At 38.7% G+C, this 102,499-nt stretch overlaps 1 protein-coding gene and 1 long non-coding RNA gene across 5 annotated transcripts; one reads left to right on the top strand and one right to left on the bottom strand.

Moving 5' to 3' along the window:
• Window positions 1–28,062: 28,062 nt before the first annotated feature.
• On the bottom strand, window positions 28,063–94,800 carry AGL (amylo-alpha-1,6-glucosidase and 4-alpha-glucanotransferase). 3 transcript variants are annotated; one of them, XM_026674092.2, is made up of 34 exons: window positions 94,220–94,800; window positions 93,573–93,725; window positions 89,442–89,652; window positions 87,661–87,827; window positions 86,875–87,078; window positions 85,520–85,701; window positions 84,796–84,907; window positions 81,798–81,918; window positions 81,251–81,353; window positions 81,045–81,142; window positions 78,679–78,818; window positions 77,443–77,630; window positions 75,131–75,254; window positions 73,816–73,979; window positions 72,126–72,227; window positions 67,924–68,079; window positions 67,094–67,244; window positions 59,259–59,383; window positions 59,049–59,161; window positions 58,810–58,944; window positions 56,701–56,831; window positions 55,377–55,513; window positions 55,027–55,160; window positions 52,703–52,878; window positions 50,351–50,453; window positions 49,188–49,413; window positions 47,225–47,336; window positions 46,837–46,972; window positions 42,430–42,542; window positions 39,720–39,931; window positions 39,265–39,362; window positions 37,865–37,952; window positions 37,635–37,768; window positions 28,063–33,154 (listed from the first exon to the last, which is right to left on the bottom strand). In XM_026674092.2, the coding sequence occupies exons 2-34, from the start codon at window positions 93,652–93,654 to the stop codon at window positions 33,037–33,039; spliced, it is 4,596 nt and encodes a 1,531-aa protein (XP_026529877.2). In that variant the 5' UTR covers window positions 93,655–93,725; window positions 94,220–94,800; the 3' UTR covers window positions 28,063–33,036. The 3 variants fall into 3 exon arrangements, with proteins under 3 accessions (XP_026529877.2, XP_026529879.2, XP_087816738.1); XM_026674094.2 differs by lacking the exon at window positions 75,131–75,254 and adding an exon at window positions 75,630–75,753; XM_087960612.1 differs by having other exon boundaries at window positions 78,679–78,809; window positions 81,036–81,142.
• On the top strand, window positions 94,401–101,158 carry LOC148131267 (uncharacterized). Of its 2 annotated transcripts, none has more exons than XR_015748648.1 (3): window positions 94,401–94,478; window positions 99,410–99,507; window positions 101,021–101,158. It is a non-coding gene; the product is annotated as an uncharacterized LOC148131267 (long non-coding RNA). The 2 variants fall into 2 exon arrangements; XR_015748647.1 differs by having other exon boundaries at window positions 94,449–94,574.
• The last annotated feature ends 1,341 nt before the right edge of the window (window positions 101,159–102,499 follow it).

Consider the following 102,499-nt stretch of genomic DNA (forward strand, 5'->3'; position numbering starts at 1 on the left):
ACATTTACCATGATGCATTCTCTTAAGGGGACAGCTCTCAAATCCTAACTAACTATCCCAAATCCCATTAACTCTAAACTGTCTGGACAGCACATTGAAGATCAGTGGAACCAGGAGAAACTTTCAACTTCTTGCTGGCTTCCCCATTGAGATTCCTTGTAGGAAAGCTGGATGATCACATGACTACAGCCACTATATGGAGCAGCACAACTTTGCCAAATTTCAATCTTATGGAAGTCATGGAGCCTGGATTTTGAACATATTTTTTAAATTGGTCCATTTGAGGTACATTGATTCAAAAATTGTTGCCCTATGGTGCATTGTTTTGCTGAATCACAATCAAACTGATACAAGAGTTTTCCTGGTATATATACTGTAGATAAGTATGCATGGGACTTGACTGTACATTGTAGTCCTATACATGTGCAGTCTGATACATTCGAATTGAGATGAAACACCTTAAATATGTGTTATCTTTTTATATCATTTGAAGAGATTCCAGCACTAATATCTCATTACACTTAAGATCCTTTAATAAATAACTCATTACACTTAAATTCCTCTCAAATATTCTTGCTACTACTACTTCTACAGGCGGGGTTACATTCACACTTGTTCTTAATATATCTATGTAGTAAGGTGAGTTAAAAATAAATCATATAAGAGAGAGGCATCATGGAACCATATCTAGAATTCATAAAACTTCAGAATATGGCTTATTCATAACTGAAAAGCAAAGTTTACAGGTTTAAAATAAATATCAAAATATAAAAAATAATAAAATCCAATTTCCTACAATTGAATGTACTTATTTAATCTGCCTTTATCATTATAAATAACTCAAGGTGATGAACTTTCCTAATACTCCTTCCTTCTCCTATTTTCCCCACAACAACAGCCCTGTGAGGTGAATTGGGCTAAGAGAGAGTGATGGAAATGATGTTACCCAAGTAACTGAAACCATAACTTTAGGATAAGGCAATTTTACTATATATGTGTGTATACCAGAGATGACAACAGGTTTAGAACTTGCCAGGTTATCTTTTTTTTTCAAGTAAAGATATTATTTCCATGTCATAATTCTGAAATAGCAGTTCTAGCTGTTAGAATGAAGTCAATCTTTATTAGGATTATCTTGCAGAGATTCGAAGATAATAATGCCTTGATATAAATTTAAAAGTTTTTTTTTAATAATCTGGATGGCTTAGAATTTAGACATTCAAATTTAAGTATATTAAAAAGCAATGTTTATTGACTTGTAGACTTATAGCAATAGACTTGTTTATTTTTCCGTTATGAACTATGTAAATATTGCTAAGGCATAATCTTATTCCAGAGAATCCCAATAGCAATCCAGAGCAATTTTGAGAATGAGTTCTTCATATGTTTGAAATATTGTTGCATCAAATAAAGCAGCTGTGGAAGAATTGGAAGCATCCATGTGGGCCACTATATATTTTCCTAGAACAGACCACTCAATCCATCTATACTATAAAGAAACAAAGAAATGTACAAATTCCGTCCCCATAGGTCAAAACAAACAATAATGGAAACCTTCTAATTCCAAGGCTTCAGATAAGTTCCAACTCATGATTATATACTCTCCACTAGTTCAGTGGGCGTAGGCTAAAATGCTGCCTGTAAAAGTTTGTCGATGTTAATTATCTTTTTCTATATCTTGAATTGTTTAGAAAAATGAGAACTTATCCAATAGAGTGTTTCAAGAAGACAGCCAGTTTTGCAAATGGTTGCTTAGCAAAACTGTTCAAGCCCTATGTAAACAGTAAAATTGTAAAAGCCCGCTATATTGACATGTTTATGTAGTGTATATTGGAAGTGGTGACCCTTTGAGAGCTGTATGCAACGAAATTTCATTTCAATGTATGCCTATTAGTTACATTTAAAGTGACAATAAAGTTATTCTAAGTTTTAAGTGCTGCATTCATTTAAGTGCTTCTTCATTTATACATCCTAGCCATTCTATGATGCCCATTTCCCATTATTATTAGCGCTTACTATCTTAGAATTCACAGATTGTAGCAATAACCATTTAAGTAAAACTTTGGGAACCAGGAGGTACAGAAAACTCTTAATCAGTTCCATTGGCCTTATAGCCATAATTTATGAATTGAAGACACTTTCTTTCTGAGTGTTTTTTTGTTGTTGTTTGATTTCAGTCTGTTTGTCTGTACAGATGACATGGTTTAATTTCCCCCTTGCTCTGCCCCCACCCCCCCCGGCTTAAAAATCTCTTTCCAGCCAATTAATACTGCAGAGGAAAAAATGTATCTTAGTTATCCCAAAGTTGGGATTTTTAGGAAGATCTAAATCTATTTGATTTACACAGAATAAGCTCGTTGATCAGTGCCATAAATATACCTTTCTACCTTTGCAAAGCAATGGCTCAAATTCTGTATGGTGCAGAAGTGCAAAACTGCAGTGATCTGTCTAATAACATTACTACTCATCATCTCCGTGCAGCGATTCAGACTGAAAACAGTCATACTAGTCATATCTATACTAGTCAGAGTGCATTTTGCCCCCTCATTCTTCCTGATTTTACAGTAAAGCAGGGGAACCTCCCTCCTGCCATACAGCTCCACAGGCCAGCTGTCCAAATTGCTCCTCTTAGATCATATTGTTACAACCCCACTGAACATAGTCAGTCTTAATTCTTCATCACGGCATATGTTTTTTCCACTGGAGGAAAATGTATTATTTTAATAAATAGGTTGGAATTGCCATTATGTGCATGATTTTCATTATGAGATACTCTGTCAGAAGAAAAAAAAAAAACCAGCCAATTCCAGAGTGAATAGATAATGCTTATGTAGCAAAATGCTCTCATCAGCAGTTCTCCAGAGTTTGAATACTGTTGTAAAGCTGCACAGTCCAAAGATTCTGCAGGATACACACTGCCTGGCATTGATTAGGAACCCTGCGTGAAGGCTGGGAGCCGGCTGTCACTGCTGGAATTCCTCAAAAGCAACGTCAGTCAATGCAGCTTTATGAATAAAATCTGGCACCCGGCAAAATTATTCTGCTTTTGGCAAGCCCCAGTGGATTTATTTTCAGTTATCCTTCTTAACTCCTCTGATTCCTTGCATTTTGTAGGAAGGCAGGGATCGGCAGACGAGCCAAGTAGTCAGAACATCCATTCATCGGTGTCTTTCGGTAACCTTCCCATCAGGTGAACTTAAAGCCAGGCAAATAGAAATCTTTCTAAAGCATCAGATGTGCTTTAGTGAAATGTTTGAATCAAAGCTCCAGCATCTTTCTAATTTCAGTTCAATAGCCTTGATCTATTAATTGAACAGCCATAATATTGTACAAAGAGTTGGTGGAAGGCAGGCAGGCAGGCATGAAGGAACCTGGAAATATGCATGTATTTACAGTAGTTCAGTAGTGTGACACAGCCTATTACGAGGTGTACCATCCAGTCGAGAGCCAGCCAAAAGAGCAGAAAAGGACATTCTGTGACTGGATTCACAAACTGCACTAAGCAATAATGCGTTTAATTTTGGCAGAGCTAGTGTTGATTGGGTAAAACAAGTTCTGGCTTGTAAATTATGATTATGAACCCAGCCTGTGGTTACTACGACTTTTCCCAGCCTGTTGGGATATTTATATGGACTGGGCTTCAAAGCCCAACTTTTCTAGCTAGCATTTGAACCCTAATATATCAGGAGATCTGCTTGAAGAAAAAGGGGTTGACACCAGATGTGCTGTCCCAGCCAGTCTATGGGAATTGGATAGTTACTTAGGAATTATGAGCTGTCCCCTTAAGAGAATGCATCATGGTAAATGTAGTTAACGGTATCCTGGGAAATGTAGTTCATGTCACGTGGCCACATCTGCAATCCTGATTGGTCACTAAATTGACCCTCGAGGGATTGGGGGAGGTTTCCCTCCATTCTTGCCTGGACTCATGAACTGATAGCAGCTTTCCTACCGCTACAAGATGGGTTAGGAAATAACCATCTTTTATCTGCAAGGCTGATATACAAAGGATTGGTCATTATAGAAGAACTTTGTCACAAATGTGAGTTATGAAGATACCTGATGTACCAATAAATGTACTTTGTTATGGATGTTTTGTGGAATTTATCTATCTGCATCTGCACAGCTACAAATCCACCTCTGTACAAGATATAGGAAACCTTCACAATGATGGGGCAACCTTTTTATGTCAGATCAAATTATTGTCCATTGTTCTTTGCTGCAGTCTTCTTCCACCTGGTACTTTTCAGATGCATCCAGTTAGAGCATTCAATTTACCCAGCCAGCTTAGCTCTACTGGCTGAGGATTATGAGATCTGTAGTCCTTGCTCAGGGCCCCATGACAAGAATGGGAAAGAATGGGCCGCTAAGTAGGAGTAACAGTGATTCTCACATGAGATATTTCAAATCGCTGTTACATGTTGTTTAAACTGGTGTTGTTAGGGATGGAACTGGGAGTTTTCTTCATATAAAGCACATACTTTTCCATTGAGCTATTATTTGTTTCCTGTTATCTCTGGTACAAAGAAGCAAAACACTCGGTTCTCAAAATCCTTTTATGGAGTGTTTTCAAATTCTCAGAATCCTTTATGGAGGCATCTTGACATAGTGAGTGGCTGAAACTACTTCTATTTCCTGCCTTTCAGTCATGCTTCCCTCCTGAAATATGCCAGATATTGCTGGGAATTTAAAAAAAAAAAACTTATTTGGGGAAAGTAAGTTGTCTGATGTAATTGCATAATTTCTCCCATGCTTTGACTTACACATCTGCCTCAAAGTGCTAACTGGGAACTCTGCCATCCATATTCTGTCCTTTGAGCCAGCACAATCCATCTTGTTGTTTTCAAACAGATTGTTGTTGTTGTTTTTTTAAAAAAAAACTTGGCTCAACATTTGTAACATGAGTAAGTTTTGATCTGATGCTAAGTTAATTTTAGGTTGTTCTTGAATTACCCAATATATACGGTGGGGGGACTTGGTGAAGAAGCTAATATAAAATATAGGACCGCCCTAATGCAATTTAGGATTGCAAAGTTGATGTACATCTATATTCCTTTCTCTTTATTAGAGGAAGAAATTAGAGGGAGAAAAGAGTTTGTCTTCATGACCTATGATCACAAAACTGAAATTTTAGAGAGTAAGCATTGCACTAATCCCAACTTCTATTGTGATTAGTGTTCTATGTAATAAAAACCTTTTCATTCAATGCAAGATACAGATCACAGGTTTTGGCAAATTGGAAATACTGAGTTGTTCCATGCTAAAGACTTAAGACTTAATATGCTGAATTGTTCCATTTTTTAGTGTGGGACTTTAAGGAATTTGGATGCCACCATTTTTGTTAAAGCAAGCCACTTATAAGAGTGAAAGTTTATAATATTAACAAGAGCCATATAAATTTAAACAGGAATGTTTAGAATAACTATTAGGAGTTCCAATGGAAATTTTTAGAATCCAAATGCTGAAACAAACTTGCTTCCACAAAACAATTGAAAATGAAGAAAAAGGAAACTGGATTATAAATTCATGTACTACATACCGCTAAGGATTTATTGCAGGAGTGAGATTCAAATTTTTTAACAACTGGTTCTGTGGGCATGGCTAGGTGGGTGTGGCCATGTGACTGGGTGGGCGTGGCTTCTTCTTTTTCCAGCAACCCTCCCCCCACTTTTTTTACCTCATGGGCCTCAGGCAAGCCTCCTGGGTGGGCGTTTTTGCTCCCAGAAGGCTTCCTTGGGGCACAAGAAGGCCAAAAACGTAGCACGGGAGGGGGGCACTCCTCCGCACCCCCGGTTTTGCTGCCTGGGGCTCAGGGAAGCCTCCTCGATGAAGCAGTAAGACAGTGAGAGGGATCCCAGCACAGCTGATCATCGGAATAGCTGATTGTTGGGAGGGGAAAAAAATACCTTAAGGAGTGACTGGGCAGAGGAGAATGCAGTCAGCGATGTTGGGCATGTGCGTGATGTGCATGCGCGATAAGGACTGACTGGAAAGGGAAGGGAGGGGTGGTCGGAGAGGGGCGGGGCCAGCCAGGGGCACAATTTGCCGGTTCTCTGGACTGCACAGAATCATAACAACCAGTTCTATAAAACCAGTCCAAACCGGTAGAATCCCACCCCTGATTTATCACTTTATGGATTTTTTCCTCTACATAATAAAACAACACTTCTAATGTTTACTCAGCAGTGAAGTCTTCCCAAGTCAACTCATGTGTCTCTTTGGGGTCATAATGTTGCTTTGCTAAGGATAAGTGTATATTAAATATTTAGAAAGTGGCCAATAATTTGGGAATAAAATAACATGAAAAAAACTTCAACTTCTCACTTCCAAGTTTAATAAGCAAAGACAGCTTCTTAAGAAAATGGCAAAGCTGTGGCCAAAGTGATTAGTATAACTGTGATCTTAAAATTAATCTGACAGCATTTTACACATGATGTCCTTAATGCTTTTGCCATTGTCATTCTTAGTAGCAGAGATTATCCCAGTTTAAGAGACAACACAAAAATGTGTTTGCCAGAAGCTAAAGTGAAATGGATGCATACAGGACAGTGAAGACAACTATGCAGAGCAAACATTCTTGGGGAGACAGACAGTGCACTTTCAGAGGAATCTATCAGCATTTCTCCCATCAAACTCCTTCACAGATGCTATGAAGACATTTCTTTCTCGAAAGACTCAAAGAGGTAAGGAGGAATTGTATGTGGGTGTGTCCCATTTCTTGACAGCTTACTGGTTATTTTCAACCTATAGCCATGTTTAATGACTGTTCGAAGTTACAAAGGCACTGAAAAAAATGACAAGTGGTCTTCACGATTATGACCATTGCAGCATCTCCATAGTCATGTGATTAAAATATGGGCATTGGCAACCAGCATGTATTTACAGTGATTGCAGGATCCTGGGGTCATGTGATCATCATTTGATACTTTCCCAGCCAGCTTCCAACACGCAAAGTCAACGGAGGAAGCCAGATTTGCTTAATGACTGCATAATTCACTTAACAGCTGCAATCATTCACTTAAACAATGAACGTGGGTTTAAGTTGTAAAATCAGGTGTGACTCACTTAACAACAATCTTGCTTAGCAATGGAAATTCTGGTCCCAATTGTGGTCATAAACCAAGGACTACCTGTCCTTGCTTGCTATCACTGCCACAGAAGAAGAATGGAGTTCTCTCTTTTTCCCCTTTTTTGTCCCCTCACCTGTCTGTCTACAAATCCTTTCTATCTATAAGAACATTGGGAAAATTCACCTCAGGACAAAATTTGGCTTTCCAATGGAAAGAGTTCTACATCCATCAGTTCTCCATACAGGGCACTGATTCCATGCAGGTATTTGAATACACATAGACAATAGCAATATTCATACACATAGACAATAGCAATATGTAACACTTAGACTTACATAGCAATAGCATTTAGACTTATATACCACTTCACAGTGCTTTACACTTACAGCCTTCTCTAAGCGATTTTACAGAGTCAGCATATTGCCCTCTCATTTTACCAACCTTGGAAGGCTGAGCCAGGGCTATATGGTTTATTTTTTTCAAGCCACCTTCATTTCTGAAATGTTTCCAGTCTTTGACAGTTTTTACTCAACTCCACAAACCTCATGCTTTCTTTTATCTCAGGGCCATATTACATGTGGTATTAAAATGTGCAGCAGCTGTTGAAACCAGCAACTAATCCCTAATTTCCTCTGTTGTGGTCTAAGTCATAAGCTTTCATATGTCTGGATCCACCAGAAGTGTGGAGCATGGAGATAAATATAACAAACAACATGGTGTCAGCAGAGAATTGGCTTGTCACGGTTAGGGTGTCTCTTGAACAGGACAGTCCTGTATTTGAAGACAAAGATGTTTGAAAATTTGTCTATCCCAAATCTATTTTATCAATATTACAAGTGGACACCAGCAGCCTGGATGTAGTTATAAGTTGTAACTGGGCAATAAATTAGGCAGGGACAGAGATAAACCACTTGGTTAATGTATGACATGTTCTCTTCTAGTTTAATTACAATTAAAATTATTTGTATTGTTAGGGAAACTATTTCTGTATTTCTACCTTGATGCATGCAAAATGTTGACATGCGCCAACATTGTCATAGATTAGTATTGCACCAATGCTTGTCCTTGGAAGAGAGGAGATGTTTCCTCTTGTGGAATAATAATTTCCAAGATATTTAGGTGTAGTCAGTGTTAAGGAACCACGGGGACCCAGAGACATTGCGGTCTTTTTAACCTATGTAATGTGCTTTATTGTTAACTTTTGGGAGACTTTGGTAATTGGTAATTTAACCAGTTCAATCAATAATAAATGTGCTACAGTCTAATTTGGCTACAGGGCACAATGAAATTGGCTCTTGACTAAGAAAGCCAGAATATGCTATGATAAATGCATTTGCCTTTATCATCTGCCAGACTCTCATTTCAGCTGGGTGCTCTTAAAGACTTGAAAAGGCAGTGGTGAGTGATAGGCAGAGGGTACCAGCAATTGACCGTATATTCAGTAGCATTGATCTCATCCAAAAGATTTTATAGAGAGAAAGCATTATATTTTCTATGCATATCAAATGGAAAAATTTAACAATGTAATAAAGCCGGTATCCAGTTGGTTTGAAAAAGAGAAGGTAATTAAAGTGAATGTTCCAATTAGTTTCAAACAGTTTTGGTTTGCAAAAAAAAAATAGTTGTATAGAGTATTAACTATTTAGTGGGCATCTGTTTGAAATCTAGACGTGTTTCCCTTTTTTTCAACACAACTGAGGATGTGAGAACAAGGCAGACTTCCAGTAGTTCTCATATCTGAGGCCTCAAGGCTGTGCAACAGGAGATTATGATACATTAAAGCAAAAGGAGCCTTTGGCCACAACAAATATGCAATCTTTTCAAATAGCTTTAAATGAAAGAAAAATGAAACCATCTAAGTCTCAGGCCAACTTTGAACTTAAGATCAAATAGATAAGGAGACAGATATGCTTCAGCAGGGAGTGGGAGAGTAGGCTGACTGCTCAGGCTTGGAAACTAAATAGGGTTGACCTTGGTCAGTAGGTGGATGGGAGACCTATTTGAAATATATGGGCTGTAAGCTAGCTTCCATTAAATTCTCCATCCATTAAACTCTTAACTGCTTGTCATAATAAGAAGAGATCCAGGAAGTTGTGGTTTTGAGTTCAGAATAACAGCGGAGAAGGAAAGCTTAATTTATTCTTTACTTACTGTGCATCTACTCCAAAGCATAGATTCATGGAGACAATTGTCTTCCCCTGAAAGCTGGACAGAGAAAACAACCAGAGGAGAAATATAGTGGAAAGGAGAAGATGTGGTGTTCCTTTTCCTCAGCTTTCCTACCTGCTTAGTTCTGACATCATCCTTATTTATTTTTAAAGTTCTTTCCCCCATATTAAGTTGTCAATTTAAAACACTTAACCACCTCAGTGCTATTTAGCATTGGGATAATGGGGGAAAAATGGAGCATCTGCCATGACGAGAGAGCTTACTCTCTCCTGAAATGTCTTTAGAATGAACCCATTATTGAAAAAAAAAAAAAATTGATTAGACTATTCAGACTGTCAATAATATCCCCATCCAGATTTTGTTTCAAGACAGACTTTGTCCACCTTTAATGCCTGTGCAACAGTGCAGGAGATTATCTTTTACACTGCTGAGAGAATAGTGAATAGAAGACATTAACCACAATTCTTGGAAATCATCTCAATTGTCACATGGCAAGACGACCTGCGCACCCAATATTAACATCTGTTTCAATGATTCTGTTTAGTTTTGCTCTTTGCCTCAAATCATAGTTCATTCAGGTAGGGTGAGAAACAGTGAACTGGACCTGAATGCAGCTCTTTTTGATTTTACTCCTCTCTTCCTCGGTCTTCCTCGGCTCCTTAGCAACGTTTGCTGAGATGGAGTTAGAGTTTAAAAGTGGCACACGAAACCTGACTTATTTACAAAGATATATCAATTCTCAGCTGCGTTACCTGGAAAGCAGTTCTAGCTGATTTATATTGAAAGGCTGCTTTGCCATTCATTCATACTCCAGGAATTCTGGCTTAAGGTGACCTGACATTCATGTCAGTGTGGCTTTTACTAAGATAGAAGTGCTTCATAAACATTCACCTTAACAGAATAAAATGCAACAACATGTTTTAATTCAGAGATGAAAACCAGTGATCTTTCAGATAGCCATGCTGTTAGAACAAAACAGGGCTAGGGTCACGCAACCCCTGAGGGTCACAAGTCCCCAACTGATTCATCTAATGAAGCAACCTTCCTTTCTCTGCAATAGAGCATAGATTTTAGAGTGGGCAGCATTTTGGATTTGAAGGCAAAAAGGGCTTCAAAGTAACTGAGTCATTTCCCATAGCATCTGTGTACAACTTCTTCAAATATTAGGGATTGCAGGGTCCCCTCTACAATCCGCAGCATGAGCCAAGGAAAAGATATAGAATAGAGTAGAGTAGAGTAGAGTAGAGTAGAGTAGAGTAGAGTAGAGTAGAGTAGAGTAGAGTAGAGCAGAGCAGAATAGAATAGAATAGAATAGAATAGAATAGAATAGAATAACAGAGTTGGAAGGGACCTTGGAGGTCTTCTAGTCCAACCCCTTGCCTAGGCAGGAAACCCTACACCACTTCAGACAAATGGTTATCCAACATCTTTTTAAAAACTTCCAGTGTTGGAGCATTCACAACTTCTGGAGAAAAGTTGTTCCACTGATTAATTGTTCTAACTGTCAAGGAATTTCTCCTCAGTTCTAAGTTGCTTCTCTCCTTGACTAGTTTCCACCCATTGCTTCTTGTCCTGCCCTCAGGTGCTTTGGAGAATAGCTTGACTCCCTCTTCTTTGGGGCAGCCCCTGAGATATTGGAAGACTGCTATCATGTCTCCCCTAGTCTTTCTTTTCATTAGACTATGTTTGGTTAAGGATCTTCAAATAGAAAGTGACACATTTGCATTTGGGAGAGCTTGTCACATCTTATGAATTTATGTCATAGGGAATTTTGCCTGAGAACAACATGGCTGCTAGGGAGGAGGTGGACAGAGGTGGTCATTCACAAATTATCCTTGACTCAAGGCTCAAACATAGAATAACAGAGTTGGAAGGGATCTTGGAGGTCTTCTAGTACAATTCCCTGCTTGAGCAGGAGACCCTATACCCATATCATATAAATGGTTGTCCAGTCTTTTCCTGAAAGCCTCCAGTGATGGAGAACCCACAACTTCTGAAGGCAAGCTATTCTATTGGTTGTTTGCTCTCACTGTTAGGAATTTTCTAGGTTGCTTCTGTCCTTGGTTAGTTTCCATCCATTGCTTCTTGTCTTGGCTTTTGGTGCTTTAGAAAATAGTTTGACCCCCTCATCTTTGTAGGAGCCCCTCAAATATTGGAACACTGCTACCAAGTCTCCCCCAGTCCTCTTTTTCATTAGACTAAACATACCTAATTCCTGTAGCTGTTCTTTGTGTGTGTTTAGCCTCCATCCCCCTAATCATTCTAATTGCTCTTCTTTGCACTCTTTCCAGAGTCTCAACTTCTTTTTCTATACTGTGGTGACCGGAACTGTATGCAGTGTTCCAAGTGTGGTCTTACTAAGGCTTTGTAAAGCAGTACGACGACATCATGTGATCTTCATTCTATTTCTCTATTAATGCAGTCTACAATTGCATTGGCTTTTTTGGCTGTTGCCACACACTTACATATTTTCTGCCCTCCCCTTTAGTTCTTCATTCAGACGTTCTCTACTACATCCTTCCAGTTTATTTTTCATTTTTTAGTGGATAGATGGAAGAGTGACTGCAGCAACCCATATTTTATGCTCAAAGAAATACCTCCACAATTAAGAGGTATCTCTTATGCTAGTTGTAATAAAGATTGGATTGAGAAGTACCCCTTCACGCAAAGGTGTTGGCAGAAGCTAGCATTTCATTTTGCAGCATGCTGGTACCCTGGTTTTTAAATCAGAAGAATTTATAAAATAGTGAAGAGGAAAAACATCCAAGGGGTTTTTGTAGCTAAGGATGCCTGTTGCTTCCTCTGTGTTAGAACAGATGACTTCGAATAAGTTGGGAACAGCTGTCACCAAAAAGGAAGTTCTTGTAAACAGTTTAAAAACTAACACTTACTCTGCCCAGAGAATGAGATAATTCTCAGATGCATGAAGCTGGTTTGGATATTAGTGTGAATATGTAGGTGTGTGCATGCATTATGCATGCAGACACAGATATACAGACGCATAGATACATGCTCATAAAAGCCAGTTTGATGTAGTAGGTAAAGGTGCTAGATTGCTAAAGAAGCTGAGAGATTTTCATTTCTAGTCTTTCCTGAGGGACACACAGAATGGACTTTGTAATATCAACAGCATGGACTTTGTAGTATTGTACTTGCTAACTAACATAGTTGATTCGTATTTTAATTTGACTTATTTTTCTTTTAAATAATCAAACCATTGAAGACTAGAATATAGAAAAATTCTTTTTCCTTCTTCTGTATGGGTTGATTGATAGCTTCTAGCATTCCAAACTGAAAAGATAAAAACTGTTTTTGTTACCCAGGTCCAGGGTCGTGTGTGAGATGTCTGGAGTTTGTCTTCTGATAAGAAAAAGCTTGTTGGCACTAATTAGTACCTGGTTTGTCTCTCCATTAATTCCAAACAACCTTATGAATTTTTCCTCATTAACATCTTAAATTTTATGTCCCTTTCATCAGACATCATTTAAATGGACATACTGTATATGCGGTCATATGTAATATATTTAACTCCATGTAACTGATTTTCTATGCAACAGAGGAGTCACTTTTGTCCTGTCCAATCAATTTTTCTTTTGTATTTTTTTTAATGTCTTAACTATAAAAGGGAATGTAAGATGGGTCTTGAGGTTCCCTGTTTGTAGGAATCCTGAGAACAATCTTTTTTAATCAAAAAGTTCTGAATAAATCAGAATAATAAAATAATCTTCCTGTCATTGGAAAATATGCATGCCAAGGCACGATCCTAGAAGCTGCCTTCATTCCTAAAGACAGGAGTAGGCTGTGTACCTTAGGGCCAATTATTCTTTTAGGCCTAGAATGGGAAGTTTAAAAAACTGTTTATCAACCTTCACTATACAAGTTAGTAATGAAGAGGCCTCCATCCTGAGACAGTAACTTGATTAGGGCTGATAATTAGAGAGGGAGGGAGAGAGGGAGGGAGGGAGAGAGAGAGAGAGAGAGAGTGCACTATATGATTACCTCTCTGGAAACGGTTAATATAAGCACTTGATAATATCCTGAGAGGTTATTATTCTTTAGAACCCCATGTCTTATGAAGACTTTCCTGGAAAAGTATTGGAAAACCTGTACAGGTTATAAAGAAGAGCAATGGAAAATATTGATTAAGCATAAAACCTACTATATTATGAGACAGTGGAAGAACAGAGTAAACAGCTTATCAAAATAAGGTGAAAAGGTAATCCATTAATTGCTCATGGGTTAAAAACAAGGTATCAGAAAATCCCTATTTACACAACAAAGGATGGGAACTGTCTCTTAAGGAGATTTATCACATATTATTGATATCATTTATATCAACTGAAGTGGGTGGCCTATCAGATTTATGCTGCTTTGTCAGCCTTTCTAAGCCTGGATGGACCCTGGCAGTTGGATAGCAACTGCCAGAAAAGAGATGCTAAACAAGGACATCTCCAGGAGGAGCAGCTGTCAGTGACATCAAAATGGTGGATGCAGCTAGAGATGGAAGCGAGCTGCTGCTTTTTAACATCTATCTCATACATCACCTATGAAACCAGACAGGTGTTGGAAGGTGCAATTGCCTGATTTTATCCGACATTTGAATGTTGTTGTTTCCATTCTTCCCCGGATTTCCAGACAATAAGACATCCAAGTGTTATGAGTGGAGAATAATTGGCCTGCTTAAGGTCATCAAGGATATGTCACAGTAAATTATTATTTGAACCTGGCATATCTCAGGCTCTGTGTGGTTTTATACATCATGACAACCCATGTTGTATTCAATTTATTTATTTGTTTGTTTGTTTGTTTATTAAGAAATCTTTAAGACTGCCCAAACTACTCACAGGGAGTCCAGGTGGCTTAAAGTAATAAAACCCCAATACAGACCCCAATAAACCACCATCTCCCTGGCAACAATAGTCAAATGAATCATTTGATGGACTCTATCTCACTTTGGGATTCCCCAGGTCTGTTGGCAAAATCATGTCTTCAGAGTCTTTCAAAAGAGTGTCAAAGTCAGGGCCAAACTTATTTCTGCAGGAATGATGCTCCACAAGGGAGGGAGCTGCCACAGAGAACAACTTCTTGGTCCCACCAAATGGACCTCGTTAATAGAGGAGACCACTAACATATCCCACCTCCCTAGTCTGGTGTGTCAAATAGTTATAACTAGGGAAAGCTCTTTCAAATAACCTGGCCCCATGTAGGGCTTTAAAGGTGACATCTTGCATTGGACTTGGAAACATCCAATGCACCTCCCACAAGAGAGGTGACACATGCGCAAATTGAGTCTTTAAAACTAATGGACGATTTAGTATTGGACAATCCACAGTGATTGGGTGACAAAGCACATTACGACCTAATGCAAGACATGAACGCATGTCAAATGTGAAAGTTGCCCTGAATCTTTACAATTTATGCTCAAAGGAACCCTGATCTCCAAAGTTTATACTAATACAGAAACTGCAGCGAGTGGGGCCAAGTGAAGTGGTATGCTATTGCCAGCAAGGCTAAACTGTCCCCTTCTGCCCCCTTTCACTGCTCATTTGCCACTTATGCTCATCCCTTGCAAGTCATTCATAATATATTTGTGGCTCCAGTTTGCTTCTGCAGAATAAGTATTGCATCCTTCCCAAGAGGTTGCCAGTTTTTATTCATCAATGATTTAATTCCCAGACACATAATTTAAAGGACCTTTGGGCTAATTCGGCACAGAAGAGGAAATAAATATAAAACATTAATAGAGTGATTATATATTTATGAGGCAGAGCGCCACTATGTTACCTGCTATAATCAGTATTACTATTAAAATTACTGAGGAATTATATGTTGCAAAAATGTCTATTTAATGCTTCTTAGAATCTGAAAACAAGGGAACTGAAATGCTGGTAGAAAGATCTAAATTCCTTGGTGTGTGGGAACATTTGGGCCTGGATTATTCACAAATATATGTGCTTGATCAAAACAAATCTGGAAAAAGCAGTGCAATTATAGGTAATCCTCAACTTATAACTGTAATGCAGTCTTCCCACAACAGTCATAAATCACTGTGGTTATTAAGAGAGGTGCCCATCTGATCACCTCATTTAATAACCTCAATCTGATCCCTCCATTGTGGTTGTTAAGCAGTCATTAAATGGGAAGGGGTGGGTATCTAATATTTTCCATGGGGTTCTAAAGAATAATAACCTCTCAGGATATTATCAAGTGCTTATATTAACCGTTTCCAGAGAGGTAATCATATATATTTAGATATTACTGATCTTGACTGAAAACAGGACGACTTTTCTATCCCTGACAAGGGGTACCCCTTTGCATATTTGTGTGTCATGGTTAAGAATTCCAGGACTGGAGCCTAACACAGCTGGAGGTTGGTTTCAGTGGGGGTTGGGATATTCTGTGGAGCAATATGGCTATAATTATGTTCTGAAAATAACCAGTAGTGATGCATTTAATTTTACATCTCTTTTTTCAGTAAACAGTTTGTCTAAAAAGCATCTGGTAATTTGTTTTGACTGATATAACCTCATAAACATCTCTACAGTTTCAAACACATGCGATCTTTTTCTTTTTCCTTTTTTTTTCAGCACCCAGTGTTTTCTGTTGAATTTAAATTTTAAATGTGGATGTTTAAACAAAAGTAGTTTTCAAAGTCACAGTGATTAACTTTGACTGGATGCAAGAAGGCTTCAAACAGAGTAATAAAAATTGGTTGAATTAATGATTCTGTGCAAGTGAAGGATTAAAAATGAGGTCAGCATTAGATCAAACATTGTAATTATATTGGAGGATCATGGATTGATCTTTTTCACTTGTTTACAGATGTGTGTGGCCAAAGTATGGCATTTCAGTGCCTAATGGGTAAAATGAGTGACTGTTGTGAAAGTTAAAGAAATAGCAGCATTTCACAAACCAAGTTAAAATTACCTTCTATAGCATCAGTTACGGAGAGTCATCAAGCAGATTACATTAGTAGCCTGGAGCATGGTTCATTACCTTGATGAATTTCTGTTTTAGAAATCGGCTAGAGAGACACTACATAAAATTAAAAGCTAATTAATAACTCAGAGCATTATATTACCCTCCCCTCTCAAGTGTTGATGCATTGTGGGGATGACAAAATTGTGCTGGAGCCATGCCCTTGATCTGTCCTGGCAGAGTGGAAGGGTGCTGTGAAGATTCCAATGTAAAGTGAGAGAAACAAAACAAAACAGTTCTGAAATGTAGTATTTTTGTCTCTCACTGGCAGAACTGACATCCATCAACTGGAAATTCAAAGTCAGGACTAACTGTCCAGTTAATGTCTCACTGTTTTTTTTTGAAATGTTCCCTAGCCCCGCTCAGCCACTCATGCTCTCGCCCCACCCCCATTCTACCCTGAGCCTATTCAGTTGACCTTAAGCAGGGAGGCCAGCAGAGTTCCATCGCCAGCCACACTCAGTGCTCATTCTCTCAAGCGTCTGCCTTTGCTTCAGCCTTGTGGCTTTCCAACAGCGGTTAGGCGTTTATTTCAGCAGCGACTGCAGGTTTGGGGTGGTCTCGGCGGTCCAGTGAGCTTAACATCATGGTGGCTGTGCCATTCTTGAGTCCCTGCGGAAAAGGCGATCTCTGCTTCTCTGTTGCCTACTGTTGTATATTTGAATATTTGAATGTTCCGTTCTGATTGGTACGGCCGGACGGCGGGAAACTTGAATAGCCGTCATTGGCCGAGAGCCGCGAGCAGCCGCTATAAAAGAGGCTGCCGCGGCTCCGTTGTGGTTCAGTTCCAGAGAGAAAATTAAAAGCAACTAAAGATTAACTGGTCTCGGGTCGTCTGTCCCACAACATAACACCTACCTAAATGGCAGCCCCGGGCCGCCAGGCACACCAGGGCTGACAGAGAGAGATCTTCAGATAGGGGCTACAACTAACTATCATTCCTATCGGCAGCAATCAAAGCAGATTGATGTGGCCATACTATAGGCTAACTGCATTTAGTGGTCATTTAGTGACCGCAGCTACAATGGCACTGACAAAAGTGACTTATGGCCATTTTTCCCACTTGTAACCGTGAGGTCTTCAAACTTGACAGCTTTAAGACTTGTGGACTTCAATTCCCAGAATTCCTCCTCCAGTCATGTTAGCTCAGGAATTCTGGGAGTTGAAGTCCACAAGTCTTAAGCTTGCCAAGTTTGAAGAGCCTTGTGTTACAGCATTCCCATGGTTATGTGATCAAAATTTGAGAGCTTGGTAACTAGAATGCAATTATGACGGTTCTAATGTCTGGCATCATGGGGGGGGGGGGGGGAATCACCTTTTGCAACTTTCTGATGAGCAAAGTCAACGGGGAGCCAAATTCATTTAACTGTGTTACTAACTTCATAGCGGCAGTGATTTACTTAACAACCGAGGCAAGAAAGGTCGTAAAATGGGGCAAAACTCACTTTAACCATTGTCTTGCTTAGCCACAGATATTTTTGGGACTCAATTGTGGTTGTACGTGAAGGACTACCTGTATTGCCATACTATGGGCAGACTTCAACAGTCTCTCCACCATCCTTCCAAAGGTGCTTGTTCAGGGTTTCCTGCTGTAGAGCTGGCTTGAATGGCCAAAACCAACTGCTCTACAGTAGTATTGAAAGGTCTCCAGGAAAATGGGTTTCAGAGGTCACACCAGGATTAGATTTAAGCATTAAACTGGTTACAGTTTAAGGCTTCACAATCCAAAGTTGCCTCTGAGTCTTCCAGATTTTTTATTCATTTGTCTCACTGTAATTTCATATAAAGAAATCTTTGTAAATTAAGCAGGGGTGTCAAACTCAATTTCATTGAGGGTGACATCAGGGTTGTGTTTGACCTCGAGGGGGGGGGACTGGGGAGGTCATGGCCAAGGGAGGCATGGCCAGCTCGACATCACTCATCGAGGCTTCGTTTTCAGCCACGACGGCCTCCTGCAGCCCTCTGCCAGTGAAAACAGAGATTGGGGAGGCTCCATTTTCATTCCCAAGCTCCATTTTCACTGGCAGAGGCACCACAGGTCAGTCTTGTGCTGTTTTCAGGCAGGCCATGCAGGCCAGATCTAAGCCCATGAGCCAGAATCAGCCTGCGGGCTTTGTGTTTCATACCTATGCTCTATGGATTTCTTGACCTTTGTAAGATAGGTTTCTATATAAATTCATGCCTTCCATTAAATTAAATATATATATATATATATATATATATATATATATATATATATATATATATATATATATATATATATATATATAAATCATGGTTTTTTATGCTTCTTGGTGATGTTCTTACCATGTCTGGTTGTTATCCAGTTTTATTCTCTGTTACCACTCAACAAATAGACCATTCTCCATAGCTTAATGTTTCTAAATCCGGTCCTGGGCACACAACCTTATTCTGCCTTAACTATTTTTTTTTTAAACTGGCTAGTGATAATCAAAAACTTTCCATATTCCTCATAACTATCATAGTGACTTGTGAATGCCACTTTCAAATAAAACATACACCTGTGGCTTGTGTGATATTTCTGCAAATCCAAGAAGGCATGAACTAAGGAAATATTTAAAATAAATGAAAATAATAACTACATTTGTATTTTCGAATGAGACTTGACTTTTATTGATTGCCAGAAGTCTTTATGGGTTTTTCTGTAACATTTTTGGAAGAAATTTGTTGTTGCCTTCTTCACTGCTTAGGTTGAGAGGAAAAGGTTAGTTCAACATCACCTAGCTGGCTTTGGGCCTAAAGTAGACATAGGCCTCACAGTCTCCCATTTTCTAGCTTGTTGCATTTAATAAACGACACCAACTTTAGTTGCTAGTTATAATTGCATTGGGTAAAATCTTTGCAATGATTCAGAACCACTTCTAGATGTGAGGGATTACACAGTTTGAGCTAGCTTTGAGAACTGTCCAGGTATATTTGAAAACCAGAATATAGCTGGTACTAAGGAGAAATTTCTTGACAGTTAGGACAATTAATCAGTGGAATAATGTGTCTCCAGAAGTTGTGGGTATTCTAGCATTGGACTTTTTAAGAAGAGATTGGCCAACTAGTTGTCTGAAATGGTATAAGGTTTCCTGCTTGATCAGACAGCTGGACTAGAGTCCCTTCCAACTCGGTTATTCTGTTAGTCTGGTATTTCTTTTGTAGTGCTGTGGCTCTGGGACAAACGGGTAGTCAGTTTTCCTCATTAGTATGGACATTATCTTACCTTCCAACTGCTCTCCTTCTTTCTCCTTGCTGATTATTTTTCCTTTGGGGATCAAAGAACAAGGAATGGTGAAATGACAGCACCCTTCTTTGCAGACCCTTTGGTCAATTGGAGCACTGATGATGTTCAGTCAAGGTTTCTGATGTTGGCCAAAGCCAAAATCGTCACAGATCAGCTTCAAAGCATTTCATATGTGACAGGGAAATGGAAATACTGTGATGTGGGTGCAAACTACACAATATTTGCATTATTCCCTGTCAAGGAATCCAGAATCTGATTTAGATAATACCCCACTGCAAGACGGAAAGAGAATTAAATGTATATTTGCCTTCTGTCGTTCTACTATAAAATGGTTATAGCTTGACATTTGTGATGAAAATAACCATGAACAGCAAAAATTGGAAAGAAATAAAGACGTCAGTTGAAATCTGGGGAGGGAGACTATAGTGTCAAAGAGAGAAATCTGAGACTGGAATGCCTTCAGCATGTTAATTCACAGAAAATCCACTCTCCAGACAACCCAAGAGAGCTGGAGCAGGTATATCAGAGAGAACAAGCAGGGAAAATAATCATAGATCTGTTTTCTTTTACAAAGCTAAATCACTATTTAGAAGGGGAGAATCAATATCGAAAAGAAAGAAGCATTAATGGGCCATAAAAGCTTTTGTAATGAATCCACAGGCTCTCAATTTGCTAGTGTCTCTGTGGCTTTTAGCATTTTACTAAATAATTGTTTGGGCAAAGAGATACCATTTAACAACATCAGCCATATGAAAAGTTAATCCTGTGAGAAATAAACCAAGCTGATTTGAATGACATTATTTACGGTACGTCGTTCACATGATATCAAGGCACTGACATAAAATGCCTCTATTGGATTCATCAGTAATTAACAAACTTCCTCTTTATTATCCTCCTGTATTTCATTTCTCTTTATAGTCAATTCAGTCCCTGGGCTCTGGGCAGAGTACCTAATTCTCCCCAACTATCCACCCGTCTTTCGATCCATCCATCCCCTTAAAATTCATTCAAAGGAACAAACTTATCTCGATTCATAAAAGAAGGCACAAACATAAGTTCCAGCATTCAAAAATAAAAGGAAAAGGGTTATTAAATGATCTAAAAATAACATTTTATCGATGCATAGTATTTATGAATTTGCATCAGGTTCATTGTTAAAGATTGCTTTTTCACTCTCTAACATTATGTTTGCAATATCACTCTCATCTTTCATGTTCTGGGACTTGTGCTCCCCTTTAACTTCTTCATTGCAAGCAATTATCTGTGCATTCACACGTCCCCATGTTGCTCAGATAATAAGAAAAGGGATCAGAGTATTGTGGATTAATCAGTTTTGGCTCAAGGGGTTTTTTTTTTTTTTTTGCAGTTTGATCTAGTGGTTCAAGTGTGGCCTAAGCAGCCAGGAGACTGTGACTTCTAGTCTTAGCTTAGGCATGAAAGCCAACCAGGCAATAGTAGGATTCAAATTTTTTTTACTACCAGTTCTGTGGGCGTGGCTTGGTGGGTGAGGCAGGGGAAGGATACTGTAATGTAAGATCTTCCTTTCCTCCCCACCCCACTAACCTGCTTTCCAGCTCCCTTCTCCTGTGCAGGGCAACAAAAGAAGACCCAGCCGATCAGCTGGGACTCGGGAGGCAGAGACTAGATGGGGCGGAGCCAGTCAGAGGTGTATTGGCCAGTTGGTATTGGCCAGTTTTCTGAACTATTCAAAATTTCCGCTCCTGGTTCTCCAGAACTGGTCAGACCCTGCTGAATACCACCTCTGCATTCTGGTGATTTTGGACCAGTCATTCTTTCTCAGCCCAACCCATTTCACAGGGTTGTTGTGGGGAAAATAGGAGAAGGAAAAAGGACTATTATGTTTTCTGCCTTCAGTTATTTATAAAGTAACAAAGGCGGGATAAAAATCTAATAATAAATAAAAATAAAATAAAAGATAAATCTTGTATTGGAATGGTCAAAGAGAGACACAACTAAGGAAGATAATTATGCTATGGATAAATTAACCCCAAAGAATCCAAGATTGCGTACTGCTTGTAGATGTTTATTTATTTATTTATTTTTATTTTATTTATTTATTTGATTTGCCAATTGTTTACAAGATAATAAGTATAAATGTATACATAGTTGTGAATACATGAAATGGTTACATATAAGAAAAATAAAAGAATAAGAGAAACAATAGGACAGGGACGGTAGGCACGTTGGTGCGCTTATGCACGCCCCCTACAGACCTCTTAGGAAAGGGGTGAGGTCAATAGTAGACAGTCTAAGGTTAAAGTTTTTGGGGTTTGGGGAAGAAACTACAGAGTCGGGTAGAGTATTCCAGACATTGACCACTCTATTGCTGAAGTCGTATTTCCTGCAATCAAGTTTGGTGCGGTTTACTTTGAGTTTGTATCTATTGTGTGCTCTTGTGTTGTTATGGTTGAAGCTGAAGTATTCATTGACAGGTAGGACATTGCAATGTATGATTTTGTATACCATGCTTAAGTCAGACCGAAGACGGCGTAATTCAAGGTTTTCTAGTTCTAGAATTTCAAGTCTGGTGGCATAAGGTATTCTACAGCGAGTAGAGGAGTGGAGAACTCTTCTTGTGAAATATTTCTGGACTTTCTCAATTGTGCTAATATCAGATACGTAGTGTGGGTTCCAGACTGATGAACTGTATTCGAGTATTGGTCTAGCAAATGTTTTGTATGCTCTGGTTAGTAGTGTGATATTACCAGAGAAAAAGCTACGTAGGATTAGATTAACAACTCTTAATGCCTTTTTGGCTATGTAGTTGCAGTGTGCTCTAGCACTTAGATCATTAGAGGTGAGTATTCCAAGGTCCTTTACAGAGCTTGGGTCATCAACAAGATCTTGACTATTCAGCTTGTATTTTATTTTCTGATTTTTTTGCCAATATGTAAGACAGAGCATTTATTTGTTGAGATTTGAAGTTGCCATTTGTTTGACCATTCGGATACATAGTCAAGATCTTTTTGTAGGGTAGCAGTATTGTCTGTGGTATTGAACAGTTTTACATCATCAGCGAAGAGAACGCAATTGCTCTTAATATGATCACAGAGGTCGTTTATGTAGAGTATGAAGAGAGTTGGTCCTAGAACACTGCCTTGGGGAACACCACTATTGACAGGTACTGGATTTGATAGGACGCTCCCGATTTTGACCATTTGTTGTCTGTTTGACAGGAATGCTTCTATCCAGTTATTCAGTTGTCCAGAGATACCATAGGATTTTATTTTTAGGAGTAGTTTGTCGTGTACCACTGAATCAAAGGCTTTACAGAAGTCTATGTAGATTGCGTCTATTGTTTTGCCCTGGTCGAGTTGTGTCGTCCATATGTTTTTGCAGTGTAAGAGTTGCAGATTACAGGATAGTTTTTTCCTGAAACCAAATTGTTTATTGGAGAGTAGGTTATTTGTCTCTAAGTGAAGGATGATGGATTGGTTAATAATTGATTCCATGACTTTACAGGTGACGCAGCATAAGGAGATTGGCCTGTAGTTTTCAACTAGGCTTGGGTCTCCCTTTGAAGATGGGGATGACTGTGGCTTGTGACCATAGGTTAGGCAAGGAGCTGGTTCTGAAAGATTTTTCAAAGATTATGCTTAGAGGTTTGGCTATGGCAGTGGATAGCTTTCTTAAGAAGTAGGCACATATTCCATCCGGTCCAATAGATAGAGATGGTTTTAGGTTGCGTATTGCTTTTTCAACATTGTCTTCTGTGAAATCGATATGTATTAGATCATTGTTGTTATCTGTGGTACGGCTAGGAAATATTGGGCATGATCCATTGCTGTTTACAAATACTGAGCCAAAGAATGTGTTAAAGATGTTGGCTTTAATGGTGTCGTCGTTGCAGTCTTTACCATCAGGTCCTATCAAGGGAGGGATGGACCTTGAGTCTTTTAGTTTGTTGTTTACAAAATTGTAAAAAGCTATGCATGAAAGGACAAGAATGCAATAATTTCAGTACATATATAGAAGCCGAGCTAATAATATGAAAGAAAAAAAATTGAAAATAATAGTATGTGCGACAGTTGGAGAATGCAGTTCCTACAAAAAGAATGAGTGTGGCACCCACCACAGACTATGATTTGGGGATGTATCATGGTTGTGTATTATGATTTCATCTCCCTTACTACTCTTCTTGCCTTTAAAAAACACTTCCTGCCCTTGATTTGTATTAATGTTGGTCTGTCATGATTTCACTGCTGAGAAAATTATAGTTCTCAGGAATTGTCTTTGAATTCAAAGCAGTGGAATTTCTAAGTCACAGAACCATCATTAGTAGAAAGGCCTCCTATTGTAGACCTTGTAGTAAGTTATGAGCATTGTATTCTTGACTGGCCTAACTCATCCCAGAACTTCGGCAGAGTAAGAGAATAGATTATTTATCATAATTTCAATTTAAGATCCAGATTTATATCAGATAAATCCTGATTTAATTATAGTAGATTCTAAAGCTGGATAAACTCTACATCCAATCCCATAACTGCATAATTTCCCCCACTTAAATATGCTACTACATTAATTAAACTGGAGTATGTTACTTATGATGACACTGTGCAGCATTAGCAAGAAAGAAAGAATAACACATACTGTACCTATTATATGTAACAGTATATGTAGGAAGTTAGGTATGTGAGCATATCAATCTCAGCCTCTTACATCTATCTAAAATCTTGGGAAAAAAGTGATAAGTGAGTACATTTTCTTCTTGTGGCACTCAAAAACTACATTTATCATCATTTATGTCTGTTTGGCTTTGCTCTGAGACTTTCATATCTATATTACTTTGAAAACAGTATTACCTCACACAGTTTTGTACCAAGGAATCCATCCTGTTTTATAGATCCTAGGAAATTTATTTGAAAAAGATTTTTTTTATTTATTTACCCAGCAAACGCTTCTGTCTTTCTGCCTCACATTGGATCAGTTTTCATGCAGCTTGCATATCCTTGTTGATTTATTAGTACAAATATTAAAGAATAGTGATTGCACTTGTGCCTTGCTTGTGGACTTCTGGTAGGCATGGACTGGTTCCTGACAGAACAGAATGCATGCTACATTATTTAACTTAATGCCTTCAGGTCAGCACCATTGTCTCCTTCCAAGGGCTGACCTAGAGTGACTGGGTCTCCTGTTAATTTAGACACAAATAAAAGCTGGATACGTAAGGAACTCAAAGAGGCTGCCAAACTGTCTTTCACTATTTCCAAACAACAGAGATTGTGCCTGTCTTTAGAAAGAAGTGTTTAGACGCTGCAACTTTAGTGATAGTCTTTTATCCAGGTGAAGGTAGCCAGTGTGCATTGGCTGAGTTGGGATTATGCCATGAAATTGTTATTTAGAAAAGCAAACGGCTGTAGTATCCTTATTTCGGTGAAAGAAATGTTATCTGTGTAGATGGTATAAGAATGGTACATAGAAGCAGGAGAGAAAGTGACAGAGAAGTTTTACCCTTTTTTCTTCACACACACACACACACACACACACACACACACACACACCACACACACACACACACACGTAATGCATTCTCCCTCCTCAAAGCTTTCAGATTTGGAAATTATATGTGTAGATGCAACATTGGAAATTAGTACTATTTATGTATCAAGATGATACACCTTGTTGCTCTAAAAAGGAGTGCATACTTGTGCACTTGCCTAAATCCTGTGAGTCCTTTTTATTCTTTCTGATAATCTTTTAGCCTTGAGATGAATGTGAACTGCTGTTGAAAAGAAACAATATCTTCCCTTTCTGGGAGGAATGTGTTTGAATATTAATACATTTCTAAAATGCTATTATGTAGTGGACTCGTAATACAGTATAATTATTTTGAAGTTGGCTTAATCAGTGTGTTATCTGCTTGCCTGTTCTTTAATTCCCTTGACAATGCGTTCCTCCAAATATAATTTTATCCTGACTTTATACCCACTACGTGAACCCGCTACAGATAGTCCCCATTTAGCAACCACAATTGAGGCTGGCAATTCGGTCATGAAGCAAAATGGTTGTTAAATCAGTGTTTCTCAACCTCATTAACTTAAAAGACTTTGGACTTCCAACTCTCAGAATTCTCCAGCTCTGCTGCCTGGGGAATTCTGGGACTTGAAATCCACATCTCTTAAAGTTACCAAGGTTGAGAAATATTGCACTAAATGAAAGCATGATTGCGTTTACAATCTTACTTCCATTTGCCTTTGTTTACAGATCAACAAAGGTCATAAATGCCAGGATTTGTTGCAAAGTCACTTTTTCATCACTGTTACAACTGCAAATAGTTGTTAAATGAAGCTGTTGCTAAACGACTGCAGTTACAAATGCTTACAAACCCTCCAATGACCATACTGCCAGTATCACATATGTTGCAAAAGTTGTGCTTCTCCGGCTGATACTTGCTAATGATATTTTGTTATTATAGGTAGTCCTCGACTTACAACAGTTCATTTCAAATTTACAATGACATTGAAAAAAGTGACATGACTGCTTGCAACCATTGCAACATTTTCATGGTCATATAATCAAAATTCAGCCACTTGGCAACTGACTCATATTTATACTGTTGCAGTGTCCTGGGGGGTCAGGTGATCATCTTTTGCAAACTTTGGACAAGCAAAGTCAATGGAGAAGCCAGATTCACTTTAACAACTGTGTGCTATTAACAAGTACAGTGATTCCCAACATCTAGATCCCGTAAATGAAATATTGCAAAACGGGGCAAAACCCGCTTAACAACTGTCTCACTTAGCAACAGAAATTTTGGGCTCAACTATAGTTGTACGTAGAGGACTACTTGCATTAGTTTTTATCTTGTTTAAAATTTTAATACAAATTATATTAAAAATGAATGTTATTCATCCCAATTGCTTTTACTTCATCCTCAAATGGTTTAAAAATTTGGAAAGGACTGTAGATGCTGCCTCTCTAGACCAGAAGTGCTTCAGGTAATAAGATACCAAATGAAAATGAAGTCTCTAATTGAAGTTAGCAATGCATTTAGAGTATCCCCGAAATTAACTTATTTTTAATCATGTGTTCTAATTTGGGTGAATGAAAAGTTTGCATGCTCCTTCATTCCTTCTAGCTCAGGGGTGTCAAACTCGTCGCCCATGGGCCGGATGTGTCACACAGTGGCCATGTCCACCCCCATTTTAGCCAAGGGGAAAAAAGTTGTGATACATCATGTGATGATGCGACACTGTGAGTTTGACATCCCTGTTCTAGCTCATAAAAAGATATTGGGAAAAGCATTTTCAAAGAGTACTATGACTTGAATTCAAATTTCAATTAGGTAGTAATGTACAGCTGTTTTCCTATCAGCTGTGAAAAGTGGTTTTACAGTAAATCATGTGTCTCAACCTCAGCAACTTTTAAGATATGTGGTATTCAACTCCCAGAATTCCCTACCACCTGGGAGTTGAAGTCCACACATCTCAAATTTGCTGGGGTTGAGAAACACTTGAGTAAATGAAGTTTTGCTGCTTGTTCTGGAAGTGTTGATGGGTAGTTTCCTGCTGACATGGACTTCTACTTTATTTCCCCTCTGGAAAAATTTCTCCCTTTTTTAAGCACCTTGTCTCCATCACTTATGTACTTCAAGGTTTTGCTGCTCCACCAGACTAATTATTTGCTTTAAACCCCTCACAAAAAGCAAATTTGGTGAATGATGAATGAGGTGAAGGCAAGGCACTTGCTGACATTTTTATGCCCTTCCATTGGCTAGTTGGAGGTGGATCCCATAATTCTCCAGCCTGTTTGAAACCACAAGCAATGCTACAGATAATGCACCTATACAGCAGTGCTTTTCAACCTTGGTAACTTTCAGATGTGTGGACTTCAATTCCTATAATTCCCCAGCCAGTGGAAAACCTTTTGAGTTCAGAACATACCACTGCTTGTAGCACAACAATCTTCCTACATTTAGTGTTACATGTATTCATATTACTTGAAATTCTAGTCATGCTGATTATGTATAAAGTAATATTTTGTATATATTGATTTAACAGTATAAGTTAAAAATCAATCTAACAAAACGGTTAAATCATTAAGTCTTGGAATGTGCAGAGTTCCTCGTTCTATTCTGCAAAAAACAGCAAATTTAAGATCAGATGTTTGAAAACTATTCAAAACTATTTAAAGTCTGCTCATTCAATAAAGGTTAAGTCTTACTATCCTCATTACAGTAATTTATCCCCAAGGATAGTTACTGCTGCATTTTCTAGAATCATACAATGATCACCCAAACTAAAATTTCCCGCCCTTGGACAACCTCAAACAAAAAGATTGCAAAATTCTGCCTGTATATTAAAAAAAAAATAATAAGATTCTTATACAGAACACTAACTGCTGCGTTGTCAAGTATATAGAATATCTAATTAGACTTTGTCTTGTAAATGAGTTTCCCAACACTTGAATCTTAGGATCCTTAAATCATCAGGAACTTTTATTGCTAAAAGCCAAAAGTAGCCTTCGGATCATATTAGCATGAGTAGAACTAAACTGAGTTATGTTCCTTTCACTACTGGGATTCATAACAGGGAGCACAGCAGTTATGGAGAAATGAATGCATGACAAGCAATACACCATTTGTAGATTTTTATTGAATGCCACTCACATATAGCTGCACAGTAGTCAATGTAACAAAAGTACCTGTAGCAGACAGACACACAGGACTCATGTGTGCAACAATCACACTTCCTATGAAACGAGCACAATTCCATTATTCCCTTCTGCATTGTTTTCAGGGCTGATAAGCACTAATGAAGTGAATGTTACAAATTAGTTTGAACTGAGAAGCAGCACACAAGATGTACAGATGTGCTATCCAGATGGCTTTGCTCCCTGGTTGAAAGAGAACAAAATGCTGATGGCTAGGATTTGTGGCATGGAGTAGACTGGGAAAAAAAAATTGTGCAACCGTTTGATCTGCCGACAAAAGTTTCATGAAACATAGTAGTGTACACCGTAAGTCTACCAATTATTTTGCCAACTAAATTTTAGTTACATCAGTGGGTGGGATTCAAATTTTTTTACTACTGGTTCTGTGGGTGTGGCTTGGTGGGCTGCTACTGTAAAAATCTCTAGTCAGAGGTGGTATTTGCCGGTTCTCCGAACTACTCAAAATTTCCGCTACCGGTTCTCCAGAACTGGTCAGAACCTGCTGAATACCACCTCTGAGTTACATATATACTGCTTAAGTGCTAGAATGGAAATTTTAATCTGAAACTTTTTCTTTCTAATTAGGTTTAGGCTATAATAGTGAAATGCAATTTTATAATTCTTGTAAGTGCAATATCAATTTTTTTTACAAACACAGCTGTTATTCTTGAAATAGTTGCCCAATTTTAAATTTTAAATCCTTTATATATACCATTTGAATACAGACACACTGTTGATATCGATTTAAACATTTTTAACATTATTGCACCAAAATAACTTGAGAAATGTATATTGTATCCAGACAGGACTGTGCAATTTGTAATTTTATCAGAACGGAAGAATTGGTAACAAGTTACTCCTCTATCCTCAAGTATCTCTAAAATGCCAAGCTCTGGAAAATATTGTGTAGGAAATGACCAGGCTGAATCCGAGGGAGGAGTCAAAACTGCCACCAGTCCCTTTGCACCCAGAAAAGATCTAAGTCCAGCCCATCTTGAATTCCTGTGACTCTTATCTACCACTAGTAGTTCAGATTCTAGTAGAGAGCTTAAGCTTAAAAATAAATCTTTATATCCATTTGAACTGCCTGGATCTCCTGATTTCTCTGGCGCTTGACATATTGTCTAGTTAGCACATAGACAGTTTTGAAGTTTTCTCAGTGAAAGTCCAAACTATCTGGACAGACAATCCAAAGTAAATTTGGCACTGGAAGAAACAGTATTGTCAAAGTCAGGAAAGAAAACTCAGTGCTGGACTAATTTTTATCATCATTTTGATAGTTCTAGAACACAGGTGTCCAATTTTGGCAACTTTAAGATCTGTGGACTTCAAAGTCCCAGAATTTCCCATATCCAGTTTCCACTGGGCTCTGATACTACAACTTCAATACTAAAATATATCAATTCAGAAATCTTTATTTTTGATTAATTAATTAGATTTTCTTCAAACATATATGGCTCAAATCTAATAACTGTTGATATTCAGCACTGATAGGCAATATGATAGATAGAACTATCCTAAAGACAGTTACTCAGTTGGCTTTGCTATTAACATCAATAATATTATTATCTACCAAATCAGTTGTCTCAAACAGAATCATACTTGATTTCCAGCTAGGTAGCATAAAAACATTGTACATGCCAACTCCGAAATCAGTAGAGTTAATGCTATATCCTTCCAGCTCACTGAGTTCAGGATCACCTCAATTTGTTTTTAATAATGTGCATCCTAGTCCCAAGAGATATATTAGACAGGTAAAACTGACAGTTTTTTAAATTCTTATTTATATTTCCTCAAATTTACTTTTTAGAAATAAATATGTCTATATCTATTTTCCTAATAGAACTTTTTGAAGCCCTAACCAAATACATAGAATTTTAATTAGATAATTCATTTTTATGTCTGAAAATGGATAGGAATGTCAAAAATTGAGATGTTATAATAGAATTAATCTTTTATTAATGGAAAAGGTTCTAGTTATTAGATGAGATTCACTGACAGTGATGCTTATTAAATGAAGTAGTGCAGGTGTCAACCATGAAGTATTCTTAAATTATTCATAGTAGGAAAGAACTAATGCAAACATAATTTTAAAAGGCAATATACACAGCAGCTCAGTAGGATCTCTAACCTGTTTATTGGCTTGTTTTACCACCACATGCCCTTAAGAGAAAATTCCAGCTATAATTTTAAGAGCAATCATAGCAAAGCTAAAATATTGATAACTGTAAGAGGGCAGCAGAGAGTCACTTTTTTGTTTCTTTTTGCTGCCCTCTAGTGGTCAGATGGATTTTTAACGCCTAGATATGGTAGCCCTACTGATAAACATAGTAGTAACAGTGCTGAAATGGAGTATTATTAAATTGTGTTATATCTATGCATTACGAAAGCAGTGATTTTTTACCATTGTCATCCCACTAAGATAAAACTTGCTACTTCGTCCTGCAATAGAAAGTAACATAGCCTAATCTGGCCTTTGCTGAGTAATTGCACTAAAATTATGGCACAGATGAGCTCTGGCTATTGAGTTCCAGATGATTTCACTAAGCCTTAATTTAAAGTACTCAGAACAAATTGACTTCAATTGAGGGCAGGAAATCTCTTCCAACCTTCTGCTAAAAGCAATTGCCTTCCTATAAGTTCCACGAAGGCCTAATGCACAAACAATCAAGTTGGGAGGCCCGTAAATAGCTTCTTGAAATATTTTCAGAATGGCAAGTCTTTTATCCAGATGAGTCCAATTCACTAGGTTTTCCTTTCACATAATTATAGTAGACCCATATTGAAAGAGATCCATAATTGTGGGCAGCCGAGAGGTAACAATTTTTGGTGGGAGTGCCTACGCAAGTGGTGAGCAACTTGTCATTTTTTAAGAAACTGGAGTTGTTGCTCCTTTCAAGACTTCTGCAGAAAGCTGTTCATCTTACAGGCAGTGGATTTTCCCACTCAATCATGATTCATCTCTCTCTCTCTCTCTGTATAGTGTGTGTGTGTGTGTGTGTGTGTGTGTACACAATACATTAGATTCTAAATACAATAGATCTCCAAATTACTTTGCATCTTTCAAAAGTTGGCAAAATGCAAAGAGACTCTTTTATTCTTACATTATAATCTGAGAAAGTTGGGGATTTTATTGTAGAGCATGGACAAACAGTTACATGCTTCAAAAACAAGAGTATTTTTTTACAGGCGTTCATTTTATGTAAAATTAAAATACCCTTCTCCACTGGGTATGCTTTAAGATGTTCAATGATTCTGAATGAGCAGTGCAAGGATACCCATATGGAGCATATAAGCCACAGAAAACTAAAGTCTAGCTCCAAATTAATTATGCCCTATTGTAAAAAAAAAAAAAAAAAAAAAAGAGGGAAAGGGGTCTTTCAAGTTTTTATAAGAAGGTAAGAAATGGAGGGGGCAAAGGTTAAAGGTATATTAACTTTTATGGATAGAGTGGGAGAGATTCCTCCCTCTTTCTCTCAAAATACTAAAATTAGGGTCAGCTAAATGATGGGACATTTCAGTAGATAAAGTTATTCATGCAGCATTAGGAATTTGCTAACACAAGGTATAGTTTTGGCCAGGGGTGGTATTCAACCAGTGTTACTACTTTTTGCGCATATGTGTAAAACACCGAAAGCTGTGCCTCCCGGACAGCTGATAAGTGCTGACGCAGGTGCGCAGCATTTGAAAAACGCCTTTCCCCCGCTTTTTCAACCTCAGCTGTGCCGCACAAAGCAGCTGAGGTTGAAAAAGCAGGAAATAAAGGTCAGGTAAGAGCCTGGGCGGGCGGGTGGGCCAAATAGCAGCAGACACAGAACCGTTTCTGTGTCTGCTGCTCTTCAGAGCTACCGGTTCTATAGAGCCGGGCAGAACTGGTAGCATCCCAGCCCTGGTTTTGGCAAGTTTCTTTTGCTAATTTTGACTAATTCATCCAGGATTAAGTCTGTTAATAGTGAGTAGCCATTCTAACCAGCACTTTCAGTGACGGTGGTAATGAGCTTCTCTAGATCCTTTCCCAAGTAACATTGAATGGGAGAAAACTCTTGTATTCACGTCCTGCTTAGCAGGGGGATATTATTTCTATAGCATTAGCTACTAGGGAACAGAATATGGGACCACTGATCTGATGTACTGTTTCTAAGGCTCTTAAATGTAAAATTCAGGCAGGACTCGAATTACAACTGTAATGGAGATGGTCATCATCGTCATAACTCGTGATGGTTGCAAAATAAAGAAAAGGTTGATTTCACAGCCTTTTTTGCAGTGGTGGTTAAGGGAACACATGGTTGTTAAAGAAGCAATGGTTTGTTATGGGTGCAGTTTTGCTGAAAAGCTGAAGTAAATGCCGATTTTGGGCAAAATCATAGTAAAATATGGTCATTGGTCATGTGATTGCAGGACACTGCAAACAGCCATAGATGCAGCCCACTTGCCAAGGGCCTTAAGTGCAGTCACATAACTGTGGCAGGATCACTGTCAGAACTTTGAATCTGGGTTTATCGGTATCCCTCAAGTAAATTCACGGAACTAAGCAATTGGTCGTAAATCGAGGATTACCTACATAGAAGTACTTTAAATCGGGGCTATCATTCTAATCGATTTCTGAAATAGAACACGTGGAAATAGAAGATACATGGCATTTGTACCATATCAAAGACTAATTTTCTATGCTTTTATACTTCATATACATATTGAGCATATTAATTTTAAGTTACACTCATTGATTTTAAAAATTACGGTGTGACTCTCAAATGATGAACACTCACACAATCCTACAATTGCTAAGGAACAATTGGCATTAACAACTTCTATCAGTAGGATTTTTAACAATAAGATAAGCATTGTTATTTGCATTCCAGACAAAAGCTAGCGATTTTGTAAGACAGACAACTACTGTTACAAATCATAGAGAACCTCAAGGACCACAGCAATTGACCAAGCCTGGGTTTCACAGCTGAAGGGACAATATTGACCATTTTCATTAGTCAATTCTGGGAGCCCTTTCCAAGGAGACCTGTAGAAAAACCAAGTCAACATATTACCATCTGAATATCTATATCATCTCTCTCTCTCTCTCTTTATTACATTGAAATAACATATCTTAAATTAATACAATAGTGTCAGGCTGGATATGAGTTAGACAAATTTACTCTATATGTCTAATTAGCTGGTTATATTTATTAATTTGTATTTATAACAGAAAGTGGAAAATCACATATTACAGAAAAAAAAAGGGCGGGCTCTGTATGCACAAATTTTACAGAGCATCCATCCATCCATATGGAATTCTGACGGATATTCAATTGCGGCATTTCAGCTCTAAATGGAACAGAGATATGATTTGAAATATAGAACAGATGTGCTCCTTGACTTGTAACCACAATTTCCATTGCCAAGCAAGACAAACTTTTCTGCCCTGTTGTTAAGCAAATCACTTCGGTTGTTAAGTGAACCACATGATCATTAAGTGAATCTGGCTTCCTTCATTGACTTGTCAGAAGCTGATTGGCAAACTCATGATTGTGGGATGCTGCAACTGTCGTACCCATCAATTGCCAAGTGCCCAAATTTTGATCGTGTGACTGTGTGGGGATGTTGCAATGGTTGCAAGTATGAGGATCAACTGTAAGTAATTTTTCTCAGTGCCGTTGTAACTAAATGAACGGTTGTAAGTTGAGGACTACCTGTACATGAGAGTGATATGCCCCAAAGGTGTTTTTCAAAGATGCAACTGGACTTTCTTGTTTTTCTTTGAAGACTTTTCACTTTTCTTTTCTTTTTTTTTTGGTAAATTTTATTTGAGTTTTCAAAAAGAGAAAAAAAATACAAATAAAACATCTTTTTTGAAAGTAGCGTAATCCGGGGTTACATTTCTTCGTACAGACACAAATTTAAGTTCATGCTCATTTTTATATTCTATTCCATATCTTATTACTATTTTACATTTTCTGCATAGCTTCTCCCCTCTTTTAATTTTCTCAGTTTTATTTTAATTATCTCATCTCAATTCAAATCATTGTATTTATATTTTTTGTCTGTCCTGTTTCAATTATCTATTATCTTTTCTCATTAAACAAAATTTCTCCTGTAGTTACTGATTGAAGTATGACGCCTTTATATCTTTAAAGTTTATCCATTTAACTCTTATTTAGGCTTCAATATATACCCTAAAGTTATAACATTCAATATAATACATAACTTCCATTCGGATTCTGCTTGGTACATTCTTAAAATACACACTATATTCTTAAAAAAAGAAAAAAATATAAATGTATGTAATTAAAACAACACATTCCATTCCAATTCAATTCTATCATTAATATTAATTTTCATTAAAATCTTAACTTCTTTAACATTACTTTTCAATTAAATATCATACTTCTATGGGAACAATTATAAGCTTTCCATAGTTAATTCCCCCCCCCTTCACTTATATTTTATAAAACATTAACTAATTAAAATGTTCCCTTTCCTTCCTAATTCAATTTTCTCATTTATTTTATTTCACTTATTTTATTAACAAACATTTCACTAAATTACACTAACTATTTTATCCCTCATTTTAATCATACGTTGTTTCCAATTTTCTAAAGTTATTTCTATTACTAATATAACAATACAATCTTATGTACCTTTACAGAATCCCCTTTTCAGTTAGATTTTCACCCATTATCTCTAAATAGGTCCTGTTTCTCTATTTCTTGCTCCGATCCTTTGTAACTTCTTTTCCTTTCCTTCTTCCCTCTCTTCTTCTCTCTCCCCTTTTTACCCCCTTGTCTCTCTACCTCTATTTCTCTTCTGTATTCCCCTTTTCTGTTGCTTTCCAGTATTATACTTATTTTTCGAATTATTTTTCTTTTCTTTGGTTGTTTTTTTAAGTCTTAAATTCTCCATTCTCTTTCCCCCCTATCCTTTTTCTTCCCCACATAAAATTACTTGTTCATTAAAGATGGCTTCTTCTTTGTCCCAATCTTCTTGTTTTGCAGATGTTTCTTGTTGTTTCTCATAGTTCCAAATCTCCATTTCTAAGAATTGAAAAACGAAGCCAAAAGAACCCTTCCCTTCTTGTGCATCTTCTTTGTACTTTTTAAGTTCCATTTTCAATTCATCCAGAAGTGGTGCCATTGTATAAATTTTTAAACAACCACCCGATTAATTTTAGTCGTTCAAATGTAATAACCAAGAATCCAAAGATCACCAAATAATCCAAATACACAGAAGCTGTTTCTTTTTGCTCTTTTTTTTCATTTTCTCTTCCTGGGGTTACTGTTTAGTTACAAAGTTTCAGTTAAACTGTATCTTTTAGAAGTCTTGTTGAAGTTTTACTGTAGATTCTTTTTAATTCCAGGCAGTCTCCTCCCTCTTCCAGATCCTGCCCTTTTCACTTTCCCTTTTCACTTTCCTTCGCCACTTCCGACTCTTCTTTGGGAGCGATGTTATTTTTTTGTAAGTTTAAATTCCAGGGTACCTTAGTTGTTGCTTTTACAATTTAACCCGGTCAGCCAAAACTTTCACTTCTTATCTTCCTCCTGCACATTCTTTTCCAGGTCGAGTTCTTCTTTGTGGTGGCCATTTCTGACCACTGCTGCAGCCACCTTCAGGAAAGGGAGTAATGGCCAACTGAAGAGGAGAGATGCGGCTCTCCTCAACCCTGCTGGTGGTCTCCCCCCTCTTCACCACCTCTACGGATTTCTGTCTGTCGCCGAAGAGACTTCAAACCAGAAGTCAATACTTTTCACTTTTCATCCAAGAAGCTTCTTCAATTCTGACTGGACTGCGGAGGTCAGAGCTGAAGAAGCTTCTTAGATGAGAAGCGAAACATCTTCAAAGAAAAACAAGAAAGTGTGGTTGCCTCTTGAAGAAGCACCTTTTGGGACAATTATGACCTGGATGACTGAGAATCTCCATAGATATGAGAGTGATATGAAGAACCCAGAGCTGAAATTAGCTCAACCCAGTGGTTCTCATTTGTAGTTCAGGGACTATTGAGGGTCAAAGCATCCATGTAAAGCATGGGGGGGGGGGGAACCATTTCTGTGTCCTTATCAATATCGTTTCCTTTCCTATGCAGTCTGGAATACAGAAACCTGCTCAGCCAGTGCACTGGGTTCCAAAGTATACACCCCTCAATCCAGCCATTAATACATGCAAGTTACTGCACTTGAAATCTTAGCCAGCCCAAGTCACCTCACAGGGTGGTTGTTGTGAGGAAAATAGGAAGAAGGAGTATTAGATATGCTCACCACTTTGAGGTACTCATAAAAACAATAAAGGTGGGATATAAATTAATAAATAGATTAAAAATAATGTTTTCAGGCATTAGCCAACCAATAATGTAGAGCTATGCATACTGAATAATTTTTATTTCTAGAAAAATCATCTTCGGAAAAAGAAAGGGAATATAACTCAAGTTCTTGCTTTTTCATAACTTATCAAAACATTGAGTTCAGAGGAACTCTCTGAAGAGCAAACTCTATTAGGATATGAAATAGAAAATGAGAACAGCATTAAGACCATTGTAAACCTTAAGCACATTTATGGTTGCAATAGCAATCCAGATGATTGTGGCTCAAAAGGTATTCCCTGAGCTTATATTCTTCAATAATTGCAGGGAATTTTATTTCTCCAAAAGCACAAGTAATCTTTTGAAGAACAGCGTCTACTTTATTTCCATGTGTGACTGCAAGAAGAAAATTTACTTTATTGATTCCCCAACTTCCAGTAAGGTACAATTTATTGATATTCAGCCTATTTCTCAACACCTGAGTGGTTATTGCATCTGAAAGCAAACTAAGTATCAGACTTGGTATTGTTTGCAGTACAAAAAATTGAATTCAGTTCTGCTTTTCAATTCAAGTTCAGTCAGCACAATATCTATAATTGCCGTACACATATGCATAAAAATAAGCAATAATATCCTACAACATACAAATTTTGATTTTAACTGTTACTTTTCAGATTTTTTTTGTTTAATTTGAAAAACATTTCATAGGCTACATGCACTGTGCCTAATGAATCATACAGGCATGTAAAACATGTAGGAAGTATGATCTTTGCTGCTTGTTGGGTGCCTTTTTTTCCATTTCCCATTCCTGAGCACTGGCATGCATAGATAGATAATATAGATAATATAGTTTCCTGATTCTGAATTCAGGTTGCTACTGATGCTTCTCTCTAATATAAATTTATTTTGAATTAAGATATAAAAAATAGCAAAAACAGTGACATATGATGCCTTCTGATTATTTCTCACTGAAAGAACTGTATCAGTTCTATTTTATAGGAAAGGAATAGCATATAAAAACATTTTATTGTTCAAGTTATTTTATTATGTGTATAAGCTATATCTTGAAGTTCTGCAGAACTTCTGTCTTCACTCTTCTTTATTTTTGTATCATACATATTCAGGCAGTGAGAGCTATTTTGCTATCAAAATATAAATATCAAAACAGATGTTCAACAGTAGTATTTTATATTGTATAAATAAAAGCTACCTCTCAAGATGAACATAATGGCGAGAAAGAACATTCTTAATCAAAAACACAGTCTTTGCATAGATCTCTGGACCAATTAATTTGGAGAAGTATAGCTTGGCACGAAGAAAATATCCAATTGGCCAAAGCCATTCCTTAAAAAATAAAACAGAATTAAGGATATAGCGTTTTAATATGAAAACTGAAAGTCCAAAATCAGTTGATAAAGACTGCTAAAGTATAACACTTACAGGTCCTTGATGGTAATTGAATCCTTTAGACACATTATAATTATCATTGTCTAAGGCATTATCGTAAACACCACAATAAACCATATCACTAGGGAAAAAAAATAAAAGAAGCTATTAATATTTCTGAGAAATCCACACCAAGTTTTATGAAATTACTTAGAACAAAGATCATTAAGATAGCTTTTGCCATTCATTTTTATAGGATTTTAGATCTGGTATTTTTTTATATTAGTGAATCTTATTCTCAATGGAGTGTATTTACTTATTCAAACATTATTCAGTGCAACCGAATGTAAACGATGTCAACATCTTTTTATTTGCAGTGAAGTTGCATTGATGAATGTAACCGTTATATTGCATTAATGTACTAATATGACATTTCTATGACATTATTGTTTAAAATGTTCAGTTCCAATTAATGCATCTTATACATCTGAGAAGGTACTTTTGATAAGGATCAAGAAAACAATAATGATAAAATGCTGCTTGACTCCTTTTTGCAATATCTCAGACTAGACAATAGGATACAGTAGAAACGAACATAAAAAAGAATAGTTGTCAGCTATGACCCAGTTGTTTCCTTTGTAAAATAAATCCCATCACAATCAAATAAAAACTTTTAGGATTCAGGCCTCTGACTATTAGTTAAGCCAAATCTATCTTCAAACAAATATCATTCACACTATAGGATTTCTTCAAACTATGATGATGGGAAAGGAAAATTAGTACACAATACAAAATTAGTACAAAATTAGATTCAACCATTTATAAAACCTAGCTATGTGAGAGACTTATTCATTTACACTAGAGAAGCCTTCTTATGCAACCATGCCTCCCTCATAGCAATAGCATTTACTTACACACCGTTTCACAGTGCTTTATAGCCCTCCCTATGCGGTTTACAGAGTCATCATATTGCCCCCAACAATCTGGGTCCTCATTTTACTGACCTCGGAAGGATGGAAGGTTGAGTCAACCTTGGCATACTTGGCATTGGCCCGCCCCACTCACTCTGGCAGAATATTCATGCTCTGGATCCCATCAGCCAAGGAATTGCAGCTGGTAGGGTCTATAAGAGCTTTTCCTGCCATGGCTTTGGATTGTCATCCTCCTTGAAGTGAGATCAGCCCCCCCCATTTTATTGGCTTTCGAAAAGAGCCAGAAAACCTGGCTTTGACAACTGGCGTGGAGTCCCGATGTGGCTATCCTGTTTTGGAGGTGGCTAGTAGACTAGTACAAGATCTCACCTCCACCCTGTCTAGGCACTGGATTTATATCTGCTTTAATATTAATTTTCAAGTTTTAGCTTTTAATGACTGGTGTTTTCATGTTTTAATCTTATAATTGTTTTATTCTTTTTGCGGGGGGGGAAGTATTTTAATAAATAATAAAATACTTACTCTGGGTCTAAAGTTTTCATCCCAAGTGGACCAAGTAATTTTTTCTCTAGCATTTCAAGCGCTTTCCAAGCATGCTCAGGCGAGAACAATTCAGGTGCCTTGATTTTTTTTTTAAAGTAGAAAAATACATCACATGTAAACAACAGAAGAATACTAAAAAATTAAATATGAAAGATATATTTCACAATGTCCTCACAAGATTGTTATGAAATTACACTCCATGTTATAAGTAACATTTATTTCACAAACTTATTTATTGAAGAGCATGATTCCCTAAGCGTTCCTTGCTTTGTCTGTAGTCCCATCTACTCCACTGCTTCTCCCAGCAAGCTATCCTCTTTGTACCTTCCAATATTTTAACCAATTTTTCCTATTCAAAAGTATTCAAAATTGCCAACAAAAGTGCTAAAAACATGCAAAGACACCACGTGTCATTTTAAAAACACAATACGCACCACAACCATTGCTATAGGAAAATTGGGCCTCAGCTGATAATCACACCAAGGACTTGATGCTCCGTAGCTGTCTTTGTATAAGCCCCGCTTATGAACCAGATTTGGATGCGTCTCGTTGGGATCATTTGGGTCTTCAGAGACAAAAAACAGCTTTTCGAAATGGGCTTGGATTTTTCTGTTCCACTGATCATATGTAAAGGTCTCATCTCTCCCTGGAAAATAATATCAGTTTTGTGCATTTGGTTGATAACAATAAAAAGCATCATTAAGGACACAGTATGCTACTACAAATATATTATCTAAAATCCTCCAGATTCAGTGTTGCTAACTATCATTCTGAACTGGGACAACTGTTTCCAAGACAGAACTGAAGCCCACTTCATCTGGAGGACCCATTAATAATAATCAATGGTATCTTGATCTAAACGAGTGTTTTACCTGACTAAAAATTGAATGATTCTAAAGTTGGCTTTATCATCGTACTGGATAGAAGTGAGGCATATTGCAAAGGCCAACCTTCCATATGCATAAGCAGGGAGGTGGCAGAGAATTAGCTGATGGGAAGCAGAATTTAGAGTTGCAGATATATTGGTGTAGATGGAATCAGATGAAGGAGGAAACCATAATTTTGAGTTATAAGACACCCTCTAAGTGGGTCCCCACAGGTGCTTTTCAAAAGGCAACTGGACTTTCATGGTTTTTTTTTCCTTGAAGATGTTTCACTTCTCATCCTGAATAAATGAACAAGCTTCTTGGATAAGAAGCAAAATGTCTTCAAGGAAGAAAAGTCCAGTGGCCCTTTGAAAAGCATTTTGGGGACAACCATGACTTGAATGATCGAGAATATCCATTGACTCTCTATATGGAGCAGCATTCGTTTTCTCTTTCTTTGCAAGCATCCTACCAAGGCAGGTTTAGGAGTGGAGACTTGTCCTGCTCCTACTGAGACTATGGCAGATACATCTCTTCCTCCCTCTCCCTGAGTCTCTGGCCACATATTTTCCAGGTCAAGTTGCTTTTTGGCAGCTGGAGAGTCTTTCATTGTACAAAAAAAGAAGAAGTCAATTCTTCCATTTTTCTTGCCACCAGATCCCAGGCTGCCAGGATTAGGAGGAATAGCAAGAAAAGTGTGGCTGTGTGTGCCTTTTTACCATCCCTATGAAAATGAAATGTTCACTCAGTGCTGGATAGATGCCGTTGAATGGGCATACTTTTTTCATGTTATATAAGACCGTTGGATGCCTGTTCAAAATTCACCCCTGTGGGCCAAGAGCTGCAGAGCCTAATCCACAGAAGGAATTGAACTGTGTGGGAGGTGCTATAGCTACGAAGAACTATATCCCCCATGGGAAGGAAACAGTCTTTTAACCAGGGGTGGGATTCAAATTTCTTAACAACTGGTTCTGTGGGTGTGGCCTAATTTGTGGTAGGGGGTGGCTTGGTGGTCGCGTGACTGGCTGGGCATGGCTTGTATGTAAATATTGTAAATATTTATGTGAATATTGAATTTTTTATTTAAAAAAAAGAACAACTTTTACCCAAAGTCAGGCAAAACAGGCAGGCAGATTGAGTTTGCTTGCAGAATCACAGATTCACTCACAGATCTACCTTTCTGCAATCTGCTGCCTGAGTCTGTCACATAAAATTTGCTTGCACAACACAGGTGAGTTGAGGAGAGATAAGGAGGCGAGATAAGGAGTGACTGGGTGGGGCAGGGAGGAGGTGGGCAGAGAAGGGCAGGGCCAGCCAGTGGCACGATTTGCCGGTTCTCCAAATTGCACAGAATGGTAACAACCGGTTCTGTAGAACTGGTCCAAACTGGTAGAATCCCATCCCTGCTTTTAACTATGATGCTTCTGCATTACTTCCTGCTTTCTTTCCCATAAGGAGAGCAGCTCTTCAACCACCCAGTCGACCACGGTTAACCACTGCCTTCCCCTCCCCCTCCCATGGATTAGGTGCTATCTTGCCTTCAATTGGAGGGAGCTTTTCTTACAAATTCAGCAGTCACTGGGTAGAAATCATTCTACTCCCTTATGGTAGGGATGCATCTAATCTATGCGGTGATGGGGTGAAGAGAAAGGATTGCTTCATTTCAAGTGAACAAGCCTCTTTTCCCTGCTTTACTTCCCTAAATCAGAATTTCATTTTTGCTTATCTGGGTGTATCTTTTTTTCCCTTTTTCCTTAGCTGTTATTATTGCTGCATTTGGCTGAGCTGAACGTCAAAAAAAGCATTCTGTTCTGACTCTAGCAATAGAGGTTGGCTAACAAGTCATGTCTATATTTGTGTTCTTTGCCTAATTTTTTCCCCTCAGGAATTAACAGGCTATTTGGGAATGAGGGAAAGAGCATTTCTCCACTGTATACAGATATTAGTGAGAAATAGGCGTGTGAGAGAGATTATTTCTTATCCTCGCTGTAAATCAGCATGAACCAAGGTTTAGGGGAAACAATGGAACAGGCAGCCAATTATATAGCTTGCTCCCATTCAATCTTCACTTAATTATTTGAAATGATCTTCCATCCCAACCGTTTCTTGATTTAGGGAGAAGTCTAATCCATCCGTCTCCTGTTGGAAGTCCTAACCTCTCTGTTGCTTTTTGAGTTGCTCAAAAAAATCTAGTGTGAAACATTTTGGGCACTTTATTACTATTATCAGTAATGTCATTTTTCTACTTCCATTATATCCTGGAGCCATATTTGCTTACCATGTCTTTTCACAGTAACTCCAGGATATGGAAATAACTTCTTCACTGACAATTCCTGTAACCAGCGAACCGTTGATTTGCATAAACCAACAATTTCCACAGCAGAACCATCTCTAAAAGGACAGCCATAGCAGAAAAGTAAGTTGCACTTCCAATACCAAATAAAGTTTTTGGTTACTATATTTAGTGGTCACGTCAAAGTACACAACTCTGATTACATGTATATATGTATATTCGGGAATAGGACATGAATGTGCTAAGATAATGATTTTTGAAACTATTTTGATGTTGATAAGAAATACACCAGACAATTCAGAGAGGTAATGTCAGTCAAAAGAGGCAGCAACTGTCAAGTGACACCAAGAGTTAAATTTGGATTTCAGGATTTTCATAGACTCCATTAGATATACATGAATAATTTATGGAACAGTTGTGGATTCATGTAAATTTAAAGTTACAAGCATTGCTTCTCTTAGGAGTTTTTCAGACTTGTGCGAGTTTGACCATATTAGGTTAAACCAATCATCTCAAGGACTTCAAGTCCTGTTGCACAATATGTTGAGAGTTACATTCCAAAACTGGACAGGGAAGGAACTCAAAGTTGGTGGGACAATTTATTTAACACATATCTACATGTATGCATGTATAACCTTTATTAATTTTTATTTTCACACACACGCAGGATAGTTTGTTTCTCTCATCCTATATACATAAATTCTCCTTTATCTCTATAGCAAACCAAACCAACGGGAACTATGGGCAATGGTGACTTTATTTTAGTCTATGATTGCAGTAAAAGGAAGTGAGTTTGCACTTTGATATTGTGGTTTTCTCTTTGAATAACCAGAAAGCTGTTTTCTTCCTGATCCAAAACAGAGGGGGATGGGGTGGAAACAACAGTACAGCTATTTTCATTAGCAGAAAGAGCTTTCTGTACCAAAGGCCCACTCCCTTTGCTTTGGAATGAAGGAGAACAGATAGAGTGCACAGACAAGGTGTTAAGGATCAGGCAGAGTTGGGGAAGAAATTATAAAAAAGAGAGAGGAATACTAAGATCAAGGTTTAGAAAGGCAGGAATTGAAGAAATGTAGTTTTAGTTTACTTTATTGTCACTGCACCTCGTACAACGAAATTAAACCATCTTCAGTGTACATTATGACCATGAAAATAAACACAAACACACATCCTTCACATTCTATACAACTGAATTGAAAACCCCTGATGTTGCATTAATGTTGCACTATAGAGTAGAATTCAACAGAGTTACTGCCCTGGGATAGAAGCTGTTTTTCAACCTATTTGTCCTTGTTTTTATTATCCTGTACCGTCTGCCAGATGGTAATAGTTCAAAAAAAGGGTTCCCATGATGAGGTGGATCTTTGAGAATGTTTTGAACTTTCTTAAGGCAGCGGGAGCTATAAAGCTCTTCCAAAGAAGAAAGAGGGCAAACAATGATCCTCTAGGCAATGATGTTAACCCTCTGGAGTGCTTTCCTATCTGCCACTGTACAACTGGCAAACCATACAGTGGTGAAGTAAGTTAAAATGCTCTCTATGGTGCAGCAGTATAAGGTCACCAGCAGTTTTTCATTCAGTTGTTGTTTTCTGAGAAGCTTCAGGTAGTATAATCTGTGCTGGGCCCTTTTCACCAATGCTGCAATGTGAGCAGCCCAGGTCAGGTCCTCTTTTATGGTAACACCCAGAAACTTAAAACTGGCCACTTGCTCCACTCGGTCTCCATTGATAAGCAAGGGCTGGATGTCTGATCAGTTCCTTCTATAGTGCACCATAAGCTCCTTGGTCTTATTGGTGTTGAGGACTGAGTTATTGTCTCCACACCACGAAAGCAACCACCTCATCTTGGTAGGCAGACTAATCCCCACCCCTGGAGATGAGTCCCACCACTGTTGTATCACCTGCAAATTTGGTAATAGTATTACTAGCATGAGTGGGAATGCAGTCATGCACATAAAGAGTATAAAGTAAGGGACTCAACACGCAACCCTGTGGTGTACCAGTGTTAAGAATAAGGGCTGAAGAGGTATGATTACCTAATCTGACCAGTGGTGGGATTCAATTTTTTTTTACTGCTGGTTCTGTGGGCGTGCCTTGGTGGGCGTGGCAGGGGAAGGCTACTGTAAAATCTCCAATCAAAGGTGGCATTTGTCGATTCTCCAAACTACTCGAAATTTCTGCTACTGGTTCTCCAGAACTGGTCAGAACCTGCTGAATACCACCTCTGAATCTGACACTCTGTGAGCGACCATACAGGAAATCCATAATCTAAAGGCAGATTGAATAAGAAAGTCCAAGGGTTAGGATAAATAAATAAAAATAGGCTGAATTTGCACTCCTATCCTAACCCATGGTTTAGGGTTAGGTCATGTGGAAATCAGGCTTTAGCAAGTTTAGTAATCCTTCCTTTGAATCAGATCTGGATTGCATATTGAATTCATGTGCAAAATTAGTATTTTTATGTTAAAAATCCCCAAATGGGTAATTCATAGATGCTCATTTCATATGAAGCCAATCTTGCCATTTAATTTAACAAAATACAGATTAAATTTAAAGATGCCGCCGCTGCTGCTGCTAGATGTTTAATGCAAACAGCATGGTTTAAAATAATTTTTCATAAAATATTTCTGTATTTTAAATCCAGAGGATTTCAAGCTAAATTCCTGCCTAAAAATGTCTGTATGTCTTTACATACATTTTATATACACATCTATCTAAACTGAACATGAATATGCTTGAGGCAATAGACAGGGTTTTCATGTGTTTAATTTATCTTCCACACCTGAAAGATAAATAGCAAGAGTGTTGAACAAGTGCATATCTTTTAAATATTTAGACTTGGTTTTCCATAGCTCCACCAAACACAGTGCACACCAAAATTATGTCATATGAAATGCTCAAAAAAATTGGCTAACTCTTTTCACTTTACCAGAGAAGCACGGTGTATCCCAGCAACGCTGAAGGTATATTCAGCTAAGATCTGTGCACAACTATGTTTTGGTGTTCAGCTAGGACCTTACAAGAGTTGTGGTGGCACAGTGGTTAGAATGCAGTACTGCAGGCTATTTCAGCTGACTACCGGCTGCCAGCAGTTTGGTAGTTCGATTTTCATTGGCTCAAGGTTGACTCAGCCTTCCATCCTTCCAAGGTCACTAAAACGAGGACCAAGATTGTTGGGGACAATATGCTGACTCTCTAAACTGCTTACAGATGGCTATAAAGGACTGTGAAGCAGTGCATAAGTCTAAGTGATATTACTATTTTCTTTACTCCTCTTGAAAAGATCCAACCTGAATTCCTAAGGGCTATATTCCAGATAGCCCCTTACATTCCAAATGTAATATTATGGAAGAAAGAAGCAGAGCTATCTAAAGTCAAAATAGACGCATGGATATGTATCATACCATGCTGGTTGAAGCTACTGTTCTTTCCCACAGGTCTGACTTCCTTATCGTGGAAAATTACAAGTCAATATGGTTCAGGACAACCTCACAAAAATTTCAACTTCTCATATTTTCCTGGGGCTTTTCCCTGGATTATGGGCATGCATTCAGCACATTTAAACAACGTATCAAAAATGTGAAAGCCCAATAGGACCAGTTTTCTTTATTTAAGAATGTTTTCCACAGAAGTCAATCCCTTTTACACAAACCAGTGAGATACTTACACCACACAACTATTTCCAAATTCTGAAGAGCATTAACTTTATCACACTTCAGAGCTCTCCACAAAGTCATTTTTGAGGGATGATACAAGAGAGTTCCTTGTGAGCTGAGATTTTGCCACTGTGGACAAGGGGCTGTTGAAACTAGAGCTCATGTCCTGCTATACTGTACTTTCTATAAGGGCTCAAGAATCTGACTATAGCTCCTTGCCTGGTATAGTCTGATCTTTTTTATATATAGTTTTTATCACATCACTATGATTGAGTCTCCTTGAAGACAGCTAAAATTTGTAACACTTGTAATACCTGTGCTTCCTGTTCCCTCCTACCCATCTTTTAATTCAGACTGTTGTACTTTCATTGTTTGTTTTTATTGTTTCATTGCTTTACTATTGTTATATTTACATTTTATCACTTTTCCATTTTTTACTATTGCAAGCCACTGTTGTAGTTCACAGAAAGATGGGCAGCAAATAAATTTAACAAACACTGCCTGAAAATTAGGAAGACTTTTATTATCTACTAACAAACCCACCACCAATTGTACTGTTTTGTTTTGTTTTCACCTTATTTTTATTTTTTATGTTTTTGTTTTCAATTCAGTAAAAACATTCATTCATCATTCATTCATTCAGAGTTCACAGCAATATTTTTACACTGAATTCTAATTAGTCAATTACATTCAGGCCTTTAATGTGGCAACAATGCTACAAGCATTTAATGCAGTACCTTGGAGTTGCTGGAATTCCTTTGTTGCGAGCTTTATCGCTTTCTCCCATTTTATCCATCCAGGTACCACAATTAAAACGGTTCCCTCCAAAGACAAAGCCCGTTTCCATGTCTACTCCTGCTGTTACATTAAAGCCTACAAAATACAAATACCAGCTTGTTTTCCAGAAAAGCCACATGAAAATGTTGCCCCATATGCATCCATTTGAAATAAACTAGGGTTTTTATGGCAGTCAGAATTACTGTCATATGACTGCTTTATTCGAAGTCATGCAAAAGTGTATCTTTAAGGGGATTTAAAGAAAATCTAACTTTATTTCAAAGATATTTTAGGAAGCTAAGAAATAAACATGAACATCCATTTAAAAAATAGTTAAAGAATGTATACCTTCATCTCTCATATTTCGATCTATTTGTGGGCCAGCATTCCTCTCTCTGAAATCTATGCCTTGGGCGTGTTTTTGCATTGCTTCCTGTATCACTTCATATAATGGCTGATCCTGGGTATTGGTAGTTTAAATATAGTGGAGAAAAGGGGAAAAAAAACTTAAATTAAAAACACACATGACAAGGAACATTAAGTTTTTAAAGGAACTTCCTATTCAAAGGCAAGTCCAATGGACTCCCTCTCAAGACAGTATGTGTTGGGTTTATGTCCTGTGTTTCCCCCAGAATTTCAAAATGATTACACAAAACTCATTTAATCCCTGAAAAATTATTTTGTGAGCTAGGTTGGGCTATTAAAGAATGGCAGGCCCAACGTCTCTTGGTGAGTGGATTTGCCTGAAAATAAATTTGACACTGAGCATCCTTACTCCAACACTTTAAGCGCTATACTTTATTATCCCCCCTTCAAATGTGTGAATCTTGGAGATGCTTTGATTTTCTTGGCAAGGTTTTTCAGAAGCAGTTGGCCATTGCTTCCTTCCTACGGTTAAGAGAAAGTGATTGGCTCAAAGTTACCCAGCTGGCTTTGCCCTAAGGTAGGATTAGAACTCATGGTCTCCTGGTTTCTAGCCTGATGCCTTATGGCTTAACCACTACACCAAACTGACTCTCAAAATGTAAAGTGGTCCTCTGTACTATGTAATATTAAGTGTAAACTTAAGGTACTTAAGGTACTGAAGAGAGACCAAGTCAGTATTTCTCCTTCTGAAGCAGGTCAAAAATACTTCAACTCTACAGAGCAATAACATATACAACTGGTTTAGTTAGAAAAACCACACTTCCTTTTAACATTTGTCCTTTAATGAATATGATTACAACAGTAAGACTATGTCAATGAAAGTAATACTGTAATATTGAAGTTCTTTGGGCAAGTGTTTACATTTTATATTAAACTGCAGAAAATGAGTTTCATGGAGAATTTCCTTCCCAACCTCTGTTAAGGACAAAACCTTTTTATGTTATCAGAGGCCACCAAACATAATAATCCAAGGTGAGTTTTTTGGTACTCATAATAGCATCAGGCAGTAACAGGCATCATACAACACCATAGAGCCATGAGGCGAATCTATGGCAAGTGTGCCGGAAGTGGCACGCAGAGCCACTTCTGCCGGCACATGAGAGGTCGCCCGGAACAACCCCACTGCATATGCGTGCGTGCCCCCCACCAGCCAGCTGATTGTCAGGTATCTACCCCGCATACATGGGGGGAGAAGCGCGTGTGGAAGACATGTGCGCATGTGCAGAGGCATGTGGTGTGTGTGTGTGGGGTTTGCATGCGCAGAGGTTTGCTGTGTGGGGAGCGCACGCATGTGCAGGGGGGCAGGGGACTCGTGCGCACATTGTATCATGGATGCAGGAATGCACGTGCACTTTTGGCACGCAACGTGGAAAAAGTTCGCCATCACGGCCATAGAGGATCAATCTACCCTGTTTCTCCAACAAAATGGCCTCCCCCAATAGGAAGTCCCAGCATGTTTTATAGGCATGAAATGAAATTAAGCCCCTCCCCCAAATTAAGGCCTATATTAAAACATGCGAAGTGGGGGGAATGGTGGGGGCTTGCCGTTAGGAAGTACTTTTGTTGCACACCGGATATGGTGCTGCCTGCGTTGACCCCCTCCGATACGAAGTGCCCCACCAACGCCGAGGTCAACATCCAAGCCATTGCCACCTGCCCACCCAAAGATGCAAGGGAGGGGGAATTAAGTCACCCCCAAAAAGACAGCCTAGCCATTTTTCAGGGCTCAAAAAAAAATAAGACCTGGCCTTATTATATGAGAAACAATAATCTGACATGAGCTAAAGTCAACTCTCCAAACCAGAAAATTCCTCTCCCAAACTAACTCATGGATAAAACATGTAAGGGACTGAACCGAGCTAAACAGACAGAAGCTATAATTTACCATTTTGCCTGCTGGCTGAGGTAGAGAATCATCAGTAGGATACATTCTAGATATCGGACTGTTGAGAATGTCTGTGCCATTTGGAACGGTTTTACAATAATCTTGTACACACTGAAGCCACCACCACACAGCATCACGACAATTGTACCTGGCATGAGTACCTTGGCCAAGCAGATTGGGAATGAGACCGTGCCTTAGGGTGCCGGCAAATGCTAATATTATGTTCCTGAAACCAGAGAGATAAGAGAAGGGAGTGAATATAAAATGGTCAGCTTTCAAGTTCTCTGTTATATTTCGCTAAAAGTATGTGAAGTAAAAATGGTTGTAAAATCGGACCTGGTCATGAGATGCTCACTTAATGACTTCATCGCTTTTTGTAAAGAAGTTTCTTATCCCAACTGTAGTCAAAGGTCAAGCACTACCTGTATTTAGTCTTGCATGGATTAAATCTTCCTGTTTAATAAGAGCTTTCCAGAGGATTTGCTGAAAGCCACTCAGGCCAGGACTAGGGAAGGCTACACAAACAAGTAATTCCATCCTCTCTATTCGGAAAATGTGAACAAAAATGTATGCATATAAGCATTACTTTAAATGACTAGAATCTTACTTATCCCAATGAAAATTCTATTTTTTTTCTGTTGGTATAAACAATACGGATAGTCCTTACCTTACAATGAATCATTGAGTGACTGTTCAAAGTTACAATGGCACTGAATAATGTGACTTATGACTGTTTTTCACAGTTATGTCCTTTGCAGTATTCCCATGATCATGTGATCAACATTCAGATGCTTGGCAACTGGTTCATATTTATGACCATTGTTGTGTTCCAAGGGCATGTGATCACCTCACAAGCAAAGTCAATGGGAAAGACAGATTCACTTAACGACAGGTTACTCACTCAGCAATCGCAGAGATTCCCTAAACAACTGTGTCACTTAACAACAGAAATTTTGGGCTCAATTGTGGTTGTAAGTCAAAGACTACCTGTACTTTAGTGTGTGGATAGGTAGATAAGCCAGAGAGGGAGGGAGGGGGAAGAGAGAGAGGGAGAGGAGGAGGGGAGAGAGAGGGAGGGAGGGAGGGAGAGGGAGGGAGGGAGAGGGAGAGAGGAGAGGGAGAGGGAGAGAGAGAGAGACTATTGACATCTGTAACTTCTTTACCTTGCTTCTAAGTAGCGTCCAGTGACTAACATCAGCCCTCTCAGTGCAATAAAGGTGTCTCTTCCCCAGCAACGGAAAATGCCAGATGAGAAATGAGGTAAACCTGAAGAGTGAGAGGCAAAGCAGATGTAAAGCTTTAGAACTTATTAGCTCTCTACCTTTCAAAAACAGCTTACTTTATATTTATGACTGAGCCACACGCTGCTCCATTCCCTCTGAGTAACTCAATTTGGATGACATCCATCTGCACAAAGTCATCCTAATATATATAAAAAAATGAAGACTGGGATCTTCCTTATGCTCATTAGCTAGCAAGACTTATCTACGGGATAAGATAGATGAACCTTTTGTTTCTCTGCTTGACAAATTCACTTGGAACCAATAAGAGTTCGAAAACAATATGAATTGTTGGGAGAAAGGTCCTAAAATATACAGAGGAAATACTGTAAGAAAATGTGCTTTTTTACTTGTATCTCACTGTAACTTTAAAATCACCTCTATAACACTGCTCAGTCAACCTCTGAATAACCACTTCCTTTGACTGTTGCTTGCCACAAGAATACTAAATCTGACATGAGATTTGACATGACACTGATTCCAGTACCTACATTTTCATTTATATTTTCTTTTAGCACAGCTCATATGTACTACTATAGTATTGTGTACTTAAGTGTGTGGATAGGTAGATAAGCCAGGTGTACATAGGTTACATAGGTGTAACTCTCTGTATTTGTAGACTAGTCCAACCCAATGAAGAATATATAATTACTAGATGTGTAATAATAACCCACAAATACATAAGCCCCTCACTTCAAGCAGCCACTTGTACACTATACGCTTGGGTGCACAGAGCAATTATTGGGATTTTAATATTATATATAGATTTGTTGGAAATGTAATAAAAATAATTCTTCTTTAAAACACATGTTTTGACAATGTCCTACCCTCACTAGTGAATTAAATAAATAAATTTATGCAACAGAAGCTAAAGTTTTTGGAGGATAATATTCTTTGGAATTATATACCTGGTGTGTGTAATTTGACAACCTGACTACATAAATGGATTCTGATAACTGCAGCATTGGAAACATAAATTTATAGCACCTTTCATGCAATGAAAATCTGATTTTACTTGCTACCTAAGTGGGGTGCTTAACAGATGTAGACTTTGTATGGATTTTTTTTTTAAAAAAAGACTTACTATGTTTTTCCCCTTTTCTTTTACAATGTATCCATTTCTAACACAATTATCTATGCATTTTGTTCTTTTTCCTTTTTTTGCTGCTATTATTATTGTAAAAACAATAAAAATAAATAGTGAATTAAATATAGCTTATGGTGAAGCATTGAAAGTAATATGTAAGTTTGTAAAGTTCCAGAAGTTTACCAGAATGGTTACCTCTAATTCTTATTCTTATTAATACTTTTGACAGAGGTATGTTTCAGCTTCATGGAATTTTAGCCTCAATATACACTTGACTATGAAGTACAAAGGTAAAGAATATCAGTAGAAACTGATTTACATAAACTAATTTATCCAACTTGTGGTCGTGAAAGATATGCAAAGGGACAAAACGTTATTAGATGAGACCAACTATGGATCAGTCATTAGTTAAATATCTATGGATATTCTCAGTTGTTCAGGTCCATGATTGTCCCAAAGGTGCTTTTTCAACTGGACTTCTTGTTTTTCTTTGAAGATGTTTTGCTTCTCGTCCAAGAAGCTTCTTCAGCTCTGACTGGATGGTGGGGAATCCAGTCAGAGTTGAAGAAGCTTCTTGGGTGAAAAGTGAAACAAGGAAGTCCAGTTGTTTCCTGAAAAAGCAAGAACAAAAAGGAAGTCCAGTTGTTTCCTGAAAAAGCACCTTCCGGACGATCAGACATTAGGCTAATGGAATTCTAGAAAACAGGAATTCTTAAGACCAGCTAATGAAAGGAGGCTCTAAATCAAGTGAGTCTGCAGAATCTATTTTTGTTAACAGAAACTGTCCTACTATAACTTACTGATAATGATGGTGTCCTGGAAACATCACAATACCCAATTTTTGAATTTCTTCAGAGATCTAACACCCCTGTCCAAACCCCAGTGTTATCTCTTAATTTAGAGTGGGAGACAGAAAAATACTGATATATACATAGTATAGTTTCAGGAACGAACTGAAAGGATATGACTGTTACTACCACTCAGATTTGATTAGATTTACGCTATGCTCCTCCTCTTGCCTTCCCAACATTAGATCTCCAAGGTTCATGAGTCAAATAAGAAGTGCTTCATTTCTGCCTAGCAGAGATTCAAAACATGCAAAATGTTTTTAAAGGTGGACTCTTTCGTGGACCAGTGACCATGCTTACCAGCTGCTAAAGAAACACAGCACTGTTCTTTTTCTCCCATAATCTCATTCAGCCTATACGGAACATTCTTTAAGGCAGGAGACAGAGGTGGCAAAGATGGATATTTCCCAATTCCACACATCTGGACTGAGCCCAAGGAAAGATGTTTAACAAACGTTGAACCATTCTGAACAAAGCTGTAATTAAAGCAACACTATTTCAAGGCCATAAATTTTCTGGTACCAAGGCCGCAAAAAAGCACTAAAGATACAACAATAAAACAAAGTACAAAAGATAAAAAGTATAAAAGTGTAACAGGAAAATCTATGTAATTAAAAAAATCGGTGACATTAGAATTACACAGAAACTTCAGTTTTCTGGATCTTGATGCAATGGACTATATTTCTGCTGTGATTTACATTGTTTGTGTAATCATGTCAAATTAAAATTTATATTAATATATATAATTTGCATAATATTGTAATTATAAGCACAACTGCATGATAATGTTATCACAAAAACAACACAAATATATGTGATGACCTCTTCTATGCCATGCTAATGTATTAAGATATTTCCAATTTGTTCATAAAAAGTCTTTTACTGTAATTAGAACCTTGGCAAAAACAATGTATTTTTGTCAATTTCCTAAAGGCCGGAAGAGGGTGCGAAACACACATCATCCTTGGACAGAGCATTGCATAACCACACCTCCTGTGTAAGATAGCTAAACCTCTGGCAATGTGTAAGGGATCAAAGGATCCTCTCATTTAAGTACCTGGGCAGGTTCATACTAGGTGACCCAGGCACCCAGATAATCAGGCTAGAAGTCATTTAAGGCTTTAAAATCCAGCACCAACTTTTAAACTGTGCCTGATAATCAGTAAAATTCTTTCAGTGAAAGCAGCATTTTATATTTGTACCTGCCACTAATTAATAGCCAATAAGTGGATGGATACCTGATTGACTGCTGCAATTGAGGCCTGACAGTTAGGAATCAAAAAAACAATCCCAAATTGTGAAGCCGCTAGAAGGATAACAGATTCATTGGTCTCATGGACATTATTAGCTCATTAATCATGAACAATATACTGCCGTTAACTGATTACATCAAATAAAATGTATGAATGAGCTATTACTTATTAGTCATCTTGCAGTAAACTGACATTCTGTATCAACTGAAACACATTAATTTCAAGTGCGGATGCATGCATACACATTCGACTAAGCGTTACCAGGCGAAAATTAAGAGATGACTTAGATATGTGTAAATTGGTTTATTTTACTTTAATTAATATAGAGCAGCGGTCACCAACCGTGAGAAAATTTTGGTGGGCCGCAGAGAAATCTCGCCCCCAGAGCACCCCCCCAAAGCAATTAATCCAGGCTGCGCAGAAACACAAGGCTGCGCCGCCCACATGACCCGCAGGAACCCTCCCCACCCACTCACTCCTTACCCGGTAAACTTGCCTGCTAAATTTCTATTTTTCCTTTTTCTGACCATCATCTGTTCTGCTGTGCCAGGAGATTTAGATTAGCTAGGAAGCAGAAAATGGTTGGATTTCTTGCTTTCTAGCTAGTCTTTAGATCTTCAGCTCTGCTTCCCTTAGGACTGAAGGTTTGTTTGCTTGCAAGCAAATTCAGTGCAGACTCATAGCAAGCAAATTTGAGAGACTGAGCTAGATGATGGCAGATAGATAGATCACTGAATGATTCTGTGAGCAACTCAATCTGCCTGCCTGCTTTGCCTGGTTTTGGGTAAAAGTTGTTCTTTTTTAAATAAAAAAAATCAATATTTACATGCATGGTGTGTTGTGAGTTAATTTTGTGAGTTTGCTTGCTAGCAAATTTTATGAGTTTGCAAGCAAATTTTATGTGACAGATTGAGCTAGCCAATAGCAGATAGATAGATCTCTGAATGAATCTGTGATTCTGTGAGCAACTCAATCTGCCTGCCTGCTTTGCCTGATTTTGGGTAAAAGTTGCTCTTTTTTATAAAAAAAATTCAATATTTATATAAATATTTGTAATATTTACATACAAGCCATGCCCAGCCAGTCACATGGCCACCAAGCCACACCCACAAATTAGGCCATGCCCACAGAACTGGTTAGTGGTCCCTGGGATCTAAAATTATGAGTTTGGTGGTCCCTGAGGTCCAAAAGGTTGGCAACCCCTGATATAGAGAATAAAGGAAATAATTTTTGAATGCAGTCAAGATTACCCCAGTGGCCATAATGAGTCACCCTGTGCTTTTAAAGAAAAACAGATGAAACATTTTGTGCTTGACACAACTCAGCAATATTATGTTCCAGCTTTCTACAGCTATACTAATAAAAACATACCTGGACATCTGTTTCCAAACCAAGTCAAGAAGTGTAGTATATGCACCCACTAATATGGCATCAAAATAACATGGAATGAGATAACGGGGGACCCGCTTCAAGTAGATAAACATTGCTTTCAGCCACTTCCCAACCTAATAGTTGAAGGAAACAAACAGTAGTACTAAATTTAAAACTGTGATTAATAACAAGTGCTGAAAGTTATGTTAATCCTTGTTAAATAATTGTGCAAGGCTTCCCAAATAATGTGTTAGCTTTCAAGTTTAAAAGAAGAGCTCATCAGATAAGTTAATATATAACAAATGAATATCTGTTTATAAAGATAATTATTTTTGCAAAGTTTAACTTACATCAGAGCAAGTTCCAGCACGAGAAATTAAGCGATTGCTCACATAGTCAATCATCCAATCTCCAGCTCTCAAATTACCACAGAAAGGATGGCCCAAGTCATTATTTGGTCGTATTTCTGCCATCACTGACATTATTCCTGAGGATCCACAGAAATATAGTTTTATAATACAGGTCATAAGAACTGACATGCATCATCATGTTATTTATTTATATGCCTTCAATCAGAGGTGTCCAACCTTGGCAACATTGTGACTTGTGGATTTCAACTTCCAGAATTCTCCAGAAGTCCACAAGTCATAAAGTTGCCAAGGTTGGATACCCCTCCTTTAAATTATGATCCATATTGAGATTTCAAAAATTAAAAACAAACAGCTTTGAAACATATTTCTGAAAACAGTAAAGATCTAAATTTAATTAAAAGAAAAATAAATTAGGATGTTTATATATAATTAAAAACATCCTTCTTTTAACAGTGTATTACGCTGCCTTCAGCCAGCCTACAAACCCATATAAAATTCTGAATTCTAAGGTGTGGGTTTGAAAATATTCTGCAAAATTTTCCTATATTCAGACATGACAACAAAAAAGGTCATGGCTCTTAGACTTATGTCTGAATTTCACCAGTTTATACTTGTGATTTATGAGAATCTATCAAACAGAGATATAAATCACAGTTGGAAGTTATTTTGAAAACTCACAATTTAAATGTACACACATTTATAGTTAGTTTGAAAAGTTTAAATAATCAGTAATATATCATTCTCAACAGAACAACTAGGATTTACTACGTGTTAGCCCAGTAGCTTTGGTTAATATCCTAGTATTCTTCTGTTTTTTTAACTTCTAGAGATCCTAGAAACTGAAAACTAAAACAGGATGGAAGTATTATCAAGTATTGATCAAACAAGATTGCAATTGATTTTATTGGATATATTTTACTTATAGCATGATGTTACATGAGGTAACATGAGGTAACTTTTTTCTGGCCCCTGAATCTGTGATCTAGATTTTTGACAGTTTCTGCTATTTTGAAATTGAAACATTCAAGAACTATAACACTGGCTTTAAAATAGGCTTGATGCAGTTCAAAAGCAACACTTTAAAATGTGTAGACTTAATGTATTTTTAAAAACAAAACCCCAAATTCACTCTCTCTCACACACAAAAAAGGGTGGGAAAAATCAGACAAGTCCCTGTCCCTTCTCATCCAAAAAAGTGTGGGCCTTGGCTAAGAATAAAAGCATACAGAAAGTTGAAGTTTGAAAGGGAATAAAGATATATTAATTATAAATTAGTTTGAGACAAAAATATGTAGATTTCCACCTTGAAGGCCTGCATATTTAAGAGGTGTCCAGTTTGGTATGTCATAACATCCTCCACCATCTTCTTGTTCTTCTGCATCACAACGATACAGTAGTTGATTTAGGTCTGCCAATGTTAATTTTGATGCAATACTGAGAAGAAGAAAAAAGAAATTAGCTGTTACAAGCATACAAAAGTGGTATGTATAATGTAAGACCTACAGGTAGTTCTCAACATGACTATAATTGAACTCAGTCATGTTGTTGTGGTCATGTCAAGGCATCACATCACTGGACCTGAATTTTCAACATGTTTTGCAGTGGTCATTAAGTGAACACCATGGTTGTTAAGCAAATCAGTTTTCCCCAATGGGCAGCTTTTGCCAGAATCCGGAAGTAAACATCAAAACTAGTTAAAATGGTTGCAAATTGAGATCCTGTGGACACTGCAACTGGTTGTAAAGGTGAAGAGTTTACAACAAATCGCCCTAGCCAACTCACCACTGTGAGGAACAAGAGTTATATTAGTATCAAAAAAATAGTGGAATGGAATCATTAAAGATAGGATGCCAAAAGAAAGACAAAATGAAATGTGAATAACAAAAATTAAAATTATTTTTTACTTATTTTAAATAATTACATTGAATTGTTGAATTGTCTGGCAGCGAGTTGTTCTGTAGCGAGTTGGCTGTGATGAGTTGGCTATGGTGAGTTGTCCCATTCCATGTATGTGTCTGTGTGTCTGTCCTAACTTCAAAAATGGGGGATAACCAACTTTTGGAGGGTTTGTCACAACTTTGAAGGGTTATTAAGCAATTGGACTTAAGTCAAGAACTATATGTTGCTACATAATATCTAGGCCATGGTTCATAATAAGCCCTAAGATGTGGTGAGGATGCATTCAAGATGTAAGTATATTGCTGAGATCTCCAAGAATTCTCTCACCAAGTTTTATTCAGCTCTTATTAAGGGCTGATTATAGCTTGTCCATTGGAGATGCAGAAAGTGAATCTTATTTTGTCATTCTAAAATACACATTTTGATTTATCCAGCTAAATTACGGATACATATTATAATTCAATCATTCTACAAGGGAGAAAATAATGTGGCAACCATATACTTATATTATAAATATTGCCTCTTGCACTACAACTCCAAAAATATAATCTCTAGCTGTTATTTGCTCAGGGAGAAAATGCAAAAAAGAGGTTTCCTCTTAAACTGAATTTGGATAGATAGATTTCCCAAGCTTACTGCAGGGAGAAGGGAAGATTAAATTTCTACTCCCTCCCTGCTGTGATCATATGTTGGATGAATACATCCTACCAGTGACATTTAATGAAAAATACCCACATCTCTTACGCACAAGTGTGATGACACATTCACCATAATATGTAGTTCAGTCTTAAGAGACAATAACATTCTTTGAACAAGATTGGCAAGAAGTCATTGCTAAGCACACTAATGCCAAAGTCTGAATCATCTGAATGAGATTTCCTTTCAAGAAAGTGTGCACAGAATGTCTTGGTAACCTTTACCTCTTTCTCTAAGTTCTAAAGTATTAATGGCCAAAAAGTAAAATCACACAACAGATGCAAACTCAATGTAAACTGCTTCAAACTTGATTGCAGAAAGTACGACTTCAGCAACAGAGTGGTCAATGCCTGGAATGCACTACCTGGCTCTGCTGTTGCATGCTCTAACCCCCATTCCTTTAACCTCAAACTAACCACTATTGACCTCACCTATCGGGCTTCCTCGGCGACGCCATACTAACGAACAGAGTGAAGCCCAACACATACCTGGGGCAGGGAATCCATTCCGAACCCCAGAGGTCTGTAAGGGGCGTGCATACGTGCACCATCGTGCCTACCGTCCCTGTCCTATTGTCCCCATTTATTCATACTTATTTCCTGTATTCTTATTCATGTTTATACTTATATCTATTATCTTGTAAGCGATTGACAAATCAAATCAATCAATAAATAAAATATTTATTGCCAAACGTGCTATCTTCTTACTAATTCCTCATGATTGTTTTGAACAAAGGACAGGTCTGCAGAGCAAGCAAGGGAGACATTTGTGTAACTTTACCTCTTTTTGTTAAGTTTCAACATAGAGACAAACTTACATTGAAAAGGGGGTTTTCAGTATAGCTTCTGAACAGTCATCAGGCAGACTTCCAGATTTAAAGTGAGGACTGAACTGGATTAGATGATTACGAAGTACTCCCACAGCATCTTGTGCCTTTGGATCAAGGCTAACTCTACAATATTACCACCAAACAAGAGATGTTAGTCTTCCATTCCAATAAACTCCATAAAATCCATCAAATATTTTCTACAATAGGTAGAAATAATTGCTATTTACCTAAATATGATCACGCTCCCTGGTGTAAGGTTTTCAAATTCTATTTCCTGAACAAATTCATTAGGACCTTTTGTGGCAATTGAAGCTTGTTTTATTATTTTACTTTCCTTGAGCTAACAAGAGAAGAATAACAGCTGAAATCAGGTAACTTAAAATTTGGGAGAGAGAAAGAGAGACACAGAGAGAGAGAGTGTGTCTGAGAGAACTAACCTGTATGTGTTCTCGGAGTTCAACTGTATACTCAGGCAACCCATTGATTGTATGATCGTCCTTTTTATAAGGATTTGCACTTCTCTCAACAGTCCTAGCTTCAAGAACTACTTCTTCAATTTTGCCTATAGGAACAGTAAGAAAAAAGCAGCTATTATGCCACATTACAATTAGTAGAGGACAAAGAGTAATTGCCAAGCATACAGTATATGAGTACTTTACTATTCATTAGCCATAATGCAAGATTGTCTGATGTTAGTTTTAAGAAGTTACTTAGTACCAACGAGGAGGAATTATAGACTCTACCCAAGATTTGAGAGATGTGGTTATTACTGAACTCCAAGTCAAGAACAGAGCTAAGGATTGAAGATCATATGAATCCTATTCTATGTTATTTGGCATACATTCATATCTTGCAATAGCAAGAGCACTTAGACTTATATACCACTTCATATTGCTTTACAGCTCTCTCTAAGTGGTTTACAAAGTCAGCATATTGCCCAATAACAATCTGGGTCCTCGTTTTACCGACCTCGGAAGGATGGGAGGCTGAGTCAACCTTGAGCCAGTCAGGATTGAACTCCAAGATGTGGGCATGTTAGCTTGCAATATTGCATTCTAGTCACTGCGCCACTACCGCTGTAACTGCAAAACATTATTTTTCTAATGTCACATTGTTCTTTTTATCCTCCTTTACATTCATTCCATGTTCAAAATATGTACAGGTAGTCCTTGAGTTACAACAGCTCTGTCATGACCCTGTTGGAGACTGACTCTGAGGGTGAGGAGGAACAGCCGACAGGGAGTGGAGGTGTGGCTCCGGAGGTTGTGGAGGAGGCTGGGAAAGGGCAGAGGCCGGCTGGGCAGTCAGAGGAATACCTAGGCCTATCCCCTCTTCATCCTAGGGCACGCAGGGAGGAACGGAGAAGGCTTACGGGAGAGGAAGTGGCCATGATCCCCCTCATTGGCTGAAGCTGGGGGGAATAGTATAAAGGAGGGGCGTTTAAAACACAGCGTTGCTAGAAGCAAAGCATGTTTTATTTATGGCTGAGGTTTAACTTGGTTGGCGTTCTTCCAACAGACTGTGCCTTGTTATCTTCTTAAAATTTGTAATTAATTATCCTGGTCTGTCGTGGAAATTCCTTTAGTGCAGTTTGTTTTGGTTTTTTATTTCTTCGTTATCTGTTCTTTGAGTTTGGTCTGTACTTTTCTTTCTTTTGGGAGACTATTTTGGAAAGAGTTTAATCTCCAGTTGCGAACAATTGAACAGTGAGGGCAAGTTGGAGGCATTAAAGGAAATTTATTTACGTTTGGGAATTTATTACGTGTGTGCTGCTTCCCAGGTCATCACAAGTTCATTCAGTGACCATTCAGTTACAATGGCACCGAAACAAGTGACTTATGACCATTTTTTCACACTTATGACCTTTGCAGCAACCCCATGGTTATGTGATTCACATTCAAATGTTTGACAACTGGTTCATATTTAATACGGCTGCAGTGTCCTGCGGTCATGTGATTACCTTTTCAAACCTTCTGACAAGCAAAGTCAATGGGGAAGCCAGGTTCACTTAATAACCCTATTGCTAACTTCACAACTGCAGTGATTCACTTAACAAATATGGCAAGAAAAGTTGTAAAATGGGGCAAAACTCACTTAACAAATTTCTCACTTAGAAAGGTAATTTTGGGGCTCAATTGTGGCCATAAGTCATAGACTACCTGTATTTATTTCAAATATGCTGGAATAGTATCAACTTATCATTAACAAGCAGCAGTAAAATAATCAAATAAGGAATGATTCTATTTTAAGCTGTCCCAAAGGTCCACCTTCTCTTACGCTTTTAGAGATATTCATATATTACACCCACACACATACATACACACACCCACACACACACACACACACACCCTGTGGTTTACCTCACTTCTATATCATCTGATTACATGATGCAACCTGTCATGTAATGGGCAATGTAACTATTTTGGCTTATATATACTTGCTCAATACCGCACTGTTAAAATTTTAAATTTTAGATACTAACGTATTTCTCCAAAGGATGCTCATCTAAATATGGTTGATTCATGAGAAATCCAAGTATCAAAGATATGACATCTCAGTAAGTTGCCTCAATGTACTAAAATATCTGTACTGAATACAGGCAATCCTCACCTTATAACCAGGGGTGGGATTCAATCCCAGCAACCGGTTCACTGCCCAGTTGCTGGGTGGGCGCGGCCTTGGTGTGCATGGCCTACCGGAACTTTTGGGAGGGCTGTTTTTCACTTTCCCAAGGGTCCAAAGGCTTCCCTTGGGCATCTGGGAGGGTGAAAATTGTGGCGTTCGGAAAAGACTGAGCTGAAGTCTTCACTCCGGTCCGTGTTTCCAGCGGGAACACAGACCGTTCCTATTGGCTGATGCCATTTGACAGCCGGCTATAAAAGGGAGCTGTCAAACGGCATCAGCTGTTGTCCGCCAGCTGGCTGCCTTGTTAGCACGGCAGCCGCGGCAACCCTTTATTGTTACAATAAAGTAAAAGCTGAAGTTCGCTCCGTGTTCGCCTCAGGTTATTCTGCCGCTCTACAACACTGGCGACGAAGGTGGGATACATATAAGAGGCAACCGGGCAAAGAATCGCTGAGCGAAGTCACTACAAAAAGAGCCGAACTCACTACCAAGCTGTATGTCACTTTAAGAGCTTACTGTCACTATTCGCGAGTGCGAATTTCAACTTTCCTCGGAAGATCCGGCACTGCTGAGTCGAGATGACTTCGAACCCTGCATTCCCGCCTTTCAGACCGACAGCAGAAACATGGGAATCCTACAGAAACCGATTTGACTGTTTCCTAGATGCCATAGACCTCGCTGACATTTCCGACCATAGGAAAAAGTCCTACTTTTTTAAGTTTTGTGGAGCCACAGTGTTTGACACTGCTACGGCATTATTGGCTCCACGTTCAATTAAGACTGTTCCATGGGAAGAATTGCAGGAAATTCTTTCCAACCACTATTCCCCTAAGCCATCCCGAATTGCCAGGCATCATGCTTTTAGGAGATGGATTCAGGCTGAGGGAGAGACTATTAGTGGGTACATGGCTGCCCTACGAACAGCTGCCTTGCATTGTGGGTTTAGAGACTATCTGGAGGACATGTTATTAGACCAACTAGTTTGTGGAGTCAGGGATTTAAGGCTACAAAGGCGTCTATTGGCTAAAGGGGATTTAACCCTTAAATTAGCAATTGAAGAGTCTCAAGCTGCTGAACTATCAGCACTTTCAGCAGCAGAAATTCAGGGAAATCCAATTAGCCAGAGCAGCTCAGCCATCCATTACGATGAAGCCTCCACAGAAGAAGGCTATGAAGAGGCTAATGATGTAAATCGCCTCAGGCAGCAAAAAAACAGTCAAAGGGAGAACAGGCCAAACCCCAATCTACCTCCACAGCCTCAGCCCATTTGTCTAAGCTGTGGGGGAAACCACCTCAGGGCATCCTGCAAGTTCAGGAATGCCATTTGTCTAAAATGCCAGAGGAAGGGTCATTTAGCCAGGATCTGTCAAGCAGGAAAGACTTTTGCCCAAAAGCCTCAGACAACCCAACATTTCCAAAAACAAGTTGAAGACTGTTTTACCTGCTATCAAGCCAAGCTGACTAACAAAGGCTCTAACAAAATCAGTGTTTTTGTTTCTATAGAAGGGAAACCTTGCAGGATGGAGGTTGACACAGGCTCAGCACTGTCCATCATCTCCTGGAGCACCTTGAAAAAGCTACTTCCCAGAATGGCTAAGAAGAATCTTCTCGGCTGCCAGTTAACCCTACGTGACTACCAAGGCAGAACCATCCCAGTCATCGGAAAAGGCAAGTTTTTTGTTCAATTTCAAAATTTTAAAGGTCACTTGCCTTTAGTGGTAGTGGATGGTGCCCTCCCTAGCCTGTTGGGGTTAGACTGGTTCCCTGCCCTTGGCCTCCATATAAGCGGAATCCACTCTATTACAAATGCTGAAGTGGACGCCTTGTTTAATGACTATGCTGATGTGTTCAGCGAGGGGCTGGGCTGTTATTCAGGAACCCCAATATCTTTCAACTTGGACCCTCAGGCAGTACCAATCCGTTTAAAGCCTCGAAGGGTACCTTTTGCAATCCGCCCCAAATTAGACATGGAGCTTGACAAATTAATTAAACAGGGTGTATTAGAGCCTGTGGAGTTCGCAAAATGGGAAACCCCAATAGTGACACCCCTGAAGAAAGATGGTAGTGTAAGAATCTGTGCAGATTACAAGACGTCATTGAATAAATATTTACAAATCAGCGCTTATCCAGTCCCTGTTATCCAGCACCTACTACATTCTTTTGAGCCAGGAACCATTTTCGTGAAATTAGACATGTCACAGGCCTATCAACAGTTCCCTGTTGATGACACAGCCGTTGAACTACAAACTATTGTAACGCACAGGGGCGCTTTTAAATGTAGGCACCTCCAATTTGGCGTAAGTGTGGCCCCAGGGATTTTCCAATCTTTAATGGAAAGACTTCTTCAAGGATTACCAGGTGTAATTCCGTATTTTGACGACATTTTAATATCTGCCCCTGACAAGTCTCAATTACTGCAAAGAGTCAGAGGAGTCCTCGATCGTTTCAGGAAGCATGGTCTTAAGCTAAAAAAAGAGAAGTGCACTATTGCCACCCCACAGGTAGAATTTTTGGGATACAGAATTGACGCCTCTGGTATTCACCCAATCGAATCCAAAGTAAGGGCTATTCATGAGGCACCCACACCAACTAACAAAACTGAGCTCCAGGCCTTTTTAGGACTTCTTAACTTTTATGCCTCATTTTTGCCACATAAAGCTTCCGTTGCAGAGCCTCTGCACAGACTCTTGGATAACCAATCCCCCTAGCACTGGGGACCTAAGGAAGCCCATGCTTTCCGTGCAGTCAAGTCATTGATCACATCCGATTCTGTTCTGATCCAATTTAATGAGCATTTACCTTTAATTTTAGTAGCAGATGCTTCTCCTTTTGGCATAGGTGCCGTTTTAAGTCATAGGCTGCCTAATGGTTCTGAGGCACTACAGCCAAATTGACAAGGAGGCTTTTAGCTGCAGTTGCTTCTGTCAAAAAATTCCATGAGTTTCTATATGGACACTATTTCAAGTTGGTTACGGATCACAAGCCTCTGTTAGGCCTTCTGTCAGGCGATAGACAAACTCCTCCGATTTTGTCTCCAAGGATGACCAGGTGGACTTTATTTCTGGCTGCCTATTCCTATACACTGGTTCATCGAGCTGGCAAGAGTCTCTGCCACGCTGATGCTCTTAGTCGCTGCCCCCTGCCTGTTCCTGTGGAGGATCCTGCACCAACTAATGCTGTGTTCCTGATCAACGATCTCAAACTTCCCATCACCGCCCTTGATATCGCTGCCCACTCTGCCAGGGACAAGGTAATCGCCCAAGTCCTTGACTGGGTGGGAAGTGGGTGGCCTGCAATTCCTTATGCCCCCAAATTCGTGCCTTTCAAAACTCGCCAGCAAGAACTGTCTTCTTTGCAAGGCTGTTTACTTTGGGGAACTAGGGTAGTTATCCCTTCCAAGTTGCAAGCCTCAGTTTTAAAGGTCCTGCATGAAGGGCATCCCGGCATTGTCAGAATGAAAGCCCTAGCTCGCAGTTATGTATGGTGGCCGGGCATGGATGCTCAGATTACAAGTTGGGTGAATGCTTGTCAGCCATGCCAAGTTACCAGACCTGCTCCACCCACATCCACTCCAGGCAGGTCCCGGGTGCATATTGATCTGGCTAGCCCCTTTCATGGGCGTACATTCCTGGTGATGGTTGATTCTTTTTCTAAATGGGTAGAGCTGACCTTGATGACCACCACAACTTCAGAAGCCGTCACTAAGGCTCTATCAAGGATATTCACTACCCATGGCCTCCCTGACACTATCGTGTCTGATAACGGCCCCCAGTTTACTTCCTGTGAGTTTGAGGTCTTCCTAGCTAACCTGGGAATCAGGCACGCACTTACAGCTCCTTTCCATCCTGCCAGTAATGGCCTGGCTGAAAGAGCAATCAGATCTGCTAAGGAGGTCCTGGAAAGGCTTGGGCCCATAGATTGGCACTCTAGGCTTGCTAAGTATCTTCTAACCCAGCACACGACTCCCTGTGCCACCACTAATAGGTCCCCAGCTGAACTTCTCATGGGTAGACGTCTGAGGACTACTTTAGACAGACTCCATCCATATTATGCCCCAGTCACGCCCCTAGGATCAAATAGCCAGGCAAGGGAGTTCACTGAAAATGGCCAGGTCTATGCCCGGAATTATGCGGGACACCCTTTGTGGATGCCTGGGCAGATTGTGGCGGTAACCGGTCCTAAGTCTTACAGGGTCCAACTGCAAGACGGGCGCATCTGGCGCCGCCATATTGATCAACTTAGAAGGCGTTGGAGTTCGTCTGCAGATGGCCCTCAAGACGTTCCTGCAACAGAGAAACTGCCGGTGCCCAAAGAAACTTCCTGCGAATCTAACAGGAATGCAAGCCTACCTGAGCAGCCATCTGTCCCTCGCCCAGAGACGCCTGAAGCCGAGACGCCAGCTTCGTCGGCACCAGAAGTTGCCCAACAAGCAGAAAAGTTCCTTCCAGCAGCAGCTTCATCAGAACCTAGAAGATCTGGCCGCCTGCGCAAGCGCCCGAGTTATCTGAAGGACTACGCATGCTCCCTTTCTGGGGGAAAGGAGTGTGGAGTTCGGAAAAGACTGAGCTGAAGTCTTCACTCCAGTCCGTGTTTCCAGCGGGAACACGGACCGTTCCCATTGGCTGATGCCGTTTGACAGCCAGCTATAAAAGGGAGCTGTCAAACGGCATCAGCTGTTGTCCGGCAGCTGGCTGCCTTGTTAGCGCGGCAGTCGCGGCAACCCTTTATTATTATTATTGTTACAATAAAGTAATAGCTGAAGTTCGCTCCATGTTTGCCTCAGGTTATTCCGCTGCTCGAAAACAGGCTCTGGAGGCCCTCCAGAACCTGGAAACAGGCCTGTTTTCCGGACTTCCAGAAGGCCCGTTTTTCTCCCTCCCAGAGCCTCTGCGCAGACCCTGAACTTACCTGCATTGAAAATGGGCTGCGTGGAAACTCCTGAGAGAGGAGGGGTGAGGTGGACAGGGCCAGTCGGTTGGTTCAAATACCTGTTCGGTGAACCAGATGCAAATTTAACATCCGGTTCACCTGAACCAGTCCAAACCGGTAGAATCCCACCCCTGCTTATAACCATTTGTTTATCTCCTGTTCTAAGTTACAATGGGACTAAAGACTAAAAAAAAAGTGACTTAACCAGTCCTTGTGCTTACAACTTTTACAGCATCCCCACAGTCAAGTGATCAAAATTTGGGCACTTGCAACCAACATATCTTTACAAAGGTTGCAGGATTCCAGGATTATGTGACTGCCATCTTCCCAGCCATCTTCTGACAAGCTAAATCAACGGGGGAAGCCAGATGCGCTTAACAGCTGCGTGATTCAATTAACAACTGTGTGGTCTGCTTAACAACCGTGGGCAAAAAGGTAAAATTGAGTACGATTCACTTAATAACTGCCTTGTTTAGCAATGGAAATTCTGGGCCCAATTGTGGTAGTAAGTCAAGGACTAACTGTTGTAAACCAGCATATGTGTCTGTCCACATGTTCCTGAGAGATGGCTCATTTATTCCAAGCACTCTAGGAAGAAGGCTCATACCGCATAAGAGGGCCAACCATTAATACTGCCCGACAGTGTTGTGCCAGCTGCTAGACTTGCTGGAAGAACAGAAGAGAGAAGAAACCCCAGCTTGGGGATTGATAAGGTTACCTGGAATACACATTTGGGGAACTTCTTGGCTATAGGAGGAAGTCTTGGGGTTTCTGAAAGCTGTTCGAGAAACAGCCACAACAGACTGGTGTGTATTAGGGCAATGTCTGGTCACAGCCACAATATCTTCATCAACTTGGTCTACAAACACCTAAAATGTATTTTGAGAAAAAAAAATAAGACGATGGGTATATTTTAAATTAATACTACTCATATTGCAATTCTCATTTAGGGCACCTTAGGGTAGGTATCACAATTTTTAGAATCTACGAACAAGAAGATATTGAAAGAGAGAAAGGTAGTGAGATACCCAATCAGAAGAAATATTTATATACTTAGTTAATCAATAGCATCATTTTGAATTTCAGCTTTAAATGAACATTTAGAATCTTATTCCTTTAACTAAGATTGTAAGAATTCTCTTTCATATAACTTGTTCCTAGTCATGGAAAAGCCAATTACAAGCTTTCAAATAAATAAAATAATCATAATTCATTCAACATTGACAATCTATTTCTTGGTTTTCTTTCCTCGTAGATGAAAAAAAATTTGGCAAAGCAAAAAAAAACAAAACACACCAAATAAATCAGGTTTCTGGTTTCCAGTCATGACTGTAATAAGCCAACCAGTAGACAAATAATTGTGGACTTAAATTATTTTGCTGATGATAATGAACTATGGTAACATAAATCTGTTCATCTTATTAGCTGACAACTACTTTATAATTCAGTCCACTATATGCAAACAGGGCATCAACCCACAGTGCCTGGCTCAACTTTTTCCATTATGCCATCTCTCCTAACCACAATACAAGCTGACCCAGTTCTTGCCTGATTAAAACCTTTAGCTCCCAGCTCTTGGTGTAATCTGTTCATAGCTAGTCTTCCTGCTATAATTCCAGTCTTGAAATTAACTTCACCGGGATTTAACTGTGTTACTGCTGGATTCCATTTTGCATAGAATCTTTCTTCAGAGACCACGGATATCTGCCAATAAATGGAAAAATAGCAGTTCATCATTTTTTCCATGCTCAAACAATTTCTACAGACATATTGTACGTGTTTCAATATTTAAAACTTTTCTACATTGAGGCTTTCAGGTTGAGCCCTCCTCGCTGACGGACCGTAGATTGCGACTGTCTGCAGCTATGGTCCGTGCTCTTTCGTTGGAGAGCCCCGATCATTGCGATTAGGGGCTGAAGCTGCCTTGGAGGGGCGGTGGAGTAAGGGGAAGCCGCAAGCCAGGTTGAGGGGAGTTGCATCTCCCCTGCTGGGCTTGGTCTTTTCCACCCGAAGACGACTGAAGCATTGGTCCAAAATGGCCACCCCGAAGAGGAGGACTCAGCTGGACTAAGATTTGTGCAGGAGTGAAGAAAGAGGTGGATAACATCTGAGCCGGGACAATTGGGTGAAACAACTAAGCAAAAGTATCCCAGGATTAAGGTAACATCGAACTTTTAAGAAAAGAAAAGTGAGTGAAGGAAATACAAAGGGACAGGAAAAAAATAAGAAAATATTTTTGACAGCTAAGCGGGGCTTCGAACTGGGAAAGGAAGAAGCCGGAACTACAGACTTAATTAAATTGGACTAAAATATTTTGGCAATAAAAAGGCATAAAATAAAGCTGAACTTAAGACTGTCAAAAAATAATAATAATAAAATTTACAAATTGGAGACTGGATTGTGTTGGAATATTGAAGTTCAAAAAACTCTAAATAATAAAATAGGAGGAAAAGGTGAAGACTTTGTATAACAGAGAGTGCCATCTTCTGGATAAAAACTTAAACCCAAACAAAAGGGAAATCATCCTGCTTCTGTATGAACTTGTGTCGATATAATGTTAAAGAAATATTGAAACAAAGAAAGAATTTTAGAAAGTGAAAGTGGAACCCAGAATAAAGAAAGAAGCAAGGAAAGACTGCCTGTGGGATTGATTGATGTTTTTGGTATAGACCCTGGGTTGGAACAATTGAGAATTTTAGAAAATTTGAAGAAGAAAGAAAGTAAAAGTGTTTTTTGTGGACTTCAACGATTATACAATATAAGAGTGTGTAATGATGATATCTTTTCAGGAATTAAGAATGGAACTTAAAAATATGAGAGAATTACAACAGGAAAGAGGCGAATCATTTTGCTCTGTGTTAGAAGAAATGGAAAGGGCGATTGAAGAACAAGAAGAAAGAACTTCAGAGGAGGAGGAGTCGACTCAAGGAGAAGCCATTTTAAATAGACAATTAAAACAAAGAACACTACAAAGATGAGGGGAAAGAAGGAAGGCTAAAAAGTTGAGATTTAAGAAGGTAATCAAAAAGGGGAATACCTGTGAAATCAGGAGAGGTAGAAAGGCGCAGCAGAAAAGGGGAAACGAAGATATCAAGAAAGAGAGGGATATAAATTGGAATGAGAAAAGATATGGAAAAAAGAAGGGGAGGAGAGGCAGTAAGAAACAGGTGCAGGAAATAAAGAAACACGGAAATAGTAAAATGATGAAAAGAAATTGTTTTTTTCAGAGATAATGGTTGATGAATTAGAAGGGGGATTCTGCAGGGTGACAAGGGATAACAAGAATATATTTGCAATTAAAATACTTAGAAAATAGGGTAATATAGATTATTAATGGAGGGATAGATACTGATAACTCTTATTAGATGAATATACATTTTTATTTTTATCTTTAAAAGAAAAGTTAAGGTCTATTGAAGATATTGTAATAATTGAAATGAATGTGAAGATGTTTAAAAATGAGGTCGGTATCGGTGAACAGGAATTAAATAGTCAATCATTCCCTTTTATTTTATTGAAATTAGAAATAAAATTAAGGGGGGGAAATATATTGCGGAATCCAAATGAAAAGATGTAATGATTATTATTGTAACTACTTAAAAATAAAGGTTTATTGGGAATTAAGATGAGGGATTAAAGGTATATTTTAACCACTGAGGTGTCACACTCAAAGCAGTAAAAGGGGGGAAACCTATGCTTGTTTCTTTTTTATTTTGTGTTAAAACTTGTATTAATCTAGAATTTATAGAAAGAATGTGTGATGGAAAGAAAATATGACAGATTAAAGAACTATTTAAATTAATAAGCTAATACAGACTATTAAAAGGAAGGAAAGACATTGGTAACTTTTTTTTATTAGGCAAACAGATATTGTTATTTTTTGTTTTTAAAATAAATATCAAAGGATGATACTTGAAATAATTGAAATGAAATGAAAGGATGTTTGGATTGAGATTAATCTAAGAGACTAGGATTAAATTGCTTGTTTTTCTCCTTTCTGAAAGTTTGGAATGGAAAAGGTAATAATAGAATTAAGTATGCATATATGAATGTATAACTATTGTCATATTTGTATGTAAAAGTGATGACCCGGAAATATGTTGTCCACTAAAAAGAGCTTTTTGTTTTTATGTGAAAAACTGAATAAAATTTGTTAAAAAAAACAAACTTTTCTACATTGCTTCTTATAATTTAAAAGACAATTATAATTTTTTTAAAAGTTCAGCTAAAAGTCAGGAGCTTTAACATACGTGAAAAATGTTTCTAATCAATAAAAATTGCTTTTGCTTGACATTGACAACTTGAATGCTAATTATTTCACTCTGAAGAATAGCCATTTGGCCTGTGACTTTAGATTGATTAAATTATGAAGTGCTGAAACATAAGAATAAATACTCTGTGGAGTCCTTGGTGGTCTCTGAGCTTGGTTGTTTTCTTGGAGAATGTAGTCTAGTGTCTAATGTTGTTTTCAGTAGAGTTGTAGTGGCGCAGTGGTTAGAATGTAGTACTGTAGGCTAATTCTGCCTACTGCCAGCGGTTTGATCCTGACCAGCTCAAGGTTGACTCAGCCTACCATCCTTCCGAGGTCAGTAAAATGAGGACCCAGATTCTTGTGAGCAATATGCTGACTGTAAATGTCTTACAGAGGGCTGTAAAGCACTGTGAAGCATTATATAAGTCTAAGTGCTATTGCTATTACAAACCAGGTAACATTATCAAACGTTACATCTTACGTATAACATCTGATGATGGTAATGAAATGTCTATAAGAAAACAACCAAGCTCAGAGAGTACCAACGACCCCACAGTTCAACCCTGAGCTGTAAATATTCTCTTCTATAAATACTCTTTCAAGTATTTGTGTCTAAAAAGTTTGAGTTTTGATAAGCACTAATAGTTTTATTTTTTCCCAATAATAGCAATTTTATATTAATAGTTTTATTTTTATGTACTTATAACTTAGGCACAGGACCAACATTCTGACTTGTTTATGAATAAGTCATGAGTGAGGCTTGTAGGATTGGTTAAACAATCTGAGTGAGCAAGACCTGTTCTGATCAAGGCTTCCTGAGACCGTAATTAAGCACACGTTTAGTCCTAACAACTCAGTCTCTCGAGATAAGCACCCACCTTCATCTCCTTTGAATTGCTGCCAACAACTAAAGTGCCAAAGTTACTATAAAAAAACCAAACGAAGTACAAAGTCCACACAGAGCTTCAAGGTTTAATCTGAACAGAGCGAACGACATTCCTGTCCCTTTGCACTTCCTTTATATCTTATGGGAGGAGCAATCACCTCTAAGCCTTACTCCCGAGTCGCCCCTTTTGGCTTAACTGCTCTTGCCTTCTGGCAGCTCTGCGCGCATGCGGACTGGGAACAGGCTCCCCTTGTTCCTCTGCCTTGCTGCTATCAGATTCTGGAGGCTCCGGAGTCAGCACATAACTCCCAGATGGCCCTGGTCCCATCTCTGTGTCAGACGCAGATCCCTCGTCCGAGTCCTCCCCAGACTCCAGGACTGGCCCATGTTCCTCCCCACTGTCTGATTCTGCTGCCGTCTCCGCAGGCTGCCGGCGGACCACAACAAGACCAATCAAAATAATGATCCCTGCCTGCTGTACTAAATCTTGAGAAATGTCAGAATTCAGTGCATATCACACTACAGTAATATAAACAAGATATTATTGGAACCTGTATCAACACCGCTTGATCATCCCAAAATGTACAAGGAGTGCATTGTTTAAAAACACACCTGATGTGGCACTAGTTCATCGTATCCTCTAGTGCTTCCTGTAGCACAGCAGGCCATGGAAACGATGGTTGAGCTGGGAAGGGCATCATAAGCAGATCGATGCTAGCAATAAGAAATAGGGATACAAAGGTCAAAGCAGTTCTGAATTCCAGCAAATCCCTCTTTCTGCTCTAGGCCTCGTGCTCCATCCTGGGACATTTCCTTAAGATCTTCACGACACTTGGGAGGAGAAGGAATCCCATAACAATAAAGTTATAAAGTCATGCTGATTATGAATAACAGGATTTAATCCAATGCATTGAAGGATGTGGGTTAAGAACGGCTGCCATGTGTAACATATAAAAAAAGCTGAACACTAGAAAAGAAGTGAAGGTGAGGTAATTTATGTTCATGACTGCATGCCATCCATCATAGCACGGAAAATAAGCCAACTTGCTGTCCTAAAGTTCCCTCAATCGGTGTAATTTTACTAATGCTGATTTATAAATTTGATACACAGGGAAAGTACCCAATGGAATGCAGGAATAAGGTAATAGGCTCTGGCTTTCATATATCTCATTCATGTGAGACTTAAGACACACTATTTTCTGCTTCAGTTCACATGATATATCCTATTTATATGCAAAATAAAGGAGATAAACTCTTAAGCCCTGGTTCACAGAAAATTGTGTACACTGGAAATCTAGAATCAACAAGGCAATCTATTCCAGGCTCCAGATCAATTAAGAAATACAGAGCTACACCATTTTCCCAGAGGACTGTCCAGCCTCTGTTTGAAAAAAAAAACCACAACAAAATAGCTGTCTGCATTGTTTATTTGCTACAAGCAGGAATTCCTTCCTACAGAAAAAATTCACAGGCTATTAAAAAAAAGATCTAGGAATCAGAGGGAAGGCTAAAGTAAAACTTCTTACCTAGAGTTCTATATAAAAGTTCCATCTGTTGGTCTTTTAATTAGGGCAAACTATTTGGACATGTGGTATCATACAGCTTATTAAGCAGGAAGAGGCAAGAGCCCCAGGAAAAGAGTGCAACATACTACTGGAGAGGGAGGGGATGCAATGGGCAAGTGCTGGGGAGTGTGTGGAGGTTGTTGGGTACAGGCCACAAAGTGTGAGTGTCTGGCCACACTCAGGGTAGACATACACTACAGAGTGAGACAAGTGCTACGGACATGAGATCTCTGGAATCTCGTAGTCCATAGTGAGGATCCTTGGGGGAAAAAGTGGCAGAAATGAAAGTCCCACAACTGACTTTGTTTATGGGAAGCTGGCAGGGAAATTCACAAATGAAGAACATATGATTGCATCTAACCCTCCCATTACACTGCATAGTATTTAACCTTTAAGTGTGAGCTGGTTGTCAAGAACCCAAATTGTAACCACTTGATCATCGAGATGATGTGAAGGCCAGAACTTTGGGGACCGGTCATGGGTACCACTCGTTTAGCGCTATTTTAACTTTGAAAGATTGCTGAATGAGTTTTGATAACCTGAAAACTATCTGTATTTTGCATTCAACATTAAGTCATAATTTTTAGTATAAAATTAAAAGTCCATTCATTTTAAAATAGGATTATGTCTTTATTACGAAGGAATCAAAATATGGATTATACTACTCAATGCGTAATATTTATGAGATCTAAGTTACATCTTGAACAACTAGAGAGCTTTATAGTGCCAATGCTTACCTGAATTGGACATTCATTATCATGTGTTATGTCCATGAAGAGTGCATGTGCGATAGCAGGTGTTAAAGGCCTCAAACGTGGCTGGACGAAAGATCCAACAGGTTCTCCACCAAAGCGGTAGACTAACCTGCCCTCCTCATGGCTATTGTAGGCACTCATTGCTTCTGCAGAACAACAAAACCAACCCCTTTAAATGAGCATTGATTGGTAGATGCATTCATCGGAACGTGAAATTTTCAGAACGTATTAAGTCATGTTAAAAGTCACTCAGACCATAAAACCCAATTTGTAATCACAGCCAACAGAAACATGTATTCCACATAGATCATATGGAAGCTCTGCTTGAGTCCCAAAACATGCACAATCCAACACCTATTTAAGTCAGTGTATGCTATGTTTATAATTTTCCTGGCTAAATGATTTAAAGAACAATAAAATATCTTTTTGATGGCATTTCCACGTTGGGCATAACTGGTAGTGATGCAGGACTCCATGCACACTATTTTGAAGTTAAAATCCATGGGTATTGGAATGATAAAAAAGGCATTTGAGTAAGCCTAAAGTCTTGTAGTCTAACATGATTGTATTTATTAAACACAACTATCATGCACTTTAATATATCTCAAAAGCAACATAGAGTCTCTTGATCATCTTAATCAAATGACTGATAATGTGCCACACCCCTCCCATTTCCTATCCTATCAAGCATTTAGCAATGTCAACATGAAGCTTAAATGTGATTAATTCCTTAACCCTTGAGTTATTTTTAAAATAATAAAGGCAGGACAAAAATCAGATGAATGAATGAATGCATGAATTGAAATGAACAAATACATACATACTTAAGCAGGCTTTGCCTTTTTCAAGCCTTCGTTAATAGTGAATGTGGCACAGTTCCAATATATCCTAACTGCTATAACATGTTTTACAAACCATGTTAAAATAATGCCTTATAATCTGTGAATATAGACAAGTATCTTACCTGACCAAGCATCTTATTCCTTATCTTTTAGCCATGATTAGGGAGATAAAGCACGTAACATCTGCACCAACCCAATATATGTTGTTCATATGAGATGTAATACAACATTTATACAAAGTTATCTCCCTATTTATTATTTTGTTGAGCTATGAGAAAGTGGTAATTACTAATTCCATCTTCTTCTAATTTTTATCTATAATTATGATGAAACAATACTGTCGTGTTTATAAAAAAAAGGAATGCAAACAAAAATTTACATGTTCATGTCTTCACTCACAGCAAAATCATGCATAGTAAAAGACTAAATAAAACAGCAATTTAAAGCAAGCCTACCTCTTATTAAAGAACTAATGCCCAATTTATTCACAAAGATATTGTCCAGCTCTTCACTTCCAGTGAACAGTTCAGCCACTATATACAAGTTGGGCCGTAATTTTCTAGCTGTGTCCATCATATACTGCAAGAAGCATAGCCAAGGAAGCCATAGATAGGAAAATGCAGAACAGCAGGAAAAAAAAGAATGCAAAGCTAGGCATGGATTTGGAGATCAGGGGAAAACGCCATGCGGCAAAACCAAATTAGGAAGCCAAAGATTTAAAGAACCAAAAAGATTTAGTTATGAAGATTGAAGAAAGTGAGCCCAAGACAAGGAATGAAGAATGAGATGGAAGAGAAAAACCAAAAGGAGACAGGGTAAGGGGTTTGAAATTGGCCCAGGGTACAAGAATAAATACAAATGAAAAGACAAAATTAGTTCCACGTAGAGATTTTGACTTTATTATAAACACAGCAATCCTGCAACAAACCTTTCAAGCATTTTTTTAAATGGTACCTCTAATCAGACTGGTAATTCCTAGGCGGTTGACAAAGACATTGTCAATGATCTCGCTGCCAGTGAAGAGTTCAGCTATCACATAAAGATTAGGTCTGACTGACCTGGCTGCTGCCAGCATTTCCTATAGATTGTAACACATTTTCTTTTTTTAAAAAAGTGCCTTCTTACAGCACAGGCTTTTCTAACAAATATAGGGCATCCGTTCCATTATTCTCTAATTACGATGGTTTTCATAATAATAATAATAATATGTAAACATCGTAAAAACATATAATGGGAAGAATGTTAGAGACATCATTCTGTATGTAGTTTTTTTATTCAAACGGTGCAGTACAGGTAGTCCTCATTTAACAACACTGATCCAGTGACTTAAAACTTGTGACAGCACTGTACAAATGGTACTGATGACCCATCTTTGAAGTTTTGACTATTCCAGTGTCCCTCAGTCACGTGATTATAATTTGCGATGTTCCCTGCCAGCTTCCCTCAATGGGAAAGCTGAAAGGAGTGATCAAATGAGGTCCTTGCTTAATGACCTGCAGTGATTCACTTATCGATGGTAACTGGGGACTTCCAGATCTGCCACTGCTAAGTGAGGCAATCATGCCATATTGCTGATCTACAGAAATTACAGTCCCACTTAATGTCATTAAGTGAGGATCACCTATACGGTATAATATAGTATTCTAGCTATGTTTAAAGTTAACCAGTCTTAATTTACATGCCAAGGTCAAATTCTGCTTAACCTTAATCCTAGTTAGTATTGAAATGAACATTTTCATTAAATAACTTGCATCTTGCATCCTACTTCTTCATAAAAAAAAAATCAGCAGCAGCATCCCTATTTATTCCAACAATAACCAAATAAACTGAGAGTCATAACCCATCATCATCTATTGAGCATCATCCACTAAGCCATGATGGCACAGAGGTTAGAATGCAGTACTGCAGGCTAACTCTGCCCATTACCAGGAGTTCAACCCTCACCGGTTCAAGCCTTCCATCCTTCTGAGGTCGGTAAAATGAGGACCCAGTTTGTTGGGGCAATATGCTGACTCTGTAAACCGCTTAGAGAGAACTGTAAAGCACTATGAAGCGGTATACAAATCTAAGTGCGATTGCTATTGCTATTCAGTGAAAAGAGCATCTGGGTGAAAAGAACATCTATTCTAATACTGAAAGCAGAGTTCTTCAGATGTTTTGAATTTCAATCTATTGCTACAGACCATGCCGGCTTTGGTTGAAGACTAATGAAGTTGAGGACATTAGGCTATCTTCCCCTGTTCTAACTTTGCTTCATGGAAAAAAAAACCATTAAATCATGGTTAAAAGCAAATCATGTGAAGAAGACCATATGGGCAAAAAAGAAGTAGTTCCGTCTATGGCCCAGTTTGCACATGAGAAAGTGAATCTGCTGAGGTCAGATTAGTTGTACTTATCTTACAGTACAGTGCTTTCAATAGCATTTAAATCAGGGTTAAGTTTTAAGATAAACTTATATCCAACATTTAAGTATATCCTAACAGGCTATTTTCCACTGGCCTAATATTACACTAGATTCAGATCCTTTTACCCCAAAATGTGAGGATGTTTAGAAAGATACCAACATAAGTGGCATTTTACTCTTATTGCAGGATCATGATGATGTCAGATTAAACAATTATCTGCAATACGAGTCTAATAACCATAGCTTACCTTGCATGATTACTGTAAAAATGACTAAGAAAGATGTCAAAGTTATCATCTCCATCCAGTATGAAATATTTTTCTAATATAATAAATAGCTATGTATAAACGTATTTTTCTATACCTCAGCCACATGAAGAGGAGTAGAGTGGCAATTGTCAAGACGTACTCCATGGAAATATTTGGCAGTAATTTCAGTATATTTTTTCATGTGAGCCCATAGATATGGGCAGTCTTCTGGTTTATTCCCATAGCGCAGCTTGACACTATCACCCCAACAAATAAGTTCTCTTCTAAGGTAGACATTCGAGCCTATAGAAAGGAAAATCTAATTTGAAAATCCAATCCAATCAACAACCTAAGGACAAGATATTGCACACATTTTACTTGCCCATAAATAAAACCCTCAATTTATTTTATTAAGAATTATAAAAGAATTCAACTTGGTTAAAACGATATCATTCCTAAAAGTTTCACATGCTTATTTTAACCTAAAATCATCTGAACCTTGAGCCATTTTGATTGTGATTCTGTTTCTTCAATGGTTAGGTGGATTTGCAGATGTCCTATAAATCTATTTTAAAATTAAATATATACTGCCTTTTACTGCTATCAGAAATATTAACAGAAATATTTTCAAGAAAAGACCAACTCAACCCAAGAATTATTTGTAAGTGTACTCTGTTACTATGCTACTGAGACTAACTTATACTTTAAGTGGATTTTCTGTACTAAGCAAGAAGTTGGATCAAATGCTTACAAAGTCTTTTCTCTACTCTTTGAACCTATATTTTCATATCCAAATAGAGATATTTTTAAATGCCTCTTTTGGATTTTGCAATAGCACTAAATATGTAATTAGAATAACAAAAGTTAATATATGTATTTTACTTATGAAAATCTGGCAACGTGCTACTTCCTGTGGAGTTTCTTAAATTTTGATATCATGATATACAATATATATGGTATTTGTATTTATTTACCTGCAATGCATTGTCACCAAAACATCTCTGAAATATCAACCCAAATGTACAACAATCAACGTGAAGAATGAAACTGATCAATCTTTACCATAAATTACTATAAATTAAACCATGGATGAAGGCAGAGGTGGTATTCAGCAGGTTCTGACCAGTTCTGGAGAACCGGTAGCGGAAATTTTGAGTAGTTCGGAGAACTGGCAAATACCACCTCTGACTGGAGATTTTATAGTATCCTTTCCCTGCCACACCCACCAAGCCACGCCCACAGAACTGGTAGTAAATTTTTTTGAATTCCATCACTGGATGAAGGCTATTTTAAAAACTATGGTTTATTCAAGTACTTCAAGTTGTTCAATTAACAAAGGAAGGTCACAAACCTGGTTCAGCAAAATTTTTCAGAGGATCATCTCCCATCACCCAACCATTATAGGCCATAAAATAGCTTGCTTTGTTAGGCTGGTGCATCATAACTTCCTCCTCATCCAGGGTTAGTTCTTTAAATGGGTAAGTAAAGTACCTGCACATGCAATAATGAAGTGGATACTGATAAATGACTAATACATTTTTCAAGAGGAATAATTATATTCATAATATTGCAAGAATACAGAAATACTACTTTTTTCCCTAACCAACTTAGTAATGTTGGTTTTTTTCTCTCTTTTAGCTTATAATTATTTGTCTACAGCTGAGCTGATAGATATCTCACATACAACAGATCTAAATGGCTAGTCTATTATTCTACTTTAATTTTCAAAACTAGACACACAGTATTAACATGTTTTTGTTAATTAGTTGTCGAGTACGTGAGTTTAATTAGTTGTACAATTCTGTTCAATGAGTTAATTCCCCCTTGCATTTGAACATTTTTCTTTTCCCTGTAATAAACCTGAAATCATTACTAAATGCGCTTCAAGTAGGCCATCATCACAAGGAATGTTGAAATTCATATGAAAATATGAAATATTAATATTAAGAAATAATATTTCAGAAATAATATTATTTAACTTCAAATATTTAAAATGCACTATTGGATACTATCAATCCAGTTGAGATACCGTCTACTTTTACAGGTACAGTACGTCTTCAATATTTGCAAAATGTGAAACACATCTTCATCACTGACAACAAGAACTATATTCTAACTTCACTGGATATGTTTTATCAGAAGTTGGAAATTTTGGTTAATGAAGATGACCTAGAATATAAAACCAAGATTTACAGCTAAATTAAGATTATGGCTTGTTTTAAATCTGATAATCCTTGCTTAGAAGAAAGTATGGTTAATTGGAGAAATCTGGGCTTAACTGCTGGTTAAGGAGGAATGGATCTTCTCTGGGGCTGCCCCTACCCACTGGAACAGCATTTGTATGAAATCTGTGTGTTTTTTACAAGACCCTGGAGCAGAATGATTGTGATGGGCTTATGATATGGATTTGTACAGTAGTCCTCAATTTACAACCATTCATTTAGTGACTGAAGTTGCAACAGCACTGAAAAAAGTTATTTATGGCCATTTTTTACATTTACGATCATTGCAACCTCCCCATGGTCATGTGATCCAAATTCAGATGCTTGGCAACTGACTGCAGTGTCCCAGGGTCATGTGATCACCTTTTGCATCCTTCTGATAAGCAAATTCAACGGGGAAGCCAGATCCACTTAACAGCTGCGGTCCCAACTTAACAATTGCAGTGATTCACTTAACAATTGTAGCAAGAAAGGTCATAAAAAGAGGCAAAACTCACTTAACAGCTGACTTGCTTAGCAACAGAAATTTGGGGCTCAATTGTGGATGTAATTCAAGCATTACTTGAAACGTGTTGCATAATTGCTTGATTTTTTTTCTTTTAAATCTGTATTCATTACACTGGTACATGTAACCTAGAATTGCTATGGTGATTGAGCAATTTTATAAATGGGTTAAATTAATAAATGAATTGAATTGCATACATCTTTACAATTCAGATATATACCCTATGTCATGCCCCTGTTGGAATCTGATTCCGAGGGGGAGGTCGAACAGCAGACAGGAAGTGGGAGTGTGGCTCCGGTGGCTGTGGAGGAAACTGGGGAAGGGCACAGTCCAGCTGGGCATTCAGAGGAAGACCCAGGCCTACCCCCTCTTCATCCTAGGGCATGCAGGGAAGAACAGGTAAGGGAGCAACATGAGTTATGGGGGAGAAAAAGGCCCTGATTCCCTTCATTAGCTGCAGCTGGGAAAACAGGCTATAAAGGGTGTTTGCGCACAGCACCTTGCTGGAAGCAAAGCGTGCATTATTTTTGTTTGTCAAATCTTATCTGGGTTCTGGCGTCTGTGTGTTTTGTTATCTTTTGAAGTCTGCAATTCCTTATCCTGCCCTGTCTTGTTAATTGCTGCAGCTCGTGGTTTGTGTTGGTTTTTATTTATAATTTATATGAACTTTGGGGTTGGAATGAATTTCTTCCCTTTAAAAACTGTTCTTGGGAGAGTTTTTTCTCCAGCCGATGATAACTGGACATTGGGGGCCAAGTTGGAGGAATTAAAGGGACTTTACCTACTTTTGTGACTTTGTTGCTTTTGTGCCAAGCCCCGGTCATCACACTCTACGTAAAAAGAACTCCAATTTCTTTTATGTTTATACCATAATTATATTATCAAGCTTCCCTTTTAAGGGAGCACAAACAATTCTTATAAATTATCATATAGGAAAACATGCATCTAAAAATACTGTACATGTCATTTAAAATAGAGAAGGTACAATACCCTGTAACCAATGGATATTTTCTGGTTATAGCACCAAGTTTAGGACCATGATCAGCCAGTCGTTCGTAGCTCACTGTTGCCAAAGTACAGTTGATAGCCTGGAAGTCATTAAAAGGTTAATACAGTCAAGATTTAAGTGCTCATCATAATTATGGAATAAAGAGTATACAAGCTACAATGTGCACATGACCCATGATTGTTACAACCTGCTCCTGATGGTAATTTGTTTGTCGGAACTTTTCATCATTTAGCTCTTCAACTCTTTTGCGGAACCAATTGCAACATTCTTCTATTGCAGCTGGTCCATTGCTAAAAAACATGAATGAAAGCGACTACTTTTAGAACAAGTAAAAATGTGAGTTTAATGTATGTATAATCAGGAAGGAAACAGATATATTCTGATTTGACACAAAGTTTAACTTTCATATTAAGCATGTTTCTTAATGTAAGCTATGGTCTTAAAGGAGTTTGCAATATATTGGATTTTTTAAAAAACCTGTTTTTCCATTAAATATAGATACACCAAGGACAGGCCAGAAGACATGTGAATACTGAACAGCTCTAAAAAGTTTCTGAATAAGAAACTGAAGTTTAAGAAGAAAGCAACAGATCTCATCTCTGGCCATGAACTATCAAGCAAACTATAATAGAAATGATACATTTCTGAGGTTTCTCCTCATCTGTAATGATTTTTAATGACAATGATTTGATCATCAAATAACAAAATTAATTTTGTCTTTAGAAAATACATACCTGTGTGGTATGAAGGTATTCAGTGCTACATTCATATCTACAGTGCAGCCAAGTCTTCTAAATTCAGGATCTTGAATGATTGCAAGATGTTGGTTGGGATCAGTTTTAATCTTTGAGCTACCTGTTGCAGGGAATCTGTGATCAGTTTCAAGGCATTTATTGTTATTTATGGCAACAGTTCTTAGTTTACTGAAAGCTCAAATGCAATTGGATATAGATACAACACAGAAGTTTAAGTACGTTTAAGTTGCATAGGTGCATTGTTCCTGACATTCTGTAAGAATTACAATAATCACACGGAAAGACTAGTTTCTAAGTTTTAAAATGTGCACAATTGGACACTTTTTCAGAATATTTGCTAGATCAGGGTGTACGAATTGAGATTCAAATGAATCTCTCCCACAATAGACAAGACAAAAACATGTGATTTAATTCCCCCTCTCCAGGATAGAGGGATTGAGGGACAAAATGTGTGACATGTGCATTCTAGATACCTATTTCATCTTTTAAAACATCCAAAATAATCTATGAGTTCATCTGCCTTTGGAATATAGCAAAGTCTGGCTATTAAGCCAAAAGATGGGCCCTCCTGTACCAGCTGAACATAGATGTATTCTGGTGTCTATTTAAACTGAGTTGTCTCTTGAACTTTGAGCTTAACAGAAATGGAGTAAAAAATGTCCACACAAAATCCATCTCCTTTTAAGTTCTCAAGAAAACATTCCTAAATCCATTCACAATCTTAGGGATACACTTCTGCTTATTTTGCCATATGTCTTTCTTGATTGAGACATAGAGACATTTGGAGCCACTTACAATTTTTGCATAGCTCAAGCATCGGGTAATAATGAACATGGGTAATATTACAGAAAAGGCTGGGTTTGTTAGACCTAATGTGTAAGTCAAATCTACAGTTCTTACATCTTTTAAAAATTATTTTACTGATTCCTTAAAATTTCATTTTTATCTTATTCTAACTCACTTGTCTTAATATTTTCTATTCTTAATATTATTTTTAGTTAAAATTCTTTGTGTGTATCCCTTTTGTTTATTTTAATTCAACCTGCCTGATTTATAGGTCTGTAATTATATTTTCACTATTTGCTTTGTGCTGATTAATGACTGTAAATAAAGCTTGATAACACTAATAAAGTCTTCCTCCTAAGTTCAGGATTCCTCTAAACCAGGGATGGGCAAACTACAGCCCGCGGCCACATCCGGCCCGTTGGTCTGTCCAATCCGGCCCACCCCTGAAAAAAATCGCTGGGCGTGGCGTATTGCCCTGCGCCGTGTGGCCCCCAAAGCTGCAAAACAATGCGGAGCGCTCTGGGGGTAGGAAAGAAAAGAAGAACTTTGCAAAGGCCTCGGCTGGGAGTTCGAAATCACCTTCAAGTGCGACCTCTCCGAAGGTGAGTCCCTGCGGATCTCCCCTTTTTTTCTGGGGCTTCAGGCTTAAACTTTGCAAAGGCAAAGTTTGCAGGTGGAAGCGTCTTCCGGCCGAGGAGCGGGAAAGGTTCCGCCCGGCGGGCGGGCGGGCTGCTTGGAGCGGGCTGCTTGGAGCCACCTAAAGCTAGGCCGCTGCTGGTGGAGCCTTGCCCTGCCTTGGTGCCCCGTTCCCGGCTCGGCGGTCCTGCTCGGGCGGCACTTTAAAGCCTGCTCCCAGCACCCGAGCAACTTCCCAGCAACTTGCGGCTTCCTTTTTCCTCGCAGGCGCTCGCGCCTGGCCCCGAGCCGCGCGGCAGAGGGAAGCCCGGCGGGCAGGCGGGCTGCTTGGAGGAGGCGACCTGGCAGTGCTCCGGCAGCAGCAACAGGTAGTTCCGCCCGGCTCCGCTCAGGTGTCCGGCTGGGGCTGTCAGGAGTTGCTACCACCGGCGCAGCTCCACGCGGCTCCAGTCCCGCGTTGCCTTGGGAAGGAAAAGGCAAAACCAGGAGCCGCTGAGCCTGAGCCTCCGGTGCCGCTGCTGCCGTTGCAAAGCACTGCTGCGGCTCTTCCTTTTGCCTTTCCCTTCCCGAGGCAACGCGGGACTGGAGCTCGCGTGGAGCCGCGCTGGCGGTAGCAACTCCTGACTCAGGGGGCCTCCAAGGGAGGGGAAGGAGGAGAAGGGGGGAAGGGTGGGGGGCAATTCCCAAAAAATCTTGTGCTGACCCGGCCCGTCTGTCAAATTTTAAAAGTCAATGCGGCCCCCAAGCCAAAAAGTTTGCCCACCCCTGCTCTAAACCCAACACAAATTGAAAAACTTAAATGTAGTTTCAAATACGTTTATTGTAGGATTTCTGTAGCATGAGTTAAAAAAGTAAAAGTGATACAGTGGAACCTCCGGTCATGACCGTAATTTGTTCCATAACTTCAGTCACAGTCCAATTTGGTCGTGACCGAAGTGAGATTGAGATTGTACATGCGCCTACCAAAAAACATGGTGTGGAAGATGAAATCAGCGCAGAAAGGGAATCGGCCGTGGCCATATTTGTTCGTCACCCAATTTTTGAATTGTGACCCGATTAAAAAATGTGGATTTTTTTGGTCAGAACCCAATTTGGTCGTGGTCAGAAGCATCTGTGACCAGGGTTTCCACTGTATCTGGTTCTAATTTGTTATTGTAATTCATCATTTATTTCGCATTTAAGCTTATTTTTTTTCTGCATAAAATCACAAAAAATCATAGGCAGGGGATTTTCCATTCATAATACAGCAACTTTAGTGTTCTTGTGATTCCTTGTAGTATTAACCAAATAAAAATTATATGGATTTTACGGTTTTCCAACAGATAGTCAGGATGAAAGTTCCATGGGTTTTCAAATATTTCTGTTAACATTTTCATTGTTAACTACAATAATAATATCTGATGAGGGATAAGTGATTTCTGAAATCAAAATAACCTTTTTTCCATGTACCCAGAAAAATTATCAAGCATTTCCCTTGACTGCAAAAATATTTTTTCATATCAACCATTGTTTTTTTGATGTTTACACTATCAAGAATCTGAGTTATTTTGTTTACCTTTAGTTAAAAGAGTTTTAAATTGCTGCACTGCTTTGTTAACATCAACTTGGAAGAATTCCCATAATTTTATCTTGGGGAAAATATCCTCCCAAAAGATTTTACGGATACACTGGAAAAATAAGAAGCATATCAAGTCAGTAAATAAACAAAATTTAGCATTTTTCAAACACTATTCCCTATAAATATATTTGTTTCAAGATTGTTTGGAAATATAATTCCTTTATGATATGATTCTGTAAACCTTTTAGAAAAAAACAAAGAACTAAAAAGTATTTTTGATTATTTTTAAAACAAATTATGTCAACAGAATTACAGTGGAAATGTCACTGTATATGATGCCTTATGTTGCCATCTACAAAGTAACAATAAATAATTCATGGCAAGCAGATTGTAATGAAACAAAATATTTGTTTTCAGAAAACATGCTGGAAATGTAATTTTAAAAGCACAGAGAGCTATTTAAAAGCAGAGAACTATTTAAATAAAAAATAGATTAAATATAATATATATAATATATATTTAATATACTATACTATAAAGTACATTTCTAGCATGACAATATATTAAAAATATTCCAGAAGAAACAACTTGAAAAATGAAAAAGGAGACAAGGCTAGAAGCAAAATTAATAATTCCAGAACAGGGCTACAATAAAGTAGGCACAATAATCGCTTTCATTTAGTGATGGCATGCATTACCAATAATTTTTGTATTTTCTTACATTCAAATGTTGGTCATTTTCAATAAGTGGTGGCAGTCCTTTGTCACTGTATTTGCCTCCAGCCACTTTACAGGTGAAATGCCAAAGAGCTCGATCCAAAAGCCAGGCTGGTTTCAAGTGAGGGGAGTTTTTAAGGTTGTATGCACACTCAGGATGCTGAGTCAGCCATTCACTGTTTGCAGCTTAGAAAAACAAAAAACACACAATTAGTAGCATACCTTGCTGGAAGATTTTAGGCATTTCACCAAGGTGACCATATTGTTTTGAAAAAAAGAGTTAAAGGACAAAGCTGAATAAGGAGGAAATCTGAAAGAGATTCATAATGTTAAAAAATATATATTTATTTTTATAACTTTGTTTTACAAAGGAAAATTCAAGAGCAAAACCAAGATAAACTTTACAACAACCAATATTCTAATAAAAAAAAATCTAAAATCAAATTTATTTTAAAAAGGCCGTTCAATCTCCGTATCTTTTTACAGGAATGTAAAAAGGTTGTACATTTAAGTGGTACTATTTGCATGGTAAAAGTTAAATGGCCAAAGTAAGGGCAAAGTGAGTTTTTGAAAAATAAATAAATTTATTTAGCTTTCTGAAATAAAGAACTGTTCTATAGGTTTTAAGTTAACTACAAGTAGTCCTCAACTTATGGTCACAATTGGGACCAATATTTCCACTGTTTAAGGAAGACAGTTGTTAAATGAGTTCTGTCCGATTTTATATCTTTTTTTTGCGAGGGTAATTAAGTGAATTATATGGTTGTTAAGCAAATCTGGCTTTCCTCACTGACTTTGCTTGTCTGAAGCCAGCTGGGAAGGCAAACACATGAACCCAGGACACTGCAACCATCATAAATGCACACCAGTTGCCAAGCACCCAAACTTGGATCACATGATTGTGGGGATGTGGGGATGGTCATAAGTACAAGGAATGATTTTAAGTCACTTTTTTCAGTATCATCAGATCGTCAAACAGTTTCTAAACAAATGGTTGTAAAGTATCTAAAGGAAATCATGATTTAACTACAGTTTAAAACTATTTTCAAATGCCTAAGGTCAAATATTGATTGGATTTTGTTCATCCAAAATTAACCTGGGGCCACTTTAAAAGACAACATTTAAATATATGTAAGATTACATAACTTTTGATAAACAGTGTCCTTGTTCTTCAAACCAGGAAGTAGAGTCAGTGCTGAAAGGAACAAATTCTAATGATATTCATATAAATAAATTCATATGCCTACATATATATTAAAGCCAACAGGACTCCGACACATGAAAATGATTTACATGATGGCAGCCCTTTTGCAAACCTGCAAGAAACAAGGATAATAAATATAATGAAAATAAGCATACCAGTGTGATTGTAGACTACATCTGTAATGCAAAGCATATTCCATTCATTTTTCATTTTTTCCACTAGTTTTCCCATTTCATTCCAAGAACATTTTTTGCTGGAAGATGAAAAGTCAGGATTAACTTCCAGCTGATCAGCCAATGAGTAACATGATCTAGACAGACCAAGTTTCTGCACTGGAGTTAAATGAATCATGTTATAACCTGTAAAATAATAATAACAAAATATATAAACAGATGCTTTCCACTCTCAAGTGGATAAGAGGACAGACATCACAAACTAGGTAGTATTTATGATCTGAAGCTATAATGCCAAAAATATATATATGGTTAAATCAGGTAGGCCTGAGGATACTCCATTCTGAGATCAAAAGATTGATTGGAATTTTTAGTGTATGTCAATCCCATTTAGGGAGACCAGAACTGTGATTTCCACAGAAAGGTTAGCACTAGTTTTATTTAGAGTGACTGTAAAAATAGAATCTTGCAAGTCTGATTGTGCTGGATTTCCTCTCATTCATATGTGAATTATTGAAATGTCTATCTGACCAGCTTCCACATACTTTCTGCTTGCTTGGGATTTAAGACATGTTTTCCCTGATCCTTTGGTAACAGATCTGTCTCTACCTCTGTTAAAGTCATCTTCCTCATTGTCTACAGTGCATTACTAGAATAAAGATGATAAATACACAGCCCAAAAGGTAGAAATGTACAAATGACTGTTTAAAGTAGTATACACTTTATACCTCAAGTAAAAATTTGGCTTGGGGTAAATAAGGTTATTACCAGATTCTTTTGCAACCTTAAGACGATCTTCCCATCCATCAAATGGTCCCAGACACTTGGCTAGGAATGTCTGGAGTGTAACACAATCCAAGGGCAAGACATGATTGTCAGCACCAACACGTAAAATAGGATCCACAACTAGATAACCTCCACCTCCTTTCTGATTCCTGGAATAAAAGACACATGCATTGATTTTATATCAATACAAAGAAATTGGACATTATCTTCACTCAGTAAGACAATCAATACTTAGCTAGAATTTGTCTAGCCTTGTATTTGAAAATGCAATTCAATTTTATTTTCTAGCTCACAGATCCCAAAATAAATGATTCAAGAAAACATAATCACTTGGAATAATGCAAAAATAAAATCAGACACAAAACAACTTAGATTCAATAATATTTTCACTTCGATCATGTGGTCTCAGCAAATGTAAAATACCAATTATGTTATTGCCCTTTATAAAATATTGTTAACCCTTTCAACCTAGAACAGGGATCTCCAACTTGGCAACTTTAAGACTTGTGGACTTCAACTCCCAGAATTCCTAGCTGAGGAATTCTGGGAGTTGAAGTCCACAAGTCTTAAAGTTGCCAAGGTTGGAGACCCCGATTTAGAAGATTTTCCTTTAAAAGAAAGGTGTAAGACTGTAATCTTATATAGATTATATAGAGTAGCAACCCGCTATGCATGTAAAAAGACCTGCAATATTTTAAAGGCTGAGAGCTACACTTTGTCTCTTGAGTAGTGTGTTAGGAGCCAAAGTTCTCAAGTAATAGAAGAGACTAAGAACAAGACTATTACATACTTTTAAATTAGTTGATATTTTTTCCACACTAAAAGCTATTCCTGTATAACTTTTGAAGATCTCTGAAGCCCTGGGGCTTAGACTTCATTCCTCTGATATGCAGAATTGCACTGCTAAAAAGCTGAAGTCAATACTGAACTATGAGAAACGCAGGTTAGCAATAGGACCATTTTTTTTTGCCAAAAAAAAAAAAAAAAAGCATAGGGATTTACTTTAAGGCCACAAGCAGATTTATCCTTGGCTTTTCTGATACTGTAAGAATCTTTACCTTCTTGACTTGTGGTTCGGGTTTAGCACTTTGAACTCTCTAACCTGATTTATATATTTCTAGGACCACAAAGTAATATATCTGGGAAGAAGCTCCACTGACTTACAGTGATTTGTTTTCAAGTAGACAAATTATGGGTTGCTATTACCCCCATTTATTACCATAACCCAGTATTACTCAGCAGGCAATACTGGGTTATATATCATTAACATTATTTTTATTGAAAGGTTACAGCAACAGAAGTTTTTGAGTCTGAATAAACATCTGTCCTGGACCTTTAGAATCCCAGAAATCAGGGACACCATCTGAGACATATGCCATTCCCCTATTGTTTCTGCAAGGTGTCTGACCATTGCCTAAGTCTACTGGTGCTCCTTCTTCCATCTCTCAAGGACATTCTCACATACTATGATTCACTCTCATGAAATAAAATGAGTACACAGGTTCATCAATACCTAATATGTGAAGTAATACCTGTATATAGCAAAGCAAATACATGTAGCAACCTCATGGATCTCTCTTCACGTATCTCTTCAGGTGAACCTGACATAGCTGAAGATTCTCAGACACAGGAAGATGCCTTTAGTATATGGCCTGTTCCACAGTTACCCAAAAAGCATATCAAGAAAACTTTAATGCCCCTGTCCCCAGAGAGAAGCCAACTGCTTATGATATCTTTTCCACAAATGTTTAGCTTTTGCTTACTCATGATTGAAGTAGTATTGGTATGATCCAGAAATCTGGAGTTCTAATTTACAATATTTGTCAGAATCATCTTCTTTTCCTGTTGGGTTGTGCCAAGTTAAGCATCTGAACTTGTGGCGATCAAACAATTCTCCAGCAGCTGGGTAGTTTGTATACACTGTAACATGCTTGCCTTGCAAAGTAGGGCCCAAGCGGAATTGCAGCTCATAACCTGAAGAAAGGAAGACAGACATTTATTAGAAAAACCTTGTCTTGAATCACAAGGCTGGGCCAATCTGGGTTCAGTGCCACATTTGTGTCCCCACAATGCTGTGCAAATTGCCAGGGGCTCTGTAATTTGAAACAGAACTTTTACAGGTGAAACTCGAAAAATTAGAATGTCGTGCAAAAAGTTCATTTATTTCAGAAATGCAACTTAAAAGGTGAAGCTAATATATGAGATAGACTCATTACATGCAAAGCAAGATAGTTCAAGCTGTGATTTGGCATAATTGTGATGACAACTCATGAAAACCCCAAATCCACAATCTCAGAAAATTAGAATATTGCATGCAATCAATAAAACAAGGATTGTACATAGAACAATATCGGATCTCTGAAAAGTATAAGCATGCATATGTACTCAGTACTTGGTTTGGGCCCCTTTTGCAGCAATTACTGCCTCAATGCGGCGTGGCGTGGAAGCTATCAGCCTGTGGCACTGCTGAGGTGTTATGGAAGACCAGGATGCTTCAATAGCAGCCTTCAGCTCTTCTGCATTGTTCGGTCTCATGTCTCTCATCTTTCTCTTGGCAATGCCCCATAGATTCTCTATGGGGTTCAGGTCAGGCGAGTTTGCTGGCCAATCAAGCACAGTAATCCCACAGTCATTGAACCAGGTTTTGGTGCTTTTGGCAGTGTGGGCAGGTGCCAAGTCCTGCTGGAAAATGAAGTCAGCATCCCCATAAAGCTTGTCTGCAGAAGGAAGCATGAAGTGCTCCAAAATCTCCTGGTAGATGGCTGTGTTGACCCTGGACTTAGTGAAGGACCAGCACCAACAGATGACACGGCTCCCCAAATCAACACAGACTGTGGAAACTTCACACTGGACTTCAAGCATCTTGCAGTGTGTGCCTCTCCATTCTTCCTCCAGACTCTGGGTCCTTGGTTTCCAAATGAGATGCAAAAGTTGCTCTCATCAGAAAAGAGGAATTTGGACCACTGAGCAAGAGACCAGTTCTGTTGTTCTTTAGCCCAGGTAAGACACTTCTGACGTTGTTTGTTGTTCAGGAGCGGCTTGACAAGAGGAATGCGACATTTGAAGCCCATGTCCAGGATCCGTCTGTGTGTGGTGGCTCTTGATACACTGACTCCAGCCTCAGTCCACTCCTTGTGAAAGTCCCCAACACTTTTGAATGGCCTTTTCCTGACAATCCTCTCCAGGCTGCGGTCATCCCTGCTGCTTGTGCACCTTTTTCTTGCACACTTCTCCCTTCCCCATAACTTTCTATTAATGTGCTTTGATAAAGCACTTTGGGAACATCCAACTTATTTTGCAATTACCTTTTGAGGCTTTCCCTCCTTCTGGAGGGTGTCAATGATGGTTTTCTGCACAACTGTCAGGTCAGCAGTCTTTCCCATGATTGTGATTCCTACTGAACCAGACTGAGAGACCATTTAAAGGCTCAGGAACCCTTTGCAGGTGTTATGGCCTAATTAGCTGATTAGAGTGGGACACTTTGAGCCTAGAATATTGAACCTTTTCACAATATTCTAATTTTCTGAGATTGTGGATTTGGGGTTTTCATGAGCTGTAAGCCATAAATATCTCAATTATGCCAAATCACGGCTTGAACTATCTTGCTTTGCATGTAATGAGTCTATCTCATATATTAGTTTCACCTTTTAAGTTGCATTTCTGAAATAAATGAACTTTTGCACGATATTCTAATTTTTCGAGTTTCACCTACTGTAGCTCAGCACCTACTCCAAGTAAGCACCTGTGGTCCCTCCGATTTCTTCCCCCTGCATCCCCACCTCAGCCAAAGTAGCACGATCCCATTCTTGTCTAGCAATCTGAGGGGCATCTACCCTTCTCTATACAAACAATGAAACCTTGCCCTTGCCTCCCACCCCAGGAAAGGTGACAGTAACAGACAGGCTACTTGTAAGAGGAACCTATTTTTCATCTCTCTCCATTAGCCAATTAGACGCCCTTCCTCATTTTTCCCAATCCCAGAAAACTGTGTTGAGGGCCTTTTTCAAATGCCTACTAGCCAACTATTAAAACAAATACATTTAAAAGTTCAAAACATATTTTATAATCAATACATCCCAATCAAGACTGGTACAAAAAGGAAGAATTTGTAACTACAATATTTTAATACCATAAAAAAACAGGAAGAAAAAAAAGTAATTTTAAGTCTCATCCTAAAGAAGTCTGTTTTCATAAGTCTTACCTTTGATCATTATGCTTTTGCTAAATTTTGACTGGTCTGTATTTATGGCATCGGCTAAGCAGACTGGACTACAAAGATACTTGCATAATAACTTATTTCCCAGAAAGTGTGTCGACTTAAAAACTGCATTATTCAAATCAGCTACATAACCTTTGTAACTTCCTTCTGTCAGGAAGCAATAATTTTATGCATGTGACAATAATAATGTCATTCAGGATCACAGAATAGGAGATTCCTAATTTTTGAAACAAAATGCATTGGTTTTGAGTATTCAGATCTTGCTGATTTCAGGAAAAATTCACAAATAGGTTTAAGTTTTATAATTTATTATGTTTACATCACTAGAAGTTACCTCAGGATCATTACTCTCAGAGTTACAGAAAATAAAGTCATTAATTTCATTTAAAATGTTGCAAATAAAAGCATAAATAGTTTAAAGCTTGTTTTTTTAGACAGTAATACTGACATATAATTTTAGCAATTCTCTTGCCCACGAATAAAAGAAATATTAATACTTTATTTCAGATGTGACGAGTTGATAAAATACTATAGATACACAGGAGCCATTTTCCTGCAAATAGCTCCTGTATGTACTTCAAATAACATGTAAAGCAATCCAACTATGTGAGTGAAGTTTAGCTTCATGGGCTGCACTGTGAAATCAGTACCTCTCTTTTGGAGAGCTGCCAACTTGGCTCAAGTAGAGTTAGGAAAACATTTAAAAGGGCTCCATATTGAGGAATAGGGTTTAAGGATAGATTAGATATCATGGCTTTTTGCTGTAGCATCACATCCAAAGTTGCCTTTTTTATTCTTTGCATTTTTTTTGATAAAACTAATTTTATCTGTAATGAACTTTAATAAACTCTGAAATACCAGGCATCAGTTCTTCTTCCTCTTGCTATAGAAAGGTCTGTTTGAAATTAACTCCTTATAGTAAAAATTATATAATCCAAATATTTTCCCCAAATGATTTGTAGGTAATATATAAAGGAACAGAATGTTCTTCCTGCTGTAAAAGATGGCCCATCAATCTTAAAACCATTTACTTGGAAGGAAGCTCTTAGATTGATTCGTACTTTAGCTTAAGTATCTGCAAATGTATGAGAGATTTATTAATGAAGTCTAATCACTCAGCAAAATGACTCCACAAATAAGTGGAAGCTTTAGAGAACAGAAGTTTTCTATCAGTGAATTTACTTGCAATACCATATCTACTACCTTCAATATGGCAAATAGTACTTAGTTTATTATATGATCATTGTTTGAAAAGGGAACGTATCCCACTGAATTCACCTAGTCTTATTTTCCAGTATGCATGTTTCCATGCATTATGCAGCTGGCCAAAATCTCCTCTCTTAAAATAGTTCCACCAGTTATGTCTCAACAAATGGTGGCACCACTTTCTGTTTCTTGAAATCCTTCCTCAAAAGGCATCTTCTTCTTCATAAGACTGTATACCTCTTACAATGAGATGCATACAATTTCTTTTCCCAGCCCCACCAACTATTAAAACGCAGTCTTTTACAGTGTTTGTGCTGGGATCCCTCTAAAGCTTCACGTGCAGAGAATATAAATCGACTGACATATGCCAACCATTTGCATTTCCTTATTGCAAAAAGGGACAACAAGGATCCCAGTAGACTTGCTCAACAAAAAGAAAAGATGCAGACAGCTGCGTAGGGATACTAACCTTGTTCCAGCCGGAACAGGGTTTTGTCCAGCTTCTCCATGTCGTTGAGAAGAAGCACCCGGGTGTGCTTACCATGGCTCATCTTCACTACCTAGACTTTTCCACTCTTGTTGGCAGCCGCAGAAAGTAACTTCAGAAAGACTGAAGTGATCCCTAATAGGGAGAAGAACCAGATACACAAACCAAAGGTTAAATACAGAGAGAGTTGGGTTGTTGTTTCCCCTCCCCCCCTCTTTTCTCCAGGCTGAGATGGGTTCGAGTCACGGGTCACCTTGAAAACCCACTGTGACAGACGCACACTTACATTTCGTCCTCACTCAGTCCACATAAAACAACTTGTCAAGAGCTCAAGGATGGAGGAGGACACGCTTAGGGGCGCTCAAACTTTCTCCTCCCAGCAACTGTATTGTCGCGGTTGCAGGCAAGACCCCCTAACTCGGCGGGTCTGCAGCCGGAGCCCTGGGAGAGGGCGCTCTCCCTTTGGGACCGGTCCGGAGGGGCTGGCACCTGTCACTCTCCGTCTGAACAATGCGACCTGTCCTGGCGCCAGGGTGCAACCCAGTCCCCCTCCCCTCTCGCCCCCATTATCCCCGACCGCTGTTGTCTATAAATATAGGGCGAAGCCTGGCCGCCCTTGGTTCACTCACCCCGGGACTCCCTCAGTGGGCAAAGGCGGCTCGGGTGTTGTTGGCACAACCAGCGGAGCTGGGCCTGGGCGGGAGGGCTCCAAACAGAGAGAGAGAAAGAGAAGGAAAGGACAGAACTATAGAAGGGAAGGGGTTCAAAACTGCGGAGGGAGGAACTGGATTGGGCAACCCGAGAGCCCCGCCTGACGCCTGAAGGGCTTTGCAGGAAGAAACGCGGCTCGAGGCGCAAGGACGGTCCTGGCTGTGGGGCGCAGGCCCGGTAAAAGCCTCTCTTGGGTTCCCTCCTCCTCTTTCCACAGCCTGCGCGACGCTGCAGCCGTAGACCGAGAGCTGCTGCCGCCGCTGCAGAGCTGAGGTGGGGGGGGGGGAGAGCGAAAACAGAGGCAGGGCGCCAAGCTTTGGTTAAGTCGGGCAAAGCAGCTCTTGCTGGGAAGTCGTTGCACAATATGAATGAGAAGAGTCGTTTGCTTTCGCTCCGGAATGCAACACTTGAACGCTTGCAAGCGGCATTTCAGCAAAAGCACGCCTCCTTCCAGGACACTTAGACACGTGTATTCTCGAACGCAATCAGTGTCAGAGTCGCAAGCCCGAGGAGACAGCTGATTTATAATCCCCCTCCCCCATGTCGATAGATAGTGAGTCCTCGGCTGGAATGCCGGGAGTTGTAGTTCGTAAACATTGAGAGGACTACAGGTTGCCCAGCTGAAATGACGATAGTGACTTAAATGCTTGTGCTAAGCCATCGCGTTAAACGTTTTGTCCTATGAAACCTAGCCTTTGTGGCTTAATCGTGTTAACATTGCATGAGCCCGGCCAGTTGGAGTTTATTCGGTAAACCTTGGTGGTAGAGTGGTAACAAAACCAGGGCATTCAGTTTTCTTGATACACCTGTCCCTCCAGCAGCAAATAATACTATAAAACTGGTGCTTTAAAAAAAGGAATTTGGGTACATGGTTGTCAGAGGATATTTCTTGGCTAAGTTTGGTTAACGTTTGTTCTTGAAAAGTTATGGTATTCAGATGCACATAACTTTAATGTGAACAAGATGTGTTCTGATTGGTCATATATTAGGGATTTTAAAATGTGTGCAACAATGTAAGGGTGAACTTCTTCCCAAGAACGCTTGATTTATTTATTTAGATCATGGTCTCAAAAGTTGACATGAAATTAAGACACACTAAATGTTAGTAATCTAACAAATGCACCTCAGAAATAGAGGCTTGATTAGCATGCATGACAAAAGCATCCATCCCTCTCCTAGGAAATATTAAAAAGGCAGAATATTTTCCCTAAAAAGAGTATAGTAGAAACTCAGAGAGGCAGAAACTCAGCCCCCACCACCTTTGCTAATTAAGGTCTAGGCCAGCGTATTCTTCATAATAAAGGCCTCCACCCATCTCACCATCTGGCCTGGTAAGATTGTATCAGCCAACACTCAGGTGAAGCTATGTGGTCCAGACAAAGCCTACAAAGTTAGTTAAGACCCCCGCCCCTGGGAGTCTGACATTTCTTACACAGGAACAGGAAACACTAAGGTGGGGCCCAACAGAGGTTATAAAAAAACTAAGGGTCTCTCAGCATCTCAGCCCTTTTTCCTTCTTTCTTTAACCAGGGCATGTGATCCTGTCCACTATTAAACCATCTTTCCAAACAGCCTCCATGTTTCCAATGTCTTTTTCCCCACTTGGAACTGAACCCAGAAGGATAATTCTTCCAACATGGCTAAGTATTGATCAAAAATAGCACCTTAAAGTAATTGCAATGCAGTTCCCCTAAATAAGAATCACAGTTTCCAATGAGGGCTAGTTTCTCATCTGCTCACAAGGAGAGAAATTAGCTCTGAGCTTCAGACCTGATTTAAAACCTTGTTTCTCAAATATGGAAACTTTAGGATGTGTGGACTTTAATTCCCAGAATTCCCCAGCCAGTATATAGGAGAATATAGAAGAAAACTCATCTAAATGCACACATAGGCATTTCTAATATGTACTAAACACTACAGCTCCCAAGATCCATCACATTTTATAGTCCTGATACACTGCGGATGGAAACAACCATTTGGGGACAATCTTCCCAAATGGGAACGTTGCCTAAATACAAAGACACAATCAAATTATTTTTAATGTGAAAAACAGAAGTGCTGTGTTAATTTACAAACGACCATTCTAAAAATCTTGGAACACCATTAAATACAGAATGCAAAATAAAATGTTAACCAGAACACAGCCAATTTTCCATCACTAGATATTTGTCTTTTGATTGGGTTTCTGTTTTTTTTTTGTTTGTTCTTTTTTACCAGCTGGTTCTATGGCCTGGAAAGGTTTGAAAACCCTAGGGCAAATACAGGGATAGAATTGAAGGTACAGTATTTATTCAGAATAGTCATCCAGCAAATTTAAAGCACTTATGAGAATTAGATGTTTACTTAACTGAAATGAATGGACTGGGGGACACCTAACCCCCCCCCCCTATTTTTACCATGTTAATTTAAAATTGCTGCAGTAGTTACTGTCTCATGGACACGGGCTTTGCACTTTGCTTAATTTCTGAGTTTTGTATCTTTGCTTCCTAATATTTTTGCCACCACTGTAAGACAAACAGGCCAGTAGCTTACAGAAATATATATAACTATGGGCCTCAGAAAAGGTCAGGCCTGCAGCAGTTGAAGGTCAGGCTATTTTCAATGATCACAACTGTAAAAAAAACACACTCACACAGATTCTCAGATTACAGGAATGAGCTGGATTTTCAGGAATGTCATATGGTGGTATGAAGATGACAGCAAATCCAGAACACTAAAAGTAAGATAACATTTTAATTGGCCCTGCATGTTGCATGTTAATTGGCCCTGCATCAAACAAAATTCCTCTAATACAAAGTGAGTATCTTTATAAGACAAGACCAATTTACTCCTAAAGAAAATGTGGTTCTCAAGAGTTTTCAGATTTAAACTGAAATGCTGAGAACCAGGAATTTTGAACTACCCTGATGCAATTTTACTTCTGCACAATTATAAGAATTATAATAAATAATGTCTTATTAGAGTATCATCCCCCCCAGTTGATTAAAATTATTGAATTTTAGCTAAAATAACAGAATGGTTGGAAAGTGAGGACCGGCCAAGAAAAAATAGTATTTAGCTCATTCTTTCTCTGAATATAATTCATAGGCTGATCTTTGCAGCAAAGAACTGTAAACTATGAACTGTGTATCATAGTTTATAATGCTGTACAAAATATTTTGAATGTGCATGGTTTTGAAATATTAATCCCTGGTTTGGAATGGGAAATTTTCTGTCTCAAGCTTGAAACATTTCCTAAACGGCAAAGGTGGCTCAGATTCAAAATGCTTTGTATAGCCCTGAACCTCAACTTTTCATGCTTGTTGAGTCACAATTTCTATAATACACACACACACACACACACACATCAAGGTTCATGCTAGTTGAAAAAATGCTGGAAGGCACCAATTGCAGTTGTTGAAGGCTAAATCTAGATTTAAGAATCAAACAAAAAAATATAAAGAAAATAAAGCTTTGACTATGTCTCATTAATCTATTAGTACACATCTGTCCTTATAGTGTCTTTGTTTTATTTCATAGCTGGCTAGTTCAGTTCTCATTCCAAATGCTGAGAATCCCTTGGCAGGATCCCCTTTGTGAGTCCCTTTTGAACTTGTCTTTTCTATGGACTCAATCCCTAGCATTGACCAGAAAGAAACGATAGATAAGTGACACAGTCAAATGTCCCGCTGCTTGCCAGCTCCTGCCTTCTGGGCCATGGGACAGCAGCCGCAAGGACAACTGTAACTTGGCTCTTCAAGAGACTTCAACCTTGGCAAGGATTCAATATACTTGTCAAGTACAGTCTTAAGAGCTTTTCTCCATGGTTAAATTGCTTTCCATCTGACCCTAAACCTGTGCAAATATATACCAGCCTAAAATGTCCTGTTATTGCTTCAAAACCATATCCTGCCTCCAACTTGCTGATGAATAGCAGTAACTCCAAGTGTGCAGGCCTTATGAAGAAACTGCATTTTTGAAACACAGATTTAGTACTCTTCCAAAGTTACACACATGTGTAAGCCTGTTTGATACAGGTAGTCCTCAACGTATAACCATTTGTTTAATTACTGTTCGAAGTTACAACGGCACTGAAAAAAGTGACTTATGATCATTTTTCACACGACCGTTGCTGTATGCCGGTGGTCATGTGATCAAAATTCAGACACTTGGTAACATACTCATATTTTTGACAGTGTCAGTTCCCCAGGTCACGTGATCACCTTTTGCGACCTTCTGACAAGCAAAGTCCATGGAAAAGCCAAATTCACAGTGTTACTAAGTTCACAATTGTAGTGATTCCCTTAACAACAGCAAGAAAGGTTGTAAAATGGGGCAAAACTCACTTAACAACTGAAACTTGGACTCAGTTGTGGTCATAAGTGGAGGACTACCTGTAGTCAGTCTAGGAAATCGCACTTAGGAATATTGCAGCATCTCCATAGTCATATGATAAAAAATCAGTTGCCTGATCAGTGGCATGTATTTAGAATGATTATAGCACCTCGACCGCCATTTGCAATTTCCCAACAGGCTTCTTATAATCAGTCATTGGGGGAAGTTGGATTGCCTTAATGGCTTAATGACTTAGCAGCTGCAGTGATTTGCTCAACAAATGTAGCAAAAAATGATAAAACAAACTTAAAAAATTCCTTGCTTAACAACAGAAATTCTTGTCCAATCACAGTCATAAGTTGAGTAATTCCTGTATGGTCCTTGTCTTTGTGCAGGCAAGGAAGTGTGGTTTGGCCATTTAAGCCAGCCTTTGCCTATAGAAAGCAGAACGGAATAAATGCAGGCAGGTCTAGCCATTTTTCAGAACCCGCTAGTCAATATCCAGCCACATTTATCAGCTATAAAGTTGGATTAGGAGTTTGTGCATATTGAAAAAAAATAGAGCTATGTAATTGATGGGGAGCATGATCTGGGAGCTGACATGGTATGTTTTGAAAAGAAGGCCTTAAAAACTTGGCTATATACCTTAACTTAGGGCTCAGAATATGTTAAGGCCCTGTTTCTTGGCTTTATGGTTAGTGGATTATCTAGGCTGTTTGTATTTATTTTCTGGATGTTTTATTGTTTTTAATTGTTTATTCTTTTTAATTGTTGTAACTGTTCTATACTTTTAGAATTGTAAGCCACTCAGAGTCACTTGGTTGAGTTGGGCAGCTATAGAAATTGATTGAATGAATGAACGAGCGAACGAACGAACGAACAAATGATAGATGTAAGTATTGCCATTTTTCAAATGAGCACTTTGGGGATGGGCTGGTTCCCCAAATACGTAGCCATGATTAGCCATCCCCCAGAATGGGCATCAGCAACCCGCAGCTCTGGAGCCGCATGCGACTCTTTGGGCCCTCTGCTGTGGCTCCCTGTTGAATGATCCTACCACTGGCTGGCCCCGCCCCTCGCCCTCCCAGTCACTCCTCGCCTGGCCTGATAAGGTAAAACACAAAAATCAGAAATGAGAGGGAGGGAGGGAGGGAGGGAGGGAGGGAGAGAGAGAGAGAGAGAGAGAGAGAGAGAGAGAGAGAGAGAGAAACCCATTTCCCACAGAAAACACCGGGAGCCACAAAAGGTGTGGCGGGGTGGTGGTGATCATGTGACTGGCTGGGAGTGATGTTGAGTTGGCCACACCCACCCAGGTTTTGTGGCTCCCGGTGTTTTCCTTTCTGTGGAAACGGGTCCAAATGGCTCTTTGTTGAAGGTTGCAGACTCCTGCCCCAGAACATACCAACCAATAACTCTGCCCAACAATTGATGAGCCAGATTCTTCTATTGCCCAAAGCAGAATGGGCCTGAAGAACAGTGAAGAGGGAAAGGAGAGTATCTGGCTCAGCCTTAGAATTAAGGTACAGACAGTATACCTGGATGGTCCCTATCCTCTACCTTTGCCAACAATCAAATGGTCTTGAAACATGTCAGTTTATAGCCACATGAAAACCAACTCTGTTCATGCTGGTAAGGAGAAAACACAATATAAATTCTGATATAATTAAGAACAATGAAGAAAAGATTGCTGGAACATGTTTGTCCCGTGGTTGGATGGAAATTATAATGGCATTGAAAAAAATGACTTATGACTGTTCTCATACTTATGACTATCACACCATCCCCATAGTCACAGCATCAAAATTCAGGTGCTTGGCAACTGGTATGTATTTCCAACAGTTGCAGTGTGCTGGAGTCATGTGATTTGCCATTTGCAAACTTCCTGGCGAGCTTCCAACAAGCAAAATCAGTGAGGGAATTTCCCCCCCCCCCACCCAGTTTTAGGCAAATATGAATTAGTATGTGAATTTTTTTTAAATGATAGAATTATAACTTTGAAGTAGAATTCATGGCATGTAAAATCTGTATCACTGTTGCATTGTACCAGGCGTCCCCAAACTTGGCAACTTTAAGATTTGTGGACTTCAACTCCCAGAATTCTCCAGCCAGCATAGCTGAGTTGAAGTCCACAAGTCTTAAAGTTGCCAAGTTTGAAGACCTTTGCTTTATACAATCCTTCCTCTAACAATAGGACTTGCAAGAAAACCAAGTAATAAGCAGAAAAGACTGACACAAGTTCTTCAGAATGATCACATTCCAAACAACTAACTCGGGGTACCATTTTAGTATTTTAATATTAATGCATATATCTAAATAGTGTGTCAGTTATTTTTCTACATCCTCTTGACATTGTGCAATAAAATACCACTTCTATTTACAGCTGGGTGTTTTTTATAATTTTGCAGAAGAAAATGCAGTTGGTCAGATTGTTGGTCCATTGTTTGCATATCTCTCTGGAAGACTGAGCTGTTTCAAAACCCATTGGGATTGCATAACTTGCTAATGAATGGGTGGTTAAATTGTTGTTCAGTGCATTATGCAAACTCATTCTGCATGTTTAATTCCTGATTTAGTGTGTTGATCTGCTAACAATGGGATGGATATGAATTGTCTTAAAAAGCCACCTTACTTCTGCCACAAGAAATATCCCAAGAGAGGGAGGTAACTTATCTGCATATAAATGACAACAATTTCAGTGGAAAAGTAACAGCTCTCACCATGGTAAGATAATCTGTGTGTTTACCCAGTCTGTTATGGTGATGTTAAATACAGACAACTTTGAAAAGCTGTCAGTTTTAGGCACTTGTTTTTCAGTGTTGTGAAAAAACAGACAATTATTGTTCAATATAATGTATTGTTGTATTCAGACTGGCAATAAAGAACTTGTATGTGCATGTGTGTATTTAACCTCTGTTGCTAAAATTATTTGACTATTCTTAGGGCTTCTGAAGTCCACCTTTAGAAATTCACTGGGTGGCTTTGGGCCACTCACTGCCTAATCTACACTGCTCAAAAAAATAAAGGGAACACTTAAAAACACAATGTAATTCCAAGTCAATCACACTTCTGTGAAATTACTGTCCACTTAGGTAGCAACACTGATTGACAATCAATTTCACATGCTGTTGTGCAAATGGAATAGACAACAGGTGGAAAGTATAGGCAGGTAGCAAGACATCCCCAATAAAGGAGTGGTTCTGCAGGTGGTGACCACAGACCACTTCTCAGTTCCTATGCTTTTTCTGGCTGATGGTTTGGTCACTTTTGAATGCTGGTGGTGCTTTCACTCTAGTGGTAGCATGAGATGGAGTCTACAACCCACACAAGTGGCTCAGGTAATGCAGCTCATCCAGGATGGTACATCAATGCGAGCTGTGGCAAGAAGGTTTGCTGTGTCTGTCAGCGTAGTGTCCAGAGCATGGAGGCACTACCAGGAGACAGGCCAGTACATCAGGAGACATGGAGGAGGCCGTAGGAGAACAACAACCCAGCATCAGGACCGCTACCTCCGCCTTTGTGCAAGGAGGGACAGGAGCAGCACTGCCAGAGCCCTGCAAAATGACCTCCAACGGGCCACAAATGTGCATGTGGCTGCTCAAACGGTCAGAAACAGACTCCATGAGGGTGGTATGAGGGCCCGATGTCCACAGGTGGGCGTTGAGCTTACAGCCCAGCACCGTGCAGGATGTTCGGCATTTGCCAGAAAACACCAAGATTGGCAAATTCACCACTGGCGCCCTGTACTCTTCACAGATGAAAGCAGGTTCACACTGAGCACATGTGACAGACGTGACAGGGTCTGGAGACGCCGTGGAGAACGTTCTGCTGCCTTCAACATCCTCCAGCATGGCTGGTTTGGCAGTGGGTCAGTAATGGTGTGGGGT

Source organism: Notechis scutatus, chromosome 3 (genome assembly GCF_049901735.1).
Source record: "Notechis scutatus isolate UNSWTSFEM ecotype Mainland chromosome 3, rNotScu1.2, whole genome shotgun sequence".
Taxonomy (NCBI): domain Eukaryota; kingdom Metazoa; phylum Chordata; class Lepidosauria; order Squamata; family Elapidae; genus Notechis; species Notechis scutatus.

Excerpts from the sequence above, each read along its gene's own strand:
- AGL (XM_026674092.2), bottom strand. The coding sequence starts at position 93,654 with ATGAGCCATGGTAAGCACACCCGGGTGCTTCTTCTCAACGACATGGAG. Across the intron at positions 89,653-93,572 it reads CCTGTTCCGGCTGGAACAAG|GTTATGAGCTGCAATTCCGC; the intron begins GTTAGTATCCCT and ends TCCTTTCTTCAG. Across the intron at positions 56,832-58,809 it reads CTGAAAACCCCCTTTTCAAT|TATTGCATCAAAATTAACAT; the intron begins GTAAGTTTGTCT and ends TCTTCTTCTCAG.